The sequence below is a fragment of the Pinus tabuliformis genome, chromosome 8 (assembly GCF_031772625.1).
Source record: "Pinus tabuliformis cultivar Carrire ecotype Pingquan chromosome 8, CPIR1, whole genome shotgun sequence".
Classification (NCBI taxonomy): domain Eukaryota; kingdom Viridiplantae; phylum Streptophyta; class Pinopsida; order Pinales; family Pinaceae; genus Pinus; species Pinus tabuliformis.
The window spans coordinates 952,586,057-952,730,235 of record NC_142294.1 but is presented as its reverse complement, the minus strand read 5'-3'; the positions used below and the strand labels follow the sequence as shown (position 1 = coordinate 952,730,235).

The window sequence follows — 144,179 nt, the reverse complement described above, 5'->3', positions numbered from 1 at the left end:
TTTTTTTAAGTGTTTTAATACATATACGCAGGTTGGGTATACACAGACCCACGTATACACGCGTTTAACTCAGGGCAATGTCACGTATAAGGGATAAAACACTGTTTTTTAAATTTTAGGACCAGGTCTGGAAGGAGGGGTTGCCCTAGGCCATGAGTACAACATCACAAACCATAAGAGTGAGATTTGGAGCTATAACACTAGGCCTCTGTGCACTCAACTGCAGAGCCTCTACCCACCACTATGACCCAATATACTTCAGATTCGCTTTTATCTTCTAACTATGCCTTCACATCTATCTATTACTTGTCAAAACTAATACTGTCTTTACACTTAGAGCCTCATTCTATTTATACAATCCCATGGTCCGCGGACCATGGGTAGGTTGACATACTATACATTAAATTACATTATTTTAGGGTGTATAACCCTAGACTCTTGTGCTCCACGCTCGCATTTCATGGGGTATTTACATTACACTTGACCAAAACTCGGGCTTCAAGCCCCAAAAACATGCTATGGGGGGATCTACTACCCAAAATCATGTGTTAAAATAGATTTTTTGATGACATGGAATTCAAATCTTTTATCTTCCAGACATGGGTAATATTGGATAACTCTTTCATATAATTTAGAGAATGTGTAATTGTCACTACAATCAATACACGCTCAAGAAACAATGAAGTATGTCATTCAGAAAATCTAGATGCTTGCACTATTTTCCCTAGACCTATCATAAGACTCATCACCTAGATTTCCTCCCATAGTCATTTAATACCTTAATCTTTTGTTGCACTCTACACACTATTATGCCTCAGTATATAAATTTTCTTGCAATGATTGAATATGACATCTTCTGATTATGATATTTTTATACAAACCTATTCATCATCACTAAATATTAAGTCTTCTTATTCATATGAATTTTGTACACGATACCCTCTAGAAGTGGGAGCATTATTTTTAAATGAAACCTTCATTGATTCTACAAAGTCTAACAATTTTTTCTTATCTTGAAAAGATATAGAATTAGGTTTACACAAAGAAGCAGAGAATGCCAATCTTGAAAGAAATTTATTAGGTTCTACATTTCATTAATTCTTATGGACTTTCTATATTTGCGGCATTTTCTACAATTATGTGACATGCATGATTTGCCTTCAATATTACTGGGTTAGAATCCTCTTTTCACCACCACTCTTACCAAATACTAAGGATAACGCAGTTAAAGAACTCTCAAGTTTCAAGCCTAGATCATTAGTGATTTGAATATGGTTGTTGACTCTATCCTATTGGTCCTTAATGTGAACTATAGAGTCCTCATCATTTTGGTTATTCTTCATCTCATCCTTGTTTTGCTTGATGCTTTATGCTATTTGTTAGATGATTATGGGTCAAGCCTTTTGTCTCCTTGATGACATGATTTAAACTAGTTGTCAACTCTAACTTACATACATGATATTTTAAGAAGGTTTGATTATCATATTTTGAAGATGATATTAACTCCTTAGCAACATTCAATGTTTAAGTAGACACATGAATTTCATGAACAATCCCTTGGTGTTTTTGGGAATCCTTCAGGAGAGACATTCTCTGGTAGGAGTTTTTCTAAGTAAGAGGTTTATAGGGTGAAAGATCCATATTATCATAAAAGATATTTGGCGTTGCATCATTTAAACATGATTTATAAAAGTGGCATTTTTGGAATCCTGCTTTCACAACTTTTAGATTAAAATGACTAGGCTTATTGTGGTTTGACACTTGTTTTTAATGCTTGTTTGAGTCACACTTTTGGGATTCACCTTCCTCGATGTTGCTTTGCTTTTGGTTACTTATTTCTTTAAGATTTTGTCTTATGTTTATTTTTTTATTGTTTGTGTTATCACTCAGTATTTTCCTTAGAAGTTATCAGAAGAAGGAAGCAACCGAGGTAACCACAAACCAATATTTTAGGCTTAGGCTCTAGCAAGCCTAAGTCCAAAGAGGGCTCTCTCTTTATAATTTAGCTTTGTTTTTATGGTATTTTAGGCTAGTTCTTAGTGTTCATGGGGTTTTGGTTTTGATTTTAAGGTTGGGTGGTGGAATTCTTGGAGCAGATGGATAGAGCTAGGTCTTCAAGCCATTGGGCTATGGAGTCAATGAATGGATAGCATAACTGGACTAGATCATTAAAGGGAATGTTCATAGCGCAAGCTAGCAAAGAAAAATGCAAATATTCAGGCCTAATGGGTGATGTAATTCTAACCAGGGTGAAAGGGCACTTAAGAATCCTTGGACCAGGATCAAAATGAAGAACAGAGGATGATCATGAGCAAAGGGCAATTAAGAATCCATTGCTATAGACCAGACCAGAAACTATGGAAGCTAAGTAGCAGTTAAGAATTCCTTAGCTAAGATAGTTTAGGAGAAAACATTTAGAATGTAAAACAGTCGAGATAGAGTGCATTTCAACAATTTTTGAAATATCATTCCATGCTATACATTTAGATTTTAGAGATACAAATAAGATTATGGAAAAAACATAAGGAAAGACAATATTGGAAATGAGAGAATACTTATTTGTATTTCGCTTTACACAAGAATATTATAAAATATTTGATATTTATTCCTTGATCCGACAAGCCAATCCAGTCATTGATACAATAGATTTTTGATATGAGAGAAAAAGTTTATAGAAATGTCTTGGAATCCACACTACATACTTTGAAATGTGAAGTATTTATACAAAAATATTTACAAAATATCTCAAAACAACTTGAGACTTAATTTAGGGAATAATAATATCTTCTTGCATGAAGATAGAGACAGATGTTAATCTGCTTCATGCTATGCCTTTTATTGTGGTGTTGCTGGCTGTTTCATTTAAGTTGGAGTCCTTTAAGCTGGATGATATTTGTAGCATTTCTACGCTGGAATATTTTTTACTTTCATCTTTCAACTAATACTCTTTGACCCTGCTACTCTGCTTTTACCTATTTTAATTGGTTGCCTTCATTTATTGTGCAGTAGCTTTCTAATGTAAATTTATTACATTAAATTTGTCATGTTTTGCCACCATTCTGCATCAAGTAGTTTTACATTCATCATCCTTTTGTAGATTTCATTGGCCTCTATGTAATTTGCAACATTTTGCGTAGTGAGGAACAAGTGTTTCACCTCATGCTCTAGAAAAAACAAATTTTCAAATGTATCATATATTGCTTTGCCTGTTGGCAAAGCTTTAATAGATGAAGAGCCGGCTTGTTCCTTGGCCAACTTCCTAAGTCTATCACTATAGTCCAAATAAGGCATGATCTTGTCATTTATGACCATAGGACTGGGAAGACCCTTCTCCCTCAAAATATAAAACTTAGCCATGAATCTATCAATGGCTACCTGCATGTTATGGCACTTCTCTTCTAGGTTAAGCATAAGGTTTCTTTTGGAAAGAACCTTCCTAATATCCAGAATGGCCACAGTCCTATCTTCTATGTTAAGCTCATGGCACTCATATCTATTCTTGTTGTTTAAGAAGTGCATGAGTTGATTGGCATCGTCTGGTTTATTCCCCAATTCTTCCCTTACTTTTCAGATAGTTTTAGTAGCTACCTTCACTAATTTTGTTTGCTCAAATATAACTTGAATTGATGGCCAAATATCGTTGACAGAGTCAATGATATTGGCCCATAGCATTTCTTTGGTTTGTCGCAGTGGTTTTTGTAGTTTTAAATCCTTCTCCAGGATTTTGATTCTCTCTCCCATTCTCACTGCTTTTCGTGTTTCTTCCTTTTGCTGGAGTCAAGCAAGTTTATAATCAATTTCCAGACTTTCTACCTTTTCCTTTCATCTCTTCATCTCTGTAGCTTGGATAGACATCTCTTCCATGGATTTTACTAACTCTGTTGCTTTCTCTCCCTGTGTACCTATTGCTATAGTAGGTTTTGTTTTTACTGGCAATGTTATGGTAGGTGGAGCTGTGGGTGCCAATGATGGTGCCAGTGTGGATGGAACTGCTATAGATACTGTGGGGATGACAGTTCTAGAAGTTGTGGCCAAGTCACTTTGCTTCGACTGAATTAAAGTGTCCAACTCCTTCTCTGTCTCCTTGAGTTGATCGTTCAATTTCAGGACCAAGTCCATGAGCTCTTCATGTCCTTGTTGTGCTTCTAAGACTTCATTTGTCTAGGGTGATGCAACTGGGGTATCCTTAGCTGCTTCTCGAGTGCAACAATCTCATCATTTTTCTTTTTAATAAACTACTTTGTGGCTTTTACATCTTTGGGATCGTGTCCCAATTCAATCACTAAGTCCTCTAAAGACTTGATTCTATTATCCTTGGCCTGTGAGGAGGCCTTCTCCAACTCAAATTGGGCTTAGATATTGTTTAGGGATTTCTGTAATTGGTGGGTAGAAATGGCCTTCCCTCTTAATGTAGAGTAAATCATCTGTCCTGTTTTCTTATGCAGTTCAATTTGGTGAATGGGATGAATGTCCCTTTCTAGTACTTCAAAATCCACCTCTTTGAAATCTGATGCCACTCTTGGCTGTCGAGTGGTTGGCTTGATAAATGTCATCTGCATTTTCCCCTCTTTGATATCAAAGGCTGACATTAGCCTTGTTTTATTAATGGGGGTCATTTTCAGATATTGTGCATATGTTTGGGCTTTAAGCCTCTCATTCCGAGCTTTGATCTCTTTATATCTTTCCTTAGTATATTGGTCCTTATTTGTAGGCATTGTAAAGGAAGATACCTCAACACTTTGATGGCTCATCAACATCTGAGTCTGTGATGTAGAGGGCTCCTGCATACTCCCAGATGGAGTGGTGGGCCTGCTTCTTTCAACCTTTATATTAGTGACCTCAGCTGAGTCATCAGTGAACTATTGATCAGAGGCTGGATTGGGCTTTTTTGTTTTGTTTGACTCTTGTTTTACATCAAAAATTGGAATTCCTGAAGTGAAATCCCCTTCTCTATTCTTTTTTGGGACCTTCTCCTCATTCTGAGGAGTTTGCATGATTGGATGGGCACTTGAAGTAGTTGTTGGTTCTTCTGATGGTTCTGTCCTGGTTGATTGATCTGGCCTATCTAACTGTTCTAGCACCTGCAAGAAAGAATCATCATCAAGTTGTTTTTCCAAATCTATTAATGTGTTTTCCATAGCAACTTCAGTACTATCCCCATCCTCTAAAGTGTTTTCCACCCATTGCAATTGGTTGGCATAATTTTCTATCTCAGGGATGTAGTGATGGATATACGGAGCCATCTTGTTTTCCTACCTTCTTTTGCAGATGAAATCCAAGGGATCATATCTCCATATGAAGCTCTGTTTTAGTTTTAATCTCTGAAGGATTAGATCTTCTTCCTTTCTAGCTTCTCTCCTATTACAAATAAAAGGACCCAATTGCTCTTTTATCTTGAGCTAGGCTTTCTTTTTGGCTTTAACAAAGTTTACCTCATCTGAATTTATTATCTGCCTCTAGTACTCCAGGGAAACTAACCTCATTGGGAGGTATTTACGTAGCTTGTATGGGGCCATCTCATAGCCATAAATCCTAATTTCTGTGTGGTTTTGGTAAAAGTACCAATCTCCCATCTGATGATTGATGTTTAGATGAAGGGCTCTCCTAATCTCAGGACTGATTCTTGGTGGAGAGGTTCCACTGAGCATGGTCATCACAAGGTGGACAAAGGAATATATAAATTCACTATATGGATAGGGGGAGGGATGTTGATGAATAAATGGGGTCCATAAGATAACTAATCGTGGTTGGCCCTTGGTGTCCAGTTTTTGCAAGGTAAGTGGGAATTTATCTGACTGGTAATATAGGAAAAGGTGATACAAGACCAAGGAGTATTTTGAAGACTCTCTCATTACTTATTCTAAGGAAATGTTCATGCATCTTGTCAGCTATGAACTGAGCATAGTCATATATGACAGCAGAAGGCTATCCTAGAGTGTATATGGACATGAAGGCTAAAATAATCTCATCAATATATTCATTGGTCGTATAACCCAGGACACTAGATATCATATCCACAATACTTCTGCCCCAAGGAGAAAATAAAGCTGCTACACATGGAGGGGGGTCTTTGGGGGTATACTTCTCTTCTACGATGAAGGTTTGGATTACTTGGGTCAGTCTTGCATGGCTGAGTTTGGGATATAAGTCCAACAGGTCTCCAATGGAGAGGGGAGTCAAGTTTTGGCTAGGTTGGAGTTGTAGCATCTCATTTATAGATTTAGCAGTGACAGTGAAAAGTATGGCCTGGTTGGGGGACATGACTGTTCTTTGACTGGGAACATAGTTGGCATGGAAATAATGTACAATTTCTGGGAAAATGTGGACTCTGGGTAACTAGGACTTAGGGAAGTTGGACTCCCATAGACCAATTTCATTAGCTTGGTTCAAGTATTTATCCCCACTTTGGTAGTATACTTTGAGCAAGGATTCATGGATAGAGGTGTCCTTTATCTAGAAATCCCTATCAGCCAGGGGGAGGTGGTCTAGGTCTAAGTGGGGTGTAGAGATGGGTCTCACATCCATGGCGATCGGGGCAGCCATTCTCAGTTCTTATGGATTTGAGAATGGGGGAAGTAATTTGCAATGTTTTTAGGGCATTGGTGTTCAACACAGAGTGGGTTTAAGTCCTTGAGCTTCTTTGATTAATTTTTATCCTAACTAAGAAAACTCAATAACTAGTTTCTTTGAATTTGACAGGGTAGTGGGTGAATTGTGCCTTAAATACCTAGAAATGGGATGAAATGGTTCTAAACAAGGTAGGTGGCTACTAAAAATGGTCAAAAGGGCTCTATGTAGGCTAGAAAGCTAACTAGGTGCTTTTCGTGTCTTTGGAGTGCAATTGGAAGTGAGTTGACAGCTTCAAATGTTTGCAAACAATGTGCATGCGTGCAGAGGTTTACCGTTGAAATTTCAGAGAAAACAAATGATTTGGGGCATTTTGGATTTTATGCACGAAAAGACAGTTTTGGTGGGTACGAGGTGAACAGTGGTCGTTTTGTTGGGTAGTGGGTGGGCGGTAAGTGGTTTCTATCGCATTGCTTATGGGTGCTCGGTGGTATTTGGGAGACGCCGCCCAATGGCACTCATTGGTGGACATGTATCATCGAGGGTTGGTGGAAAACCACTTTTTTGGGTGGGTATAGTTCAGTAGATGGGTTTGTCCGATATGGATAAGGGTCGTCGGATGTGGAGGGAGACAATCACACAGTGATCAGGTGGGGAAGCTGCACAGAGGGTAGTGGGGGGCTCGGCGAGTGCTTAAGTGTGGCGGTATAGGGGATAATGATGGGTTAAGGCATGATTTATGACTAAGGATAGGATTTTAATATTTTTGAGGGATAAAGGGTAATATTATAGTTTATAACTAAACTAATGGGTGGGTTTATTTTATATAGAGGAGTTAAATATCTACACGATAGTGGGTTTCCTGGAATTAATATATAAAGTTAATAATTAACATGAATGGGTAGAAAAGGGACAACACACTAAGAAGATGATTTTTTGCGATTTAAATGCTTTTCACATATTAACAGTAATACTTAGGGTAAAGTGTTTTTTGTGGGTTTTTGGGAAAAAGGGGTTTTCCATGGGGGTGATTACTTTCCCTAGACAAATAGTGTTTTAACCTTAGGAAATGGGGTTTTATTAGGGAAATGAGGGGGAATGCAGGGAGATGAATTTTTGATGAGGGGGAATTTAGCAGTTGTTGTCCTTAAGTCATTAAGTAGAGGGTCTGGTCCCTCCAAAACTCAGATAAATTCTCTGAGCCTCTTTGACTTAAAGGTTTTTGACCACTTTGAAATTTATTATGGGAAATTAGTTAAGTAAAAGGTGAAATGAATGGAGAAAGTTAATTAATTGACCTTGTAAATCATTTGCATGCTTGATTGTTCATTCATATCTGGAATTTTTATGATGAGAATGATAAATATGCTTTTGTCTAATTAATCATTTTACTTCTGTAACCTTTCTTCTACTTACCCATCTACTCATCCTACCATTTTTACTTCTCTTTATTAGGGTGCATTTGAGCTAGAAAACCCTTATCGAATATTTTTTCTTTTCTTTACAATATTAAAGTAACTAAATCTAAACTTATTACATCCAAGGGCTCAAATTAAATAGTTGAGCTCCTTTTATTTACTCTACCTATCTAATTATTTTCCAAGGTTACAATATTTGGCCAAATTTTTATTCTCTATCTATAGACATGAAATTTGAAACATGAAATAGTCAAGATTAAACATTTTGACTATCATGGATTGTGGCAAAAATTACAAACTACACAGAATCATTTATTATGCACAAAAAGTAAATAGTAGTGGCATTTTGGCTTGCTCACTTTCATGGTCTTTTTCCTTTTCTTGGGGTTCATATTTTTCATATTTTTTGACATTTTTGTTCTTGTTGTCCTTTGATTATTCTTTTAGGACATACACTCTTTACATTTTTTAATTTTTCAATATGGAAAACATTTGCGAAAAGAAAAGGTATGTACATATTACAAGGTTTAATCTCAGTCATTCAAAATTATGACTCCTATTGGTATAGGAACCTACCAGTGGCTCCACTTGGGGATGGTATTTCCTGGTGAAATCTCAAGAACTTAGTAGATCAATGGCCTTCTGAACTACTATGATATTACCCTAAAACATTTACCTTTTGTGCTTCTGCATTATTTCTATTCATGACAATAAAACTTTTAAATCTTAGGGCCTTCTCTCCGAGCTTCAACTTCAAAGTCACCATCCAATCAACTCTAGACTTTGGAAAGTAAAGTATGTAAAAATAATAAGTAAAATTAGTAACTAGGTTAAATATAGTGTTTGAGCATTCAACCATTCATTGATCCTCCTTCTTCTTCTGTGTCATCCATTTCTCTTAGGAAGAATGCATTGTTACCTATAAAAGCATAAATGATATATGGGCCTTTCCACAGGAAATAAAATTTTCCATGTTTACCTTTATCTTCTTTCCTTGAATCCCATCTCAGAACTTTGTCCCCTAGGTAAAAATCTTTAGCCTTGGTCCTTTTATCGAAAGTCTTCTTGATCCTTTCCTGCACAACCTGAGATCGAATGTACACTTCTTCCCTGGTTTGCTGCAAATTAATTGTTTGGTTGATTCTTCTTTGGATGTCATTTGGTTCAACCTGCAATTCTTGGAGCATCTTCATCACTGGTCTTCCCAAGGAAGATGGGAAAACAGATTCCATTCCATAAACTAATTGATAGGGAGAAGTACCAATTGATTTCTTTGTGGTTAGCCTGTCTACCCACAAGGCATTTAGTAGCTTTCTGTTCCATGTTTTCTTGTTATCCTCTAACGATTTTTTGATGATATTTACCAGACTTTTGTTTGAGGATTCGACTAGTACATTTCCTTGGGGATAATAAGTTGTGGAATGGCCTAGGGTTATATGATAGTTACTACAGAAATCTATCATTTTTCTGGATTTGAAAGTTGTTGGATTATCATTGATGATTTTGGTTGGGCACCCAAATCTAGATAGGATGTTGGCCTCAAGGAAGGTTATTATAACAATGTTAGTCACTTGCCTTGATGGTATGGCCAATATCCATTTGGTAAAATAATCTGTATCAGTGAGGATCTATTTGTGTTTGGCAGAGGAAGGTAGGTCGATTTCACCAATGAAGTCAAGACCCCATTGTTGAAAAGGTGCTTCAGCTGAGATTGGTTTTAGGGGCAGGGGTAGAAGCTTTTTATTTCCTTCAAAAAATTGACATTTATGGTAGGAGGTTACATATTTCTTTACATTAAAAAACAAAGTAGGCCAATAGAAACCGTCTCTAAGAATTTTGTCAAGAGTGGTTTTCTAGTTAAGATGTCATCCACAGTCACCTGCATGAAACTTTTGTAACACTTTGTCAGATTCTTCTTTCAATAAACATTTGAGAAGAATACCTTCCTGATTCCTCCAAAACAAATCATTATCTACTATGCAAAATTATAACAATTTCATTTTTAAAAACCTGCTTTTGGTCCTGGATAATTCAGGAGGAACTTGTAAATTTAGTAAAACATATATGATGTCAGCATACCATTGTGATTCAATAAAGGCCAGGCTGGTTGGTGGAGTTGCCATCTACTCTCCATTATCCATTTCTGCAATAAAATTTATATCTAAGGCCGAACAATTCGATTCAGCCATGAGCTTGGCTAAACCTTGGCCTTTGATTAAATTTGTTGGTTTGATTTCTAGGTCATATTCTAATATAGTAGTGATCCATTTCCCTCTCTTTCCATCTGAACCATCTTGAGTTAGGATATCCTTGACTACTAAATTAGGGACATAGGCTATTATATGAGAATATAAAATGTAAACTCTGAAATATTAGATAGCTTTGACCAAAGCAAAGACTTGCTTTCTATATGTTGTATTTTAAGAGAGCATCCCTCAGGGCTTTGCTAAAAAAGGAAATAGGTTTTTCATAACCCTAATCATTTTTCTACAGTACAACTGCAGCAATTGTATGTTCTGAAGCAAAGGAAAATAAAATGAAATCTCTGTCAAATTTTGGACTGGTCAAAACTGGTGTTTTAGTTAAGGATAGCTTAATGTCTTCAAAGGATTTCTTAGCCTCAACGGTCCACTTTATGGTCGAATCCTTTTTCAACATATTTTTCAATGATCTAATTAATTCTGCTAGGTTAGAAATAAATCTCCTAAGAAAGTTAATTTTCCCTAAAAAGGCTTGTAATTCTCTAATGTTGCTAGGGTGTTGTAACTGTAAGATGTCTTCTATTCTTGCAGGATCTATTCGGATACCGTCTTTTGAGATTATATGCCCTAATAACTTTCCCTATTTTAACCCAAATAAAGATTTCTTGTGATTTAAAGAAATTCCATACTTCCTGCATTTGATGAAAACCTGCCTTAGATGATCTAAGTGTTGATTATCAAATTTTGGGAATACAGTGATGCCATCTAAATATATTACTAGGAAGTCATGAATTTCCTTGGCGAAAGCTATGTCCATGGCTCTTTGGAAAGTAGCCCCTACATTCATCAATCCAAAAGGAATCTTCACATACATGAATGTGCCCCAAGGGGTAGTAAACGTAGTTTTGGCTTGGTCATTTGGGTGAACTAAAATCTGATTGTAACCAGAAACCCATCCAATAATGAGATTTTTGTTGACCCAACTACCCTTTGTATGATATGATCCATTTTAGGGAGAGGGTAATTGTCTTTGAGTGAAACTTTATTAATATTTCTGAGATCAACACAAAGTCTGATCTCACCCATTTTCTTCCTTATTGGCACTAAATTTGAAACCCAATAAGAGAATCTGATTGGTGCTATTATCTTGGCCTCATACATCCTTCAGATTTCCTTTTCAATAGAAGGTAATAGGATGGGATTAATCCTCCTAAGATTTTGTTTGAAAGGTTTCTGGTTTTCTTTTATGGGGATGGTGTGTTGTATGATGTTGGTGTCATAGGACTTGAGATCCTCATAACTCCAAGAAAAGACATCTTGGAATTCTTTTAGTAATTCAAGGTATTTCACTTTTTCGATAGGAGGTAATGACTTCGAAAGTTTGATTAATTTTGGATTTTCCTTATTGCCTATATTACACTACTCTATATTAGATTTTAAGGGTTCCATCTTTTGTTTTCTAGGGACATCATTTGAGTCAAACAAGTCTTCCAAAGGGGTTAATCCTTTGGGTAAAAAGTTGTCTTTGAGATTAATGACTTCAGAGTCCTCGTCAATTGTTTCATCAACCTCAACTTGCTTTAGGTTTTCTACATCTGATTTTTCAAATTTAGTGGGATGAAATCTATCTATCTTTTCCTCTTCTATTTCATTAATTTCTATTTCATCTTTAAAATTAGGATTTAATGTTGTGCTAGTATCTATATTACTATTTACAAATTCTTCTTCTAAAGTTAAAAAATTGTTTATCTATTGGTCATTAGCAAACACTTGCTAGATTTTCAAGTTATCTGGGATAGCAGATCTGTGCTTGACCTCAGCAATGTACTGATGGTTAGGTTGAAAAGGTAACTTACAAGTGCTGGCAAACATTGCTAAACTATGAGCCTGCATAGTATGTTTCCTTCAAATGACTGCAAGCTTAGTTTCTAGGAAAGTATTCATTATTTCTACAATTGTCCCTCTATAAAAACTTAATATTGGATCTCTGGTCATATATAGAGCATTAATTTGTTTTATAACTAATCAGAGTCTCCCATGACAGAAACTCTTTTGGCTCCTAAATTCCTAACTAGTTTGAGACCTAAAATGAGGGCTTCATACTCAACCATGTTGTTAGTGCATTTAAAATTCAGTCTGTAAGCATGGCCTTCTGAGTGATCACTCTCAAGATCGTATATCCACACTCCTGCTCCAGCTCCTAACTTATTCACTGATCCATCAAATTCAAGGTGCCATAATATCTCATGTTCATAATTTTCATTGTCAGGGGGAAGACAATTTTCATTGTCTGCTACATTTTGATTATCTTGTTTATTGGAAATCTCTTGAGTTTCGATAGTTTTACTTTTAGCTGTAACTGCAATTTCTTTTGTTTTTGAAATAATACCATTGGAAGTGGTTTGTTGTGTTTGTTCAACATTATAAAAAATAAAAGAATCAATGTCTGAATGCATGGAGTAGATAGGAAAGTTTTGAGGCCTATACTGGCTATTCACCACATATGTCATTAGGGTATCTCTGTATAGCTTTTCAGGTTGTCCAAAAATAGATATTGTGGTATATGAAATATCAAGTTGTAAAGATCCTTGGAGTTTAGCCCCCCATGATCTAGACAATAGCATGCCATATTTGGGTGGGATGTCAGCGACTACTATATCCATGATAATGATTTTAGCAGGATATTGTACTAAGGTAACACATAAGTCTTTGATTAACCCTAGACACTTTACTTGACTCGAGTCAAATGAAAATAAGTCCTTGTAAGGTCTTGTAATGTCTAAGTTTAATTTTTCCATAACTGATTTGGGCATTAAATTGCGTGAGGCCCCAGAATCTAACATTGCATTGTGTAAAATTTTATCATGAATGCTAAGGCTAATATAAAAGGGTGGTATCCCTCCTTCTAGTGGTTTGACATTAACATTAGGACTAAATATAGGTTTTGGGTGTGGAGCCTGATTATCTTCTGTATTCAAAGGATTCAGCCAGATGTATACCCCAGGAATATTGTACACCCCTACACGTGGGGGGGTGCGGGGGGAACTTGTTGGTTCAAACATTGCTCTATGGAATATGTTGATGCAGATATGGTAGGTGATAGAGATAACAGGAGGAGCACTACAGGATATGCATTTATTATAGGTGGAATAGTTGTCAGTTGGGTTTCAAAAATCCAAAGTGTTGTTGCACTTTCAACAACAGAAGCAAAGTATGTTGCTGCTATAGACACTAGTAAAGAAATGATTTGGTTACAAAGCATTTTGGATGAATTGGGTAATAAGCAGGAGTTGGGCAGTTTATACAGTGATAACTAGAGTGCCATACAACTCAAGTACCATTTCATACGGTCAGCATTGGAAGATGGACAGTTGAAGCTGAAAAAGATACACACTAGCCACAATCCTGCAGATATGTTAACAAAAGTTGTAACCATGGATAAACTAAGAATCTACTCAGTTTCAATTGGTATTCAAGTCTGATGAATAAGACGAGAAACAACCAGGTCCAAAGTGGAGTTATTGTCTAGCAAATGAAGCAGAAGTGGAGTTTCTATAATCAGTCTCCAAGTGGGAGATTGTTGGGTGTGGAGCCTGATTATCTATTGTATTGAAAGGATTCAGCTAGATGTATACCCCGGGATTATTGTACACCCCACCACGCGGGGGGGACGACTTGTCGCCCCTGCAGGGATATGGGGGCCAGCAGTCCCCCAGCGGGGGTTTGGGGGCAGTGCCCCCGAAGCTAAAAATAGATGTAAAATTACCTTGTAAAAGTCTAGTAATTTCTAGTCAATCTGGGTCCTTCATTAAGTGGATGATATGATGATAGAACTTATGTTTAGTTTAGGGGTTTTTGCCTTAGAAGGAAACCCCTCACTATATATGAGGGAATTGTATTGCGTCTATGTATATCGTATCTATATTCTGAATGAGGAAGAGAGAGGAGATTGTGAGAGAAGAGGGAGTTAAAACGGATTTGTTGTACGTTGTATCTCTTCAGTTTGTTGGATAATATAATAAAAGAAGGACTAGTTGTTTCTCTGTGGATGTAGCCCAAACTAGGTGAACCACGTATACCTATGTCTCTCTTGTTTTGTTTGTTTTCTGTGTTTATATTTCTACAATATTTTATGTGTTCCATTGCTCTGTAATATATAATTTTCTAACAACTGGTATCAGAGCCGAAGGTCTATGTGGTTGATAAAATCACAGGAGAGAAGGGTTCCTGGTTCGAGTGGGAGCAATGGTGGAAGATGGTAAGTTTAGGGTCAAAAAATTCAATGGCCAAAACTACCAGCTATGGAAGATGCAGATGGAGGATTATCTATATCAGAGAGATCTATACCTACCATTGAGCGGAAAGACAAAGAATCTAACGAGTATGACAGACACAGAATGAGATATTCTCAACAGAAAGGCACTTCGAACAATACGACTGTTCTTAGCAGTGTCGGTAGCATTTAATATTTCAAAGGAAACGACAACAGTGGGTTTAATTTCGACATTGGCCAGACTATATGAAAAACCCTTGGCCTCAAATAAGGTATTTCTTATGAAGCGTTTATTTAATATGAAGATGTTAGAAGGTGGATCTGTTGCAGACCATTTAAATGATTTTAATACAGTTACAAGTCAATTAAGTTCTGTAGGGGTAACTTTTGATGATGAAGTTAGGGCTCTATTATTTCTATGCTCATTGCTGGAAAGTTGGAATGGTTTAGTTATGGCCATTAGTAACTTTGTCTCTAGATCTAGTACTTTAAAGTTTGATGATGTTGTCGGTGCAATCCTTAGTGAATAAAAGTGACGTAAAATCTCCAGTGAGACATCAGGTAATGCTTTGACTGTAGAGACTAGGGGAAGAAAAATGGAAAGAGGAAAGAGCCCTGGATATCACAGTAAGTCAAGAAAAGGCAGATCCAAGTCCAGATCGGGGATAGTGTGCTGGAAATGTGGGAGGAAAGGACACCTAAAGAAAGAATGAATGTCTCAGAAGGGAAAAGAAGGAGACGCGTAGCAAGAAACTAATCATGAAGCGAATGTAACAGGTGATGTGTTCAAGATGCTTTGATTCTTTCATTAGAAAATATTATTGATGCCTAGGTGGTAGTGTTATGAACCAGCTCAAGAAAAAGATAGAAAAGGTAGATCCATGCCTTAGAATTCAGCCTCTTCGAGGGGGCAACCTCCTTTACATTACATAAATGAACAATTCTTGGATGATACAAATGAAAAGACCTCCTTTCTATATATAGGAGTCTAAGGGGTCATAACATAATTAGAGATGACATAACAATAATAATGTAAAGGCACAATAATAACAATATTGGGCTTCTATGGGGCACAATACTAATAATATGGGCACTACATGGGTACATCAATATAATAAGCGGGTACTAATAACAACAAGGTGTTGCACTAGTAGTATAGGGGCCTAACATGCCCCTCTCATTCAAAAAGCGTTGTCCTCAACGCTTGAGTAGATCTTGATGCTTCTGTATAAAATTCTTGTCCTCCCATGTGGAATCTTCAGCAGGTAAGTTCTCCCACTTGATGAGATACTCTGAAATTGATCAATTTCGTAGATGTCGGGTTCTTGTTTCTGTGACTGCTCCAGGTTCCAATATGATTTTTCCTTCCTCTTCAATTTCTAGCAATATTGTTTGAATTGGGATCTTTTGCAACTTTTGAATAAGTGGCCATACTTCTTCGTCCTTCTTCCATTCATCCCTTGCTTCGTTTATCCAATCTAGTTGGATAATAGAAATAGCACAAAACAATGCTTCCACATCCTCATCCTTGAAGAGTCTTCCCATTCGGTAAGGTCGCCATTTTTTAAGTGCATGTAGTATTGCCAACATTTCCTTCTCATAAATAGCTTGCTTGAGATGTAGCAATAAAAATACCTAATCACCTACATCAAAACATTTTTCACTACGATGTTGATCTGCCTGTTGTTTCGTTTGATTTTGCACCGAAGTGGCATTATCCTTTAAAAGTTGGAGAACTTGTTGTTGATGCTCGATGTGATCTTTCGATGCTTGAACCTTTTTCTTCTTGATATGTCCTTCTATCTCTAGAGTTTTAGGATTGGTAATTTTTTCCAATCCTTTACAAGATATGATCGAATTCATTTCTTGATGCTCAATGTGATCTTTCACTTCTTGAACATTTTTCTTCTTGATATGTCCTTGTATCTTAATAGTTTGAGGAGTGGTAATTTCGACCAATGAATTACAAGATATGGTTGGATTCATTTCTTCTTTCTCGGTGTGATCTTTCACTTCTTGCACCTTTTTCTTCTTGATATGTACTTCTATCTTGAGAGTTTGAGGAGTGGTAATTCTTGCCAATGCTTTACAAGATATGGTCTAATTCATTTCTTCTTTCTCTGGGGTGGGGTCCTGGCGTATATCTTCTTCTTTTGATGTTTCTTGATCCCTTTCTTCCTCCTCTTCATATTCTATGTAAAATAATTTCTTCTCGGCACACTTATGACCTTTAGTGCATTTGCTATCACAATTGTAACAAAGCACTTTTTCTCTTTTTTCTTCCAATTGTTGTGGTGTAACCCTTGTAGGTTGTGGAAGGCTAGGAGAAACAACACTTCCATCTTTATAGTTGTATGCTTTCTGGTTTCCATAATTTTCCTTTCCACTATGTCACAAAGCCCTTTTATTCTTTCCAATTGTTGTGGTGTTGCTCTAAAGAAGGTGTTACTCTTTTTATCCTCGTAATGTGCTATCATTTCCTCCATGAAAATTGACCACGTAACAAGTTGTTTATGAGAACAAAGCCCTTCACACCATACAAATTGATCTGGTTCTAAATATGAAGATGCACTACATACCTTTTGTAACAGTGGTACACCATGTCGATCAAAATATTGGTCCATCTGAAGTATCCAATTTACCGGATCCTTGCCATCAAACTTCCTCATCTTTCTTTTTCTTGGTTTTAGGAGCTCGATCTTGAAATGACTATAACTCTATACTTTCGGATCTTTAAGTTCTGAAATTGTGATTTGTAGTAGCCCTCTTTGTCCTCTTTCCAATGCCACCAGTCTGATCCAAATTGGATTCTCCAAGGAGTTATGCACAATCTCCCAAGATGACCTGATTATAGACATTTCCAGAAGAGCAAACTTGTATGAAGTGCCACATGTCACTGTTTCGACCTTTGGCACTAAAAAATATATAAAAGAAACTAAAATCCATCCTCTTTCTATACCTTCTTACAAAATTTCAATATGATGCTCAGAGAGAAAGTTATGACGATTTTCCCCAGGTCACCTGTTTGGAATGTAATTCAGGAATCTGCAAAGAGACCAACTTCCTCAAATCATATCTCCACAAATATAGCACGAAAAACTATGAAATTTGGACCCGAGATTCAGCGTGCTTTCTTCTCAAATGGGTTTTTTTTAGCTTTTTAAATGTCATAGAAAGAAAGTTATAGTGGAAATTCCACGATGACCTGTTTGGAGTAGTGAAATCCTAGAATCCAAAGCTCTGATACCAAATGTTATGAACCAACTCAAGAAAAAGATAGAAAAGTTAGATCCATGCCTTAGAATTCAGCCTCTTCAAGCGGGCAACCTCCTTTACATTAAATAAATGAACAATTCTTGGATGATACAAATGAAAAGACCTCCTTTATATATATAGAGTCTAAGGGTCATAACATAATTAGAGCTGGCATAACAATAATAATGTAAGGGCACAATTATAACAATAGTGGGCTTCTATGAGGCACAATACTAACAATATGGGCAATACATGGGTACATCAATATAATAAGTGGGTTGTACTAATAACAATAAGCGGCTTCACTAGTAGTATAGGGGCCTATTAGGTAGATTCAGGGGTCTCATTCCATGCCACGCCTAATAAGAAACATTTTCATGTTTATGTTCAAGGAGATTTTGGATAGGTTTGATTGGGTGATGATAAACCCTGTAAAATCATTGGAATGGGTACAGTTTTCATAAAACAGAAGAATGGAAATCGATGGCTATTGAAGGAGGTAAGGCATGTTCCAGATTGGAAGAAAAATCTGATTTCAACAGGGTAGTTGGGAGGTGAATGTTGCGTATTACTACTTTCACAGATAAAACCTGGAAGGTCACTAAAGGATCCCTGGTAATAGCGAAAGGAGGAAAGGTTGGTACATTGTATTTATGCAATGGTATTTCTAATTTTGTTAATTATTTAACCTATACACGAGAAGATACGACATTGTGTCATCATAGGCTCGGGCACATGAGTGAGAAGGGGATGCAGATTCTTCACTCAAGAAATTTGTTGCCAGGTTTGAAGCATGTTGATTTAAAATTCTGTGAGAATTGTGTTTATGGAAAATAGAAGAGAGTTAGATTCCTTAGAGTTGGGAAAGAAAAGAAGAGTGAAAAATTAGAGCTTGTGCATACAGATGTATGGGGACCTACTTAGGTATCATCTCTTCGTGGCTCTCATTATTATGTAACTTTTATTGATGATGCAACAAGAAAAACCTAGATTTATTGTATTCAAAATAAATTTGATGTATTCGATACTTTCAAGAAATGGAAAGCTTTGGTTGAAAATGAGACAGGAAAAAGGTTGAAATGTCTCAGATCTGACAATGGAGGTGAATATTGCAGCAAAGAGATTGATAGGTACTATTCATAAAATGGAATTCGTAGAGAGAAGATAGTTCCAAGAACACCACAAGAAAATGGTGTGTCAGAAAGGATGAATAGTACAATCATGGAGCATGCAAGGTGCATGAGATTGCATGCAGGATTGTCTTTACAATTTTGGGCAGATGTTGTAGATACTATTGTTTATCTAATAAACAAAGGGCCTTCAATTTCCTTGGATGGTGGTATTCCAGAGGAGGCATGGACAGGTAAAAAGGAAAACTACTCATTTTTAAAGACTTTTGGTTGCGAAGCCTTTGTCCACATTAAGAAAGAAAATAGAACAAAGATTGAGGAAAAATCAAAGAAATGTACCTTTATTGGATATGGTGTTAATGACTTTGGTTATCACTTTTATGATTAGGAAAAACACAAAATCATTAGGAGCAGAGATGTCATATTCAATGAAAAGGTTTTGTATAAGGATCAGTTGCAGGGAAAGAATCGGGAAGAAGAAAACATAGAATACATAGTGCTTGACGAGATCACAGAAAAAGTGATGGTGCTTGAAAATCATAATGATCAACAACTAGAACAACAACCACAATAGTAACAAGCACTTCAAACACGTAAAAGTGGTGTTAGAAGATCTACCAGGATAAGTAGACCCCCTAAACAATACTCTCCTTCAATATATTATGTATTGTTGACTGATTATGGTGAACCAGAATGTTATGAAGAAGCAGTGCAGGTAGAAACTAGGAAGAATTGGGATCAAGCCATGAAAGAAGAGATGGACTCCTTAGCACATAACCAGACTTGGGACTTAGTCAAGTTTCTTGAAGATAAAACAACATTGCAGAATGAGTGGGTTTACATGTTGAAGGAAGAAGATGGAGGTAGAAAAAGGTATAAAGCTAGACTTGTGGTGAAAGGGTTTGCATAGAAAAAGGGTATAGAATTTGATGAGATATTTTCTCCTGTTGTGAAAATGATTTCAATCAAAACTATTCTAAGTCTAGTAGCAGTTGAAGATTTGCATCTTGAGTAGTTAGATGTAAAGACAATATTTCTCCATGGGGATTTGGAGGAAGAGATATATATGCAACAGCCATAAGGATATGAGGTAAAAGGGAAGGAGAAACTAGTGTGCAGGTTAAAGAAGAGCTTGTATGGCTTAAAAAAGGATCCAAGGTAGTGGTATCTAAAATTTGACAGGTTTATGTCTGAACAAGGTTATACTAGATGTCACTCTGATCATTGTGTTTATCTCAAAAGGAAAAATGATGGCAGCTATATTATATTGTTATTGTATGTAGATGACATGCTTGTTGTAGGTTCTAACATGTAGGAAATAGATGTGCTCAAAAGGATATTGGCAAACTCATTTGCAGTGAAGGATTTGGGTGCTGCAAAACAAATCCTTGGTATGAGAATAACTAGGGACAGGAAGAATCAAAAATTAACATTGTCTCAAAGTGAGTAGATAAAAAAGGTGTTGAAAAGGTTTAATATGCAGAATGCAAAACTAGTTAGTATATATTTGGCTAGCCATTTCAAATTAAGTAAGGAGGCATGTCCCAAGACTCAAGAAGAAATGGCTCATATGTCTAAAGTTCCATATGCATCAGCAGTTGGAAGCTTAATGTATGCAATGGTTTGCACAAGGTCTGATATTGCACGTGTAGTGGGAGTCGTATGAAGGTACATGGACAATCCAGGAAAAGAGCATTGGATGGCAGTGAAGTGGATTCTCAGGTATTTAAGAGGTACCACAAATCAAGCATTATGCTTTTGTGGCTCAAACATTGCTCTACAGGGATATGTTGATGCAGATATGGCAAGTGACAGAGATAACAGGAGGAGCACTACAGGATATGTATTTAATATAGGTGGAACAACTGTCAGTTGGGTTTCAAAAATCCAAAATGTTGTTGCACTTTCAATAACAGAAGCAGAGTATGTTGCTGCTACAGAGGCTAGTAAAGAAATGGTTTGGTTACAAAGGTTTCTAGATGAATTAGGTAAGAAGCAGGAGTTGGGTAGTTTACAGAGTGACAGCCAGAGTGCCATACATCTTGCAAAGAACTCTGCATTTCATTCGAAGACTAAAGATATATAGCTTAAGTACCATTTCATACGGTTAGCATTGGAAGATGGACAGTTGAAGCTGGAAAAGATACACACTAGCCATAACCTTGCATATATGTTAACAAAAGTTGTAACCATGAAGAAACTGAGAATTTGCTCAGTTTCAATTGGTCTTCAAGTATGATGAAGAAGATGAGAAAAAGCTAGGTCCAAAGTGGAGTTATTATCTAGCAAATGAAGCAGCAGTGGTGTTGCTATAATCAGTCTCCAAGTGGGAGATTGTTGGGTGTGGAGCTTGATTATCTTCTATATTCAAAGGATTCAGCCAGATGTATACCCCAGGAAGATTTTACACCCCTCCGCGTGGGGGGACTTGTCCCCCGTGTGGGGGTCCGGGGGCCAGCGGTCCCCCAACAGGGGTTCAGGGGTAGTGCCCTCGAGGCTAAAAACAGATGTAAAATTTCCTTGTAAAAGTCTAGTAATTTCTAGTCAATCTGGGCCGTTCATTAGGTAGATGATATGACGGTAGAAGTTATGTTTAGTTTAGGGTTTTTTGCCCTATAAGGCAACCCTTCACTATATATGAGGGAATTTTATTGCATCTATTTATATCGTATCTATATTCAGAGTGAGGAATAGAGAGGAGATTGCGAGCAAAGAGGGAGTTATAGCGGATATGTTATAGATTGTCTCTCTTCAATTTGCTAGATAATATAATAAAAGAAGGACTCGCTGTTTCTTGTTTTATGCGTTTTTTTTGGTTATATTTCTGCAATATTTTATGTTTTCCATTTCTCTGTAATATATAATTTTCTAACAATAAGCTCTAGCTGATCATCAAACAAATTGATAGAATCTTCATTCCCAACAATATTTAAGGTTTGATTTATTTGAGACTTATATGTTTCACTTTTAATCAGCTCTTTTAAAGGAACTAAAATTTTTAGTTTAGCTACCTCTGCTCCCAAATTGAAAGGCAAAGGGGATTTTTCTGTTTGAGGGCTTGGAATTTTCATAGCAAGAATTGGAGTAGGTTTCTCCTCTCTTTCTGTATTTGGGGTCTTTTTATGTGGATCTTCTAATATGGTGTTTGGAGATTTCTCCACTGTTTCCTTGGAGGGGACTGAAGTGGATGGTTGATCATTAGGGGGTTGATTAGGGATTATATCTACAATGGTGGGACCAGGAGGGTCTTGGTTCGGTCTAGGGAGGATTTGGAGGGTTTTAGTAACTGGAGCTGCTTTAATTTTTCTGGGTTGATTTGGGATTGTTTTCTTGGTTTGTTCAGGAGTATCAAAATTATTTTTACTCCTTAATTTGTATTGTTTGTGTACTTCAAAGATGGCAGAACTTCAAAGATGGCAGAATCATATCCTTGTTTATAATCAAATGATTCTCTGGATTAGGTCTACCATTGCTACAGCATATGTAGTTCCTACGCATCCTGGGTCAAGAAGATAGTTTCCTCTTCATACAATCCCCTCAAGTTAATGTGTGTGTCTTGTTCAGGGTCATTTGAATGGGATGTTTTAGCATGTTTTTCTTGAAAGGGAGGCCTAATATTATGATCAGGTCCATTCCTTCCAGTATTTTGATTCTGATTCTTTCTAAAGTTTGGGTTTCTCACTAGAGGTACCTCTTGATTATCCCATTGAGGCTTCCTCTCCATATTATATATCCTATCCATAAGCTTTTACATACTTTTGGCCAGGACATCTATTTTAAGGTCAGAGGGTGAGCCTTCATCTTTCGCAGGTCCTCTCCTTTCATTCCTAACCCTAGCTCTTTTTGCTAGAAAATTGGATTCTACACTAAATGCTACACTCTGCATGTCTTCTAAAGTTGGGGGATTACTTTCTCTGAGTTGGAATGCCATATTAGTATCAAACCCATTAGGAAATTTTATTAATGCTACGTTAGGTGGGGGTCTAAGATTGACTGGTATTGCATTGTATATATTGTTAAATCTAGTGCAATAATCCTGTACTATTTCATTTGGTCCTCTTTTAATATTTTCTTACTCTGAAAGGATCTGCAAAGGGTTCTTTTTCTTTTCCCATCTATTTAAAAATTGTTGATAAAATATATCTAGACTATATATGCTATTAGCAGCTAATGCTCTGAACCATTTCCTAACATCACCAGTTAGAGTCTGAGAAAAAAATCTCATTTGAACATCTCCAATATCAATTTCATGTAGTTCAAAGTATTCTGTCATTTTGTTTACATGATGGTGTGTTGTGTAAGGTCCTATGCCATCAAATTGGACAATTTTGTTTTGGTAGTCTTATGGCATGGTACCAAGTGGGGCAGGTAACACAAGAGGAGCATATCTATTTGCCATGGCTCTAAGTTGGGTAGGGGTAAGACATGGGGTTGAGGTACAGAGATGATATAGTAGTCGATGGAGAACTGGGAGTAATAGGTGATTGATGGGTAATAGTAGGTTGGTAGGGAAGTGAGGGTATAAATGGAGGTGGGGAATGAACTTCAGAGGTTGAAGGGAATAATGGTGAACTAAGGCTAGTGGACACTGGTTTAGAAAGCTTGAGGATCTTAGCAGTAGTAAGGTATGACTAAGGGGAATTTAGAATATACTCATCAATTCACTGGTTTTCCTTTTGGACTTCGAGGTCTGCAATAAACTCTGGATCTAGAACTATGTCATCAAGTGCACTTTCAGACCTAGTTCTAAATAGGAAGAGGTCAAATGAAACATCAAAGGGAAGGTATTCTAAAAAAAACCACTCATTAGGGCATGAACCTACTTTGATTGAAGGTGTTGGACTAACTAAAATTTCTTGTCTTTTGAGTCTTCTCAAAATTAAGTTGGGATTATCCACTACTGGGGCAGGGTTTGGATCTGGATTAACGCTAGTATAGTGAGTTCTCCTTGAAGCGAGAATTTCAAGCTTTTCCAATTACTTTCTTTTTGTGAAATTTTGTCAATAACTTCAAATAAACCCTCCAAGAGGTTTAAAATAAATATTTGAAATTCTCTCAAAGGTTTATTAAGACTGAGGATTTGAAGTCCCTAGTGGAGTTGCCACTATGTTATCACTCAGTATTTTCCTCAGAAGTTATCAGAATAAGGAAGCAACCGAGGTAACCAAAAACCAATCTTTTAGGCTTAGGCTCTAGCCAACGTAAGTCCAGAGAGGGCTCTCTCTTTATAATTTAGCTTTGATTTTATGGGATTTTAGGATAGTTCTTAGTGTTCATGGGGTTTTGATTTTGATTTTAAGGTTGGGTGGTGGAATTCTTGGAGTAAATGGATATAGCTAGGTCTTCAAGCCATTGATCTATGGAGTCAACGAATGGATAGCATAAGTGGACCAGATCATTAAAGGGAATGTTCACAGGGTAGGATAGCAAAGAAAAATGAAAATCTTCAAGCATAATGGGTGAAGTAATTCTAACTAGGGTGAAAGGGCACTTAAGAATCCTTAGACCGGGATCAGAATGAATAACAGAGGATGATCATGAGTAAAGGGAAATTAAGAATCCTTTGCTATAGACCAGACAGGAAACTATGGAAGCTAAGGAGAAGTTAAGAATTCCCTAGAAAATATAATTTAGGAGAAAACATTCAGAATGTAGAGCAGTCAAGACAAAGTGCATTTAAGCAATTTCTAAAATATCATTCCATGCTATACATTTAGATTTTAGAGATACAAATAAGATTATCGAAAAAACATAAGGAAAGACAACATTGAACATGAGAGAATACTTATTTGTATTTCACTTTACACAAGAATCCTGTAAAATATCTGATCTTTATTCCTTGATCCAGCATGGCAATCCAGTCATTGATACAATAGATTTTTTATTTGAGAGAAAAAGTCTATAGAAATGCCTTGGAATCGACACTACATACTTCAAAATGTGAAGTATTTATACAAAAATATTTACAAAATATCTCAAAATAGCTTGAGACTTAATATATGGAATAAAAATATCTTCTTGCATGAAGATAGAGACAGATGTTAAACTTCTTCATGTTGTCCCTTTTATTGTGGTGTTGTTGGTTGTTTCAGTTAAGTTGGAGCCCTTAAAGCTAGCTGATATTTGTAACATTTCTACGCTGGAACGTCTTTTACTTTTATCTTTCAACTGATACTCTTTGACCCTGCTGCTCTGCTTTTACCTGTTTTAATTGGTTGCCTTCATTTACTATGCAGTAACTTTCTAATGTAAATTTATTACGGTAAAATTGTCATGTTTTGCCACCATTTCGCATCAGGTATTTTTAAATTTATTATCCTTCTATAGGTTTCATTGGCCTCTATGTGCTTTGAAAAATTTGTCTTAGTGAGCAACAAGTGTTTCACGTCATGCTCTAGAAAACACAAATTTTCAAATGTATCATATAACACTTTTTCCTATTGGCAAATATTTAACAATTGAAGAGTTGGCTTGTTCCTTGGCTAACTTCCTGAGTCTATTACTATAGTCCAGCTGAGGCACGAGCTTGTAATTTATTACCATAGGACTGGGAAGACCCTTATCCCTCAAAATCTAAAACTTAGCCATGAATCTATCAATGGCTACCTGCAAGTTATGGCACTTCTCTTCTAGGTTAAGTATAAGGTTTCTTTTGGAAAGAACCTTCCTAATATCTAGAATGGCCTCAGTCCTATCTTCTATGTTAAGCTCATGGAGCTCATATCTATTCTTGTTGTTTAAGAAGTGGATGAGTCGATTGGCATCCTCTGGTTTATTCCCTTGTTTTTTCCTTACTTTTCGGATAGCTTTAGTAGCTACCTTCACTAATTCTGTCTGCTCAAATATAACTTGAATTGATGGCCAAATATCTTTGATAGAGTCAATGATGTTGGCCCAGAGCATTTCTTTGGTTTGTCCCAGTGGTTTCTATAGTGTTAAATCCTTCTCCAGGATTTTGATTCTCTCTCCATTCTCAGTGCTTGTTGTGTTTCTTCCTTTTGTTGGAGTTGAGCAAGTTTACAATCAGTTTCTAGAATTTCCACCTTTTCCTTTAGTATCTTCATCTCTGTAGCCTGGATAGACATCTATTCCATGGATTTTACTAACTTTGTTGCTTTCTCTCCCTGTGTACCTGTTGTTGTAGTAGGTTCTGTTGTTACTGGCAATGCTGTGGCAGGTGGAGCTGTGGGTGCCAATGATGCTGCTAGTGTGGATGGAACTACTCTAGATACTTTGGGGATGACGGTTCTAGAAGTTGTGGCCAAGTCACTTTTCTTCGAATGAATTAAAGTTTCCAACTCCTTCTCTATCTCCTTGAGTTGATCATTCAGTTTCAGGACCAAGTCCGTGAGCTCTTCATGTCCTTGTTGTGCATCTAGGACTTCATTTGTCCATGGGTGATGCAACTAGGGTATCTTTAGCTGCTTCTTGAGTGCATCAATGTCATCATTTTTCTTTTTAATTAATTGGTCTATGGCTTTTACATCTTTGGGATCGTGTCCCAATTCAATCTCTAAGTCCTCTAAGGACTTGATTCTATTATCCTTGGCCTGTGAGGAGGCCTTCTCCAAATGAAATTTGGTTGATATATTGTTTAGGGAGGTATATAATTGGTGGGTAGAAATGGCCTTCCATGTTAATGTAGAGTAAATCATCTCTCTTGTTTGCTTATGTAGTTCAATCTGGTCAATGGGATGAATATCCCTTGGCAATACTTCAAAATCCACCTTTTTGAAATCTGATGCTGATCTTGGCTTCTGAGTGGTTGTCTTGATAAATTTCATCTTCATTTTCCCCTCTTTGATATCAAAGGCTGACATTAGCCTTGTTTGATTAATGGGGGTCATTTTCAGATATTGTGCATATCTTTGGGCTTTAAGTCTCTCATTCCTAGCTTTGATCTCTTTGTATCTTTCCTTAATATCTTGGTCCTTATTTGTAGGCATTCTAAAGGAAGATAACACAACACTTTGTTGGCTCATCAAAATTTGAGTCTGTGATGTAGAGGCCTCCTGCATACTCCCATATGGAGTGGTGGGCCTACTTCTTTCAACCTCTGTATTAGTGACCTCAGCTGAGTCATTAGTGAACTCTTGCTCAGAGGTTGGATTGGGCTTTTTCCTTTTGCTTGACTCTTGTTGTACGTCAGAAGTAGGAATTCCTGAAGTGGAAGCCCCTTCTTTGTTCCTTTTTGGAACCTTCTCTTAATTCTGAGCAGTTTGCATGACTGAATGGGCACTTGAAGTAGTTGCTGGTTCTTTTGATGGTTCCATCATGGTTGACTGATCTGGCCTATCTGATTGTTTTGGCACCTGCAGGAAAGAATCCTCATCAAGTTGTTTTTCTAGATCTATTAATGTGTTTTCCACAGCAACTTCAGTACTATCCCTGTCCTCTAAAGTGTTTTCCACCCATTGCAATTGGTTGGCATACTTTTTTATCTCAAGGATGCGGCGATGTATATAGGGAGCCATATTGTTTTTCTGCCTTCTTTTGCAGATGAAATCCAAGGGATCATATCTCCATATGAAGCTCTGTTTTACTTTTAATCTCTAAAGGATTAGGTCTGCCTCCTTTCCAACTTCTCTTCTATTACAAATAAAAGGACCCAATTGGTCTTTGATCTTGAGCTAGGATTTCTTTTTGGCTTTAACAAAGTTTACCTCATCTGAATTTATTATCTTCCTGTAGTACTCCAGGGCAAATAACCTCATTGGGAGGTATTTAGGTAGTTTTTATGGGGCCACCTCACAACCATAAATCCTGATTTCAATGTCATTTTGGTACAAGTACCAATATCCCACCCGATGATTGATCTTTAGATGAAGGACTCTCCTAATCTCAGGACTGATTCTTGGTGGAGGGGTTCCACTGAGCATGGTCATCACAGGGTGGACAAAGGAATCTATGAATTCATTATATGAATAGGGGGAGGGATGTTGATGAATCAATGGGGTCCAGAAGATAACCGATCTTGGTTGGCCCTTGTTGTTCAATTTTTGCAAGGTAAGTGGGAATTTGTCTAACTGGTAATATAGGAAAAGGTGATACAAGACCGCGAAGTATTTGAAGACTCTCTCATTACTCATTCTAAGGAAATGTTCATGCATCTTGTCAGTTATGAACTGAGCATAGTCATATATGACAGCAGGAGGTTGTCCTGGAGTGTATATGGACATGAAGGCTAAAATAATCTCATCAATATATTCACTGGTGGTATAACCCAAGACACTAGATATCATATCCACAATACTTCTGCCCCAAGGAGAAAATAAAGCTGCTACATATGGAGGGGGGTCTTTGGGGGTATACTTCTCTTCTACGATGAAGGTTTGGATTACTTGGGCCAATCTTGCAGGGCTGAGTTTGGGATATAAGTCCAACAGGTCTCCAATGGAGAGGGGAGTCAAGTTTTGGCCAAGCTGGAGTTGTAGCATCTCATTTATAGATTCAGCAGTGATAGTGAAAAGTATGGCCTGTTTGGGGGACATGACTGCTCTTTGAGTAGGGACATATTTGGCATGGAAATAATGTACAATTTCTGGGAAAATGTGGACTCTGGCAAACTGGTACTTAGGAAAATTGGACTTCCATAGACCAATTTCATCAGCCTGGTTCAAGTATCTATCCTTACTTTGGCAATATACTTTGAGCGGGGATTCATTGATAGAGGTGTCCTTTATCTGGAAATCTCTATCAGTCAGGGGGAGGTGGTCCAGGTCTAAGTGGGGTGTATAGATGTGTCTCACATCCATGTCGATTGGGGCAGCCATTCTCAGTTCTTGTGGATTTGAGAATGGGGGAGGTAATTTGCAGTGTTTCTAGAGCAATGGTGTTCAACACATAGTGGGTTTAAGTCCTTGAGCTTGTTTGATTAATTTTTATCCTAACTAAGAAAACTTAGTAACTAGTTTCTTTGAATTTGATAGGGTAGTGGGTGAATTGCGGCTTAAATAACTGGAAATGGGATGAAATGGTTTTGAACAGGGCAGTTGGCTACTAAAAATGGTCGAAAGGGCTCTATATAGGCTTGAAAGCTAACTGGGTGCTCTACAGCATCTTTGGAGTGTAATTGGAAGTAAGTTGACGACTTCAAATATTTACAGATGACGTGCATGTGTGTAGTGGTTTACCATTGAAATTTTAGAGAAAACAAATGATTTGGGGCTTTTTGGCTTTTATGCATGAAAAATCAGCTTTGGCGGGTACGGGGTGAACAATGGTCGTTTTGTCATGTAGCGGGTGGGCGGTAAGCAGTTTCTATCGCACCGCTTAGGGGCGCTCAGTGGTATTAGGGAGAGGTCGCTCGATGCCACTCATCGGCGGACACGTAGCATCGTGGGCTGGTGGCAAAACCACTTTTTCGGGTGGGTATAGCTCATCGGATGGGTTGGCTCAATATGGATAGGGGCCATCGGATGTGGAGGGAGACAACGATGATCAGGTGGAGAAGCTGCACAGAGGGTAGTGGGGGGTCCGGCGGGCGCTTAAGTGTGGAGGTATTTGGGTTAATGATGGGTTAAGGCGTGATTAATGACTAAGGACAGGATTTTAATATTTTTTAGGGATAAAGGGTAATACTATAGTTTATAACTAAAATAATGGGTGGGGTTATTTTATATAGAGGAGTTAAATATCTACGGGATAGTGGGTTTCCAGGAATTAATATATAAAGTTAATAATTAATATGAATGGGCGGAAAAGGGACAACACACTAAGCAAATGCTTTTTCGCGATTTAAATTCTTTTCACATATTAACATTAATACTTAGGGTAATGTGTTTTTGGTGAGTTTTTTGGGAAAAAGGGGTTTTCCATGGGGGTGATTACTTTCCCTAGGAAAATAGTGTTTTAACCTTAGGAAAAGGGGTTTTATTAGGGAAATGAGGGGGAATCTAGAACTTGTTGTCCTTAAGTCATTAAGCTAAGGGTCCAATCCCTCCAAAGGTCAGAGAAATGCTCTGAGCCTCTTTGACTTAAAGGTTTTTGAGCACTTTGAACTTTATTATGGGCAATTAGCTAAGTAAAAGGTGAAATGAATGGAGGAAGTTAATTAATTGACCTTGTAAATCGTTTGCATGCTTCATTGTTCATTCATATCTAGAATCTTTATGATGAGAATGATAAATATGTTTTTTTCTAATCAATCATCGTACTTCTGCAACCTTTCTTTTACTTACCCATCTACTCATCCTACCATTTTTACTTCTCTTTATTAGGGTGTATTTGAGCTAGCAAAAAAATATCAAATATTTTTTCTTTTCTTTACAATAGTAAACTAACTAAATCTAGCCTTATTACATCCAATGGCTTAGATTAAATAGTTGAGCTCCTTTTATTTACTTTACCTATCTAATTATTTGCCAAGATTAGACTATTTGGCCAAATTTTTATTCTCTATCTATAGAGATGAAATTTATATCATGAAATTTTCAAGATTAAACATCTTGACTATCATGGATTCTGGCAAGAATTACAAACTGCACACAATAATTTATTATGCACAAAAGTAAATAGTAGTGGCATTTTGGCTTGCTCACTTTCATGGTCTTTTTCCTTTTCTTGGTGTTCATGTTTTTCATCATTTTTGAAGTTTTTATTCTTTTTTTCCTTTGATTATTCTTTTAGGACATACCCTCTTTACATTTTTTAAGTTTTCAATATGGAAAACATTTGCAGAAATAAAAGGTATGTACATATTACAATGTTTAATCTCAATCATTCCAAATTATGACTCTTATTGGTATAGGAACCTAATAGTTTGTAAAGGCTTGTTTGGAGTATATCTCTTCACTGCGGAGTTTAATTTGTCACTCTTTCTCCAATAAAAATCCTCCAAGATCATTAAAACTCAATAGGAGATACGTGGATATCAAAATCAAGACTTGTATAAGGACCGTAGAGGAATGAAGTAGATTTTTAAGTGAAATAAAGATAGGGTCCCCATTCTCAACTCGTTACCAACAACGATTGGTTGTTCTCTGATACCCTTAATCTTGGTAAGGCCTAAGGTGATCTATCACTGAATCACCTTCTACCATCTTTAGACTATATGATCAATTTCTCATTTATAGGACGTGTATATCATTTGAGGTCTCGTACTATGCCTTCAATTTGTGCCAAGCTTCGTTAGACTTCTTTACATCATACATATGAAAATAATACCATTTTTCATTTCCTTTCAAAATAATATCTTTGACCTTGGTAAGGTTATATGTTGCTTGATTATCTTCTACCATCTTCAAACTATATCATTGGTTTCTCAAATAAAGCATGTTTGTCTCATTTGTGGTCTTATATAAACCTTATAATATTTTTCCTAGTGTATGATGATAGATTTGACCTTCAAATTATTTTTCTTATGGAGGATATCATATCAATGATTGCAATTCGAAGTTGTAGTGGGTGCCAATCTTGTGTAGCTTTTAAGCAATTTTATTTTCCAATTTCCCTAAGATATTCATCTTGCTTACTAGTGACTATCTTTCAATTCCTTATTTGAGAAAATAAACAACCCCTTTCTCTGTTGACAATAGATTTGTTTGACCTTTGTGGCCATTTTGGGGTCTTTTTTGTTGCTTATTTTTTCAAATATTTAAATTTCCTTCAGAATTATTTCTGAATGTTTCCCTTCAATGACTTATATTTCCTTCTACGCAAGATATTTTTTTAGCTTCCAACCAAGGGTATTCTGGCCAACAACAATTTTTAGGCATATCCTGTATCAATGTGATTGTCTCTTCTCCTCAATAACAATGACCCCTACTTCATTTATATTATTTTGTCTATTTTTATTTTGGACAACATTGTTTTCACTTTGTTTTGCTATATTGGATGATATCCTCTCTTGCAATGCTTTTTTGTTCTTAACTTATGATGAGGCTCATCAATAGGTATATCATAAGGTTACAATTCCATCCTACAGCTTATTAAATTATATTTTTCTCACATTTCCCTATATATTTTGTCATATTATTTTAGTGTGAGGGGTAAAAGATGTGTTGCTATGTCAGGTGGCTTAATGCGTGTTAAATGCAAGAATTGGAGCAATTTTGAGATAATTTGAGTGTAGGAGCTTGGAGTAAACAACAAGGAGAGATTATAGGAGGTTTTCCACCTCCTTAACTCCTCAAATAAGAAAAAGGTCACCACTCTATCTCCCATCAACTCGAGGTCATTTGCAGCCAAGCAAGCCAAGGTCATTGGTAGCAGTGCCAGTGCAAGTCAAGGAATATCTAGATCCACCTATTCTCGAGTTAGGGAGACAAACATGCCTATTTTATAGGGGGGTGTTGGTAGCTACCCTTTTGTATAAATAAACATGCTAAGGAACTCATTAGGATTCAAATTTTTATTGTAGCTAAGAGGCCATTGAGTTGAAGAACTTGTGACTATTATTTTGAAGATGCATTTGACATTTCTAGAATGATAATGAGAATTCTTATCTTGATCCATCACTGATTTAGTTCATAGGGTTGAAGCTCTTGGGTTTGGGCCCAACCCTACTAGCCTAGGCCCCTCTTGTGTATTTCTATTTCTCTTAGCCTAGAATGTTGATTAGTTGTTGCAGTTCAATAGATTTTATTTATATTTCTTTTAGCCTAGAATGTTGATTAGTTGTTTCAGTTTAGTAGAGTATAATTCCTCAAAAAGTGTGTGATTTTGATCCCTATCTCACCTCTCTCATGGGAGAATGATTAGAGGACTCCACATCACAGAACAAAAATAATGTGTGATTTATTATCTGTGATTTCTTGGAAAGGTTTACATTTGGTATCTTGCTTCACACATGATTGGTGTAGCTTAGAAAGTAGTTCATTGTATAGATCAATTTCTTAGAATTAGTTAGATAGTTTCCAAATTCAATTCAACTTTTCTACCATTAACTATAGTATTTTGCAAATGAAAAGAGGAATAGGTGCATGTGATGTTCCAGGGCAGTTGGATCCACAGGAAAGGAATATTTTCACCAACTCCACCTAGGAATTCTCCACTCTCTTTAGATGAATGCCAACCCATGTTCTTGATCTCTATTTTTTGGTCACCGTAAGCAGCCCTCTTAGCCCAAATCTGACCTTCATGAAGTGTTGGGCTTGGCTAGGGGTGTTGATCACCTTCCCTACATTCCCCACAACCTTAATTAATCTTTCCATCACTTCATCTCATCATCCTTACCTTCCAAACCCTCTCGGACAACTTCCTGTAGCATTTCAAGACTTCCTGTAGCATTATAGGAATCCTGTAGCACACCTCTAGCAACCTATTTTGACCCTATTTTGACTTTTAATGATAGAATATATTAGTTTAGGAGTAGGTTGACCCCTCAGCTTGGATGCCATGACCAGAAATACCACCTAAGTCATTCCCTTCATTCCTTTTTCTTTACTACAAGAGTGAATAACATTAGTTCTTTCATTTTGAATTTGGTAATTAGGACCTTAATTAATCTGCAAGTGTGAATTAGATAAATAATGAATGCATTCTTGAGTTGTGAATTGGTAGGATGATCTTCTATTTTCAAGAAAACCTGATACCTAGATGATTGATTGCAACTTATAGTAGTTTCCTTTCTATAGTTAGCATAATTCTTGCATTTTTCATGAATGGAATCATTATCATTTACAATTTGACAACATTTACAAGTTAGAGTTGAAAACAGTTTACTTTCTTTGCACTAGGACTAGCTTTTACATTATGCTTTCAATAGTTAATCTCCTTTAATTTTAGTAGAGGAATGGTCTTGGAGCCCTAATGATCAAGTGACCTAGTTGAGGGTGGCATGAGTAGAATTCATCTATTGTGTATATAGCATTGTCACCTTGAATTTTGTATGAACCCCAGGTTGATAAGTAAAGTTGAAGAGCCTCTGGAAGTTGCAACGCTCTTGGTGCAATACTAGGGCTCACCAATTTTGGCGTCGTTGCTGGGGAGGTGTCTAGGTAGATGTTATTTCTTATTTTCTTTCTGTTTTGCATTCTATTTTGAAAAAATAACATGAAAGGGATTTATTTTTCTTTCATGCCTCATAGGAGTAGAGACAAACTAGGAAAATTCTTGCCAAATACCCCCACACCATCAAACAGTCAGCTTTCACTCTTCTTCAGTGACTGTCAGCTTCACTCTTTGACTAGATGGGAGTTAGATGATCCCTTAGGTGAACAACTTGAGATATTTTAAGAACCTATTGGGGAAGAAGAAGAAGAAACCATTCCACATACCTAGAAATGGCTGAAAATATGAATGAGGAGGTTTTTCCCATTAGAGAAACTAATGGAGATGCTAGGATGAAGAATATAAGCCCTTCTTCCCTTCCTCACTTCCATGGATTAACCTCATAGGACCTTGATACTTTCATGTTTGAGTTTGTTTTTATCTGTAGGACTTATGACTATACCTCTGATGACTAGAAGTTGAAGTTGTTTCCATCCACCCTTAAGGATGCAACCTTGCGTTGGTTCATGGATCTACCTAGGGATAACATCACTACTTAGGCTCAAATGCAACAATCCTTTAACAAAAAGTATAGGGACTATTGTAGGTCGAAATACACCAAAGAGAAAATATTTAGAATGACTCTTGGACCTAATGAATCCCTCGAAGACTATGAGGAAGGATTCCATCTTATTTATAGGAGGGCTAAATGCACCCTTGATCCTGAATCACACAAGTTAGTCCTTCTCAGAGGAATCAGGGAGGACATACCGGAAATCCTCAACATGTTGTCTCGAGGAGACATCTATCATATACCCTATGAAGACATCAAGGAAGTATTCAAAAACCATTCTAGGGCTACTAGGAAGAAGGTAGGGCTAGTTCATCTTTGGTCAGTTCCTCTCCCTCCATAACATCCATCAAGAATGAAATTGGGAACAGGTTGGAGGATTTTAAAAGTGAAATGTTGCATACCTTTTCTCTATAAATGGACACCATCCAAATCAAGATGAGACAAGTGGAAGCAGAGAGGGCCTTAGCTATACTTTTCCCTAACTGCACTAGAGGGCACCCCATAAATGAATGTCCATTAAATGTTATAGAGGTCTTCTCAATCCGTGAGGAAAACCATGCCACATATAATTTTCCTTGTTTTCCTGGATTGAAAGTTGTATACCAAGGGGCAGAAGGTGGGGCTGAACAACTCTATTCAATCAAGAAAAAGAGGCCTCAAGGCCCTCAGCCATACCAACAAGTCATGCAAGGTGCATCCTACTCTTATTACCATCCCAAATAGAATGCACCCCTACCATCTTGGTACTCTTCCACTCATCCATCATGGTACACACCTTCTCCTTGGCCTTATGCACCTCAGTATCCTCCCTAACCTGTCAACCAAACATTTCAGCCATATGCTTCTACACATCCTCAGTATAATAAGCCATCACAAGGGTGGAGGCCTCAAATCAACCAACCTCCTACTTTACTTCTTGGCTCCATATCAACCACAAATCATTCATCCTGCTCCAGCCAAGCAACCTCAGATGCCTGATCAACCCAATCTGAACCTGAACAATAAGCAAGCACAACATGCTATAGTGGAGAGACATACTACCCTGCCTAGGCTAGGAGATTCAAGAAATAAACCTCCATTCTGGAAGAGTTCTCCTAGATAACCAACCTCCATCTCTTCCTCAGGAGCTTGAAGAGGAAAAGGAAGAGAGTAACTGATCCGGATTTAAACAGGAACACAACAAATTACAGAGATAACCATATACACAAAGATGCAGCGGAAATAATACTTCATTTCATTAATGGAAAATACTGAAATATGCTTACAACCAGAAATGGAAATAAACCAGCTAGGGCGATGGTAGCTTATCTCTAAGAAGAGATGTGATGGCTACATGCCTCTGAACTGTGTTACAATGAGGCTTGAAGGCCTATTTATTGTTGAGAAACAATGGAAAATCCTTAACATTCAAAAACCTAACCCTAGGAGATGAAACGCCAAACTGTGGGCCCCGTTTGGGGTAAATTGGTACATCAACTTCCCGGGGTCGTAACTTTGGCATATGATCTCCATTTGACGCGTACAATAGCTCATTAGAAAGATCTATCTGAGCACTATCATTGTTGGAATGGGCAACATCGGTCCATTTCATGGACCCATTTTGCCCCCGGATTCCCCAAAAAATGTCGTTTAGGGCCTCAAAATGGCTCCGGAAGTTCAGGACCCGAAAAACTGCTAAAAATAGTAAGTTGTGCTACAATTAAGGAAACTGAAAATGCTGAGAAAGACAATGGTGGGGGTCCAGGTGGACTTGGCAGGTGGCCACCAATATCCACCTGGATCATTCCTCCCCCCTTAGTAAGCAATGGTCCCCATTGCGTTGAGCTCCTCCATGAGATGAGGAAACTTCTACTGAACTTGTTCCCTGGTGAGCCACTTGCCCTGCTGAAGGAGTTGGCCTGCTTTGACAACTCGATACAGTTGGATATTCTGTTGGTGAGTGTTCTTGATCTGTGTGTCCATGATCTGATCAGTTGCAGCTTGTTCCATGCAATCTGGATTTAATTCTGTGGGTTTGAGCTGTTCTGCAATGTCGGATGTGTCTAGCAATGGTGGAAAGTATGGCCGAAGGCGGTCCACATTGAACACTAGGTGTAGGCCAAGGAATGGGGGAATGCTGAGCTCAAATGCATTGTCTCCCATAGCCTTAGTAATGGTGTAAGGACCATATCGGAGTGGTCTCAATTTCCGATAGGCTACAGTAAGGCATTCCTTTTGCAAATGCAACCAGACTTTGTCGCCCACCTGAAACTTGTGTGGCACCCGATGTTGATCATGTTGCTACTTGTACTTGGCATTTGATTTCTCAAGAATGTCATGGACTTGCTGGCGAATATGTTGGATGCGCTCAATGAATCTGGTGGCCTTATCTGTTTCAGACTGGACATGAGTTGAATTCATGTGAGTTGCCACAAGTGGCATGGCCACATCAATGGGGCATAGTGGTTGGAATCCCAAACCCACCTGGAAAGGGCTATGGCCAGTGGAGCTGTGAAGAGCTCGGTTGTAGCTGTGTTGAACATAGGGAAGGCTCTCGTCCCATGTGCGTGGATGCTTTGAGTTATACATGCGCAGAATGTGCACAATCATCCTATTGACAACCTCTGTCTGGCCATCAGTTTGAGGATGGAAGGTTGTGGACTTCGTGAGTTTGGTGTCCAGCATTGACGAGAGACTGGACCAAAATGTGCTGAGAAACCGACTGTCCTGATCTGAGATGATAGACTGTGGGATCCCAAAGTGCACCCACACTCGTTCAAAGAAGAGTTTAGCAGTGGCTTCTGCTGTGATATTCTTCTTGCAGGCCACCATAATGGCCATCTTCGAGAACCTGTCGACGACCACAAAAACACAGTCATTGCCATGCTTAGTGGAAGGAAGGCCTGACATGTAATCCATGGAGATGGATTCCCAAGGTCGGCTAGGGGTAGGCAACGGGGTATAGAGGCCGTGCTTCTTAATGGTTGGTTTGGCAATGGCACAGGCAGTACATGATCGGATGTACTTCCCAACATCCTGTCGAAGATTCGGCCAATAGAAATAATTTTGCAGTACTGCCATTGTTTTCTCGACCCCGAAATGCCCAGCAGCCTGACTGTAGTGTGCTTCCCAAATCATCTTGGCACGCTCGCTTGAAGGAACACAAAGGTGACCGAGGTGGCATAATAGGGCATCCTGGAGGTGAAAATCTGCAACATGCCGACCCTCCAAGAGTGTCTGGTATGTGTGGCCGAATTTTGGGTCGCTTTTGTAGAGAAGTGGCCAATCAGAAGTCTCGTGCCCACAAGAGTTGAGCACGGTGGTTAGCGCCATGATCGGTGGTCGACTGAGGCAATCTGCAACATTATTGGTGCTGCCCTTTTTATACTTGATATTCAAGTGAAACTGTCGCAGGTATGTAGACCACTTCTGATGGCGATCATTCTGCAATTTCCCTTGGGTCTGTATGAACTGTAGGGGTTGGTGGTCTGTGTGGATAACCGTTTCCTTCCCCAAAATGTAATGCTTCCATTGTCGGCAGGCATGTACAATGGAATACATCTCTTTATCATAAGTGGGGTACTTCCGGACTGTGTCTGAAAGTGTTTCACTGTGATATGCCACTAGATGTCCATGTTGAGTAAGAACTGCCCCAATAGCATAGTCAGAGGCATTTGTCTCGACCTCAAATGGTTGTTGTAAATCTGGTAACACGAGCACTGGTGACGTGCAGAGGTGATCCTTCAACTCCCTGAATGCCTTCTGTTGAGATTCAGACCAGAATAATTTTGCTTTCGCCCCTCCCTTGGTGACTTGACTCAAGGGCCAAGAAATATGAGAAAACCCCAACACAAACCTGCGGTAGAAGTTGGCCAGACCTAGAAAGCTGCGAAGCTCTGTTAGAGTGGTTGGAGAGGGCCAATCCTGAATGACTTGGACCTTGGCTGGATCGACATGCACCCCGTGTTCATCAATGATGTATCCCAGATACTGAACCTGGGTCATGCCAAAAGTGCATTTCTCCAAATTGGCACATAGCTTGTGTTGTTGCAGTGTTTGGAGAACCTGTTGGATGTGGTGGAGGTGCTCTTCCCAACTCTGGCTGAAGATCAGAATGTCATCCAAGTATACTACTACAAAGGAGTTGGTGAATGGCCACAAGATGTCATCCATTAGCCTCATAAAGGTTGTAGGAGCATTCGTCAATCCGAAAGGCATGACCAACCATTCGAAGAGGCCCTCCTTGGATTTGAAGGATGTCTTCCACACATCGGAGGGTTCGATTGGTACCTGGTGATATCCTGACTTCAGATCGATCTTGCTGAAATGTTTCGCCCCCTTTAGTTGGTCTAGGAGGTCATCAATCCGCGGGATCGGGTACCTATTACGGACAGTGATCTTGTTCAGCGCCCGATAGTCAATACAGAGTCTCCACGTCCCATCCTTCTTCTGTACCAACACGATCGGGCTCCCATAGGGCGATGAACTCGGACGGATGTGACCTTTCTGCAGGAGCTCCTGAATCTGCCTCTTGATTTCATTGTTCTCCAGAACGGAGCACCAATAAATTGGTCCATTGGGTAGCGGCGCACCTAGGGTCAGATCGATGGAGTGCTTGACTTGACAGTGCAGAGGAACCCCTGTCGGGGAGGTGAAGATGTCCTCGTACTCCTCCACAATCTTGTCCATCTGTAGTTGTCGTGCAGAGGGACCCCGTTTGGAGGCCGTGACCACTGTCTTCTTCTTTCCTTGAGGGCGTATCATCAGGAAAACAAATTTCCTGGTTTTGGAAATGATCTTACTGCATTGTTTTGCAGTAGTCAAAGAGATGGCGGCAGGTGGTGCTACCTCTGGTATCCTGAACAACTTATTTCCCAATGTAATAATAACATCACGGGGCCTTGATTCATACACAGCATGTCGCTTCCACAAGTATGGTTGTCCTAGTAATACATCACAAACTTCAAGGGGAGCAATGTCACACAATACCTCATCCGTGAAGGGCTTGATGTTGTATGGAAGGCGACACTGCTGGCTCACGCGAAGATCTCTTCCTTGGTGAAGCCACCCAATGGTGTATGGTTGTGGATGTGCTGTGGTCAATAAGCCTAACCGCTTCACGACCTCTGCCGAAATGAGGTTCTTTTGACTCTCGCTATCAACAATGAACTGTATCGGGGAGCCCTTTACCCACATCTGGGAGTGGAAGAGACGCTCCTCCTCCTCTGGATCTTCGAGTTCATTTTTCTGGATCTTTGTGGTAGCAACAGTGGCATTGGGATCCGCATCAATGATCTACTTCCCTTTTTCATACCCCTTATCGGGTTCTGACTCAGAGTCGGAACATGCATCTAATTCTGAAACCTTTAGCTCAGCCACCAGTGACTGCTTGGCCCGACACTCACTTGTGTTGTGAGTGGAGCTCTTATGGAACTCGCACCATTTTCCAGTGTCCTTTCTCGGCTTCGCGGCGCTGTTCTTTGCTTGCAGCTTCAGCTGGTTGTCTTGGGCTGTCCTTCCTTGGCTTTGTCCTTTGTTCTGTGGTTTAGGGGCACCTTTCCCCTGCTTTGGATTCGCAGATCCAAAGTCTCGCTTCTTTTGTTTAAACTTCTGCTCGACCTTGACGGCATATCGGTATGCTGCGCCGAGCGAGGGGATGTTTAGGAATTGTATTTCTTCCTGGATGTACTTATGCAGGCAGCCACAGTATTTGAGTATCAAATGTTGCTCCGAATCCTTGATACCCAAATTTGTGCGAAGGGTGTGGAAAAGATTGGTGAACTCCGACACGTCTTGGTCCCTTCCCTGCCGTAGCATGGTCCACTTTATGTATTCATCCTCATAGCTTCCGACAGGGTAGTACTGCTCCTTGATGGCATCCTGGAACGAATCCCAGGTGGGTGCGGCTGAAAATAGTGAGCCAGTACTTTCATCCTTTTGCTCGCAGTAGGTTTCCCACCAGTCCTTGACGTGGGGGGCTGCTTTGAGAAGAGCAAAAATAATCTTTTCCCGACTCGAAAATTCATGAACAGAAAAATAACCCTCTAGCAGATTTAACCATTTATCTACGGCATCTGCGTCTCTGACCCTTGAATATGGGGATTTCAAAATTAACTTGTACCTTAAAGGGTGTGGCGTTTCCAGAGTAGCTGCTGGAAGCCGATGCATCGCTTCTGGGTAGTCGCTTAAGGATCTGGGCAAAGTTGTCCATCATCGCGTTCCGTTGTCGCTCGAGGGCTTCTTCGAGCAAGATTTTGATGGGATCTCCTGCCCCCTCATCTTTCTTCTCGTCCGCCATGGGAGGCCGTCGGGGTTTGCGAGGCTCGTCTTGCAAAGGTTCAACCAGTTCAAGCCTTAACTCCTTATATCCCGACCTTGTTGGGGACATGCAAAGAAAAACAGAGAAAAAAAAGACTGCTCTAATAACACTAATCCGGATTTAAACAGGAACGCAACAAATTATAGAGATAACCATATACACAAAGATGCAGCAGAAATAATACTTCATTTCATTAATGGAAAATACTGAAATATTCTTACAACCAGAAATGGAAATAAACCAGCTAGGGCGATGGTAGCTTATCTCTGAGAAGAGATGTGATGGCTACATGCCTCTGAACTGTGTTAAAATGAGGCTCGAAGGCCTATTTATTGTTGAGAAACAATGGAAAACCCTTAACATTCCAAAACCTAACCCTAGGAGATGAAACACCAAACTGTGGGTCCCGTTTGGGGTAAATTTGTACATCAACTTCTCGGGGTCGTAACTTTGGCATATGATCTCTGTTTGACGCGTACAATAGCTCATTAGAAAGATCTATCCGATCACTATCATTGTTGCCCCCGGATTCCCCAAAAAACATCGTTTAGGGCCTCAAAACGGCTCCGGAAGTTCAGGACCCGAAAAACTGCTAAAAATAGTAAGTTGTGCTACAATTAAGGAAACTGAAAATGCTAAGAAAGACAATGGTGGGGGTCCAGGTGGACTTGGCAGGTGGCCACCAATATCCACCTGGATCAGTAACCCTCAAGTAAATCCTCCTATTTTTCTTGAAAGATTGATCCATCCTAACCAACATACCCTAGAAGATATTGAACTTCTATGATAATTGAAGAACCTGTGAGCTAAAATTCCCTCCTCCAAGATATCAAGGATGTTCCCATATACAATAAGATTATCAAAGAGAAATGCTTCAAACATCCTGGGAGGAGAAAGAAAGAAACCCCTACCATCAATGTTATTTGTCAATTATCCAATCTAATGTTGGGGAGAGTGATTTTCCCAAAATATCTAGATCTTGGAATTCATGTGGTAGATGTGCACATTGATGGCATCATTTTCCGTAACACCTTGATTGATCTTGGGGCTGCCATAAATGTGATGACTAAAGAAACCATGCTCAAGATAAGCCTCCAAGGATCCCTAAGAAAGACCACCATAGTGCTACAGCTTTCATATAGGTCTACAATGGCTCCTTAGGGATGTTTTGAGGATGTAATGGTCTATATTGACTCCTGGGAGTATCTTACTGACTCCCTAGTTCCCCACCCCAAGACCAAATTCAATCGTTATCCTATCATAATTAGAAGACCATGGATAGACACTTCTGATGCTTACATAAGATGCAGAGCTAGGAACATGATAATTAAGAATGGACATTTATCCAGATAGTTTCTATTGTACCCTCTTTCTCAACCATCCATTGAGTATGACTTACCCCTATGGTTGGAAGAGGAGGAGGGAGATGAAGGGTATAATACAAAATCCCATCCAATATTTACCCTAGATACTATTAAAGGAGGGGGGAAACCTGATGAAGATGACCTCATTGACCAAATCCTCCTGAACCAAGCCCCCAACACCATGCCTGTTGATGAGCTTGTGAAGGAATATGAGGGTAATCCTTGGACTAAGTTATGCCTAGTGTTACACAATATTTTGTCACACCTCATGCACTTCCCCATGACATACCCTGAAGTTCTCGAAACATGACCATCATGCAGTGTACTCATTCATATATGTAGTTTAGATCCTCCCTAAGACATTGATTAGAAAATGCCTTGAGCTTCCTCTAAAGGAAATAGCTCTAAATCCCTAATTTGAGAATCATCGCTCTTATGAAACTAAAAACCATGATGGTCTCTTTTTTCTCTATACTATACCCACGATGGCATCGCTCCATTTACTTGTATACCTGTGATGATAACAAAAAGTTAATTTTCCCAAAGAAGATGAGAAGCTTCGTGATCTAGAAGCTTCCAAAGCAGTGAGCTGGAGGTTATTCGACGTAGATGAGGTCGAGTTCTCCCAAATTGGCTTCTTGGTCTTCTCCCTATGAGCTACCTCATTGAGGTGAGGGCCTACTCGTATCTTTGGAGAGATCATAACTCCCTTTCCTTGTCTACATATTCACCCTCTCCCATTCCCAAATGGTTGGTCTTTGTCTATTTGCACCCTTATGCTAAGATTGTGCTTATATGATACTCATTTTGCTTGGAGAAGTAGTGCTTGGAGAGCATAGCTTGTACTTGGACATTCATTCAAGGAGATCCTATTGACATCAAGGCTTGGTTGTATGTTTCTTCCTTTATTATACTAATATACAACTACTGGTTCATTTTCCCTAAATGTGTATATTCATGTATCATTTACCTTAACGCTCTTTGATCTGTTAAGTAGGTTACCTTTGAATATGTTATTTGTATTTGCATGCCTTTTTGTGTCTTGATCTCTTGTGTAGGTGTATAAATGCTATAAGCAGTAGGAATGAGCCTATGACACAAGTGATTCAAGGTCTTCAACAAAGGATGACGTGATAGCATCAGAATGAGGTAGGCCATCTTCTTTGTCTCTCTTTTCAATTGTAACTTAGGAAAGTACCCAGTAGATTGTCACATAGGTTGCTAGTCCCACTCATTGGGCTAGAGGGATCGTCTCTCTCCGCAGAGAGGATTTACCTAGACAACACCTAGTGGACCCAATTCCTTCACATGTCAAAATGTTATAGGTTGTTCCATTTAGAACCTTGAAGATTAACCGCTCTCTCACAGCTAACCAAGAAGTGAAGTTGTGAAACATGTTGAGAGAGAACTTAGATGCCTTTACTTGGAACTATAAAGAAATAAAAGGGGTGAATCCTTCAGTGTGTACTCATCAAATCTACATCAAGGAGGGATGCAAACATATGCCCCAAACACAGAGGAGAATGAACCCAGCTCTCAAATACATAATAAAGGAAGAATTGCAAAAGTGTTGGATGCACGGTTCATATACCGCATCTCATATAATGAGTGGGTATTCCATATAGTTTTGGTCCCAAAAAAGAATGGAAAGTGGAGGATCTGTGTGGATTATAGAGAGATAAACAAAGACACTAATAAATGGCATTTCCCTTTACCTTTCATTGACCAAGTTTTAGATGGTCTTATAGGGAACAATTTCTTCTCTTTTCTATATGGATTTAGTGGTTACAATCAGATCTAGATGAATCCATACGAATAAGACAAAACTAAATTCACTTGTCTTTGGGGTACCCTTTCTTATATGGTCCTTCCCTTCAGATAATGTAATTCCCCTACCACTTTTCAAAGGGAAGTTATTTTAGGTTTTAACCACGTACATAAATTACCTGCATATGAATTCTAAAATAGAAAATAAACAATGGAAAGAGTATAACAGATAAAACAAATATACACAGAGATTTTCATCTGGATCCCAAAACTGGGACTATCGGATTTATTTTTCATTATGTTCCTTTCAATGTTACAATACATATATATACATGCCAAAGAATCCATAAACCAAAATCCATTCACCCTAGATTAGAACATAATCGTAGTTCCCTTGACCGGATCTAAAAAATAACATGGATAAAAAACCATGGCACCCAAAACCATGTGCAAAATCCATGCACAAAACCATAGGTAGTGTTATCACAAAACCAGTACTAGGGGCTGCAACCAAGCAAGGCTTCATGTAACTGTTTCAGACCAGACTTTAGACTAGGAATTAGCCTTCCTAATCAGAGAGGGCTCTCTCACAGGCTTTTGATAGAAAATTAATCACAACAACAGAGGGCTAACTCTTCACACATTTATAAAAATATAGCTGGCTGGACATACATCAAATTGGTCTTCATTGGGCTATGGAGTCTCTCACAGTTAATAAACCAAATCACAGTCATCTCATGGAAGCCAAGGCTCTTTGCATCATCAGAGGTTCAAACATAATTTACCTAAATCAAAGCCTGCTGAACATACAGGAAGTCAGAGCATTAAAAAATGAATTCTGAGTGATGTTCAAACATGCTTCACCAAAACCCACAGCTTGTCAAGCACACAGGAAGTCAGAGCATATAATATGAATTCTGAGGGATTGTGCCATAACAAGGCTGTAAAAAGAACATTAAGAAACTAAACCACCATCACATTTGAACAAAAAGATGCATTGAGAATCTTGGGAAGAAAAAACCCTGTTTGCCATTACTGTAACAGTCTTTACATAAGCTCTAAAAAACTTTGTTTTTGTATCAACAGTCCAACCCTTTCTACATCTAACCTTGGCCCATATATAGGCAAGCAAACTAAAACACCTCGAGCATCCTCCTCCAGCATGAGGGGAGCCTCGAAGGTGGCTATTAATTATTCCTACATGCTACTCACTAATGCATTAATTACAAATATGCTGAACTATAATTACACACTATCCTAATCAAAATAAAATACTAATTTCATTCTCCTCGTATGCTTGATGCTTTCTTGAATGCTTTAACAGCTGTCCTCCTTCAATTAATCTGATATAGCTGAGCTACAGGTGCAATGGATGGTGATTTAGGATGTTTAAGAGCGCTGATAGCTCATTAAATGACCGGAAGGTGTGCTCCTATTATAATGGTCTATGTCTCCCAACCTTCTCCGAAAGTGTAGCAACATGTTCCCAAATCATTTAACAACCCCAGGCATGAAGTACTACCATGTTTTTGAATGTACTGTAGGTGGCATAGACAGATGTCTCTCTTTCACAACTCCTGCTCACAGTATTACACTAGCTGCTCTGCGTTTTTTAAAATCATCACCTACAACAGTTTCGTAGCGCGCTACGAAACTGCTGTGTGATTTAAAAACACAGTCCTCCTCACTGGTTTTCTGCTAACACTGTGCTACATTTATTAATGATCTTCCTCATTCCAACAAATGAACAACAATTTTCAAATAATCCTGTTTAGCTGCCAGGCTTCAATGTCAATAGCTTTTCCTAAAAACAAACTCAAACAGCATGCTCGGATTCCTCTGCTTTCTGGAGATACTTTTAGGCCTGCCGAAAGGTTCTTGTAAAACTTATGAAATTCCAAGGTATCACCTCCAGCCTTGCGGACTTCAACCATAAAAAGAGAAGAAGCTACTTCAAATACCTCTGTAGCTACATTCAAATGACCCTTTCTTCCAGTCTTTGAACCTTGCATCTTCATCTTGTAATTTCTCTTTTGCACCAGAAGAAAACCATGAAGGGCATGTAAAATCTGATTTATATATCTTTTTATACAATGTCATAAGGCTTGGATCATCAAAAGGCAAGTAACCTGCTATTAAAACAAATAGGATGACACCACATGACCACAAGTCTGCAGTTGCCCCATCGTATATCTACCCTTTTTCCAGCCACTATAGTGAGCAAATGACTGCATATGGAGGTCATCATTCAGAGTAATAATATCAGCAATTACATGCAGTGTTCAACAGAGATTTAATAATTGTTTTTCACCTCCCAACACTTGGGTATACTCAGGAAATCAACACAAAGGTACTATAGTATTTAATCTAGCAAATTTCAACCCAGAAATGACAAATTCGTGGCACCTTCAGATCTGAGATCAACATGAAAATATCAGTCCCTAAGACAGATTTTTGGCCCACTAGTTGTAGTAAATTCGACCACAAGTTCAGCTCCAAATTTTGAAGATAGACTTGGCACAAATTCTTGAAATGCAAGTAAATCATTTGTCCTCCTCTAGGGTGTAATTAGCTGATCGAAACCTTGCTTTGAAAGGCAGCAATATGGACAAATATTCCAGAACTTGGCTGAGCGAATGATTTCTAGGAAGACCCTACACAGTCTCTCCAAAATTGGCACAACAATTCAACCTCAACTCCCTAAAAATGCACTTCAACTTCAACTACAGGAATATTACTTCATTCTTGGGATCTAAAATAATTAATTAGCTCTGCCTCCCTGAAGCAAACCGTCATCCCTGACTTGTTGAGACAGTGCACTTAGGCCAAAATCTGATACTTTAAGATTTCCATATGTATCCAGAAGCAAATTTTCTGGCTTCAAGTCCCTATGGTAGACACCCCCCCATTCATTTCACCAGAAACGGATCCAATTCTTATGCTGCTCGATAGCCGAGGGATGAGCATCCATGGAAATATCTTTTCAATGGCAGGCGCACCTCTGTGTCTTATTTGGAATAACGCCATTATCTAAACCGCGGTGAGCTAAACAAAAAACATCGCTCAGCACATCATCCTTATAAGTAGCATCTGTCGTGATTCTGGTGATTTTGCTAATGCAGGTGGCCATCAGAAGTGCCACATCTCAATCCCGGTGTCAATGGCGATCTTGTGGCAATCAAACCTTTATAAAGACCATTTGACACATGGCATTAATCACTGTATTTCATAAGAGCACTCTCATATCTTTAATATGCGCATTAATGCTGAACCAACATGCTTTATAATATTTATGACACTTGCATTTATATCGGTCATCTTAAAACCCATGTGCCTTGAAGAAACGGCTACAACGCATTTCGCATAAGCCAGGTAATTACGATAGCTCCAAAACATTTTTGTTTCAGAGAGTAATATCAAGAAGGAGGCGCTGTGTATCCCAGTCTAAAAAAAATGTGATCCCCTGCAGTAATAAACACAACGCTGCCTGTCTGTAACACTTGGAGTATGAATGCGAAATTTTTGAAGGCGCTCACATTTAACCAAAACCTGATCAACTTCTTTTGGGTGCTCGCATATATCCTTTTCTGTGCAGCAGTGATAAATTTTTGATAAGATTTTCCTTTGGCTAGCGCAATGTTCTTAGCAACAGAACAGGTGCTCAAATGCCGAAGGTCCCCTGCCGCCAGCATGCAGTGCAAAGGCCAAAATGACAGCTATAGGCATGCCAACCACATAGTATGCCCCAAGATTTGCATAGGCACGACGTTTGCCATCCACATCCTCTAGCAATACCTGATAGAACACCTTGGATGGCATCCATAAATGTTGAGGGTACAAGCAGTGGCATCATGGTTGAAATGTATTCAACTACCTCTACTTCATTGCTATAAGCATAGCCCCATACATTTCTGACAGAGAATAAAATATATCCTATCATAAGAGCCTCAATGACTGCCATAAAAAACCCCGACACACACTGATAACTGTGCAGTGCGTGAGCGTCCAGCTCCTAGTTCATTGGAAACTCGTGTACTTACAGCAGCACTCACGCCAAAGGGGATCATATATGCAACTGCATCAGTGCTAAGACAGATGGAGAGAACTGATATCTCAAGTTCAGGCTTAGGCAACAAACCGGAGAAGAGAACAAGCATTTCAAAAGACCAGTATTCCAAGCAAAGCATTACTGCAGATGGAATAGCAAGCTTAAGAAAGTTTGTAATGTCAAATAAAGCTTCCCTTGAGAAAGATGTCCATGTCTTCTTGCATGCAGGGGAAAATTTAACATAAATTAATAGAAGTGCCACATTTAGCCAATTGGAAATGCTATTTGCAAGCGCAGCCCCTTTATTACTTAATCCAACTTTGAACACCAATACCCAACAAACGGGAACATGAACTTTATCATAAATATTTTTCAAATCTTTCAATCCATTGTGGCGCCCTGCTTTGTGAAAGAAGTTATAGATTGTGAAAAGACAATCCCAAATATCAAACACTCTATGACTTATAAAATTTAATAGATTCTTTGTCTAGAGGATTCAACACAAAATCTCCTGCAATTCTCCCACATTAGTATGTACATCTTTCACAATCACCCATGAGCCAGAATCCAGAGATAACTCCCTTAATGTATTTGATGGCAATCCTACAATAGCTGCATCATCATAAGGTGTCTCCTTAAACATTCTGCCACTGCTCTCATCAACATTCCTGGAGGGAAGTAGAACTCTGTACAATAAGCATGCTAGGATTTGGACCTTCACTGAAAACTCAAACAAATCCCCAGTTTCGTAGCACGCTACGAAACCACTCAAACAGGTAGCGCTGCGAAACTACTAAAAAGAATTTTGGCGCTGCGAAAATACCCTGACTTTAAGCCAAGCTAAAAATTTTTGACAACTGCATTCTCAGTGATAACAGGTAGATTCGCCCACCTAATATAGGGCCAAAATAATAATTCCTCAGGCACTGCCCTGGACCCTATAGAGGGGGTGTTGGGTCCCTATAATACTAGTTATTACCCCATTACTACTGTAGTTGTATCCCTTATTAATATTGTTGTGCCCCTATTGTCCCCATATTGTTATTACTATGCCCCATAGAATACCTCTATTGTTATTTTTGTGGCTTTATATTATTGTTGTTAGGTCGGCTGGGTTATATTGTGACTCTTTAGACCCCTATATATAGAAAGGAGGTTTTGTCATTTGAATCATCCAAGAATTGTTCATTAATGTAATGTAAAGGAGGTTTCCCCCTTGAAGAGTCTGAATTCTAAGGCGTTGATCTATCTTTTCTATCTTTTTCTTGAGTTGGTTTCATAACATTTGGTATCAGAGCTTTGGATTCTAGGGTTTTGTTGCTCCAAACAGGTCATCGTGGAATTTTCACTATAACTTTTTTTCTGCAACGTTTCAGAAGCTAAAAAAAAATCCCATCTGAGAAGAAATCGTGTTGAATCTTGGGTCCGAATTTCATATCTTTTCGCACTATATTTGTAGAGATATGGTCTGAGGAAGTTGGTCTTTTTGCATACTCCTGAATTACATTCCAAACAGGTGACCTGGTGTTATAGACATTTTTGTGCCTTGCATCACTGAGCATGAAATGTCAATAATCAAGGGATCCAAAGTCCCTAAACATGTTGTTCCTACCCCTAGAGGAACAAGGCCAGCAAACCACAGCACCTAACAAAAGTTCTCCACCTAAAAACACTCAAAAACAAGGAAATTCTGGATCATGTCAACTGCTCCACTGAGCATCTGCGCTGAATGTCAACTGCTCCACTGTCTACCTGCATTGAATGTCAACTGCAAAGAAGGCTACCTGCGCTGAGCGAGTTTGGACAAGTGGCAGAGTCATTTCTCAAGGTGTCAATGCCCAGGAATCTTCCAAAATGACACTTGGATCAGGGAATTCGACTGGTGATGAGTAAGAGGTTCCAAATCTCCAAGTGGAAGCAAGAACCTCCAAGTGGACTCAAGAACTGAAGTGGGAGAGGACACTAGTCAGCTTCATACCAACTTCAAGCTGACTCATCCTCTCTCCAAAACTCCTATATATAGATCTCTCTACATGAGGTCAGGGGAGGCTGGAATTTAGTATTTGCAAAGAATTGTTGTTGGTTTGTGGCTAGAAACATTGGGTGTGTTATGCTTTGAAAGGAGCTGAAGAAGGGATTCCATTCTGCTGGGAAGGAGATGCTGGGTTGGAGCCCTATGGGTTGTATCTCTTCCTGAACCCTGTTACTTTCAATAAAGATATCTTGATTCTTTCCTATATGCTGGTGTAGATTGTGTAATTGCATTAGTATATTTGATTTACTTCTAATCCTGAATCATTTATGAATATGTATATTTTCTTTTGTGTTATGTTCTTCTCTTGTCGCAAGTAGTTGTTCTCTTGTCACAGGTAGTTGTTCTCTTGTGATCTCGTGGGATTCAAGTAGTTGTTCTCTTGATCAAGCGAGGAGGCAAGTAGCTGTGGACACACAAAGAGAAGAGGATCTAGTTCGAGGGACAACCAGAAGATAACGGTAAGTCTGCTGATCTCCTCTCTTTCATATTTCATAAAGGAAGAAATCATGATAGCTGTATTTGTTTGTTGCTAAGGCACTATCACACCTTAGGTGGATAGGATCGTCCTAAATAGGAATTTTTCCCCACAACAAATTGGAGACTCCGCTGGGGAGAGATTGTTTATTCATTTCGTTTGTGTTTCCGTCATTTGTTTACTTCATAGACTTGACAGCAACTCTTGAACTGCATCTTTCCCGGATGCAAAGTAAAAGTTGCTGCTTTGATCCAGTATGTTGGACTTGTCTATGATTTAAACTAGATCCACAAATGATTTGAGTGATCCTTGTGATAGTCTTTAGTACCCTATCAAAGCATCCCTCTGTTTATACCTTGCTTGTGTTTCTGATTTGGCCTGAAACAGTTGATTTTTGAGCATTTTGTGACCCAGAAACCAAGGGAAACGAGAGTTTCTCTCTTCAGCGCAGGCACTGTGAAGGCAGTCTGCATTTCAACGCAGGTCCTGAAGGGGCTACCTGCGCTAAATTTCAAACTGACAGTGTTGGACCTGCGCTGGACCAGTGTGGCCTTGTGCAGCTGGGGTTCTTTGTCCTTTTTTGCCCTGTTTTGATCTCTGTTTTTGCAGCCTTTAACCAAGTATAGGTGCTGGTCTGATGACCCTTTTCTTTGCTTGAATTCCGCCCCAATTTTTGTACAAAAAGATTGTGAATGTTTTTATGTGTTTGTGGCGTCATTTATAGTCTTCCTTTGCATGAGTAAAGTAGTCTTTCTATAGCCTTTGATTTAGATCTGATTGAGAGTGATCTTAGAAGAGAGTTCTTTGGTTGTTTGTTCAGATTGATTATACTGTTACTTTTGCTTATTGGTTTGAATTTGTTCTTTTCAAAGTATCAAAACGATTCTTTATTTCGAAAATCGCAAAGTGATTGTAATCTCTTCTACCCTTGTTGATTTCGAAGAAAGTGAACTTATTTATTTTGATCATTGTAAAAGCAAATTCAAAGTTGTGCAAAAAGCTTTCTTTGTAGGCATTTATACTAAGAAAGTGAAAACAAACACCTGCATTGTGCAATTTGCATTTGATAAGTTTGCATGTTGGATTTAGCGAAAGTGCATTAGAGTGTGCTGATTGCTCTTTGAGAAAAGATAGTCGCTCTCTTTTCCCTTAGTAGCTAGGATTTTCAAAGTTGAAAGATTGTAAAGCTTGCTTATCATCTTAGACTGCATTTAGGAAGTTGTATCATACATCTCGTGGTGAACCTTGAAAGGCAAACTTTAAAAAGATCAACCTAAAATAAACTGAATGAACATAACAACGCTTTGTAACATAACGCATGACATAGAGTTCTAGGCTAGAGACGTGTTTCGGCGTCGTTAAACATAGTGACTGTCGATCTCGAAGAAGGTGGGTGATTCCTCCTGAGAGTCGGTGGCGCTAATACGGATTGTGCTCCCACGTACCGTCGCGTATATATTGGGAGACCCTTATAGGCATATATCTTTTATCCTTAGGAAGCCGTGTCAGCCACCCTACTGATCGCAATGCAGTGAACACAACATTCACGAAGATCGACCACCCGTACCGTAAAAAGTATTATGTGGTTTTGCGAAAGGTTTGGCACACCCTCTGCCTAGATCTCCAGAGCAGTTTCTTTTGGCCTTTTTCAGACTCTATAACAGAAAAAGTCCAGCCGAGCATTTGTCACTTCGGGCTCGTTAAAACATCGAAGGAGACTAGAGTCATCTTTAGCTTTTTCTCGACTCTTTAAAACTGAAAAAGCAAGTTGTGTCTAAAAGCGTCGTTAACAATTTATTTTAAACGGAACAATCACCCTTTCATCCTGCGTTGATCTTTAGGTTGAAAAGATGGAGCACACCAACCAAGGAGTTCCCTTGGGTGGAAATCCTAGTCCCTTCTCCTCTTGGGGAGATGTTGGTGCGCCCCACATGGCCACATTGTCGCTTCCAGGATTGACAATTGGCCTACCAGTTTGGCTCTTTTCGACCAATGTCATTCAGAATACCACCACTCCTGAACAGTCAAGTCAACAGTTAGATCAGACAAGAGTTGCCTCCCAGCCTTCCACTTCATCTTCCTCCCCTCCTTCCTCTTCGCTTAACGGAACTGGTCGATCAAAAAATCAGGTTCCTAAGGAGAATAAGGAGAAGAAGAAGAAAGAAAAGAAGAAGAAGGAGCCTAAGGCGACTGGGGGCAAGCAAATGTCATCTAACAAAAATCCACACACCTCACTTGTAAGGCCTAAATCGCCATGCATCATATGCAGGGGAGACCACTTCCACAGAGATTGTCCCTGTATCCCACGGATACTAAGAGACTGGTCCCCCCATTTGCACAATTCGGGAGCATCGACCTCTGATAGCTATGTCGACTGCTCACCGTCAACTAGTGGGAGTGAAGCTCCAGGACAGAATGGGAAAGTTAAATTTCCCTGTAGACTGTGTGAAGGTGATCACGCCATCCACCGTTGTCCCTTCTTAGACGAGGCAAAAAGAGTTCTGGAAGATCGTTCGATTTTACGAGCGAATCTTCCTCCTCGATATCAAAAACTCCTGCCAAGTCCCTCACTAGTTGAGAATCCGGCTGAGCCACGTAGATGGTCAGCCGAAGCACCTTTCATTGAAGAAGAACCGTCTGGATCCATGCCTGACGAAAGTCAAAAGGTTGATACGGCAGTTGACACGGTTTTGCCTTCAGAGGCTCCATCTTCGAATGACACCATTACAGAGGAGAATACAGACGACACCGTCCAAGTTCTCTTCATCAGCACTGACTGTGATGATCAAGGGGGCAATGCCACCATTCCTTTGTCGCAGGAAGGAAGTTCATCAGAGTGCTATCCGGCCGTATATTTGGTCCCACCACCAAGCAACCTGGTTGTGTCCTTTGATTGGAACCAACTAGGCAGACCCCGGTTGCCAGCCAGTGTGCCATTCAGAATTATTTGTCAAATATACAGAATGGTAATGGATGGCACTATCATTGATGAGGGGGCATCTGTGAGTATCCTTTCCTCTATTTCTTGGAGAGCGCTTGGTTCGCCGGCACTCTTACCTGAGATGAGAAATCTATCAGGTTTTGATAAAGGAACCAGTCGACCTTTAGGGATCCTCCCCAATGTGCCTATAACATTGAAAGGGAAGACCGTTCAAATGAACGTGATGGTCGTTCAAGGACCCTTGGATTATAACCTACTCCTTGGACGAGACTATATATATTGCATGGGAGCTGTAGTCTCCTCACTCTTTAGAGTAATGTGTTTTCCGCATGAAGGAAGAATGGTCAAACTCGTGGACCAACTTTCGTTTCCCGAATCACACATCGCAAATAGTCAGGTGCCATCCCTAAATGGTCTATTCATGCAAGAAGTGTCTCAACCCACGGTCCTTCCTCCTGATGAGCGCGAGTAATCTAGGAGGATATGACTGGAACCCAGGGTGCATGCATCCTGGCCTGCTTCGGCAGGAAAACTTTGGGTATAGGGTAGGTTTCCACGGGAGAATATGACTAGTCCGTACCCCGTCCGTGGTTGGAAGAGGGGTTGTTCTGGAATAAGATTCTTTTGTCAAAGTTATGTGAGAGGGCGGGGGTCGTCACTCACCTCTGTCTATTTTAGTAGACATTGCGGAGGAAGTGTTTTGTTTGAAAGATTAACGAGACAATCTTTGGGTAACCTGAAAGAGGTAAGCCTCTCCCGGTGAAACGAAAGTTTCGATGGAATTGAAGTAGAGGTAACTTTGAAATCGTACTTTATACCTGGGGGCATGCAAACCTTTTGGAGTGTAAGCAAGGGGCGACTATTTAATTTTTAAATTTTTAGGACCTCTAACCCTTTAAACTCGTAGGATTAGTCGTTTCCAAACTTGCATAAAGAAAGGAGAGTGAGCATAGCTTTGGTAAGGCGCAAGCTCTATAAAAAATGGGATCTTTCATGAGACACTCTTATCTTATGACTGGGTAATCGAGCAGTTTTAGCATAACGTTCATGCTCGTTAAAAAATAAACGCAAGATCCGAGCAGTTTTAACGCGGTCTTCATGCTCGTTAAAAAATAAATATAAGCAATGAGGAATGTTTCCTCCAGAGTTTAAGCTCATTTTTAACTAAAAAATGAACCTATCCCGGTAAATAACCGCTGTGATCGTAAATTTATCAGCCATAAAAGCCTTGGTCGTGTTTGCACCTGCCACCTCCACTTTCATTTGGCTGATCGTTCACTTCCATATGATTGTTTACCCATTTTGAGGAACAGCTGCGAAGAGTGATTTCACCTAGCCATCCTTGTGACACTGCCGTGATTGGAAAATTCCAACCTGTACCTGGAATCAGTTGCTATCCCTGTTTATCACTCGTTCCTCAAAAGACGAGTCTTCTTTAAGCTCTTTTCAAATGACTCGTAAAATATGAAAAGAATGCCAAGTTTTGGCCCTCCAGCTCGTTAAAGGACCGGAAGAGCTATCCCTCCTCTAGATTTTAATCTTTCTGGACCTGGGGGATTATTGCACAAAAAGATCGAGTGCTTGTTTTGTTCGGCTCGTTAAAGATATCGAAAACTCATCCCTTTTGTATTGTTTTATACTTTTTCGGACTTAAGGGATTAGATGACGAAAAAGGAATTTTGGAGTTAACTTTATGTACCTTTTCAGACTCTCTAAAAATGAAAAGGACCGAGTTATCCTTGTCGTTAGACTCGTTAAAATGATTAAATAGCGACAAACTTGTCTTTAGACGAGAACGAGTTTCCCTATCGCTAAGCTCGTTAAAAAATAGCGATGGGCTTGCCCGAAGGGCAGGTTATAGAACAAGCATATGTTATCCTCCTCAAGCTTGACAAAAATAAAGAGGTACTGGTCAGCAATGACTGGGGAAAAATTGGGAAAGATCAAGAAAACTTTGATGGTAGCAGGTCGCTCTTGAACATGACACTTTTCCTCCGTATCACATTCGGGTTGGGTTGTTTCATTCACCGGTCACATTACCATGGTCTTGCCATACCATCCATATTTGGGGTAATGCTACCGATCCATCGCATCAGTGTCACCATATGTTCAAGAGAAGTCGTTCAGAAAGAGTCAACCGGGTCCCATCCACTGCCATACATTATCCTTCATCCATTCATGACCGCCACCCTGAATCATATGTCACAGATTGTTTTCACCTCCATTAAAATCATTAGCTCCGTTCCGTGTCACTGATGTGGGATTCATTAAGGCCCTCCTTTGACGGATCGCTCCTTGTCGATATCATCTCATTATCCAAGGAGTTGATTTAGGAACAACCCCTTCAGTACTTTGAAGCTTGCATACCTCAATGGCAAGTTTCTCACTTCCGGTGACAGGTATACATCAATGACCTTCGACCAGAAGATTTTGTGTGGTGTTCGACGCCAAGTCCTTTATTCACACCACGTGAATTGTACTGCAGTACCTTGAGGGTCATCATCATTATCGGTGATTCCTCTCGCGCTTGTTAGCGGTTTACATCATTGACCGGTAATCAAGCGATGTCTTTCCATGTTCGACTTCAGCACAATTCTCACATGGATCGACTTGTACTTAGAGTGAAGATCAAACGAGTTTGAAGACCCCGGATCTAGTTTCATCCATCTGGGCTGCGATATATATTCAAGAAAAATAAAGACATTTGGCATGTACATCATTACAGCAGATGATCATCCTACTCAAAGGATGATAATTTCACCAAAATTATCAGTCTACCATCAGACGATCGTCTGTTCCATGTACAAAAATGAATTTATAAAGCTGAGCATGGGAATGCCCACCTCAGCTAGATCATGAAAGCAGAATGAATCATAATGTATTGTATTGTATTTTATTACAGGTCTCCTCCCAGCAGATGGATGAACTTCGGACCCTCCTGGATAAAGCATTTCACCCAATAAACGGCCTCATACTTTAGGGGGAAACTGTTATAGACATTTTTGTGCCTTCCATCACTGAGCATGAAATGTCAATAATCAAGGGATCCAAAGTCCCTAAACATGTTGTTCCTACCCCTAGAGGAACAAGGCCAGCAAACCACAAGCACTTAACAAAAGTTCTCCACCTAAAAACACTCAAAAACAAGGCAATTCTGGATCATGTCAACTGCTCCACTGAGCATCTGCGCTGAATGTCAACTGCTCCACTGTCTACCTGCGTTGAATGTCAACTACAAAGAAGGCTACCTGCGCTGAGCGAGTTTGGACAAGTGGCAGAGTCATTTCTCAAGGTGTCAATGCCCAGGAAGCTTCCAAAATGACACTTGGATCAGGGAATTCGACTAGTGATGAGTAAGAGGTTCCAAATCTCCAAGTGGAAGCAAGAACCTCCAAGTGGACTCAAGAACTGAAGTGGGAGAGGACACTAGTCAGCTTCATACCAGCTTCAAGCTGACTCATCCTCTCTCCAAAACTCCTATATATAGATCTCTCTACATGAGGTCAGGGGAGGCTGGAATTTAGTATTTGCAAAGAATTGTTGTTGGTTTGTGGCTAGAAACATTGGGTGTGTTATGCTTTGAAAGGAGCTGAAGAAGGGATTCCATTCTGCTGGGAAGGAGATGCTGGGTTGGAGCCCTATGGGTTGTATCTCTTCCTGAACCCTGTTACTTTCAATAAAGATATCTTGATTCTTTCCTATATGCTGGTGTATATTGTGTAATTGCATTAGTATATTTGATTTACTTCTAATCCTGAATCATTTATGAATATGTATATTTGCTTTTGTGTTATGTTCTTCTCTTGTCCCAAGTAGATGTTCTCTTGTCACAGGTAGTTGTTCTCTTGTGATCTCGTGGGATTCAAGTAGCTGTTCTCTTGAACAAGCGAGGAGGCAAGTAGCTGTGGACACGCAAAGAGAAGAGGATCTAGTTCGAGGGGCAACCGGAAGATAACGGTAAGTCTGCCGATCTCCTCTCTTTCATATTTCATAAAGGAAGAAATCATGATAGCTGTATTTGTTTGTTGTTAAGGCGCTGTCACACCTTAGGTGGATAGGATCGTCCTAAATAGGCATTTTTCCCCACAGCACCTGGGGAAAATCGCCATAACTGTCTCTCTGAGCATAAAATTGAAATTTCATAAGAAGGCATAAAAAGAGGATGGACTGTAGTTCCTTGTATATATTTTTCAGAGCCAAAGGTCGAAATAGGGACACGTGGTAGGTCATACAAGTTCACTCTACGGAACTAGTCTATAATTAGGTCATTGTGGGAGATTTGACATAACTCTTCCTTGGAGAATCCAATTGGGATCAGACTGGTGGCATTGGAAAGAGGACACAGAGGGCTACTATAGATCACAATTTTAGAACTGTCTGATCCAAAATTACAGAGATACATCAGAGGAAATTGTGAGCTCCTACAAAGTGAAAAAAGGTGTGTAGATTTTTTTAAATTTTTTTCTTAAACTTGGTTTGAAAAATTATTTTGAAGGAATTGTAGAGCATTGTTATCAGTAATTGATGCCCCGAGGAAAGAAAATGTAAACACCTAGTAAGCAACCTGAAAGCTATAGCATGACTCATGAAGAAGAGGAAGAAATGCTACATGATATATCAAAATTACAAGACCAAGTGCAACAAATTTCACTCTCACAAAATCTAACAGAAGCTCAAATAAAGGGCATGGAGTCTAAGATAAAGGGTGTGGAAGCTAAGATTGATGATTTGAAGACAGATTTGAAGACAGATTTGAAGAGAGACATGGCAGATTTGAAGACAGATTTGACAAATTTTCTACAAGAAATACTTACTAATGGTGAAAAGGTAGTAAAGGAAACTCATGATGCGAACAAAAGAAATGTTAATCATGATTTCATAGACTCTAATGTGGGATCAAAGAACCACCATATTCCAAAAATCGATATGAGGAAGTTTGATGGCAAGGATCCCACAACATGGATATTATAGATGGAGCAATTTTTCGATCTCAATAATGTGCAAAACACACAAAAGGTACATATTGCAAATTTATATTTGGAACCAAATCAGTTTGTATGGTATCAATGGCTTTGCTCTCGTAAACAAATTATCACTTGGGGGCAATTTTTACGGAAGAATTAACAGCACATTATGAGGATACAAAAAGAAACACTTTTTTTAGCCAATTGATAAGTCTCAAACAAAAGGGTTCAATAATGGAGCACATTGAGGAGTTCCAAAAATTGAACATAAGGGTAAAAAATATTCCAGAGGAGCACATGATTGATGTGTTCATAGGGACTTTAAAGGATAATATCCAACATGATGTTCACTTTTGGGAACCTGATTCATTAAAGAAGGCATTCATGTTAGCAAGAAAAATGGAAAGAAAAATTATGGCAACCAGGAAGCATACCACTCACAACTATAAAGATGGAAATGTTGTTGCCCCTAGTCTTCCACAACCTATAAGGTTTACACCACAAAAATTGGAAGAAAAAAGAGAAAAAGGGCTTTGTTATAGTTGTGATAGAAAATACACTAAAGGTCATAAGTGTGCTGAGAAGAAAGTATTCTACATAGATTGTGAAGAGGAAGAAGAAAAGGAGCAAGAAAGGTCAAAAGAAGAGGATATACTCCAGGAACAAAGCCTAGATAAAGAAAAAATGAATCCAACCATATCTTTTAATGCATTGGTGTGAATTACCACTCCTCAAACCATCAAGATAGAAGGACAAATCAAGAAGAAAACAATAATAGCGTTGATTGATTCAGGAAGTACCCACAATTTTATTCATTGTAAGGTAGCAAAAGAATTGAATATATTCTTATATCCAGCACCAGAGTGTCAAGTGATGGTTGCAAATGGAGGAAAAATAAATTGCTCGGGAAAGGGCCATAATATCAAGCTATCCATGGGAGAATATGTATTGACTAGCCCAATGCTTTCCATTCCAATGGGAGGTGCTGATGTTGTACTAGGAGTGCAATGGCTACAATCCTTGGGTACAATAGCTTTTAATTTTCAAGAACTTTTCATGAAATTTTCTGTGGAAGGAAAGGAAGTTGAATTAAGGGGTATTGCATGGAAACCGGGAAAGATAATCAACTCTAACAGTATGAAAAAGCTTCTAAAAATGGAACAAAGAGGTGTAATTGCACAATTATGTTCGCTAGATGTTTCCTCATTGGAATCATCTATTTCTCTAGATCTCCAAAATGTCTTGGACAATCATTCCAAGGTATTTGAGACTTCCAAAGGTCTCCCACCTATTCATGATCATGATCATGCTATTCATCTGATTCCAGGAAGTGTTCCTCCAAACATCAGGCCGTATAGATATCCCTATGCCCAAAAGAGTGAAATTGAATGTATGGTTGCAGAAATGCTAGAGGCTGGTATAATTCAACCGAGTCAAAGTTATTTCTTTGCTCCAGTAGTATTGGTGCACAAGAAGGATGGATCATGGCGCATGTGTCCAGATTATATGGAGCTCAACAAGCTCACTATTAAAGATAAGTTCCCCATTCCTATCATTAATGAATTACTGGATGAATTGCATGGATCAATTTACTTCACCAAGTTGAATCTCCATTCAGGATATCATGAAATCAAAATGAAGACTGAAGACATTTCGAGAACAACATTTAGAACTCATGAGGGTCATTATGAATTTTTGGTCATGCCTTTTGGCCTTACCAATGCACCTTCAACATTTCAAGGTTTGATGAATTCCATTTTCAAACCATTCCTTAGAAAATTTGTGTTAGTATTTTTTGATGATATACTAATCTACAGCAAGTCTTGGAAGGATCATGTTGAACATGTTGACAGGGTGCTACAACTATTGGAGGAGAAACAATTATATGCAAAAAGATCCAAATGTTTCTTTGGAGTACAAGAGGTGGAATATCTTGGTCATATTGTATCTCATGAAGGAGTTAAGGTAGACCCTAGCAAAATTAAAGCCATTAAGGAATGGAAAATCCCAACATCCATAAAGCATCTGCGAGGATTTCTCAGGTTGACAGGGTATTATCGCAAGTTTGTTAAGAATTATGGGAGAATAGCAGCACATCTAACAACATTATTGAGGAGAGATGCATTTTCATGGACTCCAGCAGCAACAAAGGCCTTCGAACATGTTAAAGACGCAATGTGGCAAGCACTGGTCTTAGCTACACTGGACTTCACAAAAACCTTTATTGTGGAATGTGATGCTTCAGGAAATGGAATTGGTGCTGTTTTAATGCAAGATGAAAGACCCATTGTGTTTGAAAGTCATCCGATCAAGGGAAAGTTTTTACACAAAGCTATTTATGAGAAGGAAATGTTGGCAATACTCCATGCACTTAAGAAATGGCAACCCTACCTAATGGGAAGACACTTCAAGGTAAAAACAGATCATGATAGCCTTAAATACTTTTTAGAACAAAGATTATCCTCTGAAGAGCAACAAAAGTGGGTCACAAAGATGTCGAGTTATGACTTTGAAATCATCTACAAAAAAGGGAAGCAAAATGTGGTGGCAGAAGCACTCTCAAGAAAGGACAAGGATGTGGAAGCATTGCTGTCTGCCATTTCTATTATCCAACAAGATTGGATAAACGAAGCAAGGGAGGAATGGAAGAATGACGAAGAAGTGTGGGCACTTATTCGACAGTTACAACAAGATTCCAGTACGTCTGATACATTTAGTTGGAAAAATGATTCATTATGGTACAAAGATCACTTATACCTCTGTAAGAATTCCCAGATAAAACAAAAGATTCTTATGGAATTGCACACTTCTCCCTTAGGAGGGCACTCAGGATTTTTAAAAACTTACCATAATGTTGAGAAGGAATTCTTTTGGAATGGCCTTAAATCAGATATTCAAAAGTTTGTGGCGGAATGTTTGGTTTTCCAACAAAATAAAGTTGAAACAATTAAGACACTGGGTCTATTACAACCTTTATCCATTCCAAGCCAATGTTGGGAGGAGGTTTCAATGGATTTTATCATAGGTTTACCCAAGTCTGAGGGAAAGAGTGTCATCATGGTGGTAGTTGACAGACTTACCAAGTATGCACACTTTTTTGCATTATCACATCCATTTAAAGCTAGTACAGTTTCTTCTGCATTTATGGAAACAATTCAAAAGCTACATGGAAACCCAAAGATTATTGTAAGTGATAGAGATCCCATTTTCACTGGAAATTTTTGGACAGAATTATTTTCTTGCCTTGGTACTCAGTTAGCTCATAGTTCATCTTATCATCCTCAATATGATGGGAAAACTGAGATAGTAAACAAATGTTTGGAAGGATATCTTTGTTGCTTTGTATCTAATAAACAAACACAATGGGTCAAATGGCTGCCTCTAGCTAAATGGTGGTATAACACTTCCTTCCATACAGCAACAAAAATGACCCCACTTATGGAACTTTATGGATATCAGCCACCATCCATCACATCATATTTAAGAGAAAATTCTAAGGTTCAAGCAGTGGAACATCACATCGAACATCAACAACAAGTCCTCCAACTCTTAAAGGATAACCTTGTGTTGGCACAAAATAGAATGAAACAACAGGCAGATCAACATCACAGCGAAAGAAGTTTTGATTTAGGTGATTGGGTATTCCTACGGCTACAACCAGATAAGCAAATGTCCCTCAAGCAAGATAAGAAGGATAATAAATTATCACCAAAGTATTATGGTATGTACAATGTGTTACAAAAGATTGGTACTATGGCATACAAATTGGAGCTTCCTGCAGCTTCTCGATTGCACCCAGTTTTCCATGTTTCATGTTTAAAGAAGGTTATAGGCGACAAGCTCCCAGTTCAAACAATATTGCCAGAACTTGATGAGGAAGGAAAAATTATATTGGAACCAGAAGCAGTCACAGAAACAAGAACTCGACAGCTACGAAATCGATCAATTTCGGAGTATCTTATCAAATGGAAGAACTTATCCGCCGAAGATTCCACATGGGAGGATGAGAATTTTATACAGAATCATCTAGAACTACTCAAGCGTTGAGGAGAACACTTTTTTGAAGGAGAGGAGCATGTTGGGTCCCTATAATACTAGTGATTACCCCATTACTACTGTATTTGTATCCCTTATTAATATTGTTGTGCCCCTGTTGTCCCCATATTGTTATCATTGTGCCCCATAGAATACCTCTATTGTTATTTTTCTGGCTTTATATTATTATTGTTAGGTCGGCTAGGTTATATTGTGACTCTTTAGACTCTTATATATAGAAAGGAGGTTTTGTCATTTGAATCATTCAAGAATTGTTCATTTATGTAATGTAAAGGAGGTTGCCCCCTCGAAGAGGCTGAATTCTAAGGCGTTGATCTATCTTTTCTATCTTTTTCTTGAGCTGGTTTCATAACAGGGGGGCTACCGCCCCATTGTGCCCGACGCAATGAAGGGTGAGCTCTGCCCCCCACCCCCTCTAACCCCCCGGTTTAACTACTGGGGCTAGTCATGGAAAGAATATAACACAACCCAACATTATTCCACTTGTGTTTTTCTTTCCATGGGGAGCCACCGGAGAGGTTAGTCATTGATCCAGCCTTGCAATGCCCATTGTTTATCTACACCAAGAGAACTTCTTAGATCTAACAGATTTTGTCAATGCATCTGTAGTATTCTTCAATGTGTCCACCTTTACGAGCAATACATTTTTTTCTTCTACCATATCCGTCACAAAGTGATACTGAACATCAATGTGCTTTGTCTTTGAATGATAAGCAGGGTCCTTTGCCAAGAAAATTGCACTTTGGTTGTCATAGTCTATCCTTATATCTCGTTGTACTAATCACATACTTGAACACAATCTCTGCAACCAAACTGCTTCCTTGCTTGCATGAGTGGCTACCATGTATTCTGCTCTGTAGTTAACAATGCCACTATAGATTGTCTCTTACTCATCAAACTAACTACACCTCCTAATAGGTTAAACACATACCCACTTGTAGATCTTCTTTGATCCAGATCTCCAGCCCAATCTGCATCAACAAAGCTATGGATGTCCAAAACTTTGTCCAATTCTAGTCTTCCTTAGTAGCACAAACCATAATCAGTAGTGCCACGCAAATACCTAAAAACCCACTTCACTGTGATCTAATGCTCCTTCCCTGGTTTTGACATAAACCTGCTCAATAATCCCACAACATGTGTAATGTTTGGTCTAGTATAGACCATCACATACATCAGGCTACCGACTATACTTGCATATGGAACATGAGACATGTGCTTTTCTTCTTCTTGTGTCTTAGGACATTTTTCAACAATAAATTTACACCTACAGGAATAGGAACCTTCACTGGTTTACTCTCCTACATATTAAACCTCTACAATATTGCCTCAACATACTTCCTTTGGTTTAACTAGAGCTTCCTATTTTCTTGATCTCATTTAATTTCCATGCCCAAAATATAGTTTGCAGCACCAAGATCTTTCATGTCGAATTTGGAGGAAAATTGGGTCTTCAAATCCTTGATAATTTATTTGTCATTTCCAACCAGAAACATATCATCCACATACAAGACCAAGTAAATAACACGATCACAAATTAAGTTAAAATATACGTAGTGATCTGCTTTGCTTTTGGTGAAGCGAAGTCTCCATATAAATGTATAAAATTTCTGATACCACATCCTTGGTGACTGTTTTAACCCATACAGAGACTTTTTTAACTTGCATATTAGTTCTTTCTCACCCCTCACTGCAAAGCCTTCACGTTTCTTCATGTAGATCTCTTCTTCCAGATCCCCGTGAAGAACTGTTGTCTTCACATCCATCTGTTCTACTTCAAAATCAAAAGCAAGAAAAACAGATAAAAGTAATATAATACAATATACCTTCAAAACAGGAGAAAAAATATCACCAAAATCAATTTCCAACACCTAGGAATATCCTTTTTGCTACCAACTAAGCTTTGTATTTATCCACCTTTCTTTCTGCATTCATCTTCGTCTTGAACACCCATTTGCTGCTAATGGGTTTCCTTCTAGCTGGAAACTCCACCAGATCCCAAGCCTCATTTTTGTGCAAAGATGCCATTTCATCAACCATGAACTCTTTCCAGAGTTCACCATCCTGTGAATCTACTGCTTCCTTCATATTTTTGGGATTATCATCAGTAATAGATAAAGAAAAATTTGAATAGAAAGTGTATGGAGTATACCTTTCTGGATGCCTTCTTTCTTGAATTGATCTTCTCACAACCGGAGTTTGTGGCTCTTCATATTCTAATTCCTCTTCTTTTGTAGAGTTTGATTCTTCCTCCTTTAGCTCAAACTTTATCTTCTCAGGTTCCTTTCATAGGACTTCATGTTTAATAACATCTTTCACCTCTCTCAACACCACATCTCAGCTGTACACAACCTTCCTTGTTACTGTGTTCCAAAGCTTATATCATTTTAAACCATCTTTATACCCAATAAAGATGCACTTTTCAGATTTGCTATCCAAATTTCTTCATTTATCCTTTGGAACATGTACATGTGCATCACATACAAATACCCTTAGATGTGAAAGAGAAATTTTCTTACCAGTCCATACCTGTTGTGGATTCTTATCCTCCAACACTAATGAGGGTGATATGTCGACTAGGTAACATGCAGTCTCCACCACCTCTACTTAGAATTCTTGTCCTAACCCGACACCACTGAGCATGATTCTTACCCTTTCTGTCAACACCTTGTTCATTCTTTCTGCAACTCCATTTTTCTTAGGTGTGTATGGAGTAGTCTTCCATTGTGTTATACCACACTTCTTATAGAACTCTTCAAATTCCTTCTTGCAAAACTCTCCATCATTATCTGTCCTCAACACCTTTATCTTCTTCTCTGTCTAGTTTTCCATCGGAGCCTTAAATTCTTTAAACCTATCAAAGACTTCATATTTATTCTTGAGGAAATATATCCATGTATTCCTTGAGAAGTCATCTATAAATGATACATAATACACAAACTTACCCAGTGATGGAACTGACACAGGTCCAAAGACATCACTGTGCACAAGCTTTAATACTTGTTTTTCCCTCTTACCACCAGAGGGGAAACTCACCCAATTCTGGTTCCCATATACACAATTTTCACAAAATTCAAAATCCAGAGAGCTATTAGACATACCTTCTACCATACCTTTACCGTGAAGTATTCGAAGGCCCTTCTCTCCAATATGTCCAAGTCTTTGATACCATAGCATGATATGTTCTCTAGAGACCACTATATTTTATACTCCACTTTCAGGAACCATAGAACTGTTGCACCCATCAATAACAATGCTACCTTGCATCTTGTATAGAGTTCCAATCTGAACTCCCCACATCAATACCAATGCTCCCTGAACCATCTTGTAGGTATCTTTCTAAAACACTATTTTTATGCTTGCATCATCCAACTTTCTTACAGAAATCAGATTTCTAGCTAATGCAGGAATATGTAGAACACCCAGAAGTGTTCTAATCCTTCCACCTTGCAACTTCAACTTGACCTTTCCACGACCAATGATTGTAGCCTTCCTGTCATTCCCTAAGAAGACATCACCACCATCATATTTCTGATACTCGCAAAACCACTCTCTATGGGGAGTGAAGTGAAAGGATGCACCTGAGTCAATCAACCATGCCTCATGATCTACATGTGTACTTGATGAAGAAGCCAAGTACACATCCCCACCTTCATCTGAGGTGGTTTTCAACTCTCCAGAAGGAGCATCATCAGATCCCTTTCCTTTCTCAGGAGCTTTAGATTTATAGTCACTTTTATAGTGCCCTTCCTTTTCGCATTTCTAGCACCCCTTTACATGTTTTCCTAGAGATTTAGAACTCCCTCTAGATTTATATCTCCCACTCGAGGACTTATTTTTGTTTCTTTTCTGGGACCGTTCTCATATAGACAAGGCATCACCATTCTGGATCTCCATATTTTTTTTTCTTATCTCCTCTGTTGGTATAGATGAGACTATTTCATCAAACTGCAAGGCAATTACATTGCTACCTATTGCAACAACGAGACTGTCCCACAAATATGGCAGAGAACACAAAAAACTAATGCACTTATCTTCATCTGAAATTTTAATATCAACAGATAATAACTTGCTTACCACAGTGTTAAATGCGTTCAGATGCTCTGTCACCAAGTCTCCATCTTTCATCCTCAGGTTATACAACTTTTTCCATAGGAATAGTTTATTCACCAGAGACTTACATTGGTACAAAGTCCCTAACTTTTCCCACAAAGGCTTCGCCATAGCTTCCCTTGATACATTCAGCAATACTGAATCCGAGACACACAATCATATTGTTCTTTTTTCCTTCCAATCCAAGTTCTTCCATTCTTCATCAAACACAGTCATTGTTTAGTACATGGATCTACCACAATCCACTGATCTTTGTCCACCAACATATCCTCCATCTTGAGTTTCCACAACTCAAAACTATGACCATTAAATTTCTCAATCTCTATTTTTCCATTTCTCACCATCTTCTTTCACCACAAGAATCGATCCCACAGATCTCCCACTGAACAAGGTCTACCATAGGTCCAAGAAAAATCCCTCAATAGCAAAGGTGTCCCCTTGAAACCAAAAAACTCTGATTTGAAATGTAAGTTTTAACCCTGTACATAAATTACCTGCATACGAATTCTAAAATAGAAAATAAAGAATTGCAAGAGTATAACACATAAAACAAATATACGTAGAGATTTTCCCCTGGATCCCAAAACCAGGACTACTAGATTGATTTTTCATTATGTTCCCTTCAATGTTAATATACATATATATACATGCCGAAGCATCCATAAACACCAATCCATTAACCATGTATTAGAACATAACCATAGTTCCCTTGACCAGATCTACAAAATACCATGGATCAAAAACCATTGTGCCCAAAACCATGTGCGAAATCCATGCACAAAACCATATGTAGGTTTTCCCACCTAATATAGGGTCCAAAAAATATAACTGGGGCTAGTCACGGAAAGGATATAACACAGCCCAACAGTTCTGAGCATTTTTGCTACACTGGTCCATGACTCTATAGAGATATACATGGATGATTTCACTCCCTATGGGTGTGACTCCTTGGAGGCTCTCTCTAACCTGGGGAAAGTCCAGAAGAAGTGCATTGAAATGAAACTCTCTCTTAGTCTTGAGAAGTGTGAATTCTTGATGAATGCAGGGACTATCCTTGGCCATTCAATATCTCAGGAGGGAATACAAGTGGACCAAAACAAAATTTCCATCATAAAAGGGGTCCCTACTCCTCGAAATCGTAGGGATGTTAGGAGCTTCTTGGGCTTAGATGGATATTATAGGAGGTTTATCAAATACTTGAGCAAAGTATCCTCAACATTTTTTTTATTATTGGTGAAGGACTCAAAATTATGTTGGTCAGATAGCTACCAGGAGGCACTAGAGTTGTTGAATGACAAATTAACCATGACACCCATACTTAGAGGCCCAAATTGGGCTCTTCCCTTTCATATCAATGTTGATGCATCTAACAAAGCTATAGAAGAAGCTTTAGGCCAAATAGATGATAAGTTACCTTATGCCATTGACTTCATTAGCAAAAATCTATCTAAGGCCAAATTGAACTACACTGTAACTGAGAAAGAACTCCAAGTTGTTGTACACTCTTTAAACAAGTTCATACACTAAATCATTGGATATCAAAATTTTGTGTATACTAACCATGCAACTATCAAGTACTTAATGAACAAGCCTAATGTGAATGCTAGAATTATTAAATGGTTGCTACTATTACATCAGTTTGATTTAACTATCATTAATAAGTCATGAAAAGAAAATGTAGTTTCATATTTTTGTCTAGACTTGATTTGGATTTAGGTGATGAAGGCATAGCTGATGATCAACTTCCAAATGAACACTTATTTTCTCTCTCATTTCTCTCTCCATGGTTTGCTGACATATCCAACTAACTACTAGGTGCAAAACTCCCTCCAAATTTGTCATCTAGGGAGAAGAGCATAATTTTAAGGAAGAGTACCTCTTTCACTTGGATTGAGGGCAACATCTTCAAGATGGGAGTAAATAAAATCTTGAGGAGATGTGTCAGGGAAGAGGAAGTCTTTGACATCCTCTCAGCCTATCATGATGGGCCTTATGGAGGTTACTTTGTTGCCAAGAGGACAACCTTCAAGGCTCTACAAGTTGGCTACAATTGGCCCACTCTCCACAAAGATGCAAGAAGATACACCAATTAATGTGATCAGTGCAAGAGGATGGGGATACCTACCCTTAGGGATGAAACTCCCTTACATCCTTAGCTGTATTTGGAGCCATTTGAAAAGTGGGGCATGGATTTCATTGGGCGAATTGATCCACCATCAAGGTAGAAAAAATACATCATTGTGTGCATTGATTATTTGACAAAGTGGGCTGAGACAAAAGCTATAAAGATAGCAACAGAGGAGAAAGTGGATGAATTCTTAAGGGAGAATGTGATTTACAAATTTGGGTACCCTAGAGAGATAGTCATCGATCAAGGATCTCAATTCACATCACATCTAATCAAGAATATTTTAAGGCAACATCATATCAAGCACAAAAAATATACTTCCTATCATCCTTAGGCCAATGGACAATTATAGGCCACAAATAGGGAATTATAAGGAATCCTCACCAGGGTTGTGAGCAACAATAGAAAGGATTGGGTATACAAATTAGTGGATGCCACTCAAGCCTATAACATAGCTTGGAAAACAACTGCTGGTTTTACCCCTTATGATTTGGTCGATGGAAAGAAAACTCTGCTCTCTATTGATTTCAATGAGTACAATACTTTGAGAATGACAACCCAATTGTATTTAGATGTCACCAAAGCATAGAAGGAGAGTTTTTCTCCAGTTAACTGGCTTGGATGAATTCAGAATGCATGCCCTCCTACACATCGAAGTTATCCAATTGTAGAGGAAGGTATGTCAGGATAGGAATATCAAGGATAATTTTTTTCAAGAAGGGGATTGGGCATTTCTGTATGACTCTAGGTGAAGGAATTCAAAGGAAAATTAATGACAAGATGGTTATGCCCATACCTGATAGAGAAATTCCATGAAAGTGGAGCTGTTCAAATCAAAACCATTGATAAGGAAGGGATTCCCTTGCTTGTCAATGGCTAGATATTGAAATTTTATAGAAAACCTATGTCCAAGGAATAATTCATCAACACCATAAACGGAGAGGTGAATGTGATTGGAAGTGTCATAGCTTCCAAGTCACAACATTCCTAGATATTGTTTTTGTTTGTGTAAAAAGAAAATATATAAAATAAAGAACCCTAGGTGAAAACCTCCCTTGAGGCTCTTAGGGAAGGAATAAATGCTAAAAACCTCTCTTTAGGTAGCTTGTATGTCCCTCAAAAAAGAGAGAAAATAAAAAAACAAAAAAAGCAAAGGATAATTTCATGACATGTATCGACAACCTATCTGTTAATATTTTTTGTCATTTTGCAGTTTTTAAGGATAGTGGCGAGTTTCAGAGCTACAGAGCCAACATCCTTAAGTATCCATCCAACTAACCCTCCATCTGCTCCATACTCTCCATGAAAACCCCTGTCCTCACCACTCTCAACCATCTTAGTGGCTCAAAAATCTAATGTCCAACCCTCTCTAGATGCCTACAGGAAGACTACAATTGCTATAGGAAGATCCTGTAGCACTACAAGAAGATCCAGAGAATCTACAGGAAGGGGGTCCTATTGAGAAAACCACCAGGAATGACCTGGACAAATATAAATGAGGGACTCCCACCTTGATCCACCACCCATCCATCCTTCAAACATCCATTTTCACAAAAAATTCCATAGCTTTCAAAACTAACCCTAAACTTTGTCTCATCTTGAAAATTTATTGAAAAAAACACAAAGCACATTCGCTCCATTTCCAAAACCCTACACTACTCAATCAGGGCGCTAACATCATCCTCCAAGCCCTATACACTCTTGCTCATCACTCCCCCAAAGTTAAAATACCTTGGAAGAGAAAAAAAGGGCTGCTACAAGATTCTCCTATAGAACTTGTACAACCATTACAAAAAATCCAGAAGCCTATTTTTTTTCCTTCCCATCAAGTTGAGGAGATGATACCATCTCATGAGGAAAACTTCCACTATAAGAAGGACTATATAGCAGTAGTAGAAGCACCTGGGATATCAAAAAGGGACCTGCACACATAGCAACAACAACGGTCAAACAAACAGGAACAAAGAAAATATATACAAGAGCAGAAAAAGATAGCAAGACAACTCCCTGAGTAAAACTACAAAGGTCCAGCAATCGATCATGCACACCCATGCATTGAACACACATGAGGTAGGAATAGGTATGGGAACCTCTCAGCTCCTACCGATGTGGAAAATAATGAAAAGTGTATGAATGTCGAGGTAAGGTATTTTTATAAGTTGGAGGTGGCCAGTTAACTTGGCCACCCTTAGTAAATGAACAAAAGGTGATTTATGAGACACCATGCAATGTGGGAGTGTTACATTATTCAAGATTAAATAACAAATAGTGGGTGTTGATTATGAGAGATGAGGTAATGATCACTCCAGGTGGGGCAATGTGTCAGGCGGAAAGAGTCGATTGTGCGGACACAACCAACCTCCCTAGGAGCCTAAGACTCTCTAGTGACAAACAAGACAAACAAGAGCAATCCTTCTCTAAACATGCATTTACTATATGGGAAATCAAGTGTTTAGATCCTACCTGTAGTCCAGCGCTGTTGTAGCAGTCCAGCTTTGCTGATCCGGATGAGCTCCTCCTTCACTTTGAAACCTGCATCCACTAACAATCAAACGATTAAATAGCACTTGATAATCTCATAAAATAAAACATATTTAACACATAGACCAAGGAGTACATGAAACAACTCATAAATAACAAGTTATTGAGAAGAATGGACTCATTTGCATTAATAGGTAACAAAAGGAACAAATACAACCTAAGCCTTGGTGTTGTGCAAGTCCCTCCCAGGGTCCATCAAGAGTTCTCCTTTACTTTGACAAAGCTCACCCACTTCCAAATAGAACAAGCAAAGATGGCAATCTCTCCTCACAAGCTTCTAAATGGGAGTCCTAATTCCTGCAGCATTTACCCTTAGAAATGTATAGCTTCCAACCCCCCCTCCTTCTGGCCCAATGCCTGTATTTATAGTGCTCAAGAGGAAGTTAATCAGGTCCACCATCAATGGGATAATCCCCTCTTTGGATGGGATAGCTCCCTTATTGATGGGATAAGTTCCTCTTTGGTAGGAGTGCATGAACCATCTAGAGGCGCTCAATACACGTCGAACAACCTTCTAGAATGCTCTAGAAATGACCACAAGTAACTTTTTAAAGATGAAACTTGCGCATTTTGACCTCTACAGGGGGACGCACCTGCCCCTTTACATACAGAGCGTCCAAAGACGCAGCTTTTGTGAACATTGGGTGCGTACCCGCAGGTAAGGTTGAGAGAACCTGCGTATCCAGAGATAAATACATTTGTAAAGACTTTCTCTCTTTTGGAGTTTGACATGGAGAGCAGAGGTATAAGACTTGCCTAAGAGGATAGCATGACTGTTGATAGAGCCATACTAACTGTAAATAGTCATGGTGACATTTTTTAGTGTAACAGATTGCCCCCTAAAGTGCGAAGCCTGTAATAGATTAGGGTTTTGTATCATCTAGGAAGGGTGAAGCGCTTTATCATTTCAAGGATTATCTCGTGGAGAGCCTGGTCAGAACCTGCAATTTTCAACACAAAATACATGTATAAGATTATATCATCACTGAGGTAGGCATTCCCATACTCAGATCAAAACTTTAACTAACAGACTAACTACTCTGATACAGGAATGATCTTGTAGTACATCATAATCATAGACTTTTGTAGACACAGTATGGGCGCAGCCATCTGCTTATGATTAGTCTACTTAGATAATGAATACAAAACTCCTCGCAGCCTGGATGGTGGAAACTAGATCCAGGGTCTTCATCTCTACTTCCCGAATTGGTACGATTCTAGCCATGCGAATAAATGAGTTGATGTCGAACATGGTAGAAACCACTTGATTACCAGTCGATGATGAAAACTGTTAACAAGTGTGAGAGAGACCACCAGTAATGTTAATGGTTCTCAAAGTACCCAGTACAATCCATGAGATGTGAATGAATGGGTTGATGTCGAACATTTCACAGAATCCTTCGATCAAAAGTCAATGATGTAAACTGACGTCAAAGGCGAGAAACCTGCCATTGATGCATGCAGACTTCAAGGTACTGACGATTTCTAAGTCATCTCTCTAGATAATGTGCTGATGTCGATAGAAAGTGACTCGTTGCAGGCAAGCCCACAACATGAAATCATTGTTCAAGTTGAAGAAATGTTGCTGTAAGGACTGACTCAGGGATGGTCAAATGGATGACAAGTATTTTGAAGATGAAAGTTTTGCTTGCAGACCTCTTGAACACATAACGACACGACAGATGGTTTGGTGATGAATAACTCAAAGTTAATCCCCGGAACCCGGCTGAAGACTTTCAAAGTGGTTTGATCAACTGTGAGGTAAAAGATTTCCCAACCCAGGTGAATGAAAAGTGTCGTGTCCAAGAGTGGTAATAAAGTTTCTTCTGAGACAAAATATAACAAATAGGCTCATTCTTCTCTCTTTTCCCCCACCATTTCTGGCAAGTACCTCTTTATTTTTAACAAGCTTGAGGAGGATAACATATGCTTGATTATAAGCTCATCCTTCGGATGAGTCCAACCTAGTTTTGAATTGAACCCTAGGAAGGAGCGGTTCGTTCCTGTTTGTAATTGAACAGGTCCTTTACTGTGAAATTTTTAACGAGTCCAGTATAGGAGAAACTCGGCGTTTTTCAATTTTAGAGAGTCTGAAAAACTTAAGAAGACTCCAAGTTGAACTTTTTCATAGATTTGTGTCCCTCAAGCCCGAAAAAGTGTAAAATAATACCTGGGGGAACCGCTTGATCTTGCGACCAAGGAGTACTTTCATAATTAGTGCCACTGACCTGAAAAGTAAAAAGCGATCAAGGACACGTCGTTTTATTTCCATATCGAGTTTGAAACGACAAAAACCCGGCAATCTTTTCCTGATTTTACGGTCAGAAAAGAGCTATAAGGGGACCGTCTTTTAATTCCGCTTTAACGAGTGTAAAAGAAACGCTCGGCAATCTTTTCATATTTTAGGAGTCAGAAAAGGGCTTAAAAGATGACTCTGATATTTTGGTTCATGAAAAATGACAATTTTCCCTCTAAATCTCTTTGTCCTGCACAAAAACGACACATTACTCATACTTGTTTAAGATAGGCAAAAATACATTGAAAAATATCCTTCCATGGTGAAAAATAAACAAACCTAGCATTCATTCATCCAAAAAACCTATAAAAAGACTTTTTACCATGTCATTTTTACCATTTTACTGTTGAGGTTGAAAAAAGGGCTTTTGGCAAGAAACTTCCCGTGGTCGCTGCGGAGAATCTGACCGTCAGAATCGAACTCCGTCTCTTCCAAGTATTTCACAACATCCTCCTCTTCAATTTCATCTGATTAAAATTGTGTTTTAGGTTTTAGTTTTGATTTTTGGGGGGTTTTGGGTTTCAAAGTTCGCTCTGCGGGGTACGCAGGTGCCCTTAGGGTGACCTGCGTCCCCCGACCTTTTCTTGTACAGGAAAAAGGTCGGGGGACGCAGCCCACCTTCAGGCCAGCTGCGTCTCGACGCTCTGTGTCCTAAACGCGGGGTGCGTCCCCCGCAAAAGGCGGAATTTGAAACCCCAAACTCCACCAACAACCATTTAAATTTTCCCAAATCAATTCTAATCATTGTTTCTTGGTGTGTAGGGCACTCACCATGTTGGATTGGAGAGAAAGAGAGCACGAGGACGTTGATTTAGCTGCAATTAATCATCAACCTTCCATTGATGCCCTAAAAGCATGCGGACTATATAAATACTGGGCCATACCTGGCATGAGGGCTCAGGTGAGATTCTTGGAGTGGCTGGTTGAGAGATGGAACATTCATGAGTAATGCTTTTACATCGGAGGGCACCATCTCGAGATAGAGCCCTCTGACATATACTTTCTCACTGGCTTGCCAAATAGAGGCGAGCAACTCAATCTAGCCGGGACTAGGCCGGGTGGCCAATCCCTTGCTAGTCTCCGGGCAGATTGGTGCACACCCAATGCACACCATGCGAAAGGCGTAGAAATCAAACACATGTCTCTGTGTGAACTCAAGGTTATAGCTTTCACGGTTACCAGAATTTGCGGTGCAGCCGCTTTACATATTGCCACCGGGTCCCAAATGCGGATGGCGATTGACTGTTTCCAAGGCACCATTTTCAACTGGTGTGATGCTGTGTCAGCCAATATGAAGGGCCAACTGACTAGGGCAAAGAACGGACAACTGAAGACCTTTGGATATGGGCCTCTAGTTGTGAGCTTTGCCTTAGAGAGAGTTCTGATGCTGATCCCTCAGCAACTCACTGTTGAAGTCTTGGGTCCTCGGGAACCAAAGCTGATACGATGGGTTACGGTGATGGCCCGGCATCCTGACGAGGGCACGGCGGTTGTTCGATTCCCTGATAGTTACTTTCACTAGTTAGAGGACCAGGTTTTTTCGATCCAGGACTTTCCGTATGCCGGAGTAGATTTTCGAGGTGATCCAGACATGGTTCTTCCACAGGGAGAACAATGGGATGACAGAGGTACTTTATTTTTCACAAGTTTTCAAATTATATATTTTTTTGTTTTTTATATATATCGTCTCAAAACTGACAGTAAAAATTTTCAAAATGGAGATGTTGGTCCACGGTGCCCAGCCAACCTCCGGCCTTTTGAGAGGAGACATCCAGTTGCACCGGTACCGGCTCCACAGGATGCGGCTGCAGAGTCACTAGCTGAGTTGGAGCAAGATCTAGAGCGTCTGACGGTGGATATACCTGAGACTACCATAGATGATATTCCTATCAGACTTCAGCGCTATGTAGTCGCAGTCCCTGGGCCGTTTAGGAGATTTCTGTGTAAGGTAGCCCGTGCAGTGGTGTCGTATAGGGAGCACCACCAGTGATTGGCTAGTCACTTTTGTAGACACATGTGACATTTTTGACTTTTTATACTTATCATTTTGCCGATCATAAGGTGTTTTTCAACCTATGATCGAAGACGATGTATATTTTTTGACACACTCCTATCTATATATATATCACTATTACCGGTTTATCTTGTTTAACATATGTGATGAAATGTTTTTAAATTTACTTGCATCATTATCGTAAATGTCTGTCTAACATTCGAGAAGCAATTGCGTCTGCTAATGTATTTAAAGACCTTGGAATATGTTGATATTCAATGTAATCAAATTCACGTTCCAAGAGACGCACTCTCAAAAACAACCTTAATAACACAGGATTTCTAATGGCATATACTCTATTAAGCAGTAATATAACAAGTTCAGAATCTAACCTCACTATCAAACGTCGAATTCCAAATGAAATAGATTCGGATAATAATTCAACCACTGCACTGTATTCTACAATGTTGTTCGTTGTTTGACCGAGGCTTACCCCATGCATAGAAACTAACTCGTCAGAGGGCGAATAGATAACCCAAGCTGCGGAAGAGATATTCCGTGTACTACGACAAGCACCATCAGCAAATCCAATGTATGTTTGGAGAGGCGTCGACATCTGCAATATCAAGAGTAAAACCAAGATAAGCCAGAATAACGACAAAAACACACTCTCTAGGCTAAGCACACTAACTAAGTTAACAAACACACTAGCTAGAAAGAAAACCTAACCTAACTAAAAATTCTCCATACCCACCATTTAAGCATAATACCTCTTTAGGTAAAGTCCATTTCTGGGTTTACCCAAAGAGTCCCCATCAAAATCTACCAGCTCATAAGCCCCTTTTGCTAGCTTTCGCTTTACAATGTAGGGTCCATGCCACATAGGAACGAATTTTCCAGCACCTAGCTTATCGTTAGCTTGATCATATAATAGCACTAGGTCTCCCTCTGAAAAACTTCGAGGGGTCACATTTCTATCATACTGAGCTTTCATTCGCTTCGCGTGAGTCTCGATTGCCAATGCAGCGTCACGTCGAGTCTCATCTAATTTAGCTAAGTATAATAAACGTTTCTCCTCTTCGGAAGTAGCTGGAAGTAATTCGACAGCCATTTGAAGTGATGGGATTTCACATTCAATGGGTAACACAGCTTCCAAGCCATAAACTAGCTGGAAAGGAGTGAACCCTGTTGAAGTTTTTACTGAGGTTCGGTATGCCCAAAGTGCCGAAAATAACATGTTGTGCCAATTCGACCGATGAATACCAATGGTTCGTTGGATCATGATAACCAGAACTTTGTTGATAGACTCAACCAAACCGTTGGCTTGCGGATAATAAGGAGCAGAGCTATCGTGGTGCAAACCAAGCTGGCTTGTAAGCTCAGTCATCATGATGTTTCGAAAATGGCTCCCATGGTCAGTAATGATTTCTTGTGGGACACCAAACCTAGTTATAATATGATTGAATACGAAAACCAAGCTGTTTTGCCGCTTGCGTCGAATGTAGGCATCGCCTTGGCCCATTTAGTAAAATAATCAACCGCGAGGATGATATACGCATGCCCCCCGGCCGAGTGAGGGTTACAAGTAATAAAATCGATACCCCATTTGGCGAATGGACCAACGGCAATTATAGGGTGGAGAGGAGCAGGTGGTGCGCGCATCTTGCGATCAAACACTTGACAGTTGTGGCACTTCCGGACTGCAATGATACAATCTTTAAACATAGATGGACAGAAGTAGCTAGCGCGCAACACCTTCTGAGCTGTGGCATACCCAGACATATGACCGCCACATGCTCCAGAGTGTCAATCATTTAAAACCCTCTCAGCCTCTTCGTGAGTTAAACAACGTCGAAAAACTAAGTCCGCCCCCCGGCGATAAAGTGTATCTCCAATAATTTTGTATTGTTGGGCTTGAAACCGAATTTTTCGACGTTCCGCCTTTGAAGCTTCAGGCCGAAAGGTTTGGGTTTGGAGATAGATGATTATATCCCCGTACCACGGATCTAAAGTACTGATAAGAAACAAAGATTCGTCCGCAATGGACTCCTCTGCCACAGTCTCTGTGTCAGCACAAGGGAAATCACACATCAATTCCGCAAAAACCAAGGATTTCTTAGACTTGGACTTCTCGAACTCCAAGTCGAACTCTTGCAGGATAACGATCCATTTAGAGTACTTGCCCCCTAGCAATTGTTTTGTAAAAATGTAAATCATAGGGTCGCAATCCGAAATGACTGTAGTTTTACGGAGAAGAATGTAGTGACGAAAACGCTGGATAGCTTGAACAGCTGCCAGGGCCAATTTCTCCACATGCGAATATTTTAACTCAGTGGGATTTAAGGTCCTACTAAGGTAATATATCACATGTTCCACTCCGAATTCATCTTCTTGAACTAACACCATTCCAATGGTGGAATGCGAAGCTGCAGGGTATAAGAAGTAGTCCTAGTTGTAGTTGGGAGGATGCAACAATGGTGCATGGGTCAACGCGTGTTTAAGTGCATCAAAAGATTGTTGGGAAATCTCGTCCCAAAAGAATTGAGCGTTCTGTTTCAACAACCATGTAAAACCTTTAGTGACCTCGGCGTAGTTTGGAATGAATCGGCGTAAAAGTTCGCTTTCCCTTGCAAACTTTGGAGTTGGCGCAAACTCGAAGGAGGAGGCAATTTGATGATAGCTTCAACCTTCGAGGGATCGACGCGAATGCCGGCTTTTGAAACAACAAATCCCAGCAATCGACCCGTCTCTATACAGAAAACACACTTGTGGGGATTCAACCGAATTTGATAATGCCTACACCTCATAAAGATTGCTCATAAGTGGACAAGGTGATCAGCTCGATGTAAAGAATGAGCAGGCAAATCATCGAGGTATGGTTGCACAATGTGCTTGATGTCATGAAATGCATAAGACATCGCCCGTTGAAAAGTGGCCCCGGCATTCTTAAGCCCAAAAGGTAATTTACAATAAGCAAATGTCCCCCATGGACAAATGAATGTCGTTTTTGGTTGGTCGTCAGGTAGAATATTGATTTGATTATAGCCCAAAAAACCATCCATAAAGGAAAACATTTCACTTCCGTCACAATCATCAATAATTTGATCGATATAAGGCATAGGATAGTTGCCTTTTGGACAAGCTCGATTTATATCCCTATAGTCGATACAGATTCTTATTGTTCCTTGTTTCTTGTTGACCGGAGTAATATTCGATACCCAATCCGTTAACGGGATCAGATAAATGAAACCTGCTTTCAACAGCTTCTCCACTTCTGCTTTAATCGCAGCCACTTTCCGAGGGTGAATCTGACGCAACCGTTGCCGGACGGGTTTAGCATCCGGGTAGGTCTTGATTTCATGAACAATAATGGCAGGGTCGATTCCCGGCATTTCCTCGTAAGACCAGGCAAACACATCGCGGAATTCTTGGAATAGGGCCTTGTAAGTTTGGATTTCATCTTCTGTACATGCGGCACCTATATGAATGTTCTCCTCAATTCTGGGCTTCACTGAAATATCAATGGGAATATTACGAGAAATATTCCCTAAATTCAACTCTGAATCAGAATGTTTCGTTGGATTCTGAGCGTCTTTGACATATTCAGCGGTAAAGATAGATGAAAAATCATTTTCAAAAGCATCATCCTTAGGTAAAAACGAAGATTTGTGATGGAGATCTTCCCATGGTAGATCGTCTACACTGAGGATTTCGCGAAGTTGTTCGTCAGATGACACGACTTCGGGAAACGCTATCCGTTCTAAGGTTGAGGTGAAAAGTGATTCTTCACTGACCACATTCATTTGGTCGAGCTCGGTTGAACGCGAGTCGGTAAAAGACATGACAGCTTCATAAGCAATTTCATATGGACTCAAAGGCATAGCATCACCGAATGAGTCTATCTCAAATTCAGATGGGACAATCCAAGGATCATCATAAATTATTTTTTCTGATGTAATCATATGAATTGATGCAAATGAAGGGTCTGCGTTGATTGGAGGGAAAGGAAAAGTTCCCAGTAAACCGGAATCTTTAACTAAACCTACGCCAACATCCCTATAAGGGATTGTCGTCTTACCAACATGCTGGATACTCTCTGAAGAGGCTGGGTCGGATGAAAAGTATGACAGCTGATCAATGGTCACGATCTTACCGTTATATGGAAACTTTATTACTCTGAAGACCGATGAAACGACTGCTGTCATAGCATATGACCAACTTCGACCCAAAAGAAGGTTGTAGTCTAGAGGGGCATCAACCACCTCCACATCCAGACTAAGGGTTTTGCCTTCTACCCCTATAGGTAATTCCTGTAGAATACCAAACAGACGGAACCCACGGCCATCAAAGGCCTTAAGGATGGTCGGGGATTGGTTCAACGAAGGAGAACCAAGCGATCTCCAACATTGAATCGACATAATACACGTAGAAGCTCCCTCATCAATCACAGTCCGATGAATAGGCCTGTTTTTGACTATCACTGGAATTTGGAAAGCCATTTGATGGGGTAGACGCGGTGTACTATTTTCTAGATCAAAGATTATCAGGTTCGGGTCCTGAACATCAACAACTCCGATAGCCGACAAAATTAATTTTCGTTGTGCTGGGCATGATTGCAGCACTTCTAAAGCCGACATTGCTGAGGGTGAAACAGCTAAGTCCTCAACAATGTTGTAATTCTGGGCTGCTCTCGCATGTGGATTGAAAGCAGACCTTCGAAGTACACCCTTGGCGGGCGGTTTAATTACTAAGTCCGGGTTAGGTTTCTCGATCTATAGTGGATCGGAACCAGGAGCTGAGGTTGATGGGTTAGAGTGAGAAGATTCTGCTTCCTTACCATCAACAGGAGCCTTACTACCATAATCTTGCGATCGAGTCGCAATCCTCACATGAGACATCATCAAAATGGGTTCTTCACTGGCAGTTGAGGAAGAACCTATCATCTTACTTTCCTACTTTGGAAATGGATCTTTTAACACAGCAGGAGTGGGAGAACCTTTGACTATTTTCACAACCTCGGCCCGATGAGGGCAATCTCTCGTAAAATGATTCTCTTCACAAATAAGACAAGGATATCGAGGTTTGTTCTTTTCATCGTTGGTTTCCGACTTTTCCGTTTTCTCCTTCAGAGCCTTGTCTGCTTTAGCCTTCTTCTTTCCTTTCTTCTTCCCACCGTTTTTTGATTTGGCCGTAGATGACTCTACAGCATGAATATCGGCGGAAAGTTCGGGAGAAGACTCTCCTGTCGGGGAATCAGGCAAAGTGATAATAGGAGTAGTTGAAGCCTTGGAAGACTTCTTCTTGCTCTTTGTATTCACGATACCAATCATACCATCAGCGGCATGAGATCCCGAAGGAGCAACAGCGATTTGATTCGACTTTGGAAGATCTGGAATCTTCTCGTGTAACGTACCTGACTGAGTATAAACTAAGTCAAGGTATTGCGCCTGAGCAATGACTTGCTCCTCAGTAACTACTCCGGCCTTAGCTACATCTTCAGTAATCTTCGGTAATAATGATTTAACAAACCATTCAGCTAAGATTTGGTCCGGCATAAAAACTTTCACTAACCTTCTTCGACGTCTCCATTCATGAATGTGATCAGAAATATACGTGGACGTTGATTGTTTTAGTGAAGTTAATAACTCTGTGCCGTTATCGTATCTGACCGGCAACTGAAAGTGAGTTAAGAACGAGGTAGCTAACTGGCTGAAATTGTAAAAAGTGGCCCGTGGTAACTCAATGTACCACTTGGCCGCAAGACCAATGAGCGTACACTGGAAAAGACGTAAACGGATCGAATCAACCGAGATAGAATTTGAAGCACACCAGAGGTGGTAAGTCATCACATGATTGGACGGATCCTCTCCTGACTTACCTTCGAACTTGGGTATATCGCTGGGCAACTTATTTGGCATTGGCGGCCAGAACGGAAGATATTGAATTGGATCGTTCGTTAGGCGCGTCAAGTCAGGTAAATCCAAAGTTGCGATAAACGGTAACTGCGAGTTAGGATCTCTAAAACTCTGGGTCACAAGACTAGTCCCAGGAGGAGGATATCCAGGATAACTAGGAACAGGAGTCGCATTTGGGATATTATATCCTCCTGGAAAACCAGGATTAACCGGACCGTACTGGGGTTGTTGAGGTTGTTGATAAGTGTACCCAGGATACGGTTGATACTGGTAAACTGGCTGTTGGATAGCTTGCCCAGGTTGGTACTGTCCCTGGTACGGTGGTTGAACAAATTGAGGTTGAGTAGTGACAACCGTACTTATACCAGGCTGACCTGTAGGCATCTGGACCGTGGTTTGAATCGTAGATCCGGACAACGGTAAAGATGTCTGAGGAGTGGTTACAGAGACAGTAGAAACCGGAGCTGTCAATACTCCAGAAGTAAGTGCGGCAGATGTAGCGGTAGTTGCAGCAGCCATTTGAGATGGAGTACTAGGTGCAATTGGCGGCTGAGTAACTACCGAAGTTACAGAAGTTTGAACATTTGACTGGACAGGTTGCGGTTGCTGAGGTGGACCAGAAACTACGGGTTGTCCAGCTTGAGGTACCAACTGTAAACTTGGCTGCAACACCTGTTGACCCTGTGATGGATCCCACACTAACATTCCGGGGTATTGACCCGTAACAGGTTGAGGATACTGAGATCCATAACTGGATTGAGGATAGGATTGATAATTGTAAGGTACAGTTCCCATACTTGGAACATATGACTGACCTTGAGGCGGTTGATAACCTTGACTCGAGTATTGACCTTGAGGTTGATAACCTTGAGGTAAATACGGGTACTGGGGTTGACCTTGTCCTTGAGGTTGATACCCTTGGGGTTGATACCCTTGAGGTTGCCATCCTTGAGGTAAATATTGATATTGAGGTTGACCTTGGGGTACATATTGAGGCTGGGGTTGACCTTGAGGCATGTATTGCACCATGGGTACATACTGACCTTGAGGTTGCCCCCCAGACACGAATGGTGTACCTTGAGGTTGCCCCCCAGGCGGTAATTGGCCACTTTGAGGTTGGGAAATGGGAACTGAACCTGACATCATGTAAATGTCACCTACACCCAATGGTATATTACCACTGTTTCCAGCTAATAACCCATGATCAACGGGTTGAGGAGATGCCCCCGCAAAGGTACCAGAAAGTGATTGATACCCAGTGGGAACAGAAGGACCGCCGTGTAAGAAAGATTCAGGACTTTGAGTAAACACGGACGACTGACCAGACATATTTACAGGAGTATAAATACCTCCAGGTGGAAAAGGAGTACGAGGTGTAGAAAAACCTACCCCTGAGTTGTCTAACAAATTGGTTAACGAAAGGTACCAAGTAGTACTCCTAGGAGGACTGTAAAAGATAGATTCACGCTCCGTGAGATCAATGGTAAGTTGATCTTCAAGGTTAGAGACGCCCATTTCTTCCTCTGGAGCAAGTTCTTCAATAGCAATCAGACCAGTAGGAAGATTTTCGGTGATAACTCGTTCTACTCTAGGTGAATCTGGAACACTAGAAGTCGGAGTAACAGGTTCAGATATTTCAGGTTCTTCGCCTGTATCACTAGCAGACGAAAAACTACCAACAAGTTCAGAAACTGTAACAGCTTCGGGATTATAACCTGTCTCTAAGCCTTGGTAATCTGAATGGACTACCAAGGAAGATTCTCCTTCTTCAGGTGAACCTACTCTACTGCCACTAGGAGGAGTTACAAGGACCTTTAAACCTTCTAGATTACCGGGGTTGTCTCGAGGAGGTGATCCCCTAAGTCTACGGGATCTTCTCAACAATTCAGCCACAGAAACAACTTCAGGAGACTGGCCTCGAAGTCTACGGTACTGTCTCGGTAATTCCGCCACAGCTAAAAACTTTTAACTACTACACACGAAAATAAAGTAAAATCTCAACTCAAACCACCTAAAGTCTCTAAAGAACCAAACAAATTTGAATCACACGCCTAAAGAATCTAGGGCGTCAAACCAAGCACAAACAGTAGCCTTCCAACCGAAAACGCTAGTTGGTGATGAAGCCCAACATCGCCGGATTCAGTACAGAAGTGGCGGGTGGAACAGTTACCCTGGCAACCTGCTTAATGAATAGACCGGCACAAGTTCCTCCACTTTAACCGTCTCGAGTGAAGTGAACCCCCCGGAAAATCCAAGTGAGTCTAGCCGATGTCTGCTCCAGGTACAGTGGGATCTTCCCTCCACCATCACCTCGGTAGAATCCTAAATATAATGGTCACTAAGGTTACCAACCGCAACAAATGCACCTGGGGGAACAGTCTACACTCCGACAGCACGCAAGGGCAGAGTATCAAGCTCAATCCCCTTGCCGGTTCCTTGACAATAATCCAAGGTTTACCGACAAGTGACCCCTGGCTCCTCGACAATGGTTAATCCGAGGTTTACCGTTTGTAATACGTGCGTGTCTGGCATCGTTCCCAACGAGGGGGGATTGATCCCCTCACTGTTTCGGACACGAGCTCCTGCTTCTCCTTTAAGAGGAGCTTTCCCATAGTACAAATGAGACAATTGGATTTATTCTATCACAAGATAAGCTACTTGTTTGGTTTTGTTGTCTTCGAGAGTTAATTACTCACCTACTCCAAGACACTAGCCTGATCTAAATTGGTGTTTCAGAGCCCTAGTAAATAAAAGTTACTACATCGATTTTACTTTAAGCGTTAATTTTATGGTTTTTCTTAAAGACAAAAGGTAGCAGAAGTGAAACCAATGGTGTGTAGACTCGACTCAAACCACTACAAAGATGCACCTAAGATGATTTACGCTACTTTTCTCTTTTCAATGAAATTCTTAACTAAGAGAGTTGAGAGATGCAAATTTTATAGAAAACAACTTTCTTAGTAAAGACAATCAAAGAAACAATTCTCTTTATCTTTCCAAGTATACAAACATGACCACTCCTTACGTGCACGGAAAACTCTTTTTCTTTCAAAATTCTTCAAAGCTACTTGAAACAAAACTTTCCAAAGGAGATATTTTTGTATTTTCTCTTTTTAATAAAGCATATAAATCTATTTTAACGAAAATCAATCTTAAAAGCTATAAAATCTATGAAAACTTGACTCACAAGCAAATCAAAAAGAAATTTATTCCAAGAAAACCTAACGAGGCAAAAGCCTACAAAGATGATTCTAGGTTGTTTTACTTGACCGAAATCAAATCAAGGACCAGCTAATGCAAAATCAAAAGACTAGTCAAAACAAAACTCAAATCTTTTTGTTCTTTTTGTAAAATGGAATTCAATACTCAATCAACAAGCACTTCGAAATTTGCCAAAGAGACAAGTCAATGGTAAGTTGCTCTCACAGGTAGACTTTATGACAAGTCTGACTTCTAAGAAGGCTGACAAAACCAGAGAGATCTAAGGCTTGACAACTTCTACCGTCAAAGTCACTACAAGACCTACTCAAAAATCAAACCCTAGGGCTTATACTTCTATGAAATCCACTAAAACACTCAATGGTATCGAAACAAGTTCAGGTGAAGATCTTTGACAAGAGACTAATGAATCTGAGCAGTAAAAACTGAGAAAAAGTAAAATCTAAGAGAAAAAATGCAAAAAATGGAATTTTCTCAAATTTTAGCAGGGGACGCAGGCAACCCGTTAAGACAGGTGCGGGCCCGCTCTGTGCACACAGCGACAGTGCGTCCAGGGACGCACTGTGCAATACTCAGAGGGTGCGTCCTACTGGAAAATTCAAGAAAAACCAAAATGAAACTAACCCTAAGCTAGCCCACCCAAAAACAAAGTCACAGAGCCAAAAACCAGAAAAATAAACCAATTTTCTCAGAGCAAAGTTCATACAAAGGAAAAGACTTTCACATCAATGGAGTCCCCAGTGGAGTCGCCAATTTGTCAGGCGGAAAGAGTCGATTGTGCGGACACAACCAACCTCCCTAGGAGCCTAAGACTCTCTAGTGACAAACAAGACAAACAAGAGCAATCCTTCTCTAAACATGCATTTACTATATGGGAAATCAAGTGTTTAGATCCTACCTGTAGTCCAGCGCTGTTGTAGCAGTCCAGCTTCGCTGATCCGGATGAGCTCCTCCTTCACTTTGAAACCTGCATCCACTAACAATCAAACGATTAAATAGCACTTGATAATCTCATAAAATAAAACATATTTAACACATAGACCAAGGAGTACATGAAACAACTCATAAATAACAAGTTATTGAGAAGAATGGACTCATTTGCATTAATAGGTAACAAAAGGAACAAATACAACCTGAGCCTTGGTGTTGTGCAAGTCCCTCCCAGGGTCCATCAAGAGTTCTCCTTTACTTTGACAAAGCTCACCCACTTCCAAATAGAACAAGCAAAGATGGCAATCTCTCCTCACAAGCTTCTAAATGGGAGTCCTAATTCCTGCAGCATTTACCCTTAGAAATGTATAGCTTCCAACCCCCCCTCCTTCTGGCCCAATGCCTGTATTTATAGTGCTCAAGAGGAAGTTAATCAGGTCCACCATCAATGGGATAATCCCCTCTTTGGATGGGATAGCTCCCTTATTGATGGGATAAGTTCCTCTTTGGTAGGAGTGCATGAACCATCTAGAGGCGCTCAATACACGTCGAACAACCTTCTAGAATGCTCTAGAAATGACCACAAGTAACTTTTTAAAGATGAAACTTGCGCATTTTGACCTCTACAGGGGGACGCACCTGCCCCTTTACATACAGAGCGTCCAAAGACGTAGCTTTTGTGAACATTGGGTGCGTACCCGCAGGTAAGGTTGAGAGAACCTGCGTATCCAGAGATAAATACATTTGTAAAGACTTTCTCTCTTTTTGGAGTTTGACATGGAGAGCAGAGGTATAAGACTTGCCTAAGAGGATAGCATGACTGTTGATAGAGCCATACTAACTGTAAATAGTCATGGTGACATTTTTTAGTGTAACACAATGATCCAAAATAGGAAAACTTGTGCCTCTGCCAAGTCATAACAATGCTCCAAGTTGTGGAAAAAAAATAGCATATAACATACTGAGGCTCAAATTCTCTTGTATCTACACTCATTTCAAAAAAAATAAAGGTAAGGATGAGCCTAGGGAGTCATTGAGGAGAGTTGAACCTTACTCTGTCATGTTTGTATGAGGAATCTATAGGAAGCTACAAGAAGCCTGCAAATGCTACAGGAAGCCTCCATGTTGGTTGAGGGGGCTTGACCCATGTTCAGAGTGTACTGCGCACCAAAAAAACCCTCAACTACTGGCCCTTTCGGAAATTACCTACAAGCAGATCGCAGTCTCACTCAAAGCAGTTATGGGAGGCTACAGAACCAAGCTTCCACAACCAAAGGGATATCTGTGGAGTGGTGTCGTGTATTTACTTCTACTTTATATTGATCCTATAAATTCACATGCATAAGAATTTCATGTAGATGATTAATTTAACAAATTCACATTAAACCCATAAAATCTAACAAATAACAATATATGTTACAGTTCTTCACATAATTCAGTAAAAAGCATGCATAACCAGATACATAACAATAGACAATAAACAAAAAAAAGATGCAACACTTTGCCAAAATTTCTTCTTTATTAATAAAAATGTTCAATAAATATACTTCTTCAACCTACACACCCATCTACAGGTGGTATACACACTTAGCCGCAAACTCTTCCAAGCATTCACGCACTCAACTATGGAGCCTTCCCCAAAATACAGAATATAGAAAGATAAAATATTCAAATTATTTTTTCTATTATGTTCTACTCCCTTGCTAAGGTATTACACATCCTTAAATACATTTGATATTTAAAAAAACCATGGTCTACATACCATGGATCCACAAAACAAGGACTAATACCTGATACCTGTTACAAAATAAGGGCTTTCTCCCATCCACAAATCCCTAAAATACCACGCGATGAATATATCTTCACCAGCTCCACATGGTCCACTCCTTCTTTTGTGGGGTCTTTTACCAAAAACTTGGACCAAGTTGGGCCATGCCCATCAGGCCCCCAATACTCATCTCTGACTCATTCCAAGACACTCACCTTCGACAACCTTGATTTTTGTTGCAATCTTGTTGTACATTGTGTTGTACGGCTAGGCCATTTTTGCCATCAATGTTTCATCCTAGCGTGCCTCCTTCAGCAAATATTCTATTGTAGGGCTAACATTCTTTTGCAGTATTTCTTCTTCCCTTCTCTTCAATTCCTCTAACCTATCGTCCACTGCCTACAAAAGCTATAGGACTTCCTCCTACCACGGCTGATTTCTCTCCTACAAGATCTATTCTTTCCTCTGAATATCATCTATTTTCACCTCGAGGTTCTTCCCTTGCCAACAGTCATATTTCTTTATAACTTCATTAGATTTACCCTCTGGTGTACTCACCTCTTCTTCATCGCATCTCCCTTGGATTTCGTAATACTCCTGAGTATCGCACAGTAATCTTCCTTCAGAAAATTCCCTTCCTTCAAAGTAGTTTATAGTCCCATACCCACTTTCAACTACAGGTGGAACTAAGAATTCCTCCCCTTCATTTTTTAGTGGGACATAGTCATCCATATATATATTCAATCTACTACCTTTCACTCATCCTAGAATCATCTAACCATTCAACTTCACGAGTTGAAAAACACCATCATATGAAATTTTCATGACAATATATGGCCCCAACCAATGTGTTTTGAATTTCCCCAGGAAATTCATGAACTTATTGTCATATAATAATGCAATATCCCCTTCCCAAAATATCTTCTTCTTAATATGCCTATCATGTCAGGATTTCTCCCTTTCTTTCTGCACCTGTTGATGGAATCCTATTATGAATATGTCTTCTTCTAAATCTAATATGCTCAACATTCTTTCATTCATAACATTGGGATCTACGATATCTGTGATATATGAAATTCTCAAACTTGGCACTATGTATTTCCTGGGTATAAATACCTCTTGTTCTCCTACATTATCCAACACTTCATCTGTAAATGGTGTAGGAAAAGGGTCATGCAGGCATGCGTCATTCAACTTCCTCAAGTCCACATAGATTCTAATTTCCCCTTTCACCTTCTTCTCTTGAACTACCATGGGACGTATCCATTCACATTCTTCGACAGGTTTAATTATCCCCACTACTAACATCTTGTCCAATTCTTATTTGAGCTTTTCCTTATACTTTGGATTCAGTCTATAAGGCCTCTGCTTAACAAGATTCACATCAACCTTAAGAGGAATCCTTGTAACTCCAAAATCCCCTATGATGCCTTCCATGTTTGAAAATTTAGTGGGAAACAACTCCTGGTATTCATGTAAGAGATATGTTATATTGATGACAATGTATTCTTCCTAGTAATATCCTATGGTTTCATACTTCAGTTTAGCTTCTGACCCTATATTCACCTTTTTCATCTTTACTAGCTTCGTCATATCAGGCCTCTCTATCTCAGGTCCATTTACTTCATAATTTCCTTATGAATCTTTGATATAATTGTTGCGAGGATCCTCGTCCTCTTCTGCAGTGATATTATAACATTCTATTACATTGCATACCTGCATAGCCCAATCAGGTTGCGAGGTAACTCGAACTTCATTCTAAAAAATATTCTTCTTAACTATATTCAGGGCTGCATCTATATGCAGAAAGTCATCTTCAAATCTGAATGTCATCACAAATCCATCCACCATCTCTACCCACCTCGCAATTCCATGTCGAAATTCTCTTTCCAAATACCAATTCTGAGGAATTGTCTCTAGGGTATGTATAAAGCCATGCACCCACTCTTCTCATGGAATTTCTCCCCAAGCTGCCATACAGAGTTGCATATGGTCTCTAGGATCATTCTAGCCATCATACTTGTCTACGATCTCTATGTCTACTTGTCCAAATATTACCCATATCAACCTCCTATATTTTTTCCAATCTCCTATATTATTCTTATGATTACTTGACCATCTAGCAGCAGTAGTTCTCAGTGCTTGATCTAGAGCTAACAGACTCTAAAATTATGGTACTCATCTTTCATAATATCTAAAGAAAAATATTTACATCACCCAAACCATCATATAAAGGTAAGTCATGTACCTCGACTGTCATACAATGCACTACCTTGGTGATTCTTGCACATTGACTTTTCGACACTTCATGAAATCTACTATTCTAGTTCTCTAATGCCTCTTTAGAATTTGAAGGGTAGGAACTATCTTGCTTGCAAGGAAGCTTTCCATTAATAGTGGGATTGATCCACTCTTCTTCCTTCACTGTGATATAATAGATATTATCAATGTCATCTGCTCTATATTCTTCTTTGACAGATTCTGTATACCTTGCCCTTTCTGATGGATCCAATGGAATAATAACCCTCATATTATTGCTTTCGAATACCATTTTCCTTTTCTTTATATTAATTATAGCCATGTTAGAAAATTCCCAATCCAATCCAAGTGTTGATGGTGATTGACCCACCAACATGTTAGGGGATCTCCACAATAAGAAGTCCCAATTAGACCTCATACCATTTGGTGTAGGAGTCCTAGCAGTGGCTCGTATGGTAATAATTTGACCATGGTTTCGTATATAGCCAAGTAAGATGTCCCTGTTAGTAGCAAGGGTGTGACGATTCCAGTGATTCAAGGAAGGTGCATGAGAGGTTCTAACACACATAGAGTGACGTGAGTGAGCCCCTTGAAAACCTGTAATATTACTCGGCTTAGAAGGGAACACACGACCAAAGATGCATCACCAACTGGAAAGAAAGATAACGAGAAATCCAAAGTGACAGTTAAACCAACAACACATCTGCAACAAGATTGATACAATTGCATACCAAATAGTTCATACACAAATGCATAAGTTAAATAACATACATTTCTACAGCAACCAGAATGGTTGAACTACAATAACAACATATGCATTAAAACATGTTGGCTCTGTTATACTAAGAAGTGTAAGTTCCAGCCGTACAATACATCCATGTCCAAACACTAGTTCCAATACTGGAATGTTATAGCCACAACCGCCTCCTCCTCTAAAGAGATATACTAGTTTTGTGTAGTGGAGAAGCCAAGGCACATTACAATAATATCCAAGATTTCTCTAAGATAGTCCTATCGAAGCTTGGCTAACCAAAAGCCTTTATAATGAGTTATGAGGGACTATTTATAAAAAAGGGTGGGGTGATCCTTGAAATTCCCCTCTATGACAGTTCATCCACCCTCATGACTCTTCATGTACTCTATGATTGTTACATCCAATTATTGACACTTGAACTTACACTTGACAAGACATTACATTACAATGCACATGTACCCATGTGAGACAAAATGGCTTGAGCAAGCCATGCAAGACATCACTATGACTTGGACAACCGTGGGAAGTCCAACTCTTTGACATCCTTGTGATGATAGAGAGTAGGAAACTGATACCAAGATCGGTAGTCCGTGATGGTGTCCATGTACTCCAAGGTGACATCTTTCTAAAACCTAACTCTTCCTTCCATAGCATCTAGGTACACTGCTCCGACTCCTCTATCCAAATCATCTGATAGCATGCGCATCATTGTCTTTAGTCCAGCCAGACAAGCAACATACTTGTCCATGGTGTCTCACTAATTGGCAAGTCTTGGCTGGTTCCTATATGCATCAACTCATCAAAGTATGAGTCAATCTCTAGTCAGACTTGTGCCTTTGTGTTTGCCTGGGTGAGAGTCCCGATAGATGAGATCGCATGTGCATGCACCACAACATCCATACACTTGAATACACATGCTTCAGAATCCTGTAGAATAGTGATGAGCTACGGGAGATCTTCATACTTATGGATCTGACTATGAATGCATGCCTTCAGCTCGACCGCTCTAGGATTCATCATCTTAGGTAAGTGAAGCGGGGATCCCTTGTATCTCATCGTCAATGTTTGCATATGATCAATAACATCATGCACATTTGACAAGATACGTGCTCTTCTTACACATCACTACTGCCATCCGTTGAGATGGATGACTACCTTATGCATGGTACCAAACTTGGAATACAATGCCCGCATGACTATGTCAAGGAACAATACTTCATCCAGTATTTCCTTCTTCAATTCTGCTCAGGCAGATGCTATAACCAATTCTCCTCCTTGCTTCACTGTCTGCAGCTCCTTAGCCATTGGCTAGTTCTCAACTATCAGAAAGCGAACACTCAAGCTAGTGGCTTCGACATATGCTCTGGTGGCATCGACCAATGTTGCTGAATGTTTGTGCACATTAGACACTATCAATTGTTCCTAATATTGCATAGGAGATGTATGATATTCTAGATTTGAAACTCTACGAGATTGCGCAACTCTATGTTGAGATTTGTCAAATTATATGTTGTGCATCTCTCCTTCTAGTTGATCTACAAGGATCTCAATGTCTCCTTTGTCGCTTGGGACTTTCTCATCTTCTAGATGCGGTGCAGTTGGTGGGTTGACCTCTTGGTGGTGAGGCATGAAGCCAATGTCTTTCTCTAACTCCTGTCACTCCATATCTGTATCCATTTGTTCAAGTGCTCACTCTATCTCCTAAGCGAAGTCTTGCTCCTACGATGGCTCACCTATTTGCTTGATGCCAAATATTCTGATGATTCCACTACCTGTACAGGCACTATTTCATCCATCTGCGTAAGTTGTGCCCCATGTTGTACCTATTCTTGTTTCACTTCCTTCTCCTCTATGTGCATCTCCTGTTCCTTCCAGAGTTGCTCCTTCAACTCATGCAACTCCTTCTCTGTTTCCTCCATTCTCCATTTCTCTCTCTGCCTTTGCATGTTTCTCTTGTCGCGATGTTGCCTCTTTGCCTCTATAGCCATAGCTGCTTTCTCCACAAGTGGATCTACTCGGAACTTGCAGCTTTGCTCTTCCTCCATGTGATCGACAATCTTCCTCTTTCCCTTGTCACGCACTGGTATGTCCACCTCTGTTGGACTGTTGCTTCTGGTGCTCTCTGGGATGTTACTTCACACTACTTCACTAACCATTCCATAGTGAAGTTGACCGGACCATTGAGTGTGGAGGGGTTGTAACAATATCTCCATGTGTCCTCTTCTGCCCAATGACATCCCTCGTGGATCCATTTGAATTATACTCTCACGCAGTGATCTTTGATAAGACAATGAGGGTCATACGGATTGTAACTTCGCAGGTCAAATGGATACTTCTTCATCTGCTCTGCTTCGACATCTACATGTTCGAAACTCTGAATCTCATATAACCCAATGCATAGTGGAAGAGTGGGCCAAGGTTCCTTCTTCTTCTGGTCCAGCCTGGCTATCAATCCTGCCGACATGTGATATGCTACTTCCTGCATGATGGGTATGTCCAAGGAAAACTTCAGTAGAACATGTGGAGGCCTCTCCACACTGTACATCTGTATGAAGGTGCCAAATGGTGAGGCATACCAATCATCTATGTCTATTAGTGCCTCCATTATTGCCTTCAACATGCAGGGTGGATCATGTTTGAATATCATCTTCTAAACTGGGGTGACAAAATGATTGGACAACCATGTGGTAACTCCTATGAAGGTGCATTCGGACAACATCTTACAATAAGTGTTCACGGCAGTCTCCATAGGTGTCCATGCCCACTTCAAGCTGGAAACCTCTTGTTGGGCACATATTGCATCCAAGATGTAGGCGAAAATCTAGATATTTTATTTCATACCTTGGGGTGGCTATCGAGCCCTTGTTACCTGTTCCTTTAGCTTATGAGCCAACAAGCTGGACCAGTTGCATGCTTTTCCTTCTCTAGCCAGTTGGTCCAAAGCGATCACCCAACTTTGTGGGAAGGTTTCGATGCTTTCTTGACCATACAGTCGACATGCGAAGATGACCAAGTATTGATATGCCTTCTCTAGTATCTTCATCTTTTATACCTGGTTGGGTGTCATCCTGAATTTAGCCAGCTCCTTCACCCAATTCTTCAAAATGTCCCTGGAGTTGGAATTGTTGTTGGGTAAGCTGAAGCATGTCTCCATGATGGTCATGGGCTCTGACATCTGATACATGTCATCATAATCCTATGCCCTGAAGGTAGAAATCTCCATCCCACTGACACTACTCAATGTCATCGTCTCAGGATCAGTGTGCGAGACGATCCAATGTATCATGTCTGTGCATGGGAGCACATGATACCTGCATACAATCCACTACAAGCTAGACTTGTGGATGTTCACATATACCTGGCGGTCTTCGAGGTCTTCCCCAAATCTACCTAGAAATGCATTGTTGACCTCTTGCCATTTTAGCTTGATGTCCTTGTCTAGAATTAGCTTAGCATCTTCATAGATCGGTAGGCTTTCAAACACTCGCTCAACTACTACTCTAGTTGCACTCCCATTAGTGTCCTTTGATCCTACTCTCTTGGAGGCCATTGATGTTGAACTTCTAAGAGGCGAATGAACACCTGCAAGATCTAGAGACAAAGAAACATGCATGGTAAGAAATATGTTAGCAAAACCAATGAAAACTTGAGGAAAGACATGCAACATACCTGGGGATTGACTAGCAAGGATTGCACAATATCTCCTAGGAGGCTGGCCGATTGGCTTCCAAAACTGCGTGAAAGGCAGTCTAGGCTATCTATGGACGCTGACTAGTTGCTCCATTTATGCAATGTGCAATCCAGGATGGCCTGCTAGCTCTAGGAATTGCGTAATGCATAATTTCAACTGGCAGTGGTTGCAGGCCTAGTGATTGCATTGTGCAATTTTCTAGGCCAGCAATCACTTTCGCTCAGAATTATGCAATGCAAGACTGGGGGATAGTCACTATGCAGAAATGTGCATTTCTTGAGAGGAATACAGATCCTTCCTTCTCATGATTATGCAATGTTGTCTTGGTGAGGTAGAGTCCGGGCTGAGGCTACCCAGACCCGCCGACGGGAAACTAAAAACAAATGTGATTATGAATGCATGGCGATATTGAGTGTAAGCAGAAGAAAATGATCCTGCATGCAAACAGTGAATGAATGATTCAAAAAATAGAAAAACATACATGTGGGTGAAGCGAGCCGCTGAATCGGTGACCATTCATGCAAATCAATTTCATGCATGCGACAATAGTGAGATGGTAAAGAAAACTGAAACGATGCTATTACAAGTTAGTATGCATGTAAACTATAACAAGCATCCATAGAAATCAAGTAAACATCACTCACACAAGCGAAAACACAAAAAGCGACATAAATGCTACAAAAGACAAGTTAAGGCCACTTACCCATGGAGAGATGAGTTGGATGTGTCGAAGAGTCCTAGATGTGCTGCGGGATGTCAAATCTCCAAGATCGCTGTGAAGAAATGAGCTCTGATGCATTGAATAAATAAGTTTGAAGCTCATGATGCGCATTCCACAAGTCTAGGAAAAATCAACACTTGGAGGAAATATTCTAAAACGATCTTTGCATGTAACCTCCAACTACTAAAAATAGCTCCCTAAAATCTAGGGATGGTTTTTGCATGTTTCTTTTTATTTTTTGGGCAAAAGTAGCCCATGCATGTTTTGGTTGATAAAAGGTGTCTTTTATAACTCCTAATTACCCCACATTAATCATCAACTCGGGCAAGTCCTTTTCTTTGAAGAGTGTACACAGTATGTGCATGCTATAAATCCAGAGAGTAATGTTTCTTAAAATGAAGTATAGACCTTTGATACAAGAGTAAACGTACACATCTAATAAACTCAAATTTCAATCATTAAAGGAAATATGACATCTAAGATTCAAGACTCAAACCTCTACTAAAATCATAATCAAATCTCACACAAGCAATTCAATTAACAATAGCATCAGCCGCGAGCACAATAGCAATAACTCATCTCTTCTTAATTGATTCAATCTAAATCATACTCAATCTCTACAAAGAAATCCAAATGGCAATGATATCAATATGAGAGTTCAATAGCAATAACCAAACTCTTTACAGTTGATTAAATCAATCCGAATAATTGTCTAAGTAACTTAATCTACATTGAATGTAAACTAAATCAAACGACAGTGCCGTAAATCATATAAGGAAAAGATATTACTTCAATACAGGAAAACAATAAAAAGTGCATAAGATGAGAAAACTAACAAATTAATCAAACTTGCGTAAATCAGAAAGATATAATCCAGAGAAGCAGTTTAATCCACTAGAGGTCGGGCCCTTAGCCACCAGCGAATGCTGTTGAGCTACTTCAGATAAGGCGAATGAATAGCAACCTCAAATTATATATTAATGATTGAACTTAAGTAACATTACAATATGATCACGTTCTCTTGACAACACGAGTCTATAAATTAAAATTACAATTTGAAATAACAAAGATCCATCCCCTTTCTTCCTACAATCGTTTTCTTTTATAATCAGAAAGGGTTAAAAGATAAATGTGATCCCTCAAGATCTCCCGATCCCGAGGGATTCGCAACTGATTGTTAACTTCAAACACCTTTCCTTTTTTGTGCTGATCCTCCTGATTCACCCTCACCCCTGTCTGCTACTAACTTGTTCCGACCTCCATTTTTTGGTTTATGTTGTTCCATCATTAGGGAACAACTATTCCTTTTGTCATTTTTCTACATAAAAAAGAGTAAAAGTCAGTTACTATGGCTAAATCTTAACTGTGAGTAGTTCAGCCATTTCTTATCATAATCAATCAATATATTAGCGCATTAAGATAAGAAAAAGATAAGAAACAAGGAAAACTGTGACGAAATTAATAGTAAATACATACCCATTTCGTGACTCAACATACTCCCCTACTTACCCTATTTCATGTCTACATAAAAAGTAAGTAATTCTAATGCAATGCAGTTAAAGAGTAGGCTGGATAAGGTAGTGTCAAAAATCAGTCTAAAACCATGATATTGAGCGAGGAGAACAAAGGCAAGCCATTCCTTTCCTTCAAGCAATTTGTAGATAGCCCGATAACCTTCAGGAGGATACCAAATTATGGGGCTACAAAACCGACACCCTAACCAGTAAGGTCCTTCTCTCAAAATAAGGTTTCTATAGGTGACAAAATGGGCCACAGCTACTTTAAGATTCCTGTAATTAAATGGCTCCCTATCTTGCACACTCCTAGTGGAGACCGTCCACTTGAGTTTGGATGCAACCAGATAGCTTTCTTGAATGGAGTGAAAATATGATACTCTGCTCTGTACAATCTCCTTATGAATAGGCCCCAAAAGTTTAATCACCCCTTCCCTTGTCATCAGACTCTTATGGTTGGCAAGCATTTGCAAAGGGTGCTTGGGTTCACTTGTTACCTAGAGATCCAATCCATGCTCTTGTCATTGGAAAGCGTTATTATCTTTAAGCCATTTAAGTTGGTTAATTTCAAATGCGATAAAGGCCTGGAATTGAACATCTCCCATAAAAGGGTTAGGGTTCTTTTCCACCTCGTTCTCTAATACAAAATTGTGCAGGTAAAATTCACAAAGAAGACTTTGAACCTTTACACCATGTTGTTTGCAGCAATTTATAAAATCTTGAACTGTTTTTAATTCAATTGGTTTCCCATATCTCACGGCTTTAATTTTCAGTAGCAAGTATCGTTCTAACAAAAACAAGGCATAATTGGTGGTGGGAGATCTGCATGCTAAGACATCTGCATATAATGAGCACATGGTGTTTTTCCAACCTATGACCTTATCTAGTTTGAGCTTGATTCTCTCTATTTTCTATTCTGCTTTTCTATATCTGTTGAAAGTATCGTTCTCTGTTGCATTTATTTCCCGAAGCTGTCTCTGCAGCTCTTGATATCTGTGCTGGGAAATAGTTTCTTGTTCAAGCTATTCTAACACGAGCCGAGCTTGTGCTGATTCTTCCTAAAGATTTAGTATAATGGGGTCATTGTGTGTCATGACATTTTTGGCTTGTAAGCTTGTCTGAGTGCTTATGCTATGAGAAAGGTTGTTTTCTGTTTGAATTTATTTATTATGGGAGGTCCAAACCTCCATCTGAGTAGCCATGCTATAAGAGGGTACATCATCTATCTAAACAGCTACGTCTACTAGAATTGCATGTTGTTCCTTTTGAGTGATAACTGGTTAAGTAGGTATGGGCTCGGTTTGGGTCCCTGTAGCCCTACCTTCATATAACTCTATTTGTATGATTGCATTTATTGTCTCCAGGGTATTGTCCGGAACCATTCCCGCTATGATTTCTCTTATTTTCCTTCTAAGCCTTCTTACCGTTTTACAAAGCTTTTGTTGTTCTTTTCTTAATTTTTTCAATTTGGATCTATACCTTTTTAGAGGGGGGACTATTCTGTCGACAGTCTTTTTAATAGATTCTGCTTCTAAAGAGCCTAGTTTCTCACCCTGGCTTTCTTCTAATAAGACCGTGTCCCCTGACTGATTATCAGCTTCCCCAATTATCTTTGTCTCGACTTCTTCTTCTTGGCCTATGTTTTCTATGCTTAGGCCTACCTTGTTGTTTCCTACTGGGAGCGTGTCACCAGATTGGTTCTCTGCTTCTTGAATAATCCCTGTCTCTGCTTCTTCTTCCTCTTCGACACTTGCATCTTTTGAGGGAGATGCAATTCTGGTATGGGCAGAATTCCCAGGAGATTGGGCTTCTTTTATGTTAAGAGTGAGCAGTCCTTCAGACTGCATGTAGACATTCGTGTTGGCCAGGACCTGGGCCATCTTGAAATCATGCAAAAAATTGACTCGGGGACTCATATTTACTGTCGAGGGAAGTCCCAATTCATTTCTTTGTTCATCTCTAGAATGCCTTGTTCCTTCCTCAGGCTCTGATTTAGGGTTATCCTATCCTTATAACTCTAGCTGCAAGTAATTCTCACTTACTAGGCTGGATAATTCTATAGGTTGACTAGAGCTTCCTTGGGGATTTTTAGATTCTCCAACCTCAACCTTGTGGATCGTCTGCGCTTGTGAGATATGCTTCCTGAAAGGGTAGTCCTCTTTCTTTTTGGAATAGGGTTAGGTTTTGGTAGGGCTATACCTCCTTCGAGGGATAATATTAGATCATCCCAGGTTGATTGTTGCTCGGCAAGGTTATAGCTACATATTAACCTGATCAAAAAATGGTGGCTGAAAACAGTTTATATGTGTTGGGACCGTCGCAACCTCTTGACAGTGTCATGTAGTAATGAATTCAATAATGTAGGTAAATTAACAGAGCATTTTTGTTTTAGAACTGCTAAAAGTTTGAGTTTCCGTGGCCTTACCACGTCTTTATGCCCATCGCAGGTGATATAATTCTGGATGATTCATGCCAATTCTCCCAATGGCTCTCCAAGGGAAGATGGCTAAACACCTTTTCCCTTCTTAATTAGCTCTTGCCCCTCGTCCCTAAAAGCCTTGATAGCATCCTGTAGCTTCAATTGCTTGCCAGCCCATACTGGTCCTTCTACTGGCAACCCGGATACTTCTGCTATCACAGTGTCTGATACAGTGATTTGCCTACCTCTTACCATGGATTGTCCATTCTGTAGATTCCATAAAATTTCGATGGCAATTTCCTCATTGGGGGGTTGAAATCTCGTAAAGTATGTTATCCATCCTACATGAGCTAAAATTTCCCTGACTTCATCAGAGACAGCCAATGTTAAAGGTTCCTGGCGCACTGTTCTACCTCCCATGATGCTTGAATTCTGCAAATGATTAGTGTAGAAAAGATAGCACAACAACAAACAGAGCTGAGTGATGGAACAACAAATAGTTGTAATGGCTATATCAGGTGATATTTTATAAGCATAAATACCATTATCAAGGATGGTTATAATTCCACATGCTCTGTGATCATGGGATGTCATATTGTTCTACAAAATCGAATGAAACGCTGACAGTGCATTCATAAGTACATTGGAGGTCCTCGCCCCTCTTTGAAATAATAGGTCACCTACAACCAAATGAATGAAAGGATAACATACTAGCGGCGAAGTACAGGGGTGATGGATTGGGTAATGAAAGTGGCAAGGTATGCATATTAATGAAAGGATCATAAAGGATATTGGAGTGATGAAACAAAGGCATATAACGAGAATGATCAATAAGTGATAAGATGTCGTGAAGTGATGTGATAAAGAAAAAGGGCAGCATACACAGGAATCAATACTTTACCACCGTTATTCTACTTAAAACTATTGCGATTGATTTAAAAAGATTAACTCATACATAAAGGTTCAAGGTAAGTTAGGGACATAGTCTCTCTATAGAAAAGATAAAAACATAAGAAGAGGGCATTATAATAATTATTAATGTAAAATAAAACTTCAATACCATCAGCAAAGCTTCTATTTCCTGCAGACATCCATAGCCTCGACAGAATTGCTTTCTAACCCTTGGGAACCATAATCCTCTATGTATAATTAGGGAAGTGCATTATGATGTCCATAATAGAGACCAATGTGTTGGCGTGGTAACTAGATGAACACATTTCCATTCATTGGGAAGTAGCGAAAGTGGTCAGGCTGGCTCGTGATGAGACCTCTTTTTCCAAGGATTTTCTTTCTTCATGCATCCATTGGATCATATCGCTGGTGTGGTGGCCATAGTGGGAATGCAATTTTTCTCCTTCCTTATGATCATGGTAGGTTGGCTCATGATGAGACCCCCTATCCTCCATCTGTGGAAAAAAATCATACAATTGTTAGTGAATACATACATACATACATACATACATACATTATATCATTATATATATATATATATATATCTATATATATATATATTAAAAACACTTCCCATTTATATATAGAGGGTGGCTCAACACTCCTTAAGAGTAGGGATGGCGGAAGAAGTTTGAACATATCAATAGAAAAAAATATGCCCATGATCTTATTGATAATAAACAGAGAGAGTTATAGGGGACAGGTGAGAACTAGCATGGTACATATAATCAATAAGTTTAATTTATAGTGGAAATGAGGACAGTGAAGTGATATAGGTAATTGTGTCCTTTCTTTTTCAATCAGTACAAAGCAATCTTGTTAAAGATAATAATATTCAAGACATCTTCCTGTTCCAGTAAACTCCATACTTGTTGTCCTTAAATATGTATTTGTACTTATATGCCATAAAGAGGATCATAAAGAGTGAACTGGGATGGTTTAGGGATGATCATGCAAGGAAGAGAAAAAGGTGCTCTCAAAAATACTGACAAGGTGTTGTTCCTTGAAGGGAACAACAAAAGAAAAACCCACACAAAAAGTGATGTTCCTTATAGGGAACAACAGTTGTTTCCTATAGGGAACAACAAAGAATAATACGCAAAACAAGTGTTGTTCCTTAGAGGGAACAACAATTGTTCCCTATAGGGAACAACAATGCAAAATACACACAGAAAAGTGTTGTTCCCTGTAGGGAACAACATAGAAAACACACACACAAAGGTGTTGTTCCCTGTAGGGAATAACAAGAGAATTCACATGAAAATCATTGCTCCTTAGAGTGAACAACAGTTGTTCTTTGTAGGTAACAGAAAAGAAAAATGCACGCAAAGAGTGTTGTTCCCTAGAGGGAACAACAGTTGTTCCTTGTAAGGAACAACAAAGAAAAATAAACATGAGAAGTGTTGTTTCCTATAGGGAACAACAGTTGTTCCCTGTAGGGAATGAAAAAAGAAAAAATTCTCACGAAACGTGATGTTCCTTATAAGGAACAACAACGGAAAATATACACGCAAAAGTGTTGTTCCCTATAGGGAACAGTAGTTATTCCCTATAGGGAACAACAACTATTCCTTGTAGGGAACACCAAAGAAAAATACTCACGAAAAAGTGTTGTTCCCTAGAGGGAACAACAAATGTTCCCTGAAAGGAACAGTAAAGGGAAATGCACATGAAAAATTGTTGTTCCCTGTAGGGAACAACAAAGAAAAATAGGAAAAAAAACTAATAAACAATCTACTATTCTAATCAAATCTAATCAAATAGAAAGAAAATAGAAAAACAAATTTACGTACATGCTTCAAAAAAATAAGTTCTTCACTCAACTGGTGCTGTCGAAGAGTTTCCCTCTTCAGCGAGAATTTGTATCGTAGAGTCTTCACGTATCTGTTGGTAAAATGATTCCCTTGTAAGTAGTTTGTGATAGAGATGTACTCGATGTCCATTCGCTTTAAAATAGTAGCCAGACCCATCAATGGTGGCTAATGTAAGGGTGCCATTATCGTGCACCTCATGTATCTCGTAGTGACCTAACCATCTAGTCTGGAGTTGACCCGGGAAATCCTTGAACCTAAAATCATACAGAAGTACCCAATCACCTTCATGGAATATATTTTTCTTGATGAGGGTATCATGCCATTTTTCTCTTTGTTGTTTGATCAGTGCAGTGTGTTGAAGAACTGATAGCAGGATTTCATAAAATTCATTAATTTGATGTAGTCTATTAACCTGTGCTTCATTTAGATCTAGACCTACTTCTTGGGCTATCCTCAATGTCTGAATTTCAAATTCTATTGGGAAGATAGGTTCTTTGGCAAACACTAGCTGATACGGGGAGTATCTTGTGGTATTCCTCCAAGTCGTGCGATATGCCCACAAGGCTTCTGGCAATCGGGTAGCCTAGTCACGTCTATGTGAGGCGACTATTTTTGTTAGATGGCCTCAATTACTTTATTGGTACTTTCAACCTGGTTGTTTTCTTGCGGGTGGTATGGAGATGTGATTTTGTGTAAGATGTGATGGTTTTTTAATTTAGCAGCCATCTTATGGCCTAAAAATTTTGGCCCTCCCTCCGTAATTATTTCTCTAGGCAAGCCATACTGCATGAAAATTTGGAAAATAAAATGGATTATTATGTCCTCTGTGGCCCTTGGTAATGCTTATGCCTCCACCCATTTAGTCACATATTCCATTGCAACCAGTATATATGTCTTTCGATTAAATGATGGATTTATGAGGCCAATGAAATCTAATGCCTTTTGTTCAAAAGGTTTGATGATTAACTGTGAATGTAGGGGCATCTTGTCAGACTGGCCAGGGTGGCCCATTCTTTGGTAGCTATCATACGCCTGGACAAATTTCTTGGCATCCTTAAAAATAGTGAGCCAATAATAGCCCATATGTTAGACTTTATGTCCAGTCCTGCGGTTTACAAAGTGTCCACCGTAAGGTCCATCTTGACAAGTTTTTAGGATGTCATAGATTTCATCTTCTCGAACACACTCGCAGATATGCATATCGGCTCCTGTGTGAAAGAGGTAGCATCCGATCCATGAGAACTGAGTTTTGTGTTGCACTATTAATTTTCTTTCTCTAGTCATCAGGTGCTTGGGTAATTTTCCCACTGCTAGGTAATTTGCGACATCTGCATACCACGGTGTTTTCACAGTTACAGCAAATAGGTGCTCATCAGGGAATTGGTCTTCTATTGCCACTGTGTTGTCTGTTTTTGGCACACATGAGAGGAAATTTGCCACCATATTTTCCCTTCCTAGTCGATCCTTGATTGTTATGTCGAATTCTTGGAAAAGGATCAACCATCGTGTCACTCTTCCATTCGTAATAGGTTTATTGGCTAAATATTTGATAGCAGAGTCATCAGTATACAAAACCACAGGGTATCTTGTTATATAATGTCGGAATTTGTTAATAGCATAGATTACAACTAGAAACTCTTTCTCGATCACGGTGTAATTCAACTCAGCAGGAGTTAAATTTTTACCGATGTTGTATATCGAAGGTTTCTTATCTTCCTCTTGGCCAAGAACTACTCTAATGGTCGTATCTGATGCATCAGATGAAATTTGAAATGGTAAATCCCAGTTTGGACCCTGTAATACTAGGGCTGTTGATACTAGCCATTTTAACTCTTCAAAGGCAATGTCACATTTGTCAGTCCATATAAAATAGATATTTCCTGTCAAATCATATAATGGTGCAACAATTTGGGAGAAGATTTTTATAAATCTTCGATAGTATCCATAAAATCCCAAAAAACTACTTACCTCAGTTTGAGTGTAGGGGGTAGGTATTATGAGGATTATTTGAATTTTCACTAGATCTACCTAAATTCCAGTTGTGGAGATGTAATGACCTAGGATGAGGCCCTCAGTCATCATCATGTGGCATTTCTCATGGCTTAAGTAGAGCCTAGTAGCAATGCATCTTTGCAGGACTTTCTCCATCATCTATAATGTCGGCTCGAAGTTGTCTCCATAGGGTGTAAAATCGTCCATGTACACCTTGAGTCCCTCGTTTATCAAATCTGCAAAAATGCTGAGTATGGGTCTCTAGAATGTGGTAGGTGCATTGCATAGTCTGAAAGGTAATACCCTGTAAGCAAACGTTCCCCAGGGGCAGGTGAAGGTAGTATTATCTTGGTCTTCAGGGGAAATTTGGATTTGGTTATAGCCACTGAAGCCGTCTAAGAAAGAGAAGAATTTTTTACCTGCCAATGTGTCTAGCACCTGGTCAATGAACAGGAGGGGAAAATGATCTTTTTGTGTTTCTTTATTAAGCTCTCTGTAGTTGACACATATATGCCACTTCCCATTCTTTTTGGGAACCAAAACTAATGGAGAAACCCATTTTCTATCAGATATAGGATAGATGAAATTTACATCTAACAATTTCTGTAGTTCGGCTTTAACAACATCCTTTAGGTGAGGGTTTAATCTCCATTGAGGTTGTTGAATGGGCCTTGCATATTTCTCAGTATAGATGTGGTGCATACATAACTGGGGGTCAATCCCTTTCATATTAGGGTAATCCCAAGCGAAAGCCTCTGCTGCTAGTCATCAGTCGGACTTTTGTTAATGTTTAGGACTTTCCCTGGCTCAATTTCAATGGGTTTGCGGTTATAAATAGTTGTTGTTCGTATTGTTTGATCACTGACATCTTTTAAGGGATCTTCTTCAATTTCGTTATCCAGGGCTGCTTCAATCATGTGACATTTTAGGTTAGATGCAGCAGCTGGGTGATTAATGTAAGTATTAATAATTTCATCTTCTATTTGATTCTTAAATTCAAGAGCATCTGCTATTGTTAGTGGTGATCGAATATTTTCAGTTAAATATGTTACAGGTTGTTTCCTAGCTTTTATTGTAGTAAGGCTTGGCTGAGTTGGAGGATATAAAGCTAGGTTATTCACATTACTTCCTCTTGCTATAGTCATCTTGCCTATTTGACAGCTTATATAAGCATCTGCCATCGCTAGCCAAGGTCTTCCTAGTATTAGAGGATGTACATCTAGCCAGTTTCTAGGATTAATAATTGAGAAATCTGTTGGGTATTCCCAAGAATATACAGACACCATTACATTCTGTAATGTCCCTCCTGGTTTGACAACTGATTGGTCAGTAAGTTCCAGCAAGGTCATAGTTGGATCTAAGGCTGTGATGCCGAGTTTTTGATAGGTTATTTTTGTGAGAATATTAATCACTACACCTAGATTGACTAATGCATTCGGAAAGGAACATCCATTTATTTGTACTGTGACTATAGGGTTTCCTGGGTCCTCATATTTCACCGGTGTTTGTCTGCCTGATAATAAATTAGACAAAGTACTAACTACGTGGACAGTTGGTGTTGCTTTTATTTTCCTCGTAGGCTTCTTGGTACATAATTCTTTAATGGTTTTTGCATAGATTGGAATGTCCTGAATAACCTGGAGGAGGGGTATTTTTGCACAAAGATTTTTTAATTCTCCCAAGAGATCAAAATCGATATATTCGATCAGGCGAGGTATAATCAATCTTTCTGGGAATGGTGGAGAAGAGGTAATGGTTTGATCGTGACTTTTTTTTTTAACTGTATTCTCCATTTGGGGTGTTTATTCTACAAGTAGTGGTTCTTCTATTTGTATATTTTTATCTTCCTCTGACTCAATTATCCATCTAGACCTCAATTTGAGTTCATTACACTCTCTCAACTCAGTTTCCAGATCCAACCCTTCAATAATTTGTACCAACTGGACTGGTCTATTGTTGAGATTTGGCTTGGGCTGCGATGGGAGTTGTGGTCGTAGGTTGGATTGAGGATCCTGTTGTAATGTGTAAGGTGCTGATAGGGTAGGTTGGGGTAGGGGGATTGTTCCTACTGGCTGGTTTGTAGGTCTTTACTAGTTTAACTGCCAGTTTTGGTTTTGTGAAGTGGAGGGTGGCCATTGAGATGGATATGGGTTGTTCTGCCAGAATGGTGGAAAGTAAGAGGAATTTGGCCAGCTATTGTTTGGACTTGATTGATTGGACCAAGGTGGCATAGAAAAGGCTTGTGGTGACCAATTAGGAAAATGTCGTTGATTCTACCATGTAACTCGTGTGTATTGCTGAGAATTATATTGTGAGGGTTGAAAGAATGAAGATGGGTCAGGAGGCATACCTGTTTGTTGTGCTTGCCATTGGCGACACTGATTTAACAGGTAGACTGGTTTCATTTCTTCCTCTGCCTCTTTGAAGACCACTTTTAATCCTGGAAGCGATGGGTAATCTTCTGTGACTTGTTCTTTGTTGCATATGGCACAGGTCTATACCCTATCCAGTGGACATTCTTTATGACTATGTTTCCTCCTGCACTGAGGGCAAAAAATTGCAAGGTTCTATTATGCTTCGGCCTGCTTATGCTTGGCTTGCATGATGTCTAATTGTGTTGTCAAAGTTCCCAAGACATCTGTTTTGAAATATTCGAGTAGGTTACCAATTTTAGTATGAGTAATGCTTCCGCTAGAGATTTTGTTGTCCCTGGTGATCATATCGTGTTCAGCTAGTTTTAATCTTGTACTTCCCCTTGAGCATCTGATACAAAAATCAATAATGTTAGCATAGTCTTCTTGATAGATATCACCTTTACCCATAATATTTAATGTCTCTATCCATTGATCTTTCATCCCCTTAATCAGTGTGGTTTTTAGCACATTATCAGGCAAAGGCAGAGTTGCGTAGGGAGACCTTTGGAAGTTATATTGGGAATGCTCCACATACTCTTCCAGCGTTTCACTAGGTCTTTCTACCATTTGGAATATATCATCTTTTAGTTACCTAGATCTGTAATAATCTTGATACATTTTAAGGAAAGCAATTTTCATTTGGTCCCAATCATTTATGGTGCCCCCACCTAGTCCCATAAACCAACGCAGGGCTGCTCCCTTTAACGTGGAGGGGAACAACTTCAGTTTCTGGGGATCAGTGGTGTAATCATAACCCCGACATAGGACATCAAATTCAAATAGAAAAACATCTGGATCTTTTGACGTGAGTCCATGAAAGGTGGGAATATTTTGTAGAGGGATAGCTTTCATGGGTGCATTGACAGTTGTGTCAAAAAAAGGATACTGTAATGTAGAAGTTAGGGGTGCTTGTAGATTATTGGCCATTTGATCAAGGATATGCCAGTACCCTTCCAGGATTTCTGGAACTAGAGAGTTATTCCTCAGTTGTCTATAAGAGGTAGGAATGATCCTAACAACACTCCCTTGATCTGGGACACTGTGTGTCCTCTGCTCAATTACTATCTGAGGGGATCTTGGTTCCTCTATTTCCCCTGTTTCTCCTCCTCCTTCATGAATGTTACAAGAATTCCCTTCCTATGAGAGAATTGGTCGCGAATTTTCAATGTCTTGAAAACTCTACTCAGTCCCTTCAGTTTTACTGTGGACCTTAGCATAGGCTATATATGGTGAGCCTGTGGCCCGAAGGGAGATAGTAGGTTGTCTGGAAGTAACTTTTTAGGGACCTACTAATGGCTAAGATTCAGTTTTTCTTAAGATGTCGTCGATAAAATTTGATTGGCCAAGGGTCACCGGTCCCTTAGATTTTTCAGTTTTGGGATGTGGAATTGTATCATTTTCTAGTCTTTTATTCTTAGTCATTCATGCAAAAATTCAAATGTTTACTTCTACCTTAAGTTCCTAGCAATTTTGTTGGAAAGCGGGTGGGAGAGCAGACATTTTACTTGCTCCGTACGTAGGTTCTTACATTCCATTTTTAATACCCAATTCTCTCCTAACAGACAAACATCAAACACCTAATTCACTTTTCTATAATTGTGTCGAAAAGAGGGCGGAGGAGTAAGCACTTTACTTACTCGTTACATAGGTTCTTACCTTCCATTTTCAATACCCAATTCTTTCCCAACAATAAGTATCAGACATACATCACTCTTTGTCAAATGGCGACACTCTCCCCGTCAATGATGCCAAAATGTTGGTTGATAAAATATGTCTTTTAAAACTCCTAATTACCCCACATTAACCATCAACCCGGGCAAGTCCTTTTATTCCAAGAATGTACATAGTATGTGCATGCTATAAATCTAGAGAGTAATGTTTCTTAAAATGAAGTATAGATCTTTGATACAAGAGTAAACAGATGCATCTAATAAACTCAAATGGCAATCATTAAAGGAAATATGGCATCTAAGATTCAAGACTCAAACCTCTACTAAAATCATAATCAAATCTCACACGAGAAATTCAATTAAAAATAGCATTAGTCGAGAGCACAGTAGCAATAACTCATCTCTTCTTAGCTGATTCAATCTAAATCATACTCAATCTCTACAAAGCAATCCAAATGGCAATGATATCAATATGAGAGTTCAATAGCAATAACTAAACTCTTTACAGTTGATTAAATCAATCTGAATAATTATCTAAGTAACTTAATATGCAATGAATGTAAATTGAATCAAATAATGGTGCTATAAATCATATAAAGCAAAGATATTACTTCAATACAGGAAAACAGTAAAAATAGCATAAGATGAGAAAATTAACAAATTAATCAAACTTGTTGAAATTAGAAAGATATAATACAGAGAAGTAGTTTAATCCACCAGAGGCCCAGCCCTTAGCCGCCAACAAATGCTGCTGAGCTACTTCAGATAAGGCGAATGGACAACAACCTCAAATTATATATTAATCATTGAAATTAAGTAACATTACAATATGATCGTGTTCTCTCGACAACATGAGTCTGTAAATTAAAATTACAAATAGAGATCCATCCCCTTTCTTCCTACAATCATTTTCCTTTTTAATTAGAAAGGGGTAAAAGATAAATGTGATCCCTCAAGATCTCCCGATCCTAAGGGATTCACAATTGATTGCTAACTTCAGACATCTTTCCCTTTTCATGCTGATCCTCCTGATTCGCCCTCGGCTCTGTCTGCAACCGACGCATTCTGCCCTCAGTTTGTTGGTTTATGCTATTCCATCATTAGGGAACAACAACTGCTCCTTTTGTCATTTTTTTGCATAAAATAGAGTAAAAGTCAGTTACTATGGCTAAATCTTAACTGCGAGTAGTTTAACCATTTCTTATCATAATCAATCAATATATTGGTGCATTAAGATAAGAAAAGGATAAGAAACAAGGAAAAAGGTGATGAAATTAATGGTAAACACATACCCATTTCGTGACCCAATAACATGCAAGTCAAGTTTCCTTGGTCCTAGGTGGAACTAGTCAACTTAGCTGCACATGCAATAGTTTGCTCGGCTAGGAGGAAAAAATGCACATTTTTGGGAGGGAGTTGGGCTGGTTGCCTAGGATATTTGCACAATTTCTGGGTAGAGTAGCTAACTGCTACCGAGGATTGTGCAATTGCTTGGCTAAGCAACCCTGCTGGGAGGAATTGCACAATTTTCTTAGTGAAGCTTGACTGGCAGATTTTTGCAATTCTAGAGCCCAGTAGGCTTCTAGACATAATTGAAAAATTTCTGGAGGGAAGGCTATCTACCCTCCAGAATTGCACAATTTATTGAGGGAGTTGCTCATCTTGTAGCTAGACAAGTCCGAAGAAATATCCTGTTAGGGGATTGCAACACGATTTGATGGACATGTTGTCATTCTACAAGAAAATCACTGAAGCTTATGCAATTGACAAAGAAAGACATGTTGTTGTGAAAGGTTGGAGGGTGGTTGTAGCTGCTACAACACTTGGTGACACACTGGTAGAACTCCAGCTCTCCCAGTGGACCTTGTTTGTGAAAATCAAGTCTAACACCTTCGGAAGTATTGTTCATTTCTCAGTCTGTCTTGGTTTCCACACTTGCTTGATTGTAATATGTAGCATCTGCTAAGCTTTTGGTCAATTGATAGACATTCCAAGCCAAGGAAACACAGTTTTTTCGATTGGGGTTGAGGGGTATATTGGTGTACAACCTGTATAGTCATCAGAGTCTCTGGTGTTGCTCTGCTACCAGCAGGCTTGTATAGTACCCTGGCTGAGTAACGCAGGGACACAAGCATCCCTCCATTGCCAGCAAGCCTAGTCAATACCCTGGCAGAGTTACTTGCATCACTTCTCTACGTAGGAAGGCTTTTTCTTTTTTCACCTTATTCATTTTTCATTTTTAAACTTTCCATGTTTTCATTTTTTCATAATCGTGCATAACACTTATTCATTTCATAGGCGGAAGATGGATCTCGACTTATTGAGAGAAGAAGAGGTTGTTCCTTTAGAGAAGTAGTTTATTATATACCTTTGACATGCTTATTAAGGTTTTCCCCCTCACCTTACTCTACTTGTCTGAGCTGACAAGGATTAACCCAAAACAACCGACTAGAGTAGGTGACACTAGTTAGCGCGCAAGCATTGTGTTTTCACCAAGGTTAACTTCAAATAGTACATATTTTCCATCGATGTATCATGGACTAAAAGTAACAAGTTCTTCATACAGAGGCAGGATGACAGATAACCAAGTAGTGATAGTTGCATAAGACCTCTTGTACTTTACCCAACTTGTTTCAAGAGTCATACATGCTTTCATGCGAAACTAACCTACGAAAAAAACAATCGAACAAACAACAAAGCAAAGCAGAAGTAGAAGCAAATGTGAAAGCAAAGTAAGAAAACAAGTATGCAAGCAAAAAAAGTGAAAGAAAACAATACTCCTACTCCTAAGCTAATGGTGCATGGGCCTGATCACATGAAGTGATATTTCCAATGCAACCATCAGCGCATTGGTTGACCCATGTTGGTGAAGGCTTGGTCTGCGAGCAACCTGGTTGTGAAAACAAACAAACAAGAAAGATATAACAATGAAGACAAGCACACCATGTTTAAAAGTGTCCATGGGATATAAGTGAGTGCAAGTACATCACATGTGGCCTATGGACTTGTCACAGTGTTGTGTGATACTGCGTGCAGCTTTGAAGCATACACATACTCTTAACTGTGACATGCAAGGAAATGAAAGAAACAAAAATAACTTGCGTCATGCATGTGTGCTTGAAATATTAGATTCCTCCAATGCATGAGCGATGGGATCATGCAGTTCGAGTGGAGGAAGCATGATTTGTGTGTGATATTGATCTTCAATGCATATAGATGAGTGATGAGGAGCCTCAGGTGATTGAACAATTTCCTGATTGGAAGTGAAACCAACCTCAGGACAGTGAGGGCCTGACATAACCATCAACTCAGTCTAAAGTGCCTCGACAGTTTGGAGGGTTTTGACTTCATCGTTAGATAGAACGTCATAAACCAGTGGCTCTGAAAAATCAACTAGGATAGAATCATGATCGTGATCAAATATGGGAGTAAATGGATCACGATAGCCACGATCATAAAAATCAATGATTTCATTGGCATCCTCATGATCTGATGAATCAAACAGAGGGGTAGATGAAAAGTGAACAAATTCATCCTCTATGTTCTTGAAAAAGGCAGATGAAAGGTCAAGTGGATTTTCAATGAATAATTCATCCTCTCCATTTTCGAATGATGGATTGACATCCACTGTGTCCTGTGAATGATCAACAATGGGTGCATCCATAAATGAAGATGCACATGCGAAATCAGGGATGGCAAGTTCACAAAAAGATGTAAGGAAGGAATGGAGGATGCTCAGATGGAAGAGAGTCATCCTTCACCAAGTGTTGATGCTCAATCTCCCAGTTATACTCTTCATGAATGATAGCGCATGTTGGTTGTACAACACCAACTCTGTCAGTGGCTTGATCCTCATTCACAACAAGTGTAGAGTCCAGAATGGAAGAACACAAGACAATATCATCTGGAGGAATAGCCGAGTATGAAGACGGAGGTTGTGGTACAAAAGGCATATAACAACTCAATGGACTCACAATGAAATTTGTGCAAAAATTAAGCAAAGTGATGTTGGGAGGATGTGACATCTGAAGAAATGTGTGAGCATGATCTCCTGCATCACTATGCAGTGGTGGAGCTGTTTGATGAGGGGACGACAGATAGTAACTTGTGATAGTGACCGTATCCATCTTTGATTGCGTAGCTCCATCACTGAAGAATATTGAGTGAGGCTTGAGTTCAAACTTCTTCTTGGGATGAGTAGATTTCTTAAGACAATACTCGAATCGGTAACAAAGATAGAAAAATTTCATCCAGCTCTTCGAAGCTTGAAACTGTAAATCATAGAATCGCGGTCAAAAATCCATACGTGATTCATGCGAGCCTTCCGTTGTTTAACATTTTTTGGTCAAGATGGTCAGGATCAAAATGATAGAAAGTGTCTTCAATGAGATCACAGAAGTGCTCAAGTGAGTGCACGCTATCAACCGGTAGGCTGCACAGCCACCGATGTAGAGATTCATGAAGTGTGTATGCAAGCAAGAGACTGGCCTGTTTGTCATAACATCCATATTTTTCATGAAGCATGGAAATAAAGTCATGTAAGAACTCAAGCCATGCCACTTCACCTTCACCATCATACGTGTATATTGGAAAGAGATAAAAAAAATGCCTCATGATGGTAACAGATTCGAAATGTGAAAAACATCGTGTAGGGAGGAGAGTGCAAGACTCCATCATAGATATGCAAAGGTTCAAAATAGGATGAGAGGACATAGTATTATAGACATTTTTGGGCACTGCAACCCCAATCATAAATGTCAATAAACCAAGGGCTCTTAAGTCCCTAAAAGTGTTGTTTCGACCCCTAAAAGAACAAGGTCAACTGATTACATCTTCTCCCAGAAGTTCTCCATGAAAAAATACTCAGAACTGGTCAAAACTGGACCATTTCACCTACTCCATAGGCAAAGTGCGCTACATCCCACCTAAATACACACAGTAGGTGTGATGCATGTCAAAAAGCCCTTTTGTGGGGTGCGATGGGCGAGAAGGGACAAATGGCAGGGTCAATCAGCAGGGTAGAGGAGCAAATCTTCCAGAAACCTCTCCTGTGACACTTGCCTCTCTGAATTCGACTGTTGTTGGGAAAAGTATCCAATACGGAATGACCCTATCCCACTCTAAGGGTGATAGTACCTCAGCAACAATCAAAGCAAAGCTATTCGAGATTACTTCTTTATGAGATGTAAGAGAGAGAAGGAAGAGATCCACTAACCGATGTCTTCCGCTAATGATTGATCCAATCTTCTCTCTTTGTTGCTTGCTCCCAACTCCTTGCTCTTTCACTGACCCAGCTACACCAAGATCCTGCAAAATAACAAGAGAGGGAAACTACAAGAAGCATACATTCATAATTGATTCAAGGATTAGAATAAATCAAATACACAAGTATAACAACACATCATTGAGACACATGCATATAGAAGAACCTCAAATGCTTTATTAATGGAAGAAGTAAAGTTCAGGAAGCAATACAACCATAAAAGGCCCAATCCAGCATCACCTCCAAGCAGAAAGAAATCTCCTCTTCACCTCCTTCAAAGCAAATCACCCAATAGTTCTATACTCAAACCAACAACACTTCCTTACTTTCACAAGATTCCAGCCTCCCTAGACCTCATGAGAGAGCTCTATATATAGGAGTTTTGGAGAAAGGATGAGTCAGCTTGTAGCTGGCATGAAGCTGACTAGTGTCCTCTCCCACTTCAGTTATTCTTCAGTTCTTGAGTCCACTTGGAGGTTCTTGCTTCCACTTGGAGATCTAGACCCTCTTACTCATCACCAGTCGAATTCCCTGATCCAAGTGTCATTTTGGAAGCTTCCTGGGCATTGACACCTTGAGGAATGACTGTGCCACTTGGCCAAACTCGCCCAACGCAGGTAGCCTTCTTTGCAGTTGACATTCAGCGCAGGTACACAGTGGAGCAGTTGACATTCAGCGCAGATGCCCAGTGGAGCAGTTGACATGATCCAGAATTAGCTTGTTTTTGAGTGTTTTCAGGTGGAGAACTGATATTTAGTGTTGTGGTTTGCTGACCTTGTTCCTCTAGGGGCAGGAACAACATGTTTAGGGACTTTGGATCCCTCAGATTATGGGCATTTCATGCTTCATGCTGTAAGGCACAAAAATGTCTATAACAGTTGCCCCCTAAAGTATGAGGTCGTTTATCGGGTGAAATGCTTTATCAGGAGGATCCGAAGTTCATTCAATCGCTGAGAGGTGACCTGTAAGAAAATACAATAGAATACATTATTTTTCATTCTGCTTTCATGATCTAGATGAGGCAGGCATTCCCATGCTCAGCTTTATAAATTCATTTTGGTACATATAAGAGACGATCGTCTGATGGTAGACTGATAATTCTCTGCTGAAATTATCATCCTTTGAGTAGGATGATCATCTGCTGCAATGATGTACATGTCAAATGTCTTTATATTTCCTGAATATATATCACAGCCCGGATGGATGAAACTAGATCCGGGGTCTTCAAACTTGTTCGATCTTCACTCTAAGTACAAGTCGATCCATGTGAGAATTGCGCTGAAGTCGAACATGGAAAGACATCGCTTGATTACCAGTCAATAATGAAAATCGTTAACAAGCGCGAGAGGAATCACCGATAATGATAATGACCCTCAAGGAACTGCAGTACAATTCACGTGGTGTGAATAAAAGACTTGGCGTCGAACACCACGCAAAATCTTTCGGTCGAAGGTCATTGATGTATACCTGTCGCCGGAAGTGAGAAACTTGCCATTGAGGCATGCAAGCTTCAAAGTACTGAGGGGGGTGTTCCTAGATCAACTTCTTGGATAATGAGCTGAAGTCGACAAGAAGTGATCCGTCAAAGGAAGGCCTTAATGAATCCCACATCAGTGACACGGAACGGAGCTAATGATTTTAGTGGAGGTGAAAACAATCTGTGAAATATGATTCAGGGTGGCGATCATGGGTGGATGAAGGACAATGTATGGCAGTGGATGGGACACGGTTGACTCTTTCTGAACAACATCTCTTGAACATATAACGACACTGATGCGATGGATCGGTAGCATTACCCCAAATGTGGATGGTTTGGCGAGACCATGGTGATGAGACCGGTGAATGAAACAACCCAACCCGATGTGATACGGAGGAAAAGTGTCATGTTCAAGAGCGACTTGCTACCATTAAAGCTTTGAGGTTCTCCCAATTTTTCCCCAGTCATTTCTGACCAGTACCTCTTTATTTTTGTCAAGCTTGAGGAGGATAACATATGCTTGTTCTATAACCTGCCCTTCGGGCAAGCCCATCGCTATGTTTTAACGAGCTTAGCGATAGGGAAACTCGTTCTCGTCTAAAGACAAGTTTGTCGCTATTTAATCATTTTAACGAGTCTAACAACAAGGAAAACTCGGTCCTTTTCATTTTTAGAGAGTCTTAAAAGGTACAGAAAGTTAACTCCAAAATTCCTTTTTCGTCATCTAATCCCTTAAGTCCGAAAAAGTATAAAACAATACAGAAGGGATGAATTTTCGATAACTTTAACGAGCCGAATAAAACAAGTGCTCGACCTTTTTGTGCAATAATCCCTCAGGTCCAAAAAGATTAAAATCTAGAGGAGGGATAGCCCTTCCGGTCATTTTAACGAGCTGGAAGGCCAAAACTCGGCAAACTTTTCATATTTTACGAGTCAGATGAAAAGAGCTCAAAGAAGACTCGTCTTTTGAGGAACGAGTGATAAACAGGGATAGCAGCGGATTCCAGGTACAGGTTGGAATTTTCCAATCACGGCAGTGTCACAAGGATGGCTAGGTGAAATCACTCTTCGTAGCTGTTCCTCAAAATAGGTAAACAATCATATGGAGGTGAACGATCGGCCAAATGGAATGGAGGTGGTAGGTGCAAAACACGACCAAGGCTTTTTATGGCTAATAAATTTACGATCACAATGGTTATTTACCGGGGTATGTTCATTTTTTAATGAGCTTGAATGCTCAATCTTATGTTTATTTTTTAACGAGCATGAACTATGTGCTAAGACTGCTCGGATCTTGCTTTTCTATTTTTTAACGAGCATAAATTCCGCGGTAAAACTGCTCGATTATACCAGTCATAAGATAAGAAATGTCCTCTGTAAGATCCCATTTTTTATAGAGCTCGTGCCTTACCAAAGCTATGCTCCCTCTCATCCTTTCTTTATGCAAGTTCGGAAACGGCTAATCCCAAAAACATATAAATAACCGCTCTTGGCTTGCACTCCAAAAGGTTTGCATGCCCCCAGGTATAAAATACAATTTCAAGGCTGCCCCTACTTATCCGTTAAAACATTTGTTTTAAAGGGTGAGGCTTGCCTCTTTCTGGTTACCCAAAGATTGTTTTGTTAACTTCTTCAAACGAAAACATTTCCTCGGCACTGTCTACCGAAGTAGACAATGGTGAATGACCTTTGTCAAACAAGTAACCTTGACAAAAGAATCCTATTCTAGAACAACCCCTCTTCCATCCACGGACGAGGTACGGACTAGTCATATTCTCTCGCGGAAATTCTACCTTATACCCAGGGTTTCCTCTGCCCGAAGCAGACCAGGATGCATGCCCCCTGGGTTCCAGTCCCATCTTTCCGAATCACTCGCACTCATCGGGAAGGAGGACTGGGGGTGGAAACATTTCTTGATTGAATAGACCATTGAGGGTTGGTATGTGACTATTTGCGATGCGTGATCCCGAAAATGAAAGTTGGTCTACGAGTTTGACCATTCTTCCTTCGTGTGGAAAACACATTACTCTAAAGAGTGAGGAGACTATAGCTCCCATGCAATATATATAGTCTCGTCCAAGGAGTAGGTTATAATCCAAGGGTCCTTGAACAACCATCACGTTCATTTGAACGGTCTTCCCTTTCAATGTAACAACTACATTGGGGAGGATCCTTAATGGTCGACTGGTTCCTTTATCAAAACCCGAGAGATTTCTTATCTCAGGCAAAAGCACCGGGGAACCCAGTGCTTTCCAAGCAATAGAGGAAAGGATACTCACAGATGCCCCCTCATCAATGATAGTTCCAGCCATTACCATTCTGTAGATTTGGACTATGATTCTGAATGGTATACTGGCTGGCAACCGGGGTCTGCCTAGTTGGTTCCAATCAAAGGATACAACCAGGTTGCTTGGTGGTGGGACCGAATACACTGCCGGATATGACCCTGACGATGTTCCTTCCTGCGATAAAGGAATGGGCGCATTGCCCTGACGCTCATCAGAGTCTGTGTTGATGAAAAGAATCTGGATGGTGTCATCCTTATTCTCTTCAGTGAGGGTGTCGTTTGAAGATGAATCTTCAGTGACGGTGTCATTTGAGGATGAAACCTCTGAAGGAAGAACCGGGTCAGCTGCCGTTTCGACCTTTGGACTTTCGTCCGGTCTAGATTCAGTAGGTTCATTTTCAATGACTGACACTTCAGCTGACCACTTGAGTGGGCCAGCTGTATTCTCAACCAACGAAGGACTTGGCACGAGTTTTTTGTATCCAGGAGGAAGTCTCAACGGTGAAACCGGACGATCTTCCAAAACTCTCTTCGCTTCGTCTAAGAAGGGACAACGGTGGATGGCGTGATCGCCTTCACACAGTCTGCAGGGGGATCTTGCTCCCCCTCTTTGTCTTGAACCTTCACTTTCCCTGGTTGATGGTAAGCATTCAACATGACTATCAGAGGTTGATGCTCCCGAATTGTGCAACTGAGGGGACCAGTCCCTTAGTATCCGGGGAATACAGGGACAATCTCTATGGAAGTGGTCTCCTCTACATATGACACATGGCGATTTAGGCCCGGTCTGTACTGTGTGTGGATTTTTTTCAGATGTCTTTTGCTTGCCCCCAGTCGCCTTAGGCTCCTTCTTCTTCTTCTCTTTCTTCTTCTTCTCCTTCTTCTCCATGGGAGCTTGGCTTTTGCCGGCTCTACCTTGCGAAGATGAAGGATTGGAGGAAGAGTTATAGGAAGTAGAAGGCTGGTGGGCAGCTCTAGACTGATCTGACTGTTGACTCGACTGTTCAGGAACCATGGTGTTTTGAACTACATTGGTTGAGAATAGCCAAATAGGCAGGCCAATTGTCAGTCCTGGAAGCGACAATGTGGCCATGTGGGGCGCACCAACTTCTCCCCAAGAGGAGAAAGGACTAGGATTTCCATCATGTGGAATTCCTTGGTTGGGGCGTTCCATGTTCTCAACCTACAGATCAACGCAGGAATAGGAGGTGATTATGTTCCATTTAAAATAAATTTTATAACGACGCTTTAGACACATTTTGCTTTTTCACTTTTTAAGAGTCGAGAAAAAGCTAAAGATGACTCTAGTCTCCTTCGATGTTTTAACGAGCCCGAAGTGACAAATGCTCGGATGGACTTTTTCAGTTATAGAGTTTGAAAAAGGCCAAAAGAAACTACTCTGGAGTTCTAGGTAGAGGGTGTGCCAAACTTTTCGCAAAACCACAGAATACGTTTTACGGTACGAGTGGTCGATCTTCGTGAATGTTGTGTTCACTGCATTGCGATCAGTAGGGCGGCCGGCACAGTTTCCTATGGATAAAGGCTTTGTTCCTATAGGGGTCTCCCAATATATACACGATGGTACGTGGGAGCACAAGTCCGTATTGATACTTATCGCTTCACCGTGGAGGAATCACCCAACCACTCAACGTTAAGATATCACGTTTAACGACGCCGGAACACGTCTCTAGCTTAGACCTCTATGTGTTTGCGTTATGTTTCAATGCGTTGTTATGTAAATTCAATTTATTTTAAGGTTGATCTTGTTTAGCAGTTTGCCTTTATGGATCACCACGAGATGTATAGTAACACTCCTAAATGCAGTCTAAGATGATAAGCAAGCTTTTCAATCTTTCAACTTTGAAAATCTTAACTACTGAGGGAAAAGAAAGACATCATCTTTTCACACAGATCATAGAGCACACACTAATGCACTTTTTCCTAAATCAACATGCAAACTGTCAAAATGCACATGCACAATGCAGGTATTTCTTTTCTCTTTCTTAATGTTGATGTAATACAAAAAGAAAGCTATTGTATAACTTCGAATTCAATTTCAAGTGAAAGCAAACAAGCTTGTCCAAAATCAAAAGACACCTTAAGATTTACTTGTTTCGACACTAGAAATATATAAATTCAAACCATATGACGAAAGAAAAAGCTCAATCAGCTATGAACAGCAAACAAACTAACTCTTAAGATCAAAACGACACTTATCACAGGTCTAGATCTAAGAGGTCACAGCAAGACTAGTTCACTTTTCGTTATGGGAAACTGCAAATGATATAAGAAATACACAAAGAACAATTACAGTTTCTTTATACAACCGAGGCGGAATAGTGGCAAGGAAAGTTGGTTTTAGATAGGTACATTGATTGATAACAGGCTGCAAAAACAAGGGTGAAAATAGGGCAATAAACAGGAGGGAACCCCAGTAGCACTAGGCAAAACTAGTTCAGCGCAAGTAGTACACTGGCAGTTTGACCTTCAGCGCAGGTAGCCCCTTCGGGAACTGCGCTGAAATGCAGACTGCCTTCACAGTGCCTGCAATGAAGAGATAAACTTTCGTTTTTCTCAGTTTCCGAGTCACAGATTGCTCAAAAATTCACAGTTTTTGGTCAAATCAGAAGCTATCAATCAAGTACACACTAAGGGATGAAAACGAGGATGAAAAGCTATCACTAAGAGCTGTTTAGAGTCCTTGTGGATCAGCTCTTTAAATCATAAACTTGCCCAGAAACTGAGCTAGAGTAGCTGCCCTCTACTTTGCATTTGAAAGATTCAAATGCAGTTCGATTCAGTACTCCCCGTGTTTATGAAATGAATAGCAAAAAACACAAACAACCAATAAGATACGATCCCCAGCGGAGTCGCCAATTTGTTGTTGGGAAAAGTATCCAATAAGGAATGACCCTATCCCACTCTAAGGGTGATAGTACGTCAGCAACAATCAAAGAAAAGCTATTCGAGATTACTTCTTTATGAGATGTAAGAGAGAGAAGGAAGAGATCCACTAACCGATGTCTTCCGCTAATGATTGATCCAATCTTCTCTCTTTGATGCTTGCTCCCAGCTCCTTGCTCTTTCACTGACCCAGCTACACCAAGATCCTGCAAAATAACAAGAGAGGGAAACTACAAGAAGCATACATTCATAATTGATTCAAGGATTAGAATAAATCAAATACACAAGTATAACAACACATCATTGAGACACATGCATATAGAAGAACCTCAAATGCTTTATTAATGGAAGAAGTAAAGTTCAGGAAGCAATACAACCATAAAAGGCCCAATCCAGCATCACCTCCCAGCAGAAAGAAATCTCCTCTTCACCTCCTTCAAAGCAAATCACCCAATAGTTCTATACTCAAACCAACAACACTTCCTTACATTCACAAGATTCCATCCTCCCTAGACCTCATGAGAGAGCTCTACATATAGGATTTTTGGAGAAAGGATGAGTCAGCTTGTAGCTGGCATGAAGCTGACTAGTGTCCTCTCCCACTTCAGTTATTCTACAGTTCTTGAGTCCACTTGGAGGTTCTTGCTTCCACTTGGAGATCTAGACCCTCTTACTCATCACCAGTCGAATTCCCTGATCCAAGTGTCATTTTGGAAGCTTCCTGGGCATTGACACCTTGAGGAATGACTGTGCCACTTGGCCAAACTCACCCAGTGCAGGTAGCCTTCTTTGGAGTTGACATTCAGCGCAGGTACACAGTGGAGCAGTTGACATTCAGCGCAGATGCCCAGTGGAGCAGTTGACATTCAGCGCAGATGCCCAGTGGAGCAGTTGACATGATCCAGAATTAGCTTGTTTTTGAGTGTTTTCAGGTGGAGAACTGATATTTAGTGTTGTGGTTTGTTGACCTTGTTCCTCTAGGGGCAGGAACAACATGTTTAGGGACTTTGGATCCCTCAGATTATGGACATTTCATGCTTCATGCTGTAAGGAACAAAAATGTCTATAACATCGACCAAGGATGAGTAAGAGGTAATCAATCTCCAAGTGGAATCAAGAACTATTAGAGAGAAGACACTAATCAAATCTCAAAAGCTAACTCACCTCCCTTGCAGACATCTATATATGGATCCCTCATCCCAGAGATCCGAAGGCTGGAATTTTGTATCTTGTGAGGAACTGCTACTGGTTTCTTGGTGCAATATCATAGTGTTGGGTGATCTAAGTTTGTCATGAGGTGAAGAAGGGCTTCTTGCTGAGAGGATGATGCTGGGTCAGAACAATTGGTTGTAACTCTCTTGGCTCTTTCTTGATTATCAATAAATCTATTCAAGTTTTCCTCCATACACTTGTGTGATTGATGTTTTATGCATTTGTGTGGTTAATATACATCTGATCCTATATTTCTTATGATAATAGATATATGTTCTCGTATAGTGTTATGCTGCTTTGATTCTACAGGTACTCTGTGAAGCTAGGTATACAAGAAAGCAAGTAGCAAAGGACTATCAAAAGAGAGAGGAATTGAGCAAGGAACAAAGCGCAAGACAGAGGTTGGTCTCCTTTATTCTTCTTTCATCTATCTCTCATAAAGGAAAACAAAAGTAGTTTTAGTTTGTTTGTTTCTAAGGTAGCTACCAGCCTTAGTGGGATTAGCAGCTCTGCATAGACACTATTCCCGGTAACAAAATGGCGACTCCGCTGGGGAGCGAGTATATTGTTTGTTTATCTACATTTGTTTACTTTATAAACTTACAGACGGAGCCTGAAGTTGAGCCAGGTAGCCTTCGAACTGCATTTTCTATGCAAATGCAAAGTAGATAAATGCTACTTCAGTCTATCTCTGGGTTTTGTTTATGAATTAAACAATTGATTTACAAACTCTCTAATTGCCCTTGACGTGGCTCTAGTAACCTCCTTAGATCTACCCCTATGATTGATTTACTGATTACCACTTGCTCGGCCAAAATCGCTGAACTGAACTGCAAACTGTGACCCAGAACCCAATCAAAGTCTCGTCCCTGGTCCAGCGCACTATCTCTTCTGTGAACTTCAAATGCAGTGCACTTCCCAAGTGTAGTAGGTGTGTTGCATTTCATTTTCACTGTGTTACAGGTGCGCTGATCAGACAAGGCCTTGTTCCTAAATTTTGGTTTCTGTGTTCATTCTTTTCAGCTCTATTCAGGAGTTTTCCTGCCTGTAATCATCACACCTCTGTTTGAAACCCCTTTCCTTGCTGATATTTTTCCTCCATTGTGCAAAGAACTGTAAATGTTTTTATGTATTTTTTGAGTCATTTTCAGTTCTCCCTTACAAAGAAGTAGCATAATTGTATTGTCGTTTCTTGATTTTAAAGTGTCACAAGTGTCGTTTTCAGTCATAGAAGAGAATCTGATTGTTCTTGATAGTCGATTACCCTGTTACTCTTGTATTTGATCTGAATTAGTAGTTTTTCTAGTGTCAAAAGCAAGTTTTCAATTCCAAATCACAAAGTGTTGACATTGTCCTCATTTTTGTCTTGAAAAGAAACTTGTTAGTAATTGTCGCTTTGAAAGATAATTCAGATTTGCGCATTAGCTTTCTTTTTATCATTTACACATTAAGAAGGCTGAAAACAAATACATGCATGTGCATTTGCATTTAGACTGTTTGTTGGTTTGATTTAGGACAGTGCATATAGTGTGTGCTCTTTGCTCTTTATTGAAAGAACACCATCTCTCTTTCCTTAGTAGCTAGGATTTTCATTTGCCAAAAAGAAGATTAAACGATTGTTTATCATCTTAGATTTCATTTTAGGAATTGTACATCTACATCACGCGGTGAACCTGAAAGGAAAATTTCTTAAGCAAGATCAACTATAAAATAAATTTAATGAATCTAAAAAAGCTTTGGAACCTAACGCACAACATCTAGAAGTCTATGCTAGAGACGTATTCCGGTGTCGTAAAGCCTGGTAACTGTTGTTTTCACTGTTGGTTGGGTGATTCCTCCACTTTGAGACAATAAGTGCCAGTATGGACTTCTGCTCCGACGTACCGTCGAGTATATTTTTGGAGACCACAATAGGCTTAATCCTTTATCCATAGGAAGCCGTGTCTGCCGCCCTATCAATCACAATGCACTGAACACAGCATTCGGGAAGATTGACTGCCGTACCGTAAAAAGTATTCTGTAGTTTTTCGATTGGTTTGGTAATCCATCTGTCTAGATTTCCAGAGCAATCCCTTTCATTCCTTTTCAGACTCCTTAACAGAAAAGGTCCATCTGAGCACTTGTCACTTTAGGCTCATTAAAAATCGAAGGCGACTAGAGTCATCTTATGTTTTTTCTCGACTCTTAAAAACTAGAAAAGCAAGTTGTGTCAAAGCGTCTAAAATTTATTTTAAACGGAATAATTATCACCTTTGCTATGTTGGTCTTAGGTTGAGGAAAATGGAATCCACCAACCAAGGAGTTCCTCTTGGAGGAGATCCTAGTCCCTTATCCTCTTGGGGAGATGTTGGTGCACCCCATATGGCCACATTGCCGCTTCCAGGATTGACAATCGTCTTGCCCATATGGCTCTTCTCAACCTCTGTCATTCAGAACACCGTGATTCCTGAACAATAAAGTCAGCAACTAGACGATTCCAGAGTTAACCCCCAACCCTCTACTTCGTCCAATTCTTCCTCTCCTCTTTCCTCTTCGCTTGATGAAGCTGGTAAAGCCAAAAATCAAGTGCCTGAGAAGAAGAAGGAAAAGAAGAAGAAAGAGAAAAAGAAGAAGGAGCCAAAGGTGAAAAGGGGCAACCAAGCATTGTCTAGCGAAAATCCACACACTACACCGACCATGCCTAAATCACCATGTGTCATTTGCAAAGGGGACCACTATCATCGAGATTGTCCTTGCATCCCTCGGATCTTAAGGGACTGGTCTCCTCGTTTTCATAATCCGGTGTCGTCAACCTCTGGTGATCATGTTGAAAGTACACCATCAACTAGTGAAAGTGAAGCCCCTGGACAAAAAGGAAAATGTAAATTTCGTTGTAAACTGTGTGAAGGCGATCACGCTGTCCACCGTTGTCCCTTCTTAGATGAGGCTAAAAGAGTTTTGGATGACCGTCTGGTTTCACCGTTACTGTTATAGACATTTTTGGGCACTGCAACCCCAATCATAAATGTCAATAAACCAAGGGCTCTTAATTCCCTAAAAGTGTTGTTCCGACCCCTAAAGGAACAAGGTCAATTGATTACATCTTCTCCCAGAAGTTCTCCATGAAAAACTACTAAGGACTGGTCAAAACTGGACCATTTCACCTGCTCCATAGGCAAAGTGCGCTGCATCCCACCTAAATACACACAGTGGGTGCGATGCATTTCAAAAATCCCTTCTATGGTGTGCGATGGGTGAGAAGGGACAAATGGCAGGGTCAATCCGCAAGGTGGAGGAGCATGGAATCTTCCAGAAACTTCTCCTGTGACACTTGCCTCTCTGAATTCGACCAGGGATGAGTAAGAGATTATCAATATCCAAGTGGAATCAATAACTATCAGAGAGAAGACACTAATCAACTCTCAAAAGCTGACTCACCTCCCTTGCAGACATCTATATATGGATCCCTCATCCCAGAGATCCAGAGGCTGAAATTTTGTATCTGGTGAGGAAGTGCTGCTGGTTTCTTGGTGCAACATCATAGTGTTGGGTGATCTAAGCTTTTCATGAGGTGAAGAAGGGCTTCTTGCTGAGAGGATGATGTTGGGTCAGAACAATTGGTTGTAACTCTCTTGGCTCTTTCTTGATTATCAATAAAGCTATTCAAGTTTTCCTCCATACTCTTGTATGATTTATGTTTTATGCATTTGTATGGTCAATTTACATCTGATCTTAGATTGTTGATGATAATAGATCTATGTTCTCGTATAGTATTGTGTTGCTTTGATTCTACAGGTACTCTGTGAAGCTGGGTATACAAGGAAGCAAGTAGCAAAGGACTATCAAAAGAGAGAGGAATCGAGCAAGGAACCAAGCGCAAGACAGAGGTTGGTCTCCTTTATTCTTCTCTCATCTATCTCTCATAAAGGAAAACGAAAGTAGTCTTTACTTTGTTTGTTTCTAAGGTAGCTAATAGCCTTAGTGGGATTAGCAGTTCTGCATAGACACTATTCCCGGTAACAAAATGGCGACTCCACTGGGGATCGAGTAGATTGTTTGTTTATATACATTTGTCTACTTTATAAACTTACAGATGGAGCCTGAAGTTGAGCCAGGTAGCCTTCGAACTGCATTTGCTATACAAATGCAAAGTAGATAAATGCCACTTCAGTTAATCTCCGGGTTTTGTTTATGAATTAAACAATTGATTTACAAGCTCCCTAATTGTCGTTGTGCTGGCTCTAGTAACCTCCTTAGATCTACCCCTATGATTGATTTACTGATTACCACTTGCTCAGCCAAAATCCCTGAACTGAACTACAAACTGTGACTCGGAACCCAATCAAAGTCTCGTCCCTAGTCCAGCGCATTGTCTGTTCTGTGAACTTCAAATGCAGCGCACTTCCCGAGTGTAGTAGGTGCGCTACATTTCAGTTTCACTGTGTTACAGGTGCGCTAGTCAGACAAGGCCTTGTTCCTAAATTTTGGTTTCTGTGCTCATTCTTTTTAGATCTACTCAAGAGTTTTGCTGCCTGTAGTCAGTACACCTCTGTTTGAAACCCCTTTCCTTGCTATTATTCTGCCTCCCTTGTGCAAAGAACTGTAAATGTTTTTATGTATTTTTTGAGTCATTTTTAGTTCTCCTTTACAAAGAAGTAGCATAATTGTACTGTCATTTCTTGATTTGGAAGTGTCACAAGTGTCATTTTCAGTCATAGAAGAGAACCTGATTGTTCTTGATAGTCGATTATCTTGTTACTATTGTATTTGATCTGAATTAGTAGTTTTTCTAAGTGTCGAAAGCAATTTTTCAATTCCAAATCGCAAAGTGTTGTCATTGTCCTCATTTTGTTTTTAAAAGAAACTTGTTAGTAATTGTCGCTTTGAAAGATAATTCAGATTTGCGCATTAGCTTTCTTTTTATCATTCACATATTAAGAAGGCTGAAAACAAATACATGCATGTGAATTTGCATTTAGACTGTTTGTTGGTTTGATTTAGGACAGTGCATATAGTGTGTGCTCTTTGCTCTTTGCTGAAAGAATGTCATCTCTCTTTCCTTAGTAGCTAGGATTTTCATTTGCCAAAAAGAAGATTAAACGACTGTTTATCATCTTAGATTTCATTTTAGGAATTGTACATCTACATCACGCGGTGAACCTGAAAGGAAAATTTCTTAAGCAAGATCAACCATAAAATAAATTTAATGAATCTAAAAACGCTTTGGAACCTAACGCACAACATCTAGAAGTCTAGGCTAGAGACATATTCCGGCGTCGTAAAGGCTGGTAACTGTTGTTTTCACTGTTGGTTGGGTGATTCCTCCACTTTGAGACGATAAGTGTCAGTACAGACTTGTGCTCCCACATACCGTCGAGTATATTTTTGGAGACCACAATAGGCTTAATCCTTTATCCATAGGAAGCCATGTCTGCCGCCCTATCGATCGCAATGCACTAAACATAGCATTCGGGAAGATTGACTGTCGTACCGTAAAAAGTATTCTGTAGTTTTACGATTGGTTTGGTAATCCCTCTGTCTAGATTTCCAGAGCAGTCCCTTTCGTTCCTTTCCAGACTCCTTAATGGAAAAGGTCCATCTGAGCACTTGTCACTTCAGGCTCATTAAAAATCGAAGGCGACTAGAGTCATCTTTTGTTTTTATCGACTCTTAAAAATTGAAAAAACAAGTTGTGTCAAAGCGTCTAAAATTCATTTAATTTGGAAACATACTTCCCCTTGATTTTTAGTTGATCGAGTAATCCACAATCGTGGAAGAAATTCATTTGAAACCCCGTCGTTCGCAGAGGCTTACGAGTCAACCGTCTTTGTCTCTGGAATCAAAACTGTTACGGACAAAGTGAACTCATTTAATCGGTTCCAAATCCCCTGTTAAAGTTAGAACAAGTGTTCCAACACCATCAGGGACTCCGGTTACTCCAAACATTTCTGGTATCCCTGCCTTTAGAGAAGAAGTTTAGCAGCCACCAAAGGATAGTAGCACTGATCCTAGTGTGAGGGTAAACACTTGTGTTACTGAACCAGTTCCATCTACAACTAATTCAGGGGGTGTTCTTCCCCAAGCGTCTATCGCTGCAAATTCCATACCTTCTTCGGCACCAGAAATATTTTACGGACCAGACGGTCTACCTCTTCCACCTGGTCTGATAGCTATAAAAGAGATTGTGGAGGATCCTCCATCTAGTACTCCATCGCAATTTGGAGTCGGGATCACTATGTATCCTTCTTCATAAAAAATTAGTCTACCGCCATCAGAAGCTCCTGTAGAATCGCTAGGCAATCTTTTGGATAGACTAGAAATGTCTGAACAACCGTCGACATCTAGGACTATGTCATCAGACACAGCGACGACAGAACTTCCTGTTGTCACTCCGACAATGTTCACCGGTATACCATCTGTCCCAACTAGCTCTTAATCGCTAGGAAGGGCCCACTCAGGGGCTGTTTCGACAGTATGGTTCGTTCCTATTTGTTCATCCAGAATAGTATCTAGAAACTCTTATGTTGAGTCTCAGGAAATTGATCCTTCAGGGTGTCAATTTGGGCAGTCCGGTCTTCAAGGGCAAACAATTCCTTTAAGTACCGGATTACCACCATATGGGGGGCAATATACCCTTTCATTGTCTCCTCCAGGAGGACGACCATACGGGAGTTCACAACAAAATTCAGGTTATGCTGGAATTACATCTAGCGGTTGGGTGCCGATACTACCTCAACAACCAAGAGTTGTGTATTCAATGCAACAATGTTTACCTATGTCAAATATACCAACTACGCCAGCTATTGTGACAGTGTCACAAGTACAAGTGCTGCCTATTGTATGCCAACCTCAGGTTTCTCAGGTTGTAATGCAACAGCCTCTTGACCCTGCGACTCAACCACAATCGCCAACTAGTGGAATGACACAGGCCCAAATGGGTACAATTACCCCTCATCTTGGTCAAACAGTTAGTATCGGACAATAGCACATGGCTTCACAACCATGGATGGTGCAATACCAACAACCGTAATTCCAACAAGTATACCAAGGATCTGAGCAACAAATCTTTGCAAATAGTGGGCAACCGTATATTCAAAACGGTCAAAATCAACCATTCTACAATGGTTATGCCGATCAACCTTACCAAAGTTATCAGCATCAAATGCATTATGCTGGTATGCAGAGACCAACTGCTCAGAAGATTCCATCTTATCCTGGGTATGCTTCACCTAACATGAATCAACAGCTACACTTCGTGGTGACTTTAGATTTACCGGATCTAAATCGGTTGACAAACGATCCAATCGCTTATGCCCCTTGGTGGCTAGCGATTCCACATAAACTTCCGTCAGATATTCCTAAATTTAATGGAAATCCGGGTGAAGATCCGTCGAATCATGTGATGACCTTTCATCTGTGGTGTTCATCAAACACCCTAAATGATGATTCGATTAGGCTTCGCCTTTTTCAGAGGACGTTAACTGGCCCGGCAGCAAAATGGTATATCGAATTGCCTAGAGCTTCATTTGACAACTTCAGTACCCTAGCCACAACCTTTTTAACCCATTTTCAGTTACCGATAAGGTACGAGATGGGAACAGAACTTCTTACCAATTTCAGAAAACAACATCCACTCACATATCCGATCATATTCATGAGTGGTGACGTCGTCGTAGAATGGTAAAAACGTATGTTCTTGATCAGCTTTTAGCTGAATGGTTTATTAAGTGATTATTGCCTTCCATCACAGAAGATGTGGCAAAAGGAGGAGTCGTCACCGAAGGGCAAGTTATTGCTCGTGCGCAATATTTAGACTTGATTTATACTCAGTCTGGCACGCTCTACAATAAAATACCTGGCACTCCCAGGCAGGAATTTGCGATCCCACCTCCTCCTAAATCGAACAATGACTCTCATGCTGGCGATGGCGTGATTGGTACAACAGACACAAAATCGACAAGGGCTACATCTAAAAAGGCCCGTAAGATTTCCAGTCAAAATGCAAAAGAAGAACTTCTCGCCTCGGAAGTAAATGCCATCTCGACTGATAAAGGCAAAGAAACCAAGCAACCAGGAGGCAAGAAGAAAAACAAAGGGAAGAAGAAGAAACAGGAGGAATCATCACCTGAAAAAGATTCTGCAAACCCTACTGGAAATAGGAAACCAAAAAATCCATGCTTTATATGCGATGAGGATCATTCGACATCAGATTGTCCACATAAGGCTGAGCTTAAAATATTCATCAAGAATTCAAAAACCTCGGCAGTATTGACTGATCCATTTCCAAATCCAGGGACAAATTTGGTTGCTAGTTAAAATGCTTCCCCGTCCCAAGTACTGATGTTGTCGGTTTCAAGACAGCAAAATGATGCTTTGATATCGACAAGGAATAAAGATTACGGGAATCCACAGCTGTCGAACAACAAGGATAAAGATCAACCTAGTAGTTTGACAATAACTTCGATAGAAGTTGCGCCGCCCATCATTCCTAAGCGGACAATAAAACCGCCAAAGGGAGTAGTACACAAGTCGACATTTAATCCTCGTGCCAGAGTAGCACAACATTATAATATAGTGGAAGATCTGGCCCAATCACCCTCTGCTATGTCGATGCTTGAGGTACTGCAAAATTGCCCATCCCAAAAGCAGGCTTTGTTATTAGCTATTGGTGGGATAGACCCAAAGGATTATGATCTTGTGTCCTTTAATCATAAAGGATATGATCCTCAGTTACCAGCTCAACTAGCTTTCCTCATTCAAGTGAAAGCCCTCAACAAAACTGTTCATCGAACAATTATTGATGAGTGGGCATCTACATGTATTATGTCGATGAGTTGCTGGAAAACTTTAGGATCTCCAACCTTGTCGCGATCTTCGACAACATTAAAAGCATTTGATGGATGAACGTATACCTTGTATGGTATTCTAAGTAACTTGCAAGTTGAACTAGGGGGGAAAACAGTAGAAATAGATGTCGAAGTAATCGACGGAAACCTCGATTACAACATCCTACTGGGAAGACCATGGATATATGCTATGGCTGCTGTTGTGTCGACCTATTTTAGGAAGATTGCATTTCCCTTTCAAGGGGGAATTACAATCGTCGATCAACAAACTTTCCTCCCCAATGGTTCCCAAGTTACGGGAAGTATTCCGATGATCCATGGAAGCCCCCATTTGCTTCAAAATATCATAGTAGGCCTACCAAAAGACCCTATATTAATGGGGACTTTTGCCCTTCCACCTCCAATCAATCTGGCAGAAGTGGAAGCGATAGGGACCTGCAATATGATATCTTCTATTAACAAGATCTCAGAAAACGATATTAACATGGATCATCTATAGGTGTTGCCTCCAAGCCAAATGGAAATATTGTAGCAATCAATGTTTCTAGCATGGGAGGCAAACCCAAATCAACGATCATCAAGTGTTTGGATAGATAGATCTAAGGAATATGGCACCCTTTCAGATCCTTGGTCGCAAGTGCATTACATCGACGAAGGAATTATTCAATCAATGGTAATTGAAGGGGCACCATGGGAAGATTACCACCATCGTTCCCATCTTCTGAATTGTAAAGAAGATACTCCTGATGACCTTCATCATCCGTCATTTTTTGATTTCCAATCAAATACTGTAAACACAGTGGATTCCGAGTGAAACTTGTCCAACATTGAAGAGACTATCACCATAAATATCTCGACCAAAACAGATGTTGTAGAGAATATTTATGTTGGCAAATGTTGTTCTCCATTAGAACTGGAAATATATAACGCTCTTTTCTGCGAATTCAGAGATGTCTTTTCTTGGTCATATGATGAAATGCCAGACATTGACTCGAGTATAGTTGAACACAAAATTAAGATGTATCCAGATGTCAAACCAGTACGACAACGGCTACGGTAGGTGCACCCCAAGAAAGTCGTTGCCATCAAGGCAGAAGTTGAAAAGCTTCTCCATGCTGGTTTCATTTACCTGGTTCCGCTAATTGATTGGGTATCGAACATTGTTCCTATTATGAAAAAACAAGAAACAATTAGAGTGTGCATCGATTATAGGGATGTAAATCAAGCTTGTCCAAAAGACAACTACCCTACACCCTTTATCGACCAGATAATTGATGAATGCGTCAGATGCGAAATCTTTTCATTTATGGATGGATTCTTCAGGTATAATCAAATAAATATCCGCCTACAAGACCAGTCAAAGACTACATTTATATGTCCATGGGGCACATTCACATATCGCAAATTACCCTTTGGTTTAAAGAATGCAGGGGCAACGTTTCAGAGGGAAATGAATTATGCCTTCCATGACATCAAAAACATTGTTCAACCATATCTCGACGACCTTCCAGCTCATTCGCGAAAGAGGACTGATCATCCGCATCATTTAAGAGCGATATTTCTACGTTGCCGACACTACAAGATACGACTCAATCCACACAAATGTGTGTTCTGTGTCAGTTCTGGTTGTTTACTTGGCTTTGTAGTCTCAAAGGACGGGATTCGTCTCGACCCATGTAAGGTTCAGGCAATCATTAATTTGCCTCCACCTTCAAATTTTCTTCAGATTCAGAAACTCCAAGGGAAAGCAAACTTTCTAAGGAGGTTCATTCCAAATTACGTCGAACTTGCTAAATGTTATACACGTCTATTGATAAAGGAAGTGCCCTTCATATGGGATCAGGTTGTGCAAGCTTCCTTTGATGCTTTAAAAGAATCCCTAATGAAAGCATCATTAATGTACGCTCCTGATTATCAAATGACTTTAACCTATATCTGGCTGTAGTGGATACAACCATCGAAATGGTTTTAGTTCAAGAAGACAACGAAATAGAACATCCTATATATTATTTGAGTAAGAACTTAAATGATACAGAAAGTAAATATTCTTATGTTGAAAAGCTAGCACTCACAACTATTCGAGTGATACAAAGATTTCGACACTATGTCCTCTTTTGAAAAACTACCATTCTGTCAGATTGCAACCCCATGACTTATATATTGTCACGACAGTTTCTCGGGGGAAAATATTCGAAATAGATAGCAATTCTACAAGAGTTTGATCTGGAATTTGTAAAATCAAAGTCAAAGAAAGCACTGGTTTTCACAGAATTATTATGCGATCTCCCATCGTCGTCCAACGATGAAACATCCGAAGAAACCATCGTGGATGAATCTTTGTTTCTGATATCTTCAAGAAATTTGTGGTATGGAGATATAATCATCTATCTCCAAACCCAAAAATATAGGCCTAATACCTCCCGCTCCAAACAAAGACGTATTCAATACCAATCAAAAGACTACATGATTGTCGGTGACACGCTTTACCGTCGTGGTGTCGATACAGTTCTAAGGAGGTGCCTCACCCATGAGGAAGCCAAAAAAGTCCTGAATGATTGTCATTCAGGCACGTGTGGAGGGCATCAATCCGGTTATGCTACGGTGCAAAAATTTTTACGAGCAGGATACTTTTGGTCAACAATGTTCAAAGATTGCATAATCGCAGTCAGAATTTGCCATGCCTGTCAAATTTTCGATAGCAAAACCAAAAGACCACCCGCACCTCTGCAATCAATAGTTGATGTTGGGACGTTTGCCAAATGGGACATTGATTTCATGACATGTAACCCGACCTCCACCGGGGGGCATGGGTACATCATAGTCGCAGTAGACTATTTTACCAAATGGGCCGAGGCGATGCGTACATTAGATAACACTGGTGAAACAGCTGCCCTTTTCTTTTTCAATCATGTAGTCGCCAGATTCAGCGTTCCACAGGCTATAGTCACAGATCATGGATTGCATTTTCGCAATCACATGATGGCTGAATTAGCTACCAAATTAGGGTTGTCTCACAACAGCTCTACTCCATATTACCCACAGGCCAACGAACAAGTTGAAGCAATCAACAAGGTCCTGAAATGCATGCTGCAAAGGATGATTGGAGTCCACAAAAGAAGTTGGCACCTGATCCTGTACTCAGCCCTGTGCACATACCGAACATCGGTAAGGAATGCAACCATGTTTACACCTTTCCAACTCGTGTATGGCCTAGAAGCAATCTTACCAGTTCAGTGTGAAATCTTGTCCCTCAAACTCGCAATCGACCTTCTCCCCGGAACTTCAGAAGAGGAGGCTCGTTTCTTGGAACTAATCCAATTGGATGAAACCCGTCGTGATGCCACTTTGGCTAACAAAGCCCATAAGAAATGGGTCAAGCCGCAGTTCGACAAGAATGCCAAACCCCTTGTCTTCTCGGAAGGTGACTTGGTCTTGTTATACCAGGAATCCGATAAATTCGGAGCAGGTAAATTCAAGTCTTTATGGATGGGCCCCTATATTGTTAAACGAGTGTTAGCAAAAGGAGCCTGCGAGTTAATGGATCACGACAGAATTCCATTGGCGCAACCCCGTAATGGGTTGTACCTTAAGCGTTACTATGCAAGATTCAGTGTGGTAACCTGCATGCTTTTGTTACATTTTTTTTTTCGCTAAGAGTAACCGTTTTGGTCAAGTAAATCCACGTTTTACATTTGTCGCAAATGTCGAAGCTATTGGAATCTTTTGTTGGATATGCCGACGGAGCGAGTCGTAGTTCGCAGAACCTATCTTTTGCGGCCTGGGTCATTTTTGATCCAAGCGGCGAGTTAGTAATTTTCAGAAGGGTATGTATTGGTCGATCAATGAATAACATCGCTGAATATAGTGCATTGATAGAACTTCTCTCTGATGCCATCACACATGGCATACGCCGACTGGTTGTCAGGCTGGACTCACAGCTCATCATACTACAACTCACTGGTATCTACTCCGTCCGAAATCCAGCTATCTATCGCATGTTCCTAAGGGTCAAGATTTTGGAAAGGCAATTTGATTTTATTCAATATCAGCATATTTCCATAACCTTAAACACATTAACTAACTCATTGGAAAATTATGTGTTAGATAGACATTTTCAACATTTATAAAAAGAAGAATTTCATCAATATTTGCATCAGGATCATGTAACTTAACCAAAATAAAACTCCAAAAATAAAAAATTTATATATAATTGTTTATGGTTTACACATAATGTTCTGTAACCAAGACAAAATTGGTCAAATGACCCAAAACTCAAAATGCTAGGGGGCACCCTAGTCTAATGATGTTGGTGATAACAAGTCACCCCCTGTGCAATCATGCATAAAAGCCTAGTCCATTGACTTGGCACGCCAGTAGTATGTCGCTGCAACCTCAAAGGCAGCTCATCAGTCCTCACATATGGAATATCGAGAGTGAGGCCATCGACCTAGTCCTGTAATACTGAAAGAGTCTCGGCCACATCAAGGTCGCGAAGGATAGCCCTTCCCACAGCCTCTCCTGCTGGAGCGGTAGCTGGCACTCTCAGGCGTACTACTGGCCGAACGGGACCAACATCTGCATGAGCACATGAGTTCTGATTAGTCTTGACATAATAAAGCACAACGACATTATAAAGGAGAAACAATAAACAAAAATATGGTTAAAGAATTTACCAATGTCACCCCACTGCTTGCCAGCTGGCAGTACCAAATCCGGGTCACCCCGGAAGTCCATACCAGCATATGGATACTCGGAAAAAACCATCTCCTGAAGATCGAACCACCCGAAGAAGGTATCAGAAAAGGAAATCTGAGACTGACCAGCATGTCTGGACATATGGTAGACTCATCTCTGCATCCGTGGTTCAGTCGGTGGAGGTAAACCAAGTGAAATATACTGCGGCTGCATCAGTGGGATTTTTTCTAAGGCGAAGGCAGTCAAAATAGAACCATATCCAAAGTTCTTCAATCTTCCGTTCTTTACCTTGGTCAACTGTTCTTTCATCACAAGGAGTACTGCATCACACCAGTTGAACACCTTCTGTTCGAGACATTCTAAGGCATACTGCATATAAGATCGGTTGGCCACCTGAAGAGCCGCACCACCAGCCATCCTACCAAAGGTGAACAGAATGGTCCTCAGGGATCTGTCACTGACATCTCGGATGATGATCTTGCCGTCTTTACTCAGCTAGGATCCCTCTCTGCAATACCTGCGAATATAATCTCTCGCAGATTCAACCCCACGGGCCAAACCTGATAAGGAGATAGGGGCACCCCGCCTTGATAAGCCGGTCAGAAAATAGATGTCCACGACAGTCAAGGGGATGGATTTGCCCCTAATCTGGAACACCTGGCTAGTAGGGTCCCAAGCATCGAGCAAATACTGCAGCAAGTTGATTTGTTGCCTCATGCTAGAGATGCGGAAAAACTTCAGCAGGCCATAGTTCCGCAGTGCATTTACTGTAGCCGGATCATGTAAAGCAAGCATGTCCTCTTCTTCATGCTCACGTTCTCGCCATGTAATGGTCATTTTGCTCCAATAAATCTCTGAAAACAAACAAGAGAAGAGTTAGATCCTAATTTGGTGAGAAACAGGCAAAAATTTCCATTGAAAACTGTGCACAAATTTCCCTCCTTGCGCCCATCGCACCTCCAACATTGTTCTAGGTGCGTTGCATGCCAACCGTACAGTAAGTAGGCCAACATGCAACGCACCTTTCGATATAGAAAGGGTGCGCTAGAGCTAGAGTGAGTTTTTCAAACCCCAGAGGCTTAGAAAAACCAGAAATCAGGCTCAGAATGCAAAATGGAAAGGATGAAATGAAAGAGCTCAGGTTTAGCTCCTACCTGGTCCAGATGGCGCCAAAAATCATCCACAGAATCTCCCGAAATCAGCTGGTGAAAATCAAGGGGGAAAACACCTCCAAAGCTCCAACAAGTCAAAGTTCAAATGAAATGGTAAAATGAAGGGTAAAAGCACTTTTAAATTACTTTTTATGCAATTTAAGTAAAATATTAGTGTCTTAACTCATTTTTCAAACATATATTGTCCATTTCTAACTAGTTTGATGAAGCAATTGAGCATGCAGTACAATCTTTGAAGGAGCAAAGCTATTAATGGTAAAGTCAAGAAATGACCATTATATCGAGCAGTTTTAGCAAATAGTTCAAGCTCGTTAAAAAATAAACATAAGTCATGAGAAAATGTTTCCCGCAGCATTTAAGCTCATTAAAAAAATGAACCAACTCCCGGTAAATAACCGTCGTGAATGTAGTACTTCAGCCTTTAAAGCCTTGGTCGTGTTCTCATCATCACCTCCACTTGATTGTTTACCCCTTTTGAGGAATAGCTGCGAAGAGTGATCCTGTTAGCCATCCTTGTAACGCTGCCGTGATTGGGAAATTCCAAACCTTACCTGGAATCAGCTGCTACCCGAATTTATCACTCGTTCCTCAAAGACGAGTCTCCTTTAAGCTCTTTTCAACTGACTCGTAAAATATGAAAAGATTGCCGAGCCATTGGCCTCTCCAGCTCGTTAAAGTGACCGGAAGTGCTATCCCTCCTTTAGATTTTAATCTTTTTGGACCTAAGGGATTATTACACAAAACGATCGAGTGCTTGTTTTGTTCGGCTAGTTAAAAGTACCGAAACTTCATCCCTTCTGTATTATTTTATACTTTTTCGGACTTAAGGGATTAGATGATGAAAAAGGAGTTTTGGAGTTTCCTTTATGTCCCTTTTCAGACTCTCTAAAATCGAAAAGGACCGAGTTATCTTTGTCGTTAAACTCGTTAAAACCTAATAGCGACAAACTTGTCCATAAGAGACAAGAATGAGTTTCACTATCGCTAGGCTCGTTAAAACATAGCGATGGGTTTGCCTGAAGGGAAAATTATAGAACAAGCATATGTTATCCTCCTCAAGCTTGAAAAAAATAAAGAGGTACTGGTCAGCAATGACTGGGGAAAAATTGGGAAGAAAACTTGAAGAAACTTTGTTGGTAGCAAGTCGCTCTTGAACATGACACTTTCACTCCGCATCCAAGTCGGGTTGGGTTGTTCCATTCACTGGTCACATCACCATGGTTCCATCACACCATCCACATTTGGGGTTAATGCTACCAATCCATCATGTCAGTGTCGCCGATATGTTTAAGAGAAGTCACTCAGAGAATTCACCTGTGTCTCACCCACTATAATACATCTTTGATCCATTCTTTCATGACCGCCATCCTGAATCGTATATCACCAGATCATTTTCACCTCCATTAAAATAATTTGCTCTGTTCCATGTCATTGATGTGGGATTCACTAAGGCCCTCCTATGACGGATTTCTTCTTGTCGACATCAGGTCATTATCCAAGAAGTCGATCTAGGAACAACCCTTTCAGTAATTTGAAACTTGCATGCCTCAATGGCAAGTTTCTCACTTCCGGCGATAGGTTTAAATCAATGGCCTTCGATCGAAAGATTTTGCATGTTGTTCGATGCCAAGTCCCTTATTCACACCACGTGAATTGTATTGCAGTACCTTGAGAATCATTATCATTATCGGTGATTCCTCTCACGCCTGTTAACAGCTTACATCATTGGTTGGTAATCAGGCAATGTCTTTCCACGTTCAACTCCAGAACATCTCTTACATGGATCGACTTGTACTTTGAGTGAAGATTGAACGAGATTGAAGACCCTGGATCTAGTTTCAGCCATCCAGGCTGCAATATATATTCAGGAAAATAAAGACATCAAATGTACATCATTTCTTCACAGATAATCATCCAATCTAAGGGATGATGACTCTAACAGAATCATCAGTCTACACTCAGACGATTGTCTGTCTCATGTACATGAAAATGAATTTATAAAGATGAGCATGGGAATGCCCACCTTACCTAGATCATGAAAATATTATGAAGATAATGTATTGTATTGTATCTTATTACAGGTTTCCTTCCAGCTTGAAAGAACTTCAGATCCTCATGATAAAGCATTTCACCCGACATCAACAAATTAACGACCTCATGCTTTAGGGGGCAACTGTTATAGACATTTTTGAGCACTGAAACCCCAATCATAAATGTCAATAAACCAAGGACTCTTAAGTCCCTAAAAGTTTTGTTCCGACCCATAAAGGAACAAGGTCAACTGATTACATCTTCTCCCAGAAGTTCTCCATGAAAAACTACTCAGAACTGGTGAAAACTGGACCATTTCACCTGCTCCATAGGCAAAGTTCGCTGCATCCCACCTAAATACACACAGTGGGTGCGATGCATTTCAAAAAGCCCTTCTATGGGGTGCGATGGGTGAGAAGGGACAAATGGCAGGGTCAATCTGCAAGGTGGAGGAGCATGGAATCTTCCAGAAACTTCTCCTGTGACACTTGCCTCTCTGAATTCGACCAGGGATGAGTAAGAGATTATCAATCTCCAAGTGGAATCAAGAACTATCAGAGAGAAGACACTAATCAACTCTCAAAAGCTGACTCACCTCCCTTGCAGACATCTATATATGGATCCCTCATCCTAGAGATCCAGAGGCTGGAATTTTGTATCTTGTGAGGAAGTGCTGCTGGTTTCTTGGTGCAACATCATAGAGTTGGGTGATCTAAGCTTGTCATGAGGTGAAGAAGGGCTTCTTGCTGAGAGGATGATGCTGGGTCAGAACAATTGGTTCTAACTCTCTTGGCTCTTTCTTGATTATCAATAAAGCTATTCAATTTTTCCTCCATACTCTTGTATGATTTATGTTTTATGAATTTGTATGGTCAATTTACATCTGATCCTAGATTGTTTATGACAATAGATCTATGTTCTCATATAGTATTGTGCTTCTTTGATTCTACAGGTACTCTGTGAAGCTGGGTATACAAGGAAGCAAGTAGCAAAGGACTATCAGAAGAGAGAGGAATCGAGCAAGGAACCAAGCACAAGACCGAGGTTGGTATCCTTTATTCTTCTCTCATCTATCTCTCATAAAGGAAAACGAAAGTATTCTTTACTTTGTTTGTTTCTAAGGTAGCCACTAGCCTTAGTGGGATTAGCAGTTCTGCATAGACACTATCCCTGGTAACAGTTATGGCTCCCTCCTGGATATAAGAAACTCTTGCCGAGTCCGTCACTAGTTAAAAATCTGGCTGACACGTCCTTGTTGTCGGCTGAAGCGTCTATCATTGAAGAAAAACCATCTGAATCCATACCAGATGAAAGTCAAAAGGTCGAGGTGGCAGTTGACCCGGTCTTGCCTTCAGAGGATCCATCTTCAGATGATACAATCACCGAAGAGAACAAGGATGACACCGTCCAAATTATTTTCGTGAGCACAGACTCCGATGAATATGGGGGCAATCTACCCGTTCCTTTACCACAGGAGGGAAGTTCGTCAGAGTCGTACCCGACCGTCTATTCGGTCCCACCTCCAAGCAACCTAGTTGTTTCCTTTGACTGGAATCTACTAGGCAGACCTCGTTTACCGGCTAGTGTACCATTTTGAATAATTGCTCAAATACATAGAATGGTCATGGCCGGTACCATCATAGATGAAGGGGATTCTATGAGTATCCTTTCCTCAACTGCTTGGAAAGCGCTTGTTTCGCCATCGCTTTTGCCTGAGATAAGAAATCTAACAGGCTTTGACAAAGGAACCAGTCGACCGTTAGGGATCCTTCCCAATGTGCCCATAACATTGAGAGGGAAAACCATTCACATGAATGTAATGGTAGTCCAAGGACCCTTGGATTATAATCTACTCCTTCGACGAGACTATAATTATTGCATGGGAGCCATTGTCTCATCACTCTTTAGAGTAATGTGTTTTCTGCACGAAGGAACAGTGGTCAAGCTCGTAGACTAGCTTCCATTTCCCGGTTCACACATAGCAAATAGTCATATACCAACCCTGAATGGTTTTTGCATGCAAGTAATGTCTCATCAATCCCCAGTCCATCCTCCTGATGAGCGCAAGTGATTCAGAGGATATGACTGAAACCCAGGGGGCATGCACCTTGGGCTACTTCGGCAGGGAAACTTCAGGTATAGGGTAGGTTTCTGCAAGGGATATATGACCAGTCTGACACACCCATCCATTTATGAAAATGGGATTAGACTGGAATAAGATTCCCTCGTCAAAGTTATGTGAGTTGAGGCGTCTACGCCACTCACCTTTGTCTATTTCGGTAGACATCGCCGAAGAAGTGTTGTCTCCGTAACATAGATAGAACAATCTTTGGTAGCCTAAAAGAGGTAGGCCTTTCCCAGAAAAAAAAATGTTTTGTCTACAAATTGAGGGGTCACCTTGAAATTCTTTTTCTCTATACTTGGGGGCATGCAAGCGAAGAGCAACCATTTATTTTTTAAATTTGTAGGTCCTCTAACCCTTTAAACTCGTAGGATTGGTCGTTTCCTAACTTGCATAAAGAAAGGATGCAGGACAAAGCTTTGAAATAATGCCATTTTTTAGATGAGACATTCTCATTAAACAACTGGATCGAGCAGTTTTAACACGGACTTCAAGCTCTTTAAAAAATAAACATAAGAAATGAGCAAATGTTTCACCAGTGTTTAAGCTCATTTTAAAATAAAAAATGAACCAATTTTCCAGTAAATAACCATCGTCAAGGATAATTTTAGGGGCGAATGTTCGCCCTTTGGCGAAATTAAGTGGTTTTAAATTTTTAGTGGGCGAATATTTTGTATCATAGTACATTTTTACAAATCACCTCAAATAGCCCACCTTATTTTAAGGGAGAGGGTAAAAAAGGTAAATTTAGCCCTTGAAATTAGGAGTTACAACCTTCCATTCGCCCATTTTCAAGAATAGGTTTTATTTAAGTGAATCCATTCGCCCATTTTCAAGAATAGGTTTTATTTAAGTGAATCCTATGGGCCAAATACCATATTTATAAAAGAGGTATGGTAAATAAATAAAACATTTTTTATATTTACTCCATAAGTCACTTGATGTAAACAAATAAAAATATAAGTAAAGTGGAGGTATGGTAAATAAATAAAACGTCTTTTTATACTTACTCAAAAGGTATGGTAAATAAATAAAAATATAAATAAACTAGACGTATGGTAAATAAATAAAACCTCTTTTTATATTTAGTCCATAACCCTCGTTCTATTTATGAAGGCTCAAGAAAGAGGTTTTATTTAAGTGAATCCTATGGGCCAAATACCATATTTGTAACAGAGGTATGGTAAATTAATAAAAATATAAATAAACAAGAGGTATGGTATTATATTTAGGTGAAACCTATGGGCAGAATACTATGGGACAAATACCATGGACTAGATTGTTTTTAATACCATGCAAAAAACCATTATTAACCCTAATATTAGAATTAATAAAAATAAAAATGGCACATGGTATTGACCCATGGTATTCACCTAGAATGTAGCCTATTTAAATGGGGGAATTAATTAAACTAGCATAGATCCATCTCTGGATCTACTAACCCCCGAGAGGTATCAAATATCGTGATACGCAAACTAGCATAGAGTGAAAAAATATTTGATCCTCTTGGGGCTTGGTCAAGAGTAAAAATGGATGTTGTAATTTAATGTAGGTTAAACATTTTAGCTTGGTTAAAATAAAAAATAAAATAAAAATCAACTATTAATTTTATTAATTTTTATAAATTAATAATAGTAATTTTTAAGCTACAGGTTTATGATAACCCATGGTAATACCATGGTATTCATGTGAGCATAGACTATTTAAAGGGGAAATTCTATGTCTTAGATCCATACAAAGTTTTATTATTTAGTGAAAGACTTGCCAAGATCTTACAAGATTTTATAATTGAGTAAAATATTCGCCATGCCTGGTGAGAGATTCGCCAAAAAGTTATATATACATATTATATTATTGATAAAATCGCCTTCCATTTTTCCTATATACCATGGAGATTCGCCCATTTATTATATTTATAAATTTAGGGGGGGTTCTTAAAATTTTCCCTGACCATCGTGAATGTAGTACTTCAGCCTTTGAAGCCTTGGTCGTGTTCTCATCATCACCTCCACTCTGTATTGGTCGATCATTCATCTGCACTTGATTATTTACTCCTTTTGAGGAACAGCTGCGAAGAGTGATCCTGTTAGCCATTCTTGTAACACTGCGGTGATTGGAAAATTCCAAACCTTACCTGGAATCAGCTGCTACCCGAATTTATCACTCGTTCCTCAAAGACGAGTATCCTTTAAGCTCTTTTCAACAGACTCGTAAAATATGAAAAGATTGCTGAGCCATTGGCCTCTCCAGCTCATTAAAGTGACCAGAAGTGCTATCCCTCCTTTAGATTTTAATCTTTTTGGACCTGAGGGATTATTACACAAAAAGATCGAGCGCTTGTTTTGTTCTACTCGTTAAAAGTACCGAAAATTAATCCCTTATGTATTATTTTATACTTTTTCGGACTTAAGGGATTAGATGACGAAAAAGGATTTTTGGAGTTTCCTTTATGTCCCTTTTCAGACTCTCTAAAATTGAAAAGGACCGAGTTATCTTTGTCGTTAAACTCGTTAAAACCTAATAGTGACAAAATTGTCCATAACGGACAAGAACGAGTTTCACTATCACTAGGCTCGTTAAAACATAGTGATGGGTTTGCCTGAAGGGAAAATTATAGAACAAGCATATGTTATCCTCCTCAAGCTTGACAAAAATAAAGAGGTACTTGTCAGCAATGACTTGGGAAAAATTGGGAAGAAAACTTGAAGAAACTTTGTTGGTAGCAAGTCGCTTTTGAACATGACACTTTCACTCCGCATCCAAGTCGGGTTGGGTAGTTCCATTCACTGGTCGCATCACCATGGTTCCATCACACCATCCACATTTGGGGTTAATGCTACCAATCCATCATGTCAGTGTCGCCGATATGTTTAAGAGAAGTCACTCAGAGAATTCACCTGTGTCTCACCCACTATAATACATCTTCGCTCCATTCTTTCATGACCGCCACCCTGAATCGTATATCACCAGATCGTTTTCACCTCCATTAAAATCATTTGCTCTGTTCCGTGTCATTGATGTGGGATTCACTAAGGCCCTCCTATGACAGATCGATTCTTGTTGACATCAGGTCATTATCCAGGAAGTCGATCTAGGAACAACCCTTTCAGTACTTTGAAGCTTGCATGCCTAAATGGCAAGTTTCTCACTTCTAGCAACAAGTTTACATCAATGGCCTTCGACCGAAAGATTTTTCATGGTGTTCGACGCCAAGTCATTTATTCACACCACGTAAATTGTACTGTAGTACCTTGAGGGTCATCAACATTATGAGTGATTCCTCTCGTGCCTGTTAACAGCTTACATCATCGGCTGGTAATCAGGCGATGTCTTTCTATGTTCGACTCCAGAACATCTCTCACATGGATCGGCTTGTACTTTGAGTGAAGATTGAACGAGATTGAAGACCCTGGATCTAGTTTCATCCATCCGGGCTGCGATAAATATTCAGGAAAATAAAGACATCAAATGTACATCATTGCTGCATAGATAATCATCCAATCTAAGGGATGATGGCTCTACGAAAATCATCAGTCTACACTTAGACGATTGTCTGTCTCATGTACATGAAAATGAATTTATAAAGCTGAGAATGGGAATGTCTGCCTCAGCTAGATCATGAAAATATTATGAAGATAATGTATTGTATTGTATCTTATTACAGGTCTCCTTTCAGCTTGAAAGAACTTCAGATCCTCATGATAAAGCATTTCACCCGACATCGAAAAATTAACGACCTCATGCTTTAGGGTGCAACTGTTATAGACATTTTTGGGCACTGCAACCCCAATCATAAATGTCAATAAACCAAGGGCTCTTAAGTCCCTAAAAGTGTTGTTCCGACCCTTAAAAGAACAAGGCCAACTGATTACATCTTCTCCCATAAGTTCTCCATGAAAAACTACTCAGAACTGGTCAAAACTGGACCATCTCACCTGCTCCATAGGCAAAGTGTGCTGCATCCCACCTAAATACACACAATAGGTGCGATGCATGTCAAAAAGCCCTTCTATGGGGTGCGATGGGTGAGAAGGGACAAATGGCAGGGTCAATCCGCAGGGTGGAGGAGCATGGAATCTTCCAGAAACCTCTCATGTGACACTTGCCTCTCTGAATTCGACCAGGGATGAGTAAGAGGTCATCAATCTCCAAGTGGAATCAAAAACTATCAGAGAGAAGACGCTAATCAAATCTCAAAAGCTGACTCACCTCCCTCGCAGACATCTATATATGGATCCCTCATCCCAGAGATCCGGAGGCTGGAATTTTGTATCTTGTGAGGAAGTGTTGCTGGTTTCTTGGTGCAATATCATAGTGTTGGGTGATCTAAGTTTGTCATGAGGTGAAGAACGACTTCTTGCTGAGAGGATGATGCTGGGTCAGAACAATTGGTTGTAACTCTCTTGGCTCTTTCTTGATTATCAATAAAGTTATTCAAGTTTTCCTCCATACACTTGTGTGATTGATGTTTTATGCATTTGTGTGGTTAATATACATCTGATCCTATATTGCTTATGATAATAGATATATGTTCTCGTATAGTGTTATGCTGCTTTGATTCTACAGGTACTCTGTGAAGCTGGGTATACATGAAAGCAAGTAGCAAAGGACTATCAGAAGAGAGAGGAATCGAGCAAGGAACCAAGCGCAAGACAGAGGTTGGTCTCCTTTATTCTTCTTTCATCTATCTTTCATAAAGGAAAACGAAAGTATTTTTAGTTTGTTTGTTTGTAAGGTAGCTACCAGCCTTAGTGGGATTAGCAGCTCTGCATAGACACTATTCCCGGTAACA

At 39.8% G+C, this 144,179-nt stretch overlaps 1 pseudogene; it reads right to left on the bottom strand.

Annotated features, from left to right (window-relative positions):
* Positions 1 to 47,420: 47,420 nt before the first annotated feature.
* LOC149238629 (protein DETOXIFICATION 16 pseudogene) lies at positions 47,421 to 98,019 on the bottom strand (annotated as a pseudogene).
* Positions 98,020 to 144,179: the final 46,160 nt, after the last annotated feature.